This window comes from Scyliorhinus canicula, chromosome 12 (assembly GCF_902713615.1).
Source record: "Scyliorhinus canicula chromosome 12, sScyCan1.1, whole genome shotgun sequence".
NCBI classification, from domain to species: domain Eukaryota; kingdom Metazoa; phylum Chordata; class Chondrichthyes; order Carcharhiniformes; family Scyliorhinidae; genus Scyliorhinus; species Scyliorhinus canicula.
In genome coordinates, this window is record NC_052157.1 from 118,250,337 (window position 1) to 118,372,994 (window position 122,658).

At 46.1% G+C, this 122,658-nt stretch overlaps 1 protein-coding gene across 3 annotated transcripts; it reads right to left on the reverse strand.

Annotated features, from left to right (window-relative positions):
• Positions 1-35,304: 35,304 nt before the first annotated feature.
• mks1 (MKS transition zone complex subunit 1) lies at positions 35,305-115,827 on the reverse strand. 3 transcript variants are annotated; one of them, XM_038813858.1, is made up of 19 exons: positions 115,702-115,827; positions 113,301-113,428; positions 101,718-101,782; positions 101,365-101,520; positions 97,679-97,776; positions 92,598-92,726; positions 92,401-92,505; positions 88,163-88,234; positions 85,542-85,650; positions 82,215-82,271; positions 76,796-76,838; positions 70,238-70,300; positions 66,651-66,721; positions 62,816-62,885; positions 56,489-56,596; positions 47,197-47,327; positions 45,379-45,461; positions 38,635-38,732; positions 35,305-36,895 (listed from the first exon to the last, which is right to left on the reverse strand). In XM_038813858.1, exons 1-19 carry the CDS (start codon positions 115,773-115,775, stop codon positions 36,795-36,797), a joined length of 1,761 nt encoding a protein of 586 aa, XP_038669786.1. In that variant the 5' UTR covers positions 115,776-115,827; the 3' UTR covers positions 35,305-36,794. The 3 variants fall into 3 exon arrangements, with proteins under 3 accessions (XP_038669786.1, XP_038669789.1, XP_038669788.1); XM_038813861.1 differs by having other exon boundaries at positions 115,679-115,784; XM_038813860.1 differs by lacking the exon at positions 88,163-88,234.
• Positions 115,828-122,658: the final 6,831 nt, after the last annotated feature.

Here is a 122,658-nt window from a genome sequence, read left to right on the forward strand (position 1 = left end):
GTGCAGGATGCCATTCAGCCCAAGAGGATCATGGGTTATTGGGAGAAGGCAGGAGAATTGGTTCCAACTCCATCTACAAGTTTTCTGACGATACGACCATAGTGGGCCGGATCTCGAATAACGCCGACTCAGAATACAGGAGGGAAAAAGAGAACCTAGTGGAGTGGTGCAGTGACAACAATCTCTCCCTCAATGCCAGCAAAACTAAAGAGCTGGTCATTGACTTCAGGAAGCAAAGTACTGTACACACCCCTGTCAGCAACAATGGGGCCGAGGTGGAGATGGTTAGCAGTTTCAAATTTCTAGGGGAGCACATCTCCAAAAATCTGTCCTGGTCCACCCACATCGACGCTACGACCAAGAAAGCACAACAGTGCCTATACTTCCTCAGGAAACTAAGGAAATCTGGCATGTCCACATTAACCCTAACCAACTTTTACAGATGCACCATAGAAAGCATCCTATCTGGCTGCATCACAGCCTGGTATGGCAACTGCTTGGCCCAGGACCGCAAGAAACATCAGAGAGTTGTTAACACCGCCCAGTCCATCACACAAACCTGCCTCCCATCCATTAACTCCATTTACACCTCCCGTTGCCTGGGGAAAGCGGGTAGCATAATCAAAGATCCCTCCCACCCGGCTTACTCACTCTTCCAACATCTTCCATCGGGCAGAAGTCTGAAAACATGCACAAACAGACTCAAAAACAGCTTCTTCCCCGCTGTTACCAGACTCCTAAATGACCCTCTTATGGACTGACCTCATTAACACTACACCCTGTATGCTTCATCCAATGCCATGCTTATGTAGTTACATTGTTTACCTTGTGTTGCCCTATTATGTATTTTCTTTTATTCCCCTTTCTTCTCATATACTTAATGATCTGTTGAGCTGCTTGCAGAAAAATACTTTTCACTGTACCTCGGTACACGTGACAATAAATAAATCCAATCCAATCATCACAGTTCACCCTGGTATCTGCAAACTTTGAGATGTTACATTTTGTCCCAGCACCGGTCCCTGTAGCACCCCACTAGTTACTGCCTACCAATTTGAAAAGGACCCAATAATTCCTACTCTTTGTTTGCTCTGCCAACCAGTTCTCTATCCATCTCAATACACTTCCTCCAATCCCATGTGCTTTAATCTTGCACAATAATCTCTTGCGTGACATTGTCAAACGCCTTCTGAAAGTCCAAATATACCACATGGACTGGCTTCCCTTTGTCAACTGTACTAGTTACATCTTCAAAGTATTCCAACAGATTTGTCAAGCATGATTTCCCCTTCATAAATCCATGCTGACTCTGACTGATCCTCCACTCCTTTCTAAATGTTCCGCTATAAAGTCCTTGATAATGGATTCAAGAATTTTCCCCACTATCGATGTTCGTCTTTCTGGTCTACAATTCCCTGTTTCCAGTTAAAAATTGCCCAGTAAAGTGAAGAGAAGCGAGCTGATCCAGTTGATGGGAGAACATTTGTATCTCATGTTACCAGTGGAGCAGTTCGATATAGAGCCCAACCAAGACTCTGAATCCCACACCAGCAAAATAACAGCAGGAAAAGTTCAGAATACAGCTAGAATTTAAGGAGAGAGAAAGAGCGAGTTCTGGAGGGGGAAACAGGAAAGGGAAGAGAATTCCAGCTCCGGAAATTGGAAATGAAATGAAATGTATGAAAATCGCTTATTGCCACAAGCAGGCTTCAAATGAAGTTACTGTGAAAAGCCCCTAGTCGTCACATTCTGGCGCCTGTTCGGGGAGGCTGGTACGGAAAATGGAGCTAGCAGCTCAAAGGGATAAAGAGATAAGACAGCTGGAAGCTGCAAGGGGAAATCTGTCTACCCACCTATCTCTCCCCTGAAACCACTCTGAGGCCCTCAGATACATGAGATTCATTCCCAAGAGAGTGATGTGGAGTAATTTTTGCACTTTTTAGAATATAGTACGACAGCTAAAATGGCCATTGGAGATTTTTAATTCAAGGCCAGCTGTCAGGGAGAACCCAAGAGGTCTACCCCATGCTGCCTCCTGATGTGTCTGCGAATTATGAACAGAGGCTGCCATCTTAAGTGTCTACTGTAAGTCCTTCTTGCTTGTTCCTGTTTATTCCCTTATTTCCCCTTTCTGTTATTTCATCTGTTACATTTTTGATCCATGGATGTTTAATGGACCTGTGACTTTAAGGCTAAGCAGCCTTTAGTTGAAACAGGAAGATCCAGAGGGCTGTGCTGTTTTAGACTGGCATCAGTGATGACCCAGATTGATTCATGTGGCTGGTGGTCAATGTATTGGCTGCGCTTTGCCCGGTAACAGATGGTGATTGGATCTTATCATTCAGGAATGTTTCTCAGAGCCACGAGGTTCCATTTTAGTTTCACTTTTGGTTCTGCAGTCTGGGTGGAGGTTTCCACCTGTTTCTCTCCCCAGTAGGTCTGGCTGCTGTTCTCTTGGAACTGCAAAGGCTTGAGGTCAAACCATGAGCTGAAGGCAAGGTAATGATATGAGATAAAGTGTCTCAAGAAAGAAAGAGGCTTGGGAAGAAAGCACAAACTAAAAGTAGACTCTGAAGTGAAGCCAGAGGCCCCTCCTGGAAAAGCTGTGGGTAAGATATCGCTAGCTGTCGGGAAGATCATTATGGGTTGTAAAGCAGAGACTTTAAACCACACTCATACTGTGAAGAAAGTGCACTGAAGAACTGATCATCTGAAGCAAGCACTCTTTATATTTTGACCTTAATCCTTATATTTTTTACCCCTTTCTCCACTCTGTTTTTTTCTGTCGTGTGTGTGGGTAGAGGGTGGGGCAGTTAAAGGGAGAATCAGGTGTGAGCTTGACTTAAGCAACTGTATTCACCGCACTGTAAATTTTATATTTTTCTAGTTATAAATAAACAGTAATTGTGTTTAAACTAACAAACCTGATGACTGTAATTATTGGAGAGTCAAGGGACAAAGATTTTGTGTATTTTTATACAAATTATTGGTTAATTCACTTGTGTTGTGACTTCAGGGCCGGTGGAGCTGGAATTGAACCCGTACTAGTCCAGGGTGTGGTAACACCAAGTGTTAGTCCCAGAGGTATATTGCTAGCAGTTCTGAAATGCTCGTAAGAAACCCACCCAGACTTACATCAAGTTCGACTGGCTGGAACAAATTGAGTTTGGCGAATGGGCGACATCTCTATGAATCGCGCACACCTATGAAGGCCTGTGCGGGTTAGGATTATCAGAATAATTTAAAAATTACTTACCCTTCAACCTGTGGATGCACTTTGAGGAGCAGTGAATATTTGCAGCCAGGGAGACAGCCGTAACAGAACATAGCTATGATTTCACCCATAGGCCTGTAAACCCGGGCCGGCCTTTCCAAATCATTCCCATGAGTATTGGAAAGAGAAGCGGGGTGACCTAGATAGGAAAGCCTTCCCTGCCCTGCCCAGTAAAAAAAAAAAAATCACCAAGGAGGATGTGAGCAGCCCTCCTGAAGCTGGAAAGGAGAACCCCCTGAGACTGGAGTGTTCCCATTGCAATAAAATAGGTCACTCCAGACCCAGGTACTGGAGACTGAAGGAAGACCATAGGTCTATTTGGGTCCCCAATGGGTTAATCAACAGAGACTCCCACTACATAAACCTATCCTTTGGAGGGCATTTCACTGTGTGTACCAGAGCTGGACCAACTCCCTGAGAGCTTCCAGAGTTTTGTAATCTCAGAAGGATCCTCATTGTTAGGATCCCGCATATGACCCAACAATTTGCAATTTGAAAACGGTGAGGAAAGTATACTTCACCACAGGAGTGATAACACTGACCAACATCTTTTATGCTAAAATAACCTTTAATTTGAACACAGAATCAATTACATTAGCAATAAATAGCATCTTAGTTACTGTTAGAACAGTTCTTCAATAAATGGGAAAAAAACCTTTCAACTTTCTACCGACACCTATATTCCAAGTAAGCAAAGCAATAGAGCTTCAAAGACCACTTGTCAATAAAGTTAGCAATCAGGTTTACTTGCTTTCTCTGTGAAGAATCCTTAAAGAGAACCTTTCCAGAGCCAGTGGAAGAGATGTGTTGTCAGACTCTTCCGTTCAACTTAAAATCCTACGGGAGATTGCAAAACTACAGAGAGACCTGGCTCCATCCATTAATTACATCATGAGGAACGAGAGAACAAAGAATAAAGAAAAGTACAGAACAGGAACAGGTCCTTCGACCCTCCAAGCCTGGGCCAACCATGTTGCCCATCTAAGCTAAAACCTTCTATACTTCTGAGGTCTGTATTTCTCTATTCCGATCCTATTCATGTATTTGTCAAGACACTATCGTACCTGCTTCCACCATCTCCTCCAGCAGCGAGTTCCAGGCACCCACTCCCCTCTGTGTAAAAAAACTTCCCTCACACATCTCCTCTAAACTTTGCCTCTCGCACCTTAAACCTACGTCCCCTTAGTAATTGACTCTTCCGCCCTGAGAAAAAGCTTCTGATTATCTACTCTGTCCATTCCCTCATAACTTTGCAGACTTCTATCAGGTCACCCCTCAACTTCCATTGTTCCAGTGAGAACAAACCGAGTGTATCCAACTTATCCTCATAGCTAATGCCCTACATACCAGGCAACATCCTGGTAAACCTCTTCTGTACCCTCTCCAAAGCCTCCACTTCCTTCTGGTAGTGTGGCGGCCCGAATTGAACACTATATTCGAAATGTGGCCTAATTAAGGTTCTATACAGGTACAGCATGACTTGCCAATTTTGATACTCAATGCCCCAGCCAATGAAGGCAAGCATGCCATATGCCTTCTTGACTACCTTCTCCACCTGCGTTGCCACTTTCAGTGACCTGTGTACCTATACACCCAGATCGCTCTATCTATCAATACTATTATGGGCTAGGGTTTAGAGAACACCAAAGTATATCATGGAGTTCATCTGACCCACAACTTTGAATAGATTTTGGTTATGAGGAGCACAAGGGCCCACTTTACAGGTGTGATTCAACAGATCTAAAGTATTTTTAAACAAAACAATGTTTATTCTATGAACCCAGTTAACATTTTACAAACACACAGTAAACATCTTATCAACTACCAACACTGATAACCCCCCTCAAAGATACAGTACTCTATAGGTAACCCTTAGTAACTTTCCTAACAACATCCATAAGCCAAAGACTTTTTTAACAAAGACAGTAGGTTTGCATTCCTTACAGAAACAGGTATTACTTTGAAATCATCAAGTGATCTGGATTCTTGAGCATGGAGAGAGACCAAAGTACACCTCCTTGGTTTGAATGCAGCTCCCCAACTAAAAACAAAACTAAAACTCAGCCAAAAGCAGCTTCAAGTTCAAAATGAAAGTAAAAAGCAGAGCCAGAGCCCAGCTCCACCCACACACTGACATCACTGCAGCCACTTGAGAAGACAAACATTTCTTAAAGTGACATTCCCATGACAATACTCTTAAGTGTTCTGCATTTACTATATATTTCCCATCTGTATTAGACCTTCCAAAATGCATTACCTCACACTTATCGGGATTAAACTCCACCTGCCATCTGTCCACCCAAGTCTCCAACAGATCTATATCCTGCTGTATCCTCTGACAGTCCTCATCACTGTCCGTAATTCTACCAACCTTAAGTCCGCAAATTTACGAATCAGACCAGTTACATTTTCCTCCAAATCACTTATATCTATTACAAAAAGTAATGGGGCCCGCATTGATCCCTGTGTAACACAAGTCACAGCCCTCCATTCAGAAAAGCACCCTTCCACTGCCACCCTCTGTCTTATTTGACTGAGTCAGTTCTGTAACCATCTTGCCAGCTCAGCTCCGATCATGTGTTACTTCACCTTCTGTACCAGTCTAAGTCCGAGAGCATGGAAAGAGATAATGAGGGAAATGCCGAATATAGTTGAAGAACCCGAAGGAAGGCAGGCTATTACACCAGGAAAGGCCAAGTTTAAGGGATTGCCAGATGGATGGTTGACAGAAACCTTTTTGACATTAACTAGAAAAGGAAATTTGAGTATGAGTGGATAGGGAGTGAGATTCCCCTATCTCACCACCACCACCCACCCCCACCCCTCACCATCAAAATGCCACAAAGGACTGTAACACCTCCACTTGAGGGCAATGGTGTTCCCAAGGACATGGAACAGGTTAGGAGAACACCCTCTCCAAAGCCAAATGGTCCAGTTTGGTTTAGCCCATAGCTTTATGGTGAATTTAAATGGGTACCAGAAAAGTTACCATATTAGAACCATAGAATTCCTACAGTGCAGAAGGAGGCCATTTGGCCCATTGAGTCTTCGCCAATCCTCTGAAAGAGCACCCCCATCTAGGCCTATTCCCCCGCCTTATCCCCATCAACACCATCTATAGCCACCTAGGGTGGCCACGTCCCGATTACAAAATGGACACGTGCAGAGAACGAAGGGAAAAATGGATAATACTGAGAAAGCAAGCAGGTGCAAGGTTTGTCTGTTGATTGGAGCTGTAGCACCCAGATAAGACCGATACTGCAAAACCATCAGCATACTAATGAGCCATCTCAGGGGACAAAAGAGAAACATTTAGGTAAACTATACCAAAGCAGACACCCCGGCGCCAGAGGAGATTAGAACAAAGCAGGCCAACGGCCACGTAGGGCCCGCCCAGCAATCAGGGCAGCCACCCCTTTATTGGAGAAAATCGATACTAATGATCAGGATATGGTCCAATTAATTGGGACCAAATTCAAGGACCGCCCAAAAGCACGTGAAGCCCCTTTGGGTATAAGAAGAAGCCCCCAAGAGAGAATCGTTCTTCTTGGTCTTGGCTCTCAGCAATGAGAGGCCTGCTTAGCAGCTGCACCAGAACAAGTAAGTCCAAAGTCAACGCACGCTACGAGATAGCCCTCCTAGCTACTATTCCATACCAGTTCGACCCCAGCAGCCTCAGAACCGGACAATGGCCATTGTTCCTCTGACTGAGTGGGCGCCCGAAGCTAAGTATAGGCTTTAGTAGTAGTGATAGTTTAGTTGGTAGAGTTTGTGCATGAGTATAATTGACTGTGTGTAAATAAATGAGCATTGATTTCGAACTTACTAACTAGTGTATCGAGGCTTTGATCAGTATTCGGTTTTGAACCTTGTGGCGGTATCGAAAGATACCTGGCGACTCTTGAGCAAATGTAATTAGAATTAAGGAAGGCGACCATATTAACCACCATAAACAGAGCCAATTAAAGAGAGAACACAATGAGCAACACATCTAACATGCACATCCTTTGGACACCAAGTGGCAATTTAGCATGGTCAATCCAGCTAACCTGCATCTTTGGACTGTGGGAGAAACCAGACCACACGGAGAAAACCTACGCAGACAGGGGGAGAATGTGCAGACTTTACAGTCACCCAAGTTGGAATTAAACCCGGGTCTCTGGTGCTGTGAGGCAGCAGTGCTAACCATTGTGCCACCGTGCCCCACAAAGAGTGACGATGATATCTCACTTAGTTGTAAAGCCAACAAGAAATACAACAAGAGCTGGCTATCCACTGGAGGGCAGCAATGCTACCAAAGACATGGGCTGGAATTTTCTGAGCCTCCGCACCGAAACCGCGCTCAGCGCTGGGGAAGAGAATGGGGCCTCAGACCCGTGATTGGGTCCAATGCCGGGACACGAACCTCCGGCGACAGGAGAATCGCCACCAGCCGCGGTTGACGCAGCACCGGCAGGGCCGTGTATCAGCGCCGGAAATGCGTGGAGCACTCCGGCACCGTGCTGGCACCCTGTGGGCCACTGAATCACTGAGCCAAGAGGCCTGTTGACGTCGGCATGAAACACCCCAGTGTTTACGCCGGCGTCAACACTTAGCCGCGTTTTAAGTGTGTTGCTAAATGTTGCTAAGTGTGCTTTACACTTAATTTGCTCTGTTTAATAACCTTGCTCTAGAGTCACCAGGTATCTTTGTGATACCACCACGAGGTTCAAGTTCAAGTGCTGATCAATAACTCAATACACCAGTTAGTAAGGTTCAAATCAAAACACATTTATTATATACACAGTCAATCACTACTCATGCATAAAATACTACTCACTAGACTATTTCTAACACTAACAGGCCAATACTTAGCTTTGGAAAAGGGACCCATTAGGTCAGGGGCCTCTCGTTCGATCCTGAGTCTGCAGGCTTCCAGCTGGTATGGACTAATGAGTACCTATCTCGTAGCGTGCGTTGACTGGACACTTACTTGGTTGGTGCAGCTGCTAGGCAGGTCACGGTCAAGAGTTGTTTCGAGCTGCTGAGAGACCCTGCCAAGAAGAACAAATTGAATTTGGGGACTCTATAGTCCCCAGGGGCTTCGCGCCCTTTTGGGCGGACCCCGTACCTGGTTCCAAGTGATTGGATTGAGTTCTGATCACTTGGATCGATTTCTCCAATACTGGAGCTGTTCCCTGATCGCTGAGCGGTTCCGAAGTGTCCGTTGGCCTTCCTTTGTCTTGGCTCCTGCTGGCGCCGAGGAGTCTGGTTTGGTCTTGATTACTCTTAATGTTATCAATTGTTCCCAGGGATCGCTCATCACTATGCAGATGGTTTTTGGTTTTGAGTCTGTCTGGGTTCTGCAAGTCCTAATATACAGGAAACTTTGCACCTGCTTGTTTTTCTGTCCTTGGCTGAATTTCCCTGCATTCTTAGCGAATCTCCATTTTAAAGTCGGAAAGTGGCCAACCCTGGTGGCTACAGGTGTATCCCGGCCATGGACCTAATACTCAAATGACCAACAGCGGGATTCCAATCAGATTGGTCCCATACCCACCTTAATGTAGAATCACAAGGCAACCTGACAGGGTTTCCTAATGCATTTAAAATGATCCATATGAACCCGTCAGGCTACATCAGGCTAGCCCTTCCCAGTGTGGATACGTGAATGATCCCTTCCAAAAGACAGTCTTCCTATCATCCATGTCCAGAAAGGCTGTCCCGAAGTCAGAAGTAGATTGTCTGCATGTTGCCGTGCCAACTTAAAACACCTAAGTGGCAGGACCTGGAACACCCAGCTGTGCTTGCACGAAAGCGAGACACCGAACTGGAATTCCTGAAAGAGGCCAGAGCCCCATTCAAACACCCCAGTCTCCTGATTATCAACTTAACCACCATCCCTGGGTTTGAGTAGCTGGTCAAGGAGGAGCTAAGCTGGCCCAGAGCAGCTCTGCCCTACGATCAATGGGACTAGGCATCACGGTGACATGCCCAGACTTCCCCTGCTCTGGATAGCCCAGAACAGCCAGACAATCACTCTTTTCCAGCCCCACTCCCCCCCCACTGCGCCCTGCCACCGCCCCCCCCCCCCCCCCCCCCCCCCCCGCAACGCCACAACCACTACCCACCCTTTAAAACCCCCAGACACTTAATTAGCAGCTGAACAGGAGAGTTCTGAAACCAATGGCTTTGCTTAGGTCTGACCCCCAAGAAGAAATTCAGAACTCTAGCCCTAAATAGATTTCCCCCTTAGGACAGATTTGAATCTTCCCCAAGTCACTTAAACCTCCCACATTCCAAGACTGGGCAATGTCTTTGCTGATGCCCGAACCTAGATTTAAACTTCAAAAGGAAAATGTGGCAGGGAACTACAATTGCCCCGGTGAGCTGTTGGTCTGATATAACAATGTGAACGAGAGAATGAATGCAAACATCTTCACTTCTTATTCCTTCTTTTTTTTTTAAATAATTTTTATTGAAAAATTTTGAATTTATACAACAACATCAAACCATACTAAAATACCAACGATAACAGTAATGGCAACAATCATGAACCTTCGCCCCTCCTCAATGAACAACCCAACATATTAACAACTTAAGTTAACACAATGTTAAGTTACATAACCGTAGCGAAAAAATATAGAAACTATAATAAGGAACCCCCTTCCCCCTCCCCGGGTTGCTGCTGCTATTGACCAAGATACCTATCTTTGAGCCAGGAAGTCCAGAAAAGGCTGCCACCATTTATAGAATACTAGTACTGATCCTCTCAGGGCAAATTTTACCCTTTCCAACTTTATAAATCCCGCCATGTTATTGACCCAGGTCTCCACACTTGGGGGCCTCGCATCCTTCCACTGCAGCAAGATCCTCCGCCGGGCTACTAGGGACGCAAAGGCCAGAACACCGGCCTCTTTCGCCTCCTGCACTCCCGGCTCCACCGCAACTCCGAAAATCGCGAGTCCCCACCCTGGTTTGACCCTGGATCCAACCACCCTCGACACCGTCCCCGCCACCCCCTTCCAGAATTCTTCCAGTGCCGGGCATGCCCGGAACATATGGGCATGATTCGCTGGACTCCCCGAACACCTGGTGCACCTGTCCTCACCCCCAAAGAACCTACTCATCCTAGTCCCGGACATGTGGGCCCGGTGCAGCACCTTAAATTGGATGAGACTAAGCCTCGCACATGAAGAGGAAGAGTTGACTCTCTCCAAGGCATCCGCCCAAGTCCCGTCCTCTATCTGCTCCCCAAGTTCCCCCTCCCATTTAGCCTTCAGCTCCTCCACTGACGACTCCTCCACCTCCTGCATTACCTTATAGATGTCAGACACCTTCCCCTCTCCGACCCACACCCCCGAAAGCACTCTGTCCATCGTCCCCCGCGAGGGCAGCAAAGGGAATCCCTCTACCGGTTGCCTAGCAAACGCCTTTACCTGCAAGTATCTGAACATGTTCCCTTGGGGAAGCCCAAATTTATCTTCCAGTTTCCCCAGGCCCGCAAACCTCCCGCCAATAAACAGGTCCCTCAATTTACTGATGCCCACCCTTTGCCACCCCCTAAATCCCCCATCCTTGTTCCCCGGGATGAACCGATGATTGCCACCCAATGGAGCCTCCATCGAGCCCCCTGTTTCCCCCCTATGCCGTCTCCACTGTCCCCAGATTCTTAGGGTCGCCGCCACCACCGGGTTCGTGGTAAACCTCTTAGGGGAGAGCGGCAACGTCGCCGTTACCATGGCACCCAGGCTCGTACCTCTACATTACGCCATCTCCATTCTTTTCCACGCCGCCCCTCCCCCCTCCATCACCCATTTACGCACCATTGACACATTGGCCGCCCAATAGTACCCCAAAAGGTTGGGCAGCGCCAGCCCGCCTCTATCCCTCCCTCGCTCCAGGAAAACCCTCTTCACTCTCGGAGTCCCATGTGCCCACAAAAAGCTCAAGATACTGCTAGTCACTCTCCTAAAGAAGGCCCTGGGGATAAAGATGGGCAGGCACTGAAAGTGGAACAAGAACCTCAGAAGCACCGTCATTTTGACGGACTGCACCCTCCCCGCCAATGACAATGGCAGCATGTCCCACCTCTTGAACTCCTCCTCCACCTGATCTACAAGTCTGGTGAAATTATGTTTGTAAAGAGTCCCCCAGTCCCTGGCCACCTGCACCCCCAGTTACCTAAAACTCTCCCCTGCCCGCCTAAGCGGGAGCCTACCAATTCCTTCCTCCTGGTCTCCAGGGTGCACCACAAACACCTCACTCTTGCCTAAATTTAGTTTATAACCTGAAAAGGTCCCAAACTCAGCTAGCAGCTCCATCACCCCTGGCATCCCTCCCACCGGGTCCGCCACATACAGTAACAGGTCATCGGCATACAACGACACCCTATGTTCCTCCCCATCTCGCACCAAACCTCTCCACCTCTCTGAATCCCTCAACGCCATCGCCAGCGGCTCGATTGCCAATGCAAACAACAAGGGGGACAGGGGGTAACCCTGCCTGGTCCCTCGGTAAAGCCGGAAGTACTCCGACCTCCTCCCATTCGTGGCCACGCACGCCATCGGGGCCTCATATAGCAGCCTCACCCATCTAATAAACCCTTCACCAAATCCAAATCTCCCCAACACCTCCCATAAGTACCCCCACTCCACTCTATCGAAGGCCTTCTCCGCATCCAGCGCCACCACTATCTCTGCCTCCCCCTCAATCGCCGTCATCATGATGACATTCAACAATCTCCGCACATTCGTGTTCAGCTGCCTTCCCTTCACAAACCCTGTCTGGTCCTCGTGTACAACCCCTGGCACACAGTCCTCTATCCTGGTGGCCAGGATTTTTGCCAACACCTTGGCATCTACGTTGAGAAGAGATATGTGCCTGTATGAACCACACTGCTGGGGGTCCTTGTCCCTCTTTAAGATTAACGAGATCAGCGCCCGCGACATCATCGGGGGCAAAGTCCCCCCTTCCCACGCTTCCTTAAGTGTCCGCACCAGCAAGGGGCCCACTAGGTCCACAAACTTTTTATAAAATTCCACCGGGAACCCATCTGGCCACGGTGCCTTCCCTGACTGCATCTGCCCGGTCCCCTTAACTAGCTCCTCCAGCTCAATCGGCACACCCAACCCCTCCACCTGCTCCTCCTGCACCTTCGGGAAAGAAAGCCCGTCGAGGAACCTCTTCATTCCCCTCCTCTCCCCCGTTGGCTCCGACCGGTACAGTTCCCCGTAAAAGTCCTTGAAGACCTCATTCACCTCTACCCCCTTCCGCACCACATTCCCACTCTTGTCTCTCACTCCAGCAATTTCCTTTGCCGCATCCCGCTTGCGGAGCTGATGAGCCAGCATCCTACTCGCCTTTTCACCATGTTCGTACACTGCCCCTTGTACCTTCCTCCACTGTGCCTCCGCCTTTCTAGTGGTCAGCAAATCAAATTTAGCCTGCAGGCTGCGCCTCTCCCCCAACAGTCCCTCCTCTGATGCCTCTGCGTACCTCCTGTCTACCTCTAGCATCCTTCCCACCAGTCTATCCCTCTCACTCCTCTCGCTCCTCTCCCTGTGTGCCCGGATGGATATCAGCTCCCCACGAATCACTGCTTTCAGGGCTTCCCAGACCACACCCACCTGAACCTCCCCGTATCATTCACCTCGAGGTACCCCTCAATACTTGCCCGGACCCTCCTACACACCTCCTCCTCCGCCAACAACCCCACATCCAACCGCCACAACGGGCGCTGGTCCCGCACCTCCCCCATCTCCAACTCTATCCAATGCGGAGCGTGGTCGGAGTTTGCAATGGCCGAATACTCGGCCTCCTCCACTCTCGGAATCAGTCCCCTACTCACCACGAATACGTCTATCCGAGAGTAGACCCTATGTACGTGGGAGAAGAAAGAGTACGGCCTCACCCAACATACGCCTCATAAAGCTCGCATCGTCCCAATTTGGGGCATACACACTAACAAGTATCACCTTCTCTCCTTGTAGCCTGCCCCTAACCATAACATAGCTACCCCCCTTATCCGCAACTACCTCCGATGCCTCAAACGACACATTTTTCCCCACCAGAATCGCCACTCCCCGGTTCTTCTGCACATCTTTGGGTTGGGGTGAAACCCATGCAAACATGGGGAGAATGTGCAAACTCCACACAGACAGTGACCCAGAGCCGGGATGAAACCTGGGACCTCGGCGCCGTGAGGCAACAGGGCTAACCCATTGCGCCACTGTGCTGCCCAGTGTTGTCCTAGGGTTAAGGTGCTAAATTGGGGAAAGGCTAACTACAACCAGATTAGGCAGGATTTGGAAGCTGTTTTTTGAGAGTTGCTGTTTGAGGGTAAATCCGCATTTAGCATGTGGGAATCTATTAAGGAGCAGTCGATGGGAGTGCAAGACGGGCATGTGCCAGTAAAAAGGAAGGACAGCAAAGGCAGGATTCGGGAACCATGGATGACCAGGAAAATTGAGAATCTTTTCAAAAAAGAAAAAGAATGCATATGTGAGGTACAGGCAACTAAAACAGATAAAGCACTTGAGGAATACAAGGAAAGTAGAAAAGAGCTCAAGCAGGCAGTTAGGAGGGCAAAAAGGGGTCACAAAATGTCCTTGGCAGACAGGATTAGGGAGAATCCCAAGGCACGTTATATGTATAGTAGGAACAAGAGGGTAGCTAGAGAGAGTTGGCGCACTCAAGGGCAAAGGAGGGAAATTATGTATAGAACCAGAGGAAGTTGGTGAGGTCCTTAATGAGTATTTTGCATCGGTATTCTCAAAGGAGAGGGACATGTTGATTGGTGGTGTCTCAGGGGGACATGTAAACACTTTAGAACAGGTCATTATTATGAGGGAGGAAGTGTGAGGAGGGTTAAAAAGCATTAAGGTAGACAAATCCCGAAGGTCAGATGGCATCTATCCCAAATTACTGAGGGAGATAAGAGACAAAAGTGCTGGGCCTCTGACAGAAATCTTTGTTTCCTCATTGGCCACAGGTGAGATCCCAGAGAATTGGAGGATAGCCAATGCTGTACCATTATTCAAGAAGGGTTGCAAGGATAATCCGGGTAATTATAGGCCAGTGAGCTTGACGTCAGTGACAGTGAAATTGTTGGAAAAGATTCTCAGAGATAGTGGGCGTGATTCTCCGCTAGCGTGATTCTCCGTTCTGCCGGCGCCCGGGGGTTTCCCGACGGTGTGGCTCTGCCCCACAATGGGAAACCCCATTGACCGGCAGGCGGAACAGAGAATCCCGCCAGCAGGTCAGGGCAGCAATGGGGTGGGTAATCCAGCCCAGGATCTATGCACATTTGGAAGTGAATAGTCTTACTAGTGACAGACAGCGTGGTTTTGTACGGGGGAGGTCATGTCTCACTAATTTTATTGAACGTTTTGAGGAAGTGACAAAAATTATTGATGAGGGAAGGGCTGTGGATGTTGTCTACATGGACTTTGGAAGGCATTTGATAAGGTCCCTCATGGCAGGTTGGTGCAAAAGATTAGATCACATGGGATCGGGGTGAACTAGCTGGATGGATTCAGAACTGGCTTGGCAATAGAAGACAGAGGGTAGCAGTGGAAGGGTGTTTTTCCAAATGGCGGTCTGTAACTAGTGATAATCCGCAGGGATCAGTTCTGGGACCTCTGCTCTTTGTAATATATATAAATGACTTGGAAGAAAACGTAGCAGGTCTGATTAGCAAGTTTGCGGATGATACTAAGATTGCAGGAGTTGCGGATAATGATGAAGATTGTCAGAGAATACAACAGGATATAGATAGGCTGCAAAATTGGGCAGAGAAATGGCAGATGGAGTTTAACCCGGACAAATGTGAGGTGATGCATTTTGGTAGATCCAATTCAGGTTGGAGCTATAAAATAAATGCCAGAACCATCATGAGCATAGAGACACAGAGATCTGGGCAGGTCCACAGATCCTGAAAAGTTGCAGCACAGTTGCAAATGGTGGTAAAGAAAGCATATGGCATGCTTACCTTCATAGGACGGGGTATCAAGTATAAAAGCTCAAAAATTATGTTACAATTATACAGAACGTCGGTTAGGCCACATTTGGAATATTATGTCCAATTCTGGTCACCGCACTACCAGAAGGAAGTGGAGGCTTTGGAGAGAGTACAGAAAATGTTTACCAGGATGTTGCTTGGTATGGAGGGTATTAGCCATGAGGAGAGATTGAATAAACTGGGAATGTTCTCCTTAGAGAGATGGAGGCTGTGGGCGATCTGATGGAAGTTTATAAAATTATTAGGGGTATAGATAGGGTGAACAGTTGGAGGCTTTTTCCCATGGCAGAAATGACAATTACAAGGGGGTTCAGTGGAGATGTGCGGGGGAAGTTTTTTTTTACACAGATGGTGGTGGTGGTCTGGAATGCACTGCCAAGTGAGGTGGTTGAAGCAGATACGTTAGCGACCTTTAAGACTTATCTGGGATAGGCACATGAACAGACTGGGTATAGGTTACAGGCGGTTGGTCAAGATAGGACACGATTGGCGCAGGCTTGGGGGCTGAAGTGTTGTGCTGTACTGTTCTTTGTTGACCAATGCTTCTCATACTTGTTTATTTAAATCGTAGGTCGTCTTTTCAAATGGATCAGCAATCAGACTCCTATCAGAACTATACGATTTACTACTCCTAATCTGAAAGTTGCATGTGAAGTGTTTTAACAATATTTTTAAGGAAACAGGTATTTAAAGCTTTCAGTGAGTTGTGGGTGACTGCTTCTCATTGCAAAATCTGTCTTATCCTTGGCAGATGCATGGGGAGAGCAGCAGAAACCAGAAGAAAGGAGCAAGGGAGAAAAGAAGCAATGGGAAACACACAATGGTGAGAGAAGGTCAGGGACAGAGCGGAGTCCATTTCCGGCAGCCACTCTCTTCACTTACTCTTGACCATGATGTCTTGGACGATCACTCACCTGTGGGCCCGCCCAGCCCCACAGTCACCTGATAAGATCTCTCTGGACCCCTACTGGCCAAGACAGCGAAAGACATGGCCACCAATGGAGAAGCAAAAGTCAGGGGTGTACAGACTAGAAATTGAGGAGCATGGTTCTCAGAGATTGTAAGTGGTTACCAAGATAAGAATGATAAATTGTTGGCCAAGACACTGGGAGAACCCCCCTGCTCCTGTTCAACGAATGGTTTGTTATCTTTTACATCCACTTTAGGAGGCAGATGATCTCAATTTAACATCTTGTGCAAAATAGATTAATGTAGCACTCTATTGAATTGGTGTCAGCCTAGATTGTGGGGCTTGAATCCACAACCTCCTGGAGGAAAAATATTACCAATGACAAAACTTTAAGAGGCAAATGCGTAAAGATATAATCAATTACTGATCACGTGACCAAAATAAATGGTTTGGCCGATTTATCTCTTTCAAGTGCATATTATAATCACAGAATCAAAAAAGATTCACTCATTACACCAAGTGTACAATGAGGACTTTAATATACATTGCTAACAGCAACATCATTAACCTGGAATCTGTAATCTGAGCTAATTGCGTGTCTATTTTGAACATCTGGTTATATTCTTGCAGATAATATGATTGCGATTTAACCTTTGAATCAGTACACTAGCTACCGGAATATGCCAAATGTCACCACATGCTACCTATATTTCCAGAAATTCATGAATTTAGGTGATCTTTGTAGTTTAATGTTAATTCTGTACTGGTGAGAGACTAGAATTTAGCTATTTATAGAAATAGTCTGGTCAGTTTCTTTAATTAATGTGATACTAAGTTTATTTCCAAATTTGAAAACTATGGAATTAACATGTTAAAAACTGTCCCAATCCTTCCTTTTGCTGCCCATTAGTTAAACACAACATTAACTTTTAACAGCATAGTTAAGAAGTTGATACACGGCCAGAAATTCACTGCATATTTGCACCAAAAAAGTGTAATAACTGAGGACATGAAAAAGTTGAGAAATTATGTCACGTCCACAAGTGCAATCCAAGCACCTTTCTTCAATTCACACTTGTTTTAGTTTTGGCTGAAATGGGACTGGTCATACTTTTGGTGTTTTATGGTGTTGTAGGGAAAAATCCCTTGTGTCAGTGCATTCAAGAGGTCGAGTCTCAAGGCAAGGTTCAAAGCGTTTTTACTGTATTGTACAAGTTCTGAAGTCCTTCAGGGAGACCCATGCAGCCAGCTCCTAACAATGGCTTGACCATGGTGATCTCTCCGATATGCAGACGAGGTTCAATATTTATAGAGAGTACAAGCATTTGCAAGGTTTTGGCGGGCTTTTGCCGTTTTACATTTGAATAGTACAGATAAATAGTACAGATACATGATTTCCCGGGCTTCCTGACTCTGACGTCAATGTCTCGTTATCTGCTTGGTTTTAATAGGTGTTCCCTTGACTTACAATGGGGTCCCATTATCTCTATGCTGTACCTTGATTAGGTGTCGAGTGTGGTTCCTGGGTTAACCTGGGAATCTATTGTGTCAGCCTCCTGTTTGATAGGATTTGTGTCTGTGTGTAAAACTAATCTAATCAATATATTTAATCCTTAGGTTTCTTTTGCCTGCCTGGGTCATTTTGGTTTTACAACATTTCATTTTATAACATTTCATTTTATAAGTCTTAGTTTTAATCAAAATATATATATATATTTGCCCCACTGTCAGGGTCTTGAATCGCAGATATCCCGATCTTCTGGCCATGGTGCCGTTTTAAGATGCAGCTTCGTGCTGTTGCTAGGCAGATTATAGATTCTCCATTTCGTTCGAAAAAGGTTTCTCAGCTGTGCAAAAATAGGATTCAAACGAATGCCCATCCCTTTACATCATAAATGGTGCCAATCAGTCCAATAAATGAAGAATGCTTTGATGATGTAAATATTAATACGAATCCAATATAGACTTAAAAATGTCCTACTTCAATGGCAATTGCTTTTTTTATTATTCCAATATATCTCCTCATTGAAATTTCAAATACATTTTCTGTACCTTTGAATGCATCTTCATGACATCAGAATGATTGTATGAAAAATGCAAAGCATCAAAGCATTAATGGTTTCAAACTTCATTTTCATCTGTAGAGGGACTTAAAAATATAGCATAAGTTTGGTATTTAACACAAGCCCTATTTGTTTAAGGTCATTTCTATTTGTTTCACACATTATTACTACCTGCCGTATTTTAAGTAGATTCCCAGCAAATTTTGGCATAATTTGCCAATGGGAAGCTTTGGCTAAATTTTTGTGTAACTTGCCTGCTATATCAATTCAGAACGTGTTGGGCCATGTTAATCTGCAACAGGAAGTTGGGCAAAAATATAAACCAACTGAATTCATCTTGGATTTTGGGTCGGATTTTCATTTTGGAGGTGGGAATTGGGAGACGGGAATAATTCCACCATCATGATCTCTCTTAGTCTCAAGATTGCCAACTGTTGGATCTTCCAGGATTCCACTAAATGGCCTGGAGGCAGATCTGCCGGCAAGAGCTGGAAATGGAGGCGGGTCTAGCCCAGAGTAAGCAGGTTAAAAAGCCTGCTTGTTCCCAAAAACCTTTGACCCTGTGGTTCCCATGCAAGCAGTGGCTCATTTATTTACAGTTGATCCTTCTGATCACTTTAAATACCCACTGCCTCACCTTACCCCTTCATCCTAACCCCTCACCCACATTACCCATTTTGAACTGAACTCCCAAGCCTCAATATAACAGCTGGAAACTGTTGAATGGCTCATAGAGCCAGACTCTGAAAATGAACTGTGTCAAACACTTGTAAGCCAATTAGGCAGTTGAATTGAAAACAACCAGACAACAGCCCTTAAAAATGCTTGAGTCAACAGACTTCAGAACTGCTATCTCAACAGATGTGTTGACTGAACACAAAAAAGGGGAAAAATTAAACATTTACACTTGATTATCATACTAGACTACCCTTTCAGTAATGTGAAATGTATTCTACCAATTTATCCATCAGTTAAACTTTCTTAAAAAGCTTATCTGAAGACTTTTCTACATTCAGAATATTGATATTTTACCTGACAGCTTGCCATTTGGCATAGGTTATTTTTTAAAACGCATTTTATTCAAACTTGTATCAAAGTAGGTAACAGCAAATAAACACCCCGGGAAACATTCTTCCCAACAATCAACTATACAGTTTGTACAGATGTTTCTCCTTTTTCACCCCCCTCTCTCCATCACCCCCCCCCCCCCCCACCCCCCTGCGACGAACAGCCTCAAACGCGGTCACAAATATCCCCCACCTTTTCTCAAACTCCCCTGCTGGGCCCCTTAACTCATACTTTATCTTCTCTAACCGCAGTAAGTCATACAGGTCACCCAACCAAGCCGCTACCCCCGGTGGTGATGCCGACCGTCACTCCAGCAAAATCCGTCGCTGTGCAATCTCAGAGGTGAAGGCCAAGACATCGGCCTTCCTCCTCTCCATGAGCTCCGACTTCTCTGAAACTCCAAATATTGCCACCAAAGGGTCTGGGTACACTCCCTCCTCCACTATCCTGGCTAAGACCGCAAACATTCCAGCCCAGAATCTTCCCAATTTTTCACAACCCCAAAACATGTGCGCATGATTCGCTGGCCCCCGCCCACACCTCTCACACTCATCTGCTACCCCCTGAAAGAACCCACTCATTCTCGTCTGAGTCATATGCACCCTGTGCACCACCTTAAACTGCATCAGGCTCACCCTTGCACAAGACGAGCTCCCGTTTACCCTTCGCAGTGCCTCACTCCATACTCCCCAATTGATCTCCATTCCCAACTCTGTTTCCCATTTTTCCTTGATCCTCACCAGCCACTCACCTCCCTGCTCCCCCAGTCACTTATAAATATCCCCAATTCTTCCCTCCCCTTCCACATCCGGAAGCAGCAGTCGCTCCAGCAGGGTGTATCCCGGCAATCTAGGGAACTCCTTCCAGACCTTTCGTGCAAAGTCCCTAACCTGTAGATACCTGAACTCATTACCTCTTGGCAGCTCTACCCTCTCCCTTAGCTCCTCCAGACTGGCGAACCCTTCCTCCAAATACAAATCCCTCACCTTGACCAGCCCCACTTCCCTCCACCTCCTGTATATACTATCCACCCCCACCGGCTCAAACCCATGATTCTCGCACTGCGGCGTTAGCACCGACATCCCTTCCACCCAAAAATGCCTCCTCAGCTGATTCCATATCTTCACCGTGGACTGCACCACTGGGCTCCCTGAATACCTACTCGGAGCCATTGGCAATGCTGCCATCACCATAGCCCTGAAACTAGACCCCTTACAAGATTCCTCCTCCATCCTAACCCACTCTACCCCTTCTCCTTCCCACCACTGCTGCACCTTGTACAAATTTGCCGCCCAATAAGAATGAAGCAAGTTTGGCAACGCCAACCCCCCCCCCCCCCCCCCCCCCCCGCTGCCTCTGCCTCCGTAGCAGGGTCCGCCCCACCCTCAGCACCTTCCCCGCGGATAAAAGAGTCAGAGATGATTGTGTCCACTTTCCGAAAAAAGGCCTTTGGTATAAAGATCGGGAGAGCCTGAAGATAAACAAGATCTTCGGCAGAATATTCATTTTCACCACTTGGACCCTCCCCGCCAACGTTAAGTGCAGTGTATCCCACCTCTTAAGATCCTCCCTGGCCTCCTCCACCAGCTTTGTTAAGTTCCACTTATGGAGTTCCGTCCATTCCCTCACTACTTGAATCCCCACGTATAAACGTATCCCTCGCAACCCTAAATGGCATCACCCCGAAATTAGCCCGCTGTGCCAGCTCATTCACAGGGAATACCTCACTTTTCCCTACATTCAGCTTGTATCCCGAGAACTCTCTCAACCTCCCCAACAGGCCCATAATCCTTCCCATACTCTCCAATGGATCCGAAACATACAGCAAGATGTCATCGGCATAGAGCGACACCCGGCGCTCCCTCTGTCCCCTCATTATCCCCTGCTACTCTGCCGACCCCCTGAGAGCCATCGCCAATGGCTCTATGGCCAGCGCAAACAGCAGCGGTGACAGCGGGCACCTCTGCCTCGTACCCCTGTGTACGTCAAAGCTTCATGAGCTCATATCATTCACCCTCACCCTCGCTCTTGGCACCACATACAGCAACCGCACCCATGCCACGAATCTCAGCCCAAACCCAAACCTTCCCAAAACTTTGAACAAGTACCGCCACTTCACCCGGTCAAATGCTTTCTCCGCACCCATGAACACCACCACCAGAGCTCTCGATGGTTTCATCACCACATTTAACAGCCGTCTTATATTACTCACGAGCTGCCTGCCCTTCACGAAGCCTGTTTGATCTTCTGCAACCACCCCCGAGACTCAATCCTCCATCCTCCCTGCCAACAACTTAGCCAATACTTTCACATCCATGTTCAATAGTGATATGGGTCTATACGACCCACATTCCACCGGATCCTTCCTTTTTTTGGGGATTAGTGTGATTACTGCCTGCTTCATGGTCTCCGGCAACTCCCTTTCTCCAGTACTTCATTAAACGCCCCCAACAGATGTGGTGCCAGGTCCGCCGCAAATTCCTTATAAAATTCCACCGGGTACCCATCCGGCCCAGGGGCCTTCCCCGACTTCATACGCTTGATACTATCCAGCACCTCCCTCAGCCCCAGGGGCTCCTCCAACGCCTGCCTCTTTGCTTCCTCCACCTGGGGAAATTCCAGCTCATCCAGAAACCACCCCATGTCCCCCTCCTCTCCTCCTGGGTCTGCCTCATAAAGTCCCTGGTAATACTCTCCAAATGCCTCATTTATCTTCTCTGGCTCTGACACCACATCCCCAGCCCCGTCCGGATCTTCAATATTTACCTGGACGCAGCCTGCCTCCGCAGCTGGTACATCAGCATGTGGCTCGCCTTCTCCCCATACTCGTATTACACCCCTCTTGCCCTACGCTGTTGCCCTACCGCCCTCCCCGTTATCAGCCTGTCAAATTGCCCCTGCAACTTTTTCCTCCTCGCCAATCACTCCACGGTGGGCACCCTCGAATATTCCCTGTCCACCTCCACTATCTCGCTCACTAGACGGTCATGTTCCGCCCTCCTTTCCTTATTCGCACGGACCGTAAATGAGATAATTTCTCCCCGGACCACTGCCTTCAGTGCTTCCCAAAAAATACCCCCTCATAAAACCCACATCACCCCAATTTGGGGCATACACATTTACCAAAACTACCGGTGCCCCTTCCAATACCCCACTCACAATCACATATCTCCCACCTGGATCCCTCACCTCTTTCGCACTCACAAATCCCATTTTTTGCTCATTAAAATCGCCACGGCCCTCGATTTCAAATCAAATCCCGAGTGAAAAACCTGCCCGACCCATCCCTTCCTTAACCTAACCTGGTCCTTCACATGGAGGTGTGTCTCCTATAAAAAGACAACCCCAGCTTTCAAGCTCCTGAGGTGCACAAACACCTCTCATCTTGCCCACTTAACTTCTGCCCCTTTAATTCCAGTCTGTACTGTCATGTGAGAGTACCTTTAAGAAATGGGTGTTCGCTACTGCAGTGATGTCAGAGAGTGGGTGGAGCTGGGGTGTCAGCTTTTTACTTTAGTTTTAGGCTGTTTGCTGCAGGGTGTGTTTGAGTTTTGTTTTCAGTGTTGGAGCTGAAGCCAGACAGAGCAGGTGGACTGTTGATCTCTCTGCCATGAAAAGACTGTCTCTTGATCATTTGGTGAATTCAGAATTATAAATGTTCTCAGTAGTAAATGTAAACCTAATGTGCTTCTGTTAAAAGGTGTTTCTTTTGTTTTCTGGATGTTATTTTGGAAGTTAATAAGGATTACTTAGTGTTGTATTCTTTGGGGGTTGTATTTGAATTGATGGTTGCTAAGATGTTCACTGTATATTTTAAAAAGGTTAACTTGAGTTCATACAATAAACATTGTTTTGCTTTTTAAAATATTTTCCCATTTCTGCTCTAACACACCTGTAGAGTGGGCCGTGTGCTCCCCATACCACAATCTATTAAAAGTTGTGGGTCAGGTGAACTCCATGATACACTTTGGGGTTCTCTAAACCCTGGCCCATAACAAATTGGGGGCTCAAGGGGGATAAAAGTCTATCTATTGGATTGACTTAGTGAACTTAAAGACAGTGAGGGGTGAGCATATTGTGGTTGCTTTTCAGGTGTGGTATTCTAGTTTAAGTAGGGAGTGTGTTGTGGACAATGGCTCTTTCAGAGGCTCTGAGGTTTTTGGGGGTGGAGAAGGTCACACGCAGTACCTTATGGACAGAGACTAAAAGTAGACTGTTAGATTTGGCAAAAACATTGCAGTTAACATTACCTGACAAAATGCGAAAAGATGAGGTACTTATGGCGGGATGCCTAAGCATTTAAAGTTGCCTGAGATACAGTTTGACTCATTGGAAATGGCAAAAATTCAGTTACAAATTAAACAAATGGACCATGACAAAGAATTAAAGCAGCTTGAATACGAAAGAGAGAGAGAGAGAGAGGAAAAAGAGAGAGAAGAAAGGAAAACAGAAAGAATAGCCCTAGCAGAACAAAAAGAAAGAGAAAAGGACTTACAGATCAGGGAAAAAGACAAAGAGAAAGAGTTTAAACTTCAAAAAATGGCCAAGAAACATGACACTCAGTTAAAAGGGTAACGTACAGTCAGTTGATAGTGATAAGGATAGTGAGAAAGACCGTCAAAATCGAAGGCTTGGTGGGAATCTATTTAAATATGTCCAAGCATTGCCAAGGTTTGACAAGAAGGAGGTCGAAGCCTTTTTCATTTCATTTGTGATGGTGGCTAAACAAATGAAATGGCCACAGGACATGTGGGTATTACTGATTCAAACAAAGCTGATAGATAGGGCTAGTGAAGTGTTTGCATCACTACCAAAGGAGGTATCTGGGATGTATGAGGAGGTGAAAAAGTCCATCTTAGGTGCATATGAACTAGTGCCTGAAGCCTACAGACAAAGGTTTAGAAATTTAAGGAAAGAATTTGGTCAAACATACATGGAGTTTGAAAGGATCATTAAGAGTAATTTTGATAGGTGGATAAGGGCTTTGAAAATAGACCAAACGTATGAAGCTCTCAGAGAAATTATACTTTTGGAGGAATTAAAAAATTCAATTCCTGATGTAGTGAGAACTCATGTGGAAGAGCAGAGGGTTAAAACTGCGAGATTAGCAACAGATCTGGCAGATGATTATGAATTAGTTCCTAAATCAAAGCTTGGTTTCCAACATCAGTTTCAGCCTGTGAAGGATAGAAATTGGGGACACGAGAAATACTCAAGTGGTAAAGGTAAAGGTGATCTGATGGGAGATAATGCGGGGAGTATACCTCAGATTTTTAAAAAATCCAGGAGGGTGGAAAAGAAATGAAAAATTTCAAATGTTTTCACTGTAATAAACTAGGCCATGTAAAGTCACAGTGTTGGTGGTTGAAGAAAAGCACTGGGAAGGCTGATGTGGTAAAACAGGATAAGACAGTGGGGTATGTTAAAGTGGTGAAGGAAAGCCCAAGTGAAGCGAAGGAAGTGCAAAAGATTGTACAGCCTGATCAAGAGGTGATTGATAAGAAGGTGCCAGATCTCTTTAAAGAATTTACTTGTATGGGTAAAGTTTATTCATGTGTATCAGGAGGAGCAGGTAAAGCAGTCACAATTTTAAGTGATACAGGAGCTAGTCAATCTTTAATGGTAAGAGATGAGGAGTTATGTAGTCTGGGAAGAATATTACCAGAAAAGGTGGTAATATGTGGAATTCAGGGTGAGAGGAGTAGTGTTCAATTATATAAGGTAAGGTTGGAAAGTCCAGTGAAGAGTGGTGAATTGGTAGTAGGAGTAATAGAGAAATTATCTTGTCCAGGAATACAGTTTATCTTGGGTAATGATGTAGCTCGATCGCAGGTGGGAGTGATGCCTACTATGGTTGATAAGCCAGTGGAAAATCAGACAACTGAAGTGTTGAAGGATGAATATCCTGGGATTTTTCCCGGATTGTGTAGTGACAAGGTCGCAAAGTCACAGGTTAAAACGAGAGGAGAAATCAAAGAGTGAAGATGAAGTTGAAGTGCAATTATCAGAAACGATTTTTGATCAGATGGTTGAAAGAGAACAAGAACAGGTGGAGGATGAGGCGGATATTTTTAGTTCAGGAAAATTGGCGGAGTTACAACAAAAAAGATATAGAAATAAAACGGATGTATCAGAAAGCATACACGTAAGAGGAATCTAAGTGTATACCAGAGTGTTATTACCGTAAAAGTGATGTCTTGATGAGAAAATGGAGACCTATACATATGCAGGTGGATGAAAAATGGGCAGAAGTTCATCAAGTAGTATTGCCGGCAGGGTATAGAAACGAGATGTTCCGAGTTGCACATGAGCTACCAGTGGGAGGTAATTTGGGAATAAGGAAAACTCAAGCTAAAATACAAAAACATTTTTATTGGCCTGGACTACATAAAGATGTAGTTAAATTTTGTCAATCATGTCACACATGTCAAGTGATAGGGAAACCTCAAGCAGTGATAAAACCAGCACCCTTAATACCCATTCCAGCATTTGAGGAACCTTTAACAAGGTTCTAATTGATTGCATAGGACCGCTTCCTAAAACGAAAAGTGGGAATCAATATCTTTTGACTATAATGGATGTGTCTACTAGGTTTCCAGTACACAATATTACAGCTAAAAATGCTGTGGAGGAGTTACTTCAATTCTTTACAAGATATGGACTACCCACAGAAATACAATCGGATCAAGGTTCAAATTTTACCTCAAGGTTATTCAAAGATGTTATGAATAGCTTAGGAATAAAACAATTTAAATCAACTGTGTACCATCCAGAATCACAGGGAGAAAGATGGCATCAGACATTAAAGACAATGTTGAGGCTTTGTTGTCAAGATTATCCAGAGGATTGGGATAAAGGAATTCCATTCGTACTGTTTGTAATGAGGGATGCACCTAAGGAATCAACCAAATTTAGTCCTTTTGAACTAATTTTTGGTCATGAGTTAAGAGGACCACTTAAATTTATTAAGTTAAAATTGGTGAGTGAGAAATCGGAAATTACATTATTGGATTAAGTGTCAAATTTTAGGGAACGATTAAATAGAGCAGGTGAATTGGCTGGACAACATTTGAAAGTTGCACAAAATGTAATGAAACGGGTCACGGACAAAAAATCCAAAGTTCGTAGTTTTGCCAGTGGAGATAAAGTTTTAGTATTGTTACCAGTGGTAGGTGAACCTTTAAAAGCAAGGTTTTGTGGACCTTATCAGATTGAAAGGAAATTAAGTGAGGTGAATTATGTGGTAAAAACACCAGATAGAAGGACGACTCACCAAGTGTGTCATGTGAATATGCTCAAAAGGTACTTTGAAAGGGAAGGAGAGCAAAGGTGGGGGTTTAATGATTCTAACTCAAAGAGACAAACCAAATCCAGATGACTGTGAATTTGACATACCTCAAATTAAATTGGAAAATGAAGATGTTCTTAAAAATTGGGATAAATTGTGATTTGCCTTCCAGAGGAAAAATGTACTGACCTGAAAGAGTTATTGATATCACGTGGGCAAGTTTGTGGAGAAAAATTGGGAAGTTCTAAAATGGCGATACATGATGTAGATGTGGGAAATGTTGTTCCAATCAAACAACATCCATATAGACTTAACCCTTTAAAATTGGCACAGGTTAACAAAGAGATTGAGAGTATGCTTAAAAAATAGCATAATTGAAGTGGGTTGCAGCCAATGGAGCTCACCCATAGTGATAGAACCTAAACCAGACGGTACCCAACAGTTGTGTGTGGACTATAGAAAGGTTAATGCAGTTACAAGAACGGACTCTTATCCTATCCCATGTTTGGAGGATTGCATTGTGAAAGTGGGACAATCAGCTTTTATTTCCGAACTGGATTTCCTTAAAGGTTACTGGCAGGTACCTTTAGCCGAAAGGGCGAAGGAGATTTCAGCTTTTGTGACTCCAGATGGCATATACCAATTCAAAGTTATGCCATTTGGCATGAAAAACACCCCAGCCACATTTCAACGGTTAACTAACAAAGTTGTTTCAGGATTACCTAATTGTGCGGTATACATCGACGATCTGGTAATTTGAAGCCAGACATGGAATGAACATTTAAAACATCTGATGGAGTTATTCGATCGACTTCAGGATCCGGGTCAGGTGATAAACCTAGCCAAAAGTGAATTTGGAAAAGCCAAAGTCACTTTCCTTGGCCATACAATCAGACAGGGTCGAATGGTCACACGGGATATGAAACCTAGTTATTGCGGAGTTTCCGATACCCTCAAGATGAAGGGAAATAATGCGATTTCTTCGCATGAGTGGATTTGATCGAACATTTGTGCAAAGGTTTTGTAGCGTGGTTGCTCCGTTGATAGACTTGCTGAAGAAACGTCGAAAATTTCAGTGGACAGCAGAGTTTTAACAGGCATTTGACTGCCTGAAGGCTGTGATAACCAATGCTCCTATGTTGGAGAATTGCAAGGGACTCTGTGATCAGATTGAACTAAAGTATCTGACTTTAAAGACGATGTGGAGATGCCGGCGTTGGACTGGGGTGAGCACAGTAAGAAGTCTTACAACACCAGGTTAAAGTCCAACAGGTTTGTTTCAAACACGAACTTTCGGAGCACGGCTCCTTCTTCAGGTGAATGGAAAGGCTTGTTCCAGAAATGTTTATATAGACACAGTCAGAGATGCCCCGGAATGCGAGCACCTGCAGGCAATCAAATCATCAAAGATGCAGAGAGAGAGGTAACTCCAGGTTAAAGAGGTGTGAATTGTCCCAAGCCAGTTCAGTCGGTAGGCCCTACCGACTGAACTGGCTTGGGACAATTCACACCTCTTTAACCTGGAGTTACCTCTCTCTCTGCATCTTTGATGATTTGATTGCCTGCAGGTGCTCGCATTCCGGGGCATCTCTGACTGTGTCTATATAAACATTTCTGGAACAAGCCTTTCCATTCACCTGAAGAAGGAGCCGTGCTCCGAAAGCTCGTGTTTGAAACAAACCTGTTGGACTTTAACCTGGTGTTGTAAGACTTCTTACTCTGACTTTAAAGAGACATGCCGAGGCATAGAGAAATGGATGGATCGTGCAGAGACCTTCTTGTGCAAAGAGCCTGTCAATCCAGACTGTCAGTCGAAAAAGATTTTGGTTGGAGGAAGAACAAAGATGGACGATATTATTGTACCTGTTTGCAATGGTTGGTTTTTTTTTAAACAAAAAAGTATATTTACTGTGTGCATTTCTTAAAGGACAGTGAAAAGGTGAAAAATGAAACGACCTGAAGTTGATGGTTTATTTTTTTTTCTTGGGGGGAGGTGTCATGTGAGAGTACCTTTAAGAAATGGGTGTTTATAAATGGGTGTGTATATAAATATCTGTAGTGAGAGTACCTTTAAGAAATGGGTGTTTACTACTGCAGTGATGTCAGAGAGTGGGTGGAGCTGGGCTGTCTGTCAGCTTTTTACTTTCGTTTTAGGCTGTTTGCTGCAGGGTGTGCTTTAGTTTCGTCTTCAGTGTTGGAGCTGAAGCCAGACAAAGCAAGTGTACTGTTGATCTCTCTGCCATGAAAAGACTACCTCTTGATCATTTGGTGAATTCAGAATTATAAATGTTCTCAGTAGTGAATGTAAACCTAACGTACTTCTGTTAAAAGGTGTTTCTTTTGTTTTCTGGATGTTGTTTGGGAAATGATTAAGGATTACTTAGTGTTGTATTCTTTGGGGGTTGTATTTGAATTGATGGTTGCTAAGATGTTCACTGTATGTTTTTAAAAGGTTAACTTGAGTTCATAGAATAAACATTATTTTGCTTTTAAAACATACTTTTCCATTTCTGCTGTACCACACCTGTGCTCCCCATACCACAATCTATTAAAAATTGTGTGTCAGGTGAACTCCATGATACACTTTGGGGTTCTCTAAACCCTGGCCCATAACAGTGCCGTACCCATCCCAGATGGCCCCTTTCTTCGCCCTTGACCATGTCATCTCTCACCCCCTGCCGTGTTGCAGAAACCCCCCCGCTTTTCCCCTTCCTCTTCTTCCCCCCCCCCATTTCCCCTTTCCCCCTTCCCCCAGCCACCCCTCTTGGCCTTCTCTCCCACCACCTTACTTCTGTTCACCAGCATAACCTGCTAGCGCGGCTGGCCCTGCCCAAAGGCACATCCTAATGACCTCCCTCCCCACTCCTCAGCTCAAAGAAGAAGGCCTCCTGCTAGCCTTACCTTCCCCCACCCAAACAAGGACTTCTCCTGAACTCCAGGTAGCCTTCTCCAAAAGCAAACAAACAGATGTTAAACACAAACTGTCCCATAAAACAGGAGGGGGGGGGGGGGGGGTGGGAACATCCATCCCCACATAAACTTTTCACCCCTACAACTCCTTACAATCTCAGCATTGAACGGAAGCCCCCCCCCCCATGAAAAAAAGGCGAAAATCCCCCAATCCCTACACCCACTTCAAACATGCTCCCGACCATTACATAGTGCCAGCACCCCGGTTCCCAAGCATTATCCACTCCGTTCTCCCCCTGTTTATGTTCCTTAATTAAGTCTTCGGCCGCTTCTGGGGTCTCGAAATAGTGCTCCCGGCTTCCAAACGTCACCCATAATTGCGCCGGATAGAGCGCCCCTGATCTGTCACTGATACAGCACCGCCTTGGCCTTGTTGAAACCTGCCCGTTATTTTGCCAACTCGACTCCGATGTCCTGATAAATCCAGACGTTATTTGCCTCCCAGTCGCAGCTACGCTTCTCCCTGGCCCTCCGAAGAATTTTCCCTTTCTCCACAAATTTATGGAGTCTCACGATCACCGCCCACAGCTGCTGCCCAGCTCTACGCTTTTGCCTTAGAGACCTATGCGCTCTATTCACTTCAGGTGCCTTATCTAGCACCTTCTGCCACCAGTCCCGCCAGCATCCTGGAGACGTACCTCGTGGCTCACACACCTTCCACTCCTCAGGCAGGCCCACTATTCGCAGGTTCTGTCTTCTCGAGGTATTCTCCTGCTCCTCAACCTTTGCCCTCAGCTTTTTACAAAGGTCTCCTAGGAGCCCCACCTCCGCCTCCAGAGCACCACATGATCGCTGTGGTCCAGCGATCACTCCTTCAATCACCCGAACCTGTGACCACTGCACCTCCAAACACCTCTCCATCCACTCCAAAGTACTCCTCAGGGGTGTCACAGCTACTGCAATGGCCTTAGCATGATCCTCGTGCATTTCTTTCCTCTGTTTATGGAATTCCTCCTTGATGAAAGTTATCAGTTTCTGTATCTGGGGCCTTACAGCTTGCCCCTCCCCCGCCTGAAGAGACTGTCTATGAAGCACAAGACTGTTTCAACTTTCCAGCCAAACCTCACTGTTTTCTGCCAGGTCCGGTGATCAGGAGACATACCATTCCAGGGGTAAACTACTCCTCTAACATTCACCTACGCCTTTTCATCAAAATTCCACCCGGATCTGGGTAAAAAGAGCCTTTTCTGTGACTTTGAACAGGAATAGCCCTTTATGTGACCAATCACTCCATGGTCACAAGCGGAAGTGTCATTTGGCAGAGGTAACAATCTAGCAAACCTGTTGCTTAATGCAGTGTTTTTCCAAAATGTGGGTCAAGAGGGATGAGTCGCAGGCGGGTATAGAGCGACCAGTCGCGATATTCCCACAGTGGTCCCGATCATGGGAGAAGTGACCAATGGTGGCTATCGGCATTTTTATTGCAAATAGCGGCTACTGTCACCTTTTAAATGAAAATAAATTAGGTTGTGTGCAGTCGTCCAACCAGAAGCAGCAGCAGTGAGCAGGTCATGCATCCTGTACATACATAGAGGACACTTGAAGTCAAAGCGTATGTGCTTTTGGTGCCAAATCGTGGGGGAGAACTTCTTCCATTTTCTAGCTGCTGGCAAGCAAGAGGGCAAGAATTGTTTTCTTATAAGTAAGATACTGCCACAGACAGAAATAGGAAGTGTACCTAATGGACTGGATCTCACAATTGAATCTGTGGGAGAGAGCTGCACAGAAGAGTCCAGGGCAGACTGAGCAGTACTAGTGTTAGCTCTGTACAGAGTTCCAGGGCCTCTGGAAACAACTCGGGAACAAAGCAGTACAAAGACGATTTCTGAAGTGATGATTTTGTCAATTGTGCCAATGCAAATAAGGATGCAAAGCCCATGTGTCATATGTAGAGAAGTACTGGCAAATGAGAGAAGTTTCAGAGTTTGAAAGAGAAGTGGTGAGTGAAAAATTCCTTTTCAGTTGAACTCCAGAGTCACTTATTAAGTTACAGCTGACTCCAAATGCTGTATCCAAACTGTGATACCACATTAGAAACACACCTGAATCTAATGAGGCTGTCAGTATTCTGGAGTAGCATCTCCCAGGAGTATCCAGTGCTGATTAAACATGAATTCTGTTGCTATTGCCCTTCATGACAATCTACATGTGCGATGTTGAAGACAACACAAAGGAAGTGGCTGAAGTCTGCACTTGATATGCACATTGCCCTCTCCTCCTGTAAAGCTGATTGGAGTGAGATCGTGAGGGCCAAGCAGACTCCCCTTTCGCATTAAAGGTGTTGCAAAGGTCAGCCAGTGTAAGTCCCAGGAAAAAAGTTTGAAAAACATTGGTTTATTGAGTAGTTACAGCTTCTAATCGCAGCAATCATAGCTCACCTTATTGAACACAGATGCGACTCATGCCACAGCATTTAATGACTGGAGATTTACGAACTGACGTTGAGGTAGGAGATTTCACTTACCTTTTAAACTTCTCCCACCTCCAATCCATGGTTCACACCTCCACACAGCTATTAAACTCTGGCCACCGCAATGAAAATGAAAACAATTACCTGGGGCAGTCTCACGATGTGCCCACAACACTGTCAGTTACCTGCTTCATTGGAGTAGGGAGGTTGATGGGCCCACTCCCTCCCCTACCCCTTGTGAAAATGGCCATGGCTGAGGGGAGTGGAGGCCACCCTTTCAGCAGCCATTATCTTTCTCGTGTCGCTTCTATTTGGTCCTGGTCAGGACCATGAAAATTAAACCTTGTAATTTAGACTTAAAAGGATAAACATTTCCTGCAAAAATTTTAGAAAGAATAATTAACCCACTACAGGCTATGTTTCATAGATTATATCTGCCAAATGTGTATGCACCAGAGGTTGTAGTCCCCTCCAGTCCAACAGTTCCGCAATTATCGTAGATAATCCCATACCAAGCCCCAGAATGTAACACATTCTGCGAAAAACAGCAAAATATAGAGCAGAGAACCCTTTTAAAGAAGAGATAGCAAGTGACATTTGATTCACGTGAAGATTAACCTTATTCAGAAAAATTTGGGAGAGGAATGCAGGGAGAGAGATTTGGGCAGGATATGTCTAGATTGAAGCATTTAGATGTTGGATATTTCTTATTATGGTACATGCTTCATTTATATAAATGACAATTTGCCAAATCTACAGCAGTTGAGGAACAGTGACAAAAGTTTGCAGCAATGCAAAAAAAAAAAGATGCTCTTGGTGTCTTTGCTTTTCCAGACCGTATTGGTGCATTACATGTGTGAATTCAGAAGGTGGCCGGTGTAGTTACATTAACAATTGCATTATTTGAGCAACTTTTAAGTCCATCTTTCCCAGGCTCTTTAAGCATATATATATATATATATATAATTGCCTTTACGCATATTACTTAATTTGTACAACTTCCCAAATTATCACCAGTTTCTGGAAAGTTGTCATTATTTGGCATCCTACATATATAAATAACCTGATATATAAATAAGAAACAAATTCCCTTGTGGATAGGTTATGGAGGGGAGCCTGTAGACATACTATACTTTGTAAGGGTCCTCCCTGTTCCTTTTTGTTTATTCCCTGTCCATTCCCTTGTTTTCCCCTTTTATTTTGCGGTTACATTTGTGGTCCGTGGATGATTTATGGACATGTCTTTAAGGCAGCCTGGCATTTTAATTCAAGCAGAAGGAAGCCGTAGCCTTACCTTTGATCAAAACAGGAAGATCCAGGCGGTTGAGATAAACATCAGTGATGACTAAGATTGATTGATGTGGCTGGTGGCCAATGAATGGGCCAAAAGGGCAGTGCTCTGCTCAGTAACAAGCAGTGATTAGATATTACCTCATTGGAATGTTCCTCAGAGCCACAAAGTTCCATTTTAGTTTCAGTTTGATTCTGCAGTCTGGCAGAGGTTTCCACCTAATATTCTCTTAAGAAACTTTCTTCAGAAGGCCATTCTCTTTCTTCATAAGGCCACTGTGAGGGTTGATTTTCTCTCCAGTAAGTCTGGGTGCTATTCTCTTGGAACTGCAAATGCCTGAGGCCAAGCCACGGGCTGTAAGCAGGATTTGAAGTGAGACAAAGTGTCTCAGGAAAGAAATAGGCCTGAGTGTGAACCTTTGAGTTGAAGGCCCAGTTTGATAAGGACTAAAGTGACCATTCAGAAGCCCTGCTGCCTATAAGTAACGTACTGAATGAATGACTGACAAGAAGATCATCACCAGAGATTTTGGCCAACCAGCATGCTGTGAGGAAAGCCTGCTACAGAACCACCATTGGAAGCAAGACTCATCTTTTGACTGTCATCCTTATTGTTTTTACCTTCCCCCCGCCCCCATCTGTGTTTGTCTGTCTTGTATGTATGGGACAGTTAAAGGGGGTAGTAGGTTAGTTTGCGGTTATTCAGTTGTATTTACTGAATATTTTACCATTAATCTTGTTATAAATAAAATAATTATGTTTCAACATACAAACACGGTATCTGTAATTATTGGGCAGCCAAGGACCAAAGATTGCAAGAGTTTTTATCAGAATTGTTGGTTAATTCACTTGTGTTGTGACTCTGGGGCACGTGGGGCTGGAATTGCCCGCGCACTAGCCCAAGGTGACGTAACAACATGGATTTCTGGAAAGCATTTGATAAGCATTGGAAAACAAAATCTCAGTGTTGGGGTAACATCGCTCTCATCTCTCGCACGCGCGCACACTCGCTCTCATCTCATTCAACACAAACAGATCAACCATGATCCTGTTGAATGGTGAAGGAGGATTGAGGGGCCGAATAGCCTACTTTTGCTCCTATTTAATATGTAGAGGATTGAAAGGTCATTAAAGGGCTGCTCTAATTCAGCAGTCATTGTATTAGAGGCAGTGGTTCACCTGAAAGTTAACAGCAACCCCTACGTAAGGTAATAGGAGGGGTTAAAAACAGAAAATGCTGAAAAGACAGAAAATGTTTAACATTTTCTGTTGTAATTTCAGATTTCCAGCATCTCAGCACTTCACTCTTGTAGTAGTTAAAGATTTTCTTTCAGTTCCACGTTTATATTAAATACAGCGCAGTTTTAGATAGAGGATCTGGATCGGCACAGGCTTGGAGGGCCGAAGGGCCTGTTCCTGTGCTGTAATTTTTCTTTGTTCTTTGAGATGCAATTAGTTTCTATGCTCAAAGGAGAAAAATATAGCTTATTTAGGAATTTATGTTAAGAGTAAAACTCTAAATATATTCGTGACACAGTTTCTTTGCTCTAAAATGACTTTACATAAACACATCCCCTTTGTTGCATTTCCGAAGCTTCTTGTCATGAACAGGTTGGAGGAAACCCTCCTCACCCAACCCAGGACTGTTTTCACATGAAGGGCAAAATATACACATATAAGTGAAGGCTGCAGCAGCTTCGCCTGGTGGAGTGCTTTTTGCAAGTCATGACAAACTTTTTTGAACCGTAGGTAGACCTAGAAACCATTTGTTTGTGTTTGGAATTTCTTTCCCATCCAACCCTGGGGAAAAGTTCGCATAGACAGTCTTCAAATACCTTGCCCAAGTGTAATTCTTCATCTGGGAGGCTGGATGGATTAGGCACAGGCTACTCAAATTTACCTCGCCATCAGTAGCAGCCCTTTACCGGCTACCATCCCAATGTTACACAGCCAATAATCCTCCCTCTTGACCGTACCTAAATACTGAAGCATAAAACGTGTAAAGCAAATAAGTTAAGCAGCACAATCACTGATTTACCAATAGCATTTTAAAAAAAGAATTTGATTTATTCAACGAGACTGAGATTTTTACCGGTATTCTATGGATCTCATTTTGCAATTCAGTCCGTTTTCTCCTAGTTTTGACTATATATAGATCATGTCAGAAAATTCAAGAGGTATTTGACAAATTAATAGGTTGAGCAATACACAAAAGTCATAATAATAATATTAGTGTCATAAGTAGACTTAAAACATTAACACTGCGATGAGGTGAGTGTGAAAATCCCCTAGTCGCCAAATTCCGGCGCCTGTTTGGGTACAGTGAGGGAGAATTCAGAATGTCCAATTCACCTAACAAGCACATCTTCCGGGACTTGTGGGCGGAAACCGGAGCAGCCGGAGGAAACCCACGCAGACACGGGGAGAATGTGCAGACTCCGCACAGACAGTGACCCAAGCCAGGAATCGATCCTGGAGCTGTGAAGCAACAGTGCTAACTACTGTGCTAATGTGCCATCCATACACTGAAGGGAGTATTCTGAATGTCTAACGTGTCAGGTGCTGCAAGTCTATTGTGGCTTTCTACACTGCCCAATTGTTAATTGTGCAGATGACTGCATTGCGGGACAAGTGTTCGACAATTCCAATTATTAAGCCGGTCGGCAGTCTGAGTGAGTGTACAACAAGAAATGAACCAGCATGGTAGATGTGTGTTCTGATCAGATTCCTCATGCTACAGCCCATTGTAAATTATCTCCCCCTCCCCCCAAACTTCCTGTCGCCTCTTCTATCTCCTCTATCACCTTCCCTAACTCGGCATTCTACAGCTGTGAGCGCAGAATGCAAATGTTGGCATGCCTTTATACCACAGAGGCTTGAGACAAATAATGTGTTTACCCAACTTTCAAAAGTGCATCCATCTTCACAAAGGGTTCTTGGACCACAATCAGAAGGGGTAACCCATCTGAATCGCCCTCTTCCCCCAAGTCGCTTTGCTTTGTAGTTAGTGTCCCTCATGCTAATGAGATCACCTGGTTCAGCACCAACTGGGAATCAAAATTAATACCTTTGGCGTGTGCAGATATATACTATCCAGGGTGGGGTCTGTAACCCAGGGTCACAGGTGAAGGATTTTCTGAAGCAGAACTGTCAAGGGTTAACGAATACCCTGCAGGATAACTTATTTGAGCTTGGACTTGTTTTGTCCTTCTTTATCACGATTTACACATGACCATGAATACCGGTCCAGCTGAGAAACTCTTGACCTAATGATTCTGTAGTTGTCTCAGTGAGGCATTACTTCATTCGTGGTACTGTTTAAAATATATGCAGACTCGCAAAGCTTGAACGTGGAAACGCCAAGAAGCGGTACAGTATAATGTTCCGGCTCAAATTAAAATTGAATACAAGCTCCTGAGGTGGTTCCTCCAATGATGCTGCATATTGGATTTGAGTCAGTTTAATTTCTCAGCCCACAACATCACAGGCCAGTATAAGTGAGGTTGACTCATGACACTGCTCACTCCGGATCCAGAGACGCAGACGTAGACGAGTGCAGCAGGTCTTTTGAAAGATTTTCTCGTGCTTCATGCATACGTTGCTGAGCTCGCTCAAATGCCGCTGAGTGGAGAAAAGACAAATGTTCAATGCAGAAACCTTCAAAGAACCTTTTCAAACTGCTGCCTTATCAGGGGATGACCCTATTTACTCAGTGGAAGGAAAAGGTGCCTCATCCCAACCTGAGAACACTTCCCACTACATGAGTCAGGCCTTTAACATTTCCCACACCAGCCCTGAGGTTTCAGAGCAAGATTATCAATTTAGTGTAAACCTAGGACCTGCTTGTGCTGAGCCATTGGCCACAATAAACTGAACTGTGATTGCCCAAACTCATCTTACCGAGGACCAGTGCTTCCTTTTAAATGTTGCTGTTGTGCATGGCAATTTATCAGTGTGTGGTCTCTTTGAATTTTATTATGCAACAATGAACACATGTTATTTCTCACAGAATGAGGCCTGTGTGGTACCTTGCCCAAAACTTAGCAGCACCGATGCCTTGGAACCTCACAGCCAGCAGGCAGAAAAGACTTTAATCCCCAGCCAATCTAGCTAGAATTTAAGCCTAGGTTTCCAGACAAATGGGATACTTCCCAATACAATGCCCCATCCAAGCCACAGAATACTCAGGGTGGAATTCTCCGCTCCCGCGCGGCATCGGGAAGGCCGTCGTGAACTCGGCCGAGTTTCACGACGGCCTCGGAGGCCGCTCCTCGCACCCTATTTACCCCCCACCCAGGGGGATAGGAGCGGCGCTCCGTAAATCTCGGCCGCCGGGCCTTGACGCTTGCGCCAAGGTGGCGCGCCGTGAATGACGCGACGGCGGCGCCTAAGTGACGTCAGCCGCACATGCGCAGGTTGGCCGGTTCCAACCCGCGCATGCGCGGCTGACGTCACGACGGCAGCCGGCTCCAACCCGCGCATGCACGGTTGCCGTCTTCCCCTCCGCTGCCCCGCAAGACGTGGTGGCTTGATCTTGCGGGGCGGCGGAGGGGAAAGAGTGCATCTCTTGGTGACGCCGGCCTGACGATCGGTGGGCACCGATCGCGGGCCAGTCCCCTCCCGAGCACGGCCGTGGTGCTCAGTCCCCTCTCCGCCCCCCACAAGCCACAAACTTTGGCGCCATGTTCACTACGGCAGCGACCAGGTGTGGTTGCCACCGTTGTGAGCCGGTCGGGAACGTCAGGCCACTCGGCCCATCCGGGCCGGAGAATCGCCGGTCGCCGTGAAAAACGGCGAGCGGTGATTCATCCGAGCGGGGGATGGGAGAATCGCGGGGGGTGCCAGGGCGGCGTGTCGTGAGTCGCCCGGCCCTCCCGCGATTCTCCCACCCGGCGTGGGGAGCGGAGAATTCCACCCTCAGTGTCTTCCACCAACAGGGCATTGCCACAGTATAACACATAGTGGTGTGCTAACATTGTTTAAAAATAAATTTAAAGTGCCCAATTCTTTTTTTTTTCCAAATAAGGGGCAATTTAGTGTGGCCAATCCACCTACCCTGTACATCTTTGGGTTGTGGGGGTGAGACCCACGCAGACACGGGGAGAATGCGTAAACTCCACAGCGGCAGTGATCTGGGGCCGGTATCAAATCCGGGTCCTCGGCATCGTGATGCAGCAGTACTAACCACTGAGCCGCCCTTGCGGTGTGCTAACATGACACAGACTACTCACACAACGCAAAGATCACGAAGAAACCAGATATTTAAACAGTAATTTCCCATGTCACAAATTTATGACACAAACATCCAGTCGAGCCGACACGCAGTTTTGTTACATGGCCGTATTTCAATGATCACATACCTAGCACAGAGTGGAGGGAGGCCTGATGAGTAAGTCCTCCCATGCGTTCCAGAACATTCTGCGATCTCTTCCTTGCCATGCTTGAATCAAGAAAAGTCCTATCAAGGCACCACAACACAAACAAATAGATTCACACAGAGCACACATTTCAATTTAAACAAACATGGCATTTATTAGATTACCAGCAGTGATAGTTATCCAAGTGACACCATCAAATGAATTTGCAGCACTGGTTCTTTATTATTCCTTTGCTGCGTTTTCCACTGAATTTTCTCTCCCACTTCATCATTCTACTCCCAGACACTGTTGAGGTATCAGACGGAGGGCAGCCCACAGACTCTGTAGGGTAAGTGCCAGGTATCGGCACTGCATTTTGATTCACAACGCAGCAAAAATTAGGATTTGGCCATGTGAGAAAGGGACTACAAATTACACGCTTCCACACCATCACAGTGTGTACGGTGCATGAATGCAAGAAGGAAACAGCCCAGTGGGAGAGCTTCTTTCCCCAGAGGAGTCACTTTCTGGGCGACAATTCCACCGCAATGGTTTGTTGAAATGTCTGATCTTCATGTGCGATTCAATGCATAAGTGTGAGCAGGATATTTGATCATGAGTGACCATCCCAGCAGAATCTTGTGCTGTTCCAACCTGATGGTTCCGTACATTCAAGCGTACAATCGCACAGTGGTAGAGGCCTGGTCTACTGATCCGGTGACAGAAACCTGATCCCACCACGGAAGCTGGGACATTTAAATTGCGTCCATTCAGTAAATTTGGAATAAAGTATTAATTTTTATAACAATAAGAAGTCTTACAACACCAGGTTAAAGTCCAACAGGTTTGTTTCAAACACGAGCTTTCGGAGCACAGCTCCTTCTTCAGGTGACTGGAGAGGTATGATCCAGAAACATTTATATAGACAAAGTCAGCGATGCCGGACAATGCTTGGAATGCGAGAATTTGCAGGTAATCAAATCATTACAGATCCAGAGAGAGGGATAATCACAGGTTAAAGAGGTGTGAATTGTCTCAAGCCAGAACAGTTGGTGGAATTTTCAAGTCCAGGCCAGATGGTGGGGGGTGGATGTAATGCGACATAAATCCAAGATCCCGGTTGAGGCCGCACTCATGCGTGCAGAACTTAGCTATAGGTTTTTGCTCGGCAATTCTGCGTTGTCGCGTGTCCTGAAGGCTGTCTTGAAGAACGCGTACCCGGAGATCCGAGGCTGAATGCCCTTGACTGCTGAAGTGTTCCCCGACTGGAAGGGAACATTCCTGCCTGGTGATTGTCGCACGGTGCCCGTTCATTCGTTGTCGCAGTGTCTGCATGGTCTCGCCAATGTACCACGCTTCAGGGCATCCTTTCCTGCAGCGTATGAGGTAGACTACATTGGTCGAATCGCACGAGTTTATGCCGCGTACCTGGTGGGTTTCCACGTGTAATGGTGGTATCCAAGTCGATGATCTGGCATGTCTTGCAGAGATTGCCCTGGCAGGGTTGTGTGGTGTTGTGGTCACTGTTCTGAAGGCTGGGTAACGTGTCGAGTCTAGGGCAGCGGCCTTCCGGAGGGGTGCAATTCGACTCTTTCCTTTTCGTTTGCTGCACCGCAGATCTCGCGGTCTGCTGTTCCGGTTCATTGGTCGTCTCCTTGGGTTCGCTGTCGGCCTCTTGGGGTCTGTGGAAGAATTCCCGGAGCCTCATTCGCCTGATGAATTCCTCCGTGTCTGCCGCAAGACTGATGGGGTCCATTTTGGTGGTGGTGCAGAAATTGAGCCCTCTGCTGAGGACTTCGATTTCATCTGGTTGAAGGGTGTAGTCTGACAAGTTGACAATAGTTGACAAAGAGTCGAATTGGACCCCTCCGGAAGGCCGCTGCCCTAGACTCGACATGTATGCTCAAGCCATCAGAAGTCGTGTCAATGCCAGATTCATCAGTCGCATTCACAAGGCAGCCCCGAATGTCACCCAACCACAACACAACGCCATCCGCGCTCTCAAGACCAACCTCAACATTGTCATCAAACCAGCAGACAAAGGAGGGGCCACCATCATACTGAATAGAACGGACTACTGCAAAGAAGTATACCGACAACTCGACAACCAGGAACACTACAGACAGTTACCCTCAGATCCAACCAAGGAACAGATCCGCCAACTCAACAGACTGATCAAGACCTTGGATCCAGACCTTCAGAGCACCCTACGTGCTCTCATCCCACGTAATCCCCGCATTGGAGATCTCTACTGCCTCCCAAAAATACACAAGACCAACACACCAGGCCGTCCTATCGTTTCAGGCAATGGGACCTTGTGTGAGAACCTCTCTGGCCACATCGAGGGCATCCTGAAACCCATCGTACAAGGTACACCCAGCTTCTGTCGCGACACGACGGACTTCCTACAGAAACTCAGCACCCATGGACCAGTTGAACCAGGAACATTACTCGTCACAATGGATGTCTCGGCACTTTACACCAGCATCCCCCATGACTGGGGGATTGCTGCAACAGCCTCAGTCCTCAACACCGACAACTGCCAATCTCCAGACGCAATTCTGCAACTCATCCGCTTCATTCTAGATCACAACGTCTTCACCTTTGACAACAAATTCTTCATCCAGACGCATGGAACAGCCATGGGGACCAAATTAGCACCTCAATATGCCAACATCTTCATGCACAAGTTTGAACAAGACTTCCTCACCGCACAGGACCTTCAACCGACGTTATACACCAGATACATCGATGACATTTTTTTCCTTTGGACCCACAGCGAAGAATCACTGAAACGACTACACAATGAGATCAATAAATTCCATCCCACCATCAGACTCACCATGGACTATTCTTCAAATTCTGTTGCATTCTTGGACACACTCATCTCCATCAAGGACGGTCACCTTAGCACTTCGCTTTACCGCAAGCCCACAGACAACCTCACGATGCTCCACTTCTCCAGCTTTCACCCAAAACACATTAAAGAAGCCATCCCCTATGGACAAGCCCTCCGTATACGCAGGATCTGCTCAGACGAGGAGGAGCGTAACAGACACCTACAGATGCTGAAAGATGCCCTCGTACGAACGGGATATGGTGCTCGACTCATCGATCGACGGTTCCAACGCGCCACAGCAAAAAAGCGCACCGACCTTCTCAGAAGACAAACACAGGACACCACTGACAGAGTACCCTTCGTCGTCCAGTACTTTCCTGGGGCGGAGAAACTACGACATCTTCTTCGCAGCCTTCAACACATCATCAATGAAGATGAACATCTTGCCAAGGTCATCCCCACACCCCCACTACTGGCCTTCAAACAACCGCGCAACCTCAAACAGACCATTGTTTGCAGCAAATTACCCAGCCTTCAGAACAGTGACCACAACACCACACAACCCTGCCAGGGCAATCTCTGCAAGACATGCCAGATCATCGACTTGGATACCACCATTACACGTGGAAACACCACCCACCAGGTACGCGGCACATACTCGTGCGACTCGACCAATGTAGTCTACCTCATACGCTGCAGGAAAGGATGCCCCGAAGCGTGGTACATTGGCGAGACCATGCAGACACTGCGACAACGAATGAACGGACATCGCGCGACAATCACCAGGCAGGAATGTTCCCTTCCAGTCGGGGAACACTTCAGCAGTCAAGGGCATTCAGCCTCGGATCTCTGGGTAAGCGTTCTTCAAGGCAGCCTTCAGGACACGCGACAACGCAGAATTGTCGAGCAAAAACTTATAGCTAAGTTCCACACGCATGAGTGCGGCCTCAACCGAGATCTTGGATTCATGTCGCATTACATCCACCCCCCACCATCTGGCCTGGACTTGAAAATTCCACCAACTGTTCTGGCTTGTGACAATTCACACCTCTTTAACCTGTGATTATCCCTCTCTCTGGATCTGTAATGATTTGATTACCTGCAAATTCTCGCATTCCAAGCATTGTCCGGCATCGCTGACTTTGTCTATATAAATGTTTCTGGATCATACCTCTCCAGTCACCTGAAGAAGGAGCTGCGCTCCGAAAGCTCGTGTTTGAAACAAACCTGTTGGACTTTAACCTGGTGTTGTAAGACCTCTTACTGTGCTCACCCCAGTCCAACGCCGGCATCTCCACATCATTTATAACAATGACCAAGCAACCACTGGCTTGTAATATTCTAACCGATTCACTAATGTCCTTCATGGAAGGAAATCTGCCACCCTTCCATGGTCTCATCTATACGTGACTCCAGACCCAAAGCAATTTGGTTGACTTTTAACTGCTTCTAAACTGGGCTAGCAGGTCACTGTGCATTCAAGAAAGCAGCTCACTACCACCATCATTAAGGTAATTAGCTGTGAGCAATAAATGCAGGGTAGCGCCCCGGACTGTGAGCCAGAAACTCTGGGTTTGAGTCCCATCCCAGGACATGATGGCCACGGACGGTGAGGTCGTAATGCAGCCACACAAGTTGAGTGTGTCAACCTGTAAATTCTTCCAAACATGTTAATGGCTAGCTGTACGAGTGGGAGAGATTCCGGGTCAGCCACACTTGATGTGGGGTGGCGCCCGCAAGCTACAAGCCCCTGGTGAGAAACTAGTGACCCGCTCCGGGAATTACCAGCTATGGAAACAGATGGAAGTCTGCCTTACGGCAGCACCAGGTGTAGGAATTGGAATAAATGAAAGCTAGCATTACCTCCGACATATATCCCACGAATAAAAATAAACTAAACCCATTTTCAGAACTCTGATTAGCAATCAGGAAGATACTGTATGCCTCCCTCCCCCTATTTAGCCCAAGATGTTATTTTAATAATCAAATACTTCTCTGGTTGACATTTTGAGCCGAATAATATATACCATGATTGGGAGCGCTTCCTGCTTCATGGAGGGTATTATGGGGCGTGATGACGTTGGGCACCATTTCCAACTTCATCACACCGGATTCCGAAAATACAGTATGGATAGGTCAAAAAGTTGAGAATCCGCCTGCGTTATTTCAATATCAATTTAAAAGGCATTTGAGCTAATTAAGTACCCATCTCAATGCAGTAATATGGTCAGAAGGCAATAATATGCCTTCAGGGTGAGAATCCTTTTTTTAAAAAAAGAAGCAAAGCTTGATGGGGGGCTTTTGAAACTGCAGCTGAGACCAGAGTCTTGACTTTGCAGTTTAAACTCATTCAGAGGGGTCTTTTGCTCGTTTATTCAACATTTTCCTGTCTATAACCCAGGGAGAGATGTGACTGTGGTCTCAACTGGAGGCACAACCTCCAGTGAAATGGAGAGAACAACGAGGTGGAGAGAACGACGAGGTGGAGAGAATGATGAGGTGGAGAGAATGATGAGAAGCAGAGAACGATGAGGAGGAGAGAACAATGAGGAGGAGAGAACAATGAGGAGGAGAGAACAATGAGGTGGAGGAGGCTGAGAGGAAGAAGGGAACAGAGGGAGACTCGGGGTGGTGTGGTTCCTCACGAAGGGGACAGAGCCATGCTAGACTCCGATCGTCAGAAGACCAGAAACTCGCAGTGAAGGCGGAGAATAGCTAATGTTACCCCAAGGGTATGCAGGCAGTGACCTGATACCAAGTGAGACTCTGTGCAGAAGATGACTCAGGCCTTCAAGGATGACTGTGGAATCATCATGTGAGATGCTTGCAAGGGAGATCTTATCCAACTGCTTTGGGTGTCATGATGGCCTTTTACTTCTTCGCAACAGGCTCATTCCAGGCAGCCTGTGGAGTTCTCACTGGGATAACACAGCTTGCTGCAGACCACTGCATCAAGGTGCTCACAGCTACAATGTTCCAAAGGGATGCAAATTACATCTCCTTCACACAAGGTGTCCAAAGACAAATGGATAGAGCCTGAGGATTTTCACTGGTTGTAGGTTGCCCCAGGGTGCAGGGAGCAATCGACTGCATGCACGTAACTACAGTATTAAGGCTTCTGCTGGATAGCCATACACCTTCACAAAGACAAAGAGCTTCCACTCAGTCACAACCCATACATCCTTATGAACTCACTGATGGCAGACCTGTCCTCTAGCCCAGATTCCTCGGGGATCATAGGTAATCAGGGTTATCCAATGAAAAGATGGCTAATGATGCCTGTGAAGGTATTCAGACCTGACACAGAGATGAGGTACAATGAGAGCCACGCCAGCGCCAGAGCTGAAGCAGACCATTATTCTCCTACAGGTGTGATTCTTTTGTAAAAATTAATTTAGAATACCCAATTCTTTTCTTTCCAATTGAGGGGCAATTTAGCGTGACCAATCCGCCTAACCTGTACTTCGTTTTGAGTTGTGGGGATAAGACCCTGCAGACACGGGAAGAATATGCAAACTCCACATGGACAGTGCCCCGGGGCCGGGATCGAACCCGGGTCCATGGCGCCGTGCCAACCGTGCCGCCCCTGTACAGGTGTGATTCTGATGCCCAGACAGATTATGCAGGTGCATTCTTTGCTCTTAATTTTGCAGACTTCATTCATTTGGAACATCTCAACCCATCCCCGCCCAATCATCGAACACACACTGTTGAAATGCTGACTGCTCCGGTTACTCAGTTTGACTGATGACTGGATACCCCAAGTCCACACGCTCCGCACTTGGGTCAATAACTCACCAGGTCATGGCTGGGGAGGTGACCGGGGTACCAACGTCCAGTTGGTAAACATCACTCACCTGGTCCAGCGACTCAAGTCACCCACTTTGTCTGGTGTCAGATTCACCCACCTGCACTGTTGCATGCAATGAAACTTGATGGTAACAGTCCCTGCAGTTTCTGTTCTGAAACCAAATCGACTCAGTCTCTCTCCCTGAAATGCAAGTATGAGAAATTAATTTCATCTCTCATCCTTTGGTCACGTTCCATATCCTTCCACCACATAATTATATCATCCTTCATATTTCATATCCTCCCCTTCTGGTGATTTTAATTGTTCATTCTGCTGCTTCCTTTTTAAGAACTTTCATTTATAGAGCATCATTAATGTAGAAAAACATCCTAAAGGCACTTCATTGATGCGTGAAATGAACATTTGAGCCAGAAAATGTGATATTCGAAGGGACAAATAAAACATGTCAATCAAAAGGTTGCCCTGTGTGTTAGGTCTCAATCAGAGAAATGAACAGTTTGGTGGGGTGCATGGCTGTAGAACAGGAGGAGGTTACAGAGATGGGGAGAACTGAGGGCACCAAGGAATTTAAACAGAAGGACAAGAATTTTAAACTTGGAAGTGTTAAGAGAATGGAACTAATTCTCAGTCAGGATCGGGGTGATGGGTGAGGAGGATTTGGTGCAGGACAGGATATGGTCAGAATTTGAAATGAGCCAAAGTTTACCAAGTGTGGAGGTGGGGGATATTTTGCCACCTGCATTACCTGATTGCAGTGATTAGACAAGCCTGTATAATTAAGGACAAGACAGTCTGCAACCATCCATCTGTCTTCACAGCCATCAACTGATTCACCGTTGAAGAGTTTTGTTGTGGTCGGACATATTGAACGAATCCCCCTGCCTGTCATGTCACAGGTAATGTAAAGTGGGTGCTATGGGTGTTTTGAATGATGCAGAGTTGCTACTCTCCACCCGAGACACCCTATGTGTAATCAGGCTGCGTAATTCAGTTTGGAATACTATAGAATAGGTTGCACAGAGACAGGTTTAGCTAGAGACAGTGGTTGAGGAGGGAGATGAAGTTATTGCAAGAAGAGATTTGCTTTGGTCTTCCAAATGGTTGGCTGGGGGAAAATGGTGACTCCTACAATTCCAATTTTCTTTCCAGGCTAGCAGTCTGACAATACAGAGGTGCAGAAGGAAGAAAAGTGAAGGTGCAGGAAGTAGTTTAGGGAAGGCAGTGAATGAAAGGAGACAGGGCAAGGAAATATGACACCAAGGATGAGCAGTTGCACAGTCCAAAGGTTGAGGTAGGGAAGAAGAGAGGATATCTCGGGAGAAACACAGGGTGGTGTTGGGGAGGGTAGACATTGGAGATTCTACAAGAGTCGAGGGGGTGGCACAAGGTGAGGTGACTGAAAAAAGGGAAGTACTTAAGATGGGGTTAAGGCGAAGATAGGGTGGCACTACCATCAATGTGCTTTGCACAAGTGGAACATATAGCCAAGCAGGGAAAGTTCCGGAAGGGGCATTGTATTGCCACCTGAAAATCAACTTTCAGTCAAAATGAGTCAATGTCAAAGGTAACAACCACAATAAAGTCTTTATACAATTACATTAATACTTTGCAAGGTATACCATTTCCTATTTCTCCTCGTCCCTAGCACCCCACCATATCAATACATCAGGATATATCTTTGTTTGTTTGAAATGCTTTTATTATTCAGAGCCAGATGGAAGGGAACAAATAACACCATCTGTCAGTGAATGAAGAGTAGAATTTACATCCCAAATATTTTCAGAATGCAAATCCCAGCATCTGGGTGTGTGTGGGTATGAGTGTGCGTGTGTATGTGTGTGCAGGATGGGGGGTGGGAAGCACCTTTTTTTGCTAATAGAGAATTACACACCGTTCCAGTAATTCTCACACCTACCTTGAATGTGCTTGGGGTCCGGATATAAGTCATATCTTCAAGCTCAAGCAAGCCACCAACAAAAAATCTGTACATTTCTGATGTTCCAGGGAGGATTGGTCTCCAGGTCTGGCACGTCAGTGTGTAGCTACCTGAAAATAACAGAAAGTTACACTATTAGGGCCTATATTAAACAAAAAGCAAAAACGTGTGGGGTACCAAATAGTTTTAGTCACAAACCTTTCACTTCTAATATCTGGCTTCAATTCCAGCACCGATAGATGGGATGATAGTGTCCCTCATAAAATTAGACAACAGACTGAAAATCAAGAGTAAAAATTCTGGAAAAATACTTGGGCTGCAGAGGTCTTGGTTAATATTCTGGATTCTCCCAGCATTGAGGGTGGGGATATTTGTGGAGCCTCCTCCTCCTGTTCGTTGTTTAACTGTCCACCACCATTCATCACTGAATGTGGCAGGACTCCAGAGCATGGATCTGATGCACTGGTTGTGGGATCAAGTGGTTCTGTCTATTGCCTGCTGCTTCCAATGTTTGACTTACAAGTAATTGCAATAACCACGGGTTAACACATGGCAGAGGTGTGCATTGAGTGTCCTCTTCACCTGTTGCTGCAATCAATGCACTAGGTTTGTTGTCATGATTGTGATGGGGCTCATGTATATTTACAGGACGGAGCAACTGGATAGGTCTTGGCCCCTGTAGTTTGACTGGCATGATGTGGAGATGCCGGCGTTGGACTGGGGTGAGCACAGTAAGAAGTCTTACAACACCAGGTTAAAGTCAAACAGGTTTGTTTCAAACACGAGCTTTCGGAGCAGTGCTCCGAAAGCTTGTGTTTGAAACAAACCTGTTGGACTTTAACCTGGTGTTGTAAGACTTCTTACTTTGACTGGCAGGGATATGAACAAAAACAGAAAACGCTAGACAATTTCAGCATCTGCGGACAGAGAACAGAGCTAACGTTTCGACTCTCGAAGACTCTTTATCAGCGGGTAGCTCTCAGGTGTGGGAAGTCAGAGAGCAGAGGTACATCTTGTGGAGATGTAAACAACAGAAGTGCAAAGGAAGTTGCTGTAGACTGACACTGGAGAGACACTAATACAATATCTCAGGTGGGGATGGTGCTTACGGACGGCATGGTAGCACAGTGGTTAGCACTGTTTCTTCACAACTCCAGGGTCCCAGATTCGATTCCCACTTGGGTCACTGTCTGTGCGGAGTCTCCACGTTCTCCCTATGTCTGCATTTTTTTCCTCTGGGTGGTCCGGTTTTCTCCCACAAATCCCGAAAGGTGTGCTACTAGGTGAATTGGACATTCTGAATTCTCCCTCAGTGTACTGTCACTATTGCTTTTCTATTCTCCCCCCTTCCTGTCTGAGCCCCGGAGCCAGACTCAGTGCCAGAGACCTGGCCGCTAGGGCCTTCCCCCGGTAGGTCATCCCCCCTAACAGCATCCAAAACAGTATACTTGTTTTGAAGGGGAACGGCGACAGGGGATCGCTGCACTGTCTGTCCGTTCGTTTTCTTTCCCCTGACTGTAACCCAGCTACTCTTGTCCTGTACCTAGGGTGTGGCTACCTCCCTGTAACTCTTGTCCATTACCCCCTCTGCCTCCCGGATGATCCGATGTTCATCCAGCTCCAACTCCCTAACACGGTCTCTGAGGAGCTGGAGTTGGGTGCACTTCCCGCAGGTATAGTCAGCGGGGACACCGGTGGTATCCCTCACCACCCACATCCTCCAGGAGGAGCATGCAACTGCCTTAGCCTCCATCCCCTCTTACCTTACAGAATACAGCTGCACTGTGGACCAACTGGTACTCCGCCCTCCGACTCTGCTCCCAGTCAGCTGTACTCTCTGTAAACCCCCGCCTCCCTTCATGCTCTTTGAGGAAATGTAGGAAATGAAATGAAAAGGAGCACCCTACTCCCTCCTCACTGAACTCCCTCAGTCGCCAAACTCTCACTATAGCACTCAAATACACCCAAATTCAGCACTCAGTGCAAACAAAGTCTCCACTGTAACTAGCTCAGATTTATACTGTGACGCTAGCCTCTAATTCGCCTAATCCAATTAACTAATTAACAAGCTCCAGCTTGTTAACAAGCGAAGGAGGTGCAAAAGATTGTACAGCCTGATCAAGAGGTGATTGATAAGAAGGTGCCAGATCTCTTTAAAGAATTTACTTGTATGGGTAAAGTTTATTCATGTGTATCAGGAGGAGCAGGTAAAGCAGTCACAATTTTAAGTGATACAGGAGCTAGTCAATCTTTAATGGTAAGAGATGAGGAGTTATGTAGTCTGGGAAGAATATTACCAGAAAAGGTGGTAATATGTGGAATTCAGGGTGAGAGGAGTAGTGTTCAATTATATAAGGTAAGGTTGGAAAGTCCAGTGAAGAGTGGTGAATTGGTAGTAGGAGTAATAGAGAAATTATCTTGTCCAGGAATACAGTTTATCTTGGGTAATGATGTAGCTCGATCGCAGGTGGGAGTGATGCCTACTATGGTTGATAAGCCAGTGGAAAATCAGACAACTGAAGTGTTGAAGTATTGAAGGATGAATATCCTGGGATTTTTCCGGATTGTGTAGTAACAAGGTCCCAAAGTCACAGGTTAAGACAAGAGAAGAAATCAAAGAGTGAAGATGAAGTTGAAGTGCAATTATCAGAAACGATTTTTGATCAGATGGTTGAAAATGAACAAGAACAGGTGGAGGATGAGGCGGATATTTTTAGTTCAGGAAAATTGACGGAGTTACAACAGAAAGATATAGAAATAAAACGGATGTATCAGAAAGCATTTAGGAAGTGGAATCAGAGTGTTATTACCGTAAAAGTGATGTCTTGATGAGAAAATGGAGATCTTTACATATGCAGGCGGATGAAAAGAAGGCAGAAGTTCATCAAGTAGTATTGCCGGTAGAGTATAGAAAGGAGGTGTTGCGAGTTGCACATGAGGTGCCAAAGGGAGGTAATTTGGGAATAAGGAAAACTCAAGCTAAAATACAAAAACATTTTTATTGGCCTGGACTACATAAAGATGTAGTTACATTTTGTCAATCATGTCACACATGTCAAGTGATAGGGAAACCTCAAGCAGTGATAAAACCAGCGCCCTTAATACCCATTCCAGCATTTGAGGAACCTTTTACAAGGGTCCTAATTAATTGCATTGGACCGCTTCCGAAAACGAAAAGTGGGAATCAACATCTTTTGACTATAATGGATGTGTCTACTAGGTTTCCAAAGGCCATTCCAGTATGTAATATTACAGCTAAAAAAATTGGGAGGAATTACTTCAATTCTTTACTAGATATGGACTACCCGCTGAAATATAATCGGATCAAGGATCAAATTTTACCTCAAGGTTATTAAAAGAAGTTATGGATAGCTTAGGAATAAAACAATCTAAATCAACTGCGTACCATCCAGAATCGCAGGGAGCGTTCGAAAGATGGCATCAGACATTAAGGACAATGTTGAGGATTTATTGTCACGATTATCCAGAGGATTGGGATAAAGGAATTCCATTCATACTGTATGCAATTAGGGATGTTCCGAATGAGTCAACCAAATTTAGTCCTTTTGAACTAATGTTTGGTCATGAGATAAGAGGACCACTTAAATTGATTAAGGAAAAATTGGCGAGTGAGAAATCAGAAATTACATTATTGGATTATGTGTCAAATTTTAGAGAACGATTAAATAGAGCAAGTGAATTGGCTAGACAACATTTGAAAGTTGCACAAAATGTGATGAAACGGGTCATGGACAAGAAATCCAAAGTTTGTAGTTTTGCCAGTGGACATAAGGGTTAGTATTGTTACCAGTGAACCTTTTTAAAGCAAGGTTTTGTGGACCTTATCAGATTGAAAGGAAATTAAGTAAGGTGAATTATGTGGTAAAAACACCAGCTAGAAGGAAGACTCACCGAGTGTGTCATGTGAATATGCTTTAAAGGTACTTTGAAAGGGAAGGAGAGAAAAAGGAGGAGGTTTTCATGATTCTAACACAAAGTGAAGAACCAAATCCAGGTGGCTGTGAATTTGACATACCTCAAATTAAATTGGAAAATGAGGATGTTCTTAAAAATTGGGATAAATTGTTGAGTTACCTTCCAGAGGAAGAACAGACTGACGTGAAAGAGTTATTGATATCACATGGGCAAGTTTGTCGAGATAAATTGGGAAGTGCTAAAATGGCTATACATGATGTAGATGTGGGAAATGCTGTTCCAATCAACCCTTTAAAATTGGCACAGGTTAACAAAGAGATTGAAAGTATGCTTACGAATGGCATAATTGAAGTAGGTTGCAGCCAATGGAGCTCACCCATAGTGATGGTACTGAAACCAGACGGTACCCAACGGTTGTGTGTGGTCTATAGAAAGGTTATGCAGTTACAAGAACAGACTCTTATCCTATCTCACGTTTGGAGTATTGCATTGAGAAAGTGGAACAACCAGCTTTCATTTCCAAACTGGATTTACTTAAAAGATTACTGGCAGGTACCTTTACCCGAAAGGGCGAAGGAGATTTCAGCTTTTGTGACTCCAGATGGTATCTACCAATTCAAAGTTATGCCATTAGGCATGAAAAATGCCCCAGCCACATTTCAACGGTTAACTAACAAAGTCATTTTAGAATTACCCAATTGTGCGATATACATCAACGATCTGGTAATTTCCAGTCAGACATGGAAAGAAAATTTAAAACATCTGATGGAGTTATTTGATCGACTTCAGGAGGCGGGTTTGGTGGTAAACCTAGCCAAAAGTGAATTTGGAAAGGCCCAAGTCACTTTCCTTGAGGAGTTTTCGATACCCTCAAGACAAAGGGAAATAATGCGATTTCTTGGCATGAGTGGATTTGATCGAACATTTGTGCAAAATTTGTGTTGCGTGGTGGCTCCACTGATGGGCTTGCTGAAGAAACGTCAAATTTCAGTGGACAGCGGACTTTCAATAGGCATTTGACTACCTGAAAGCTGTGATAACCAATGCTCCCGTGTTGGAGAATTGCAAGGGACTGTGATCAAATTGAACTAAAATATCTGAGAAATGCCGAGGCGTAGAGAAATGGACGGATCATGCAAGGACCTTCGTGTTCAAAGAGACTATCAATCAAGAAGGATTTCAGTTGGAGGAAGCACAAAAAAAATGGACCATATTATTTTACCTGTTTGCGTGTGTTGTTTTTTTGAAACGAAAAAGTATATTTACTGTGTGCATTTCTTAAAGGATCGTGAAAAGGTGAAAAATGAAACCATCTTGAAGTTGATGGGTTTTTATTTCTTGGGGGGGGGGGGAGGGGAAAGGTCTCATGTGAGAGTACCTTTAAGAAATGGGTGTTTATAAATGGTTGTGTATATAAATATCTGTAGTGAGTGTACCTTTAAGAAATGAGTGTGTTTTACTGTAGTGATGTCAGAGAATGGGTGGCACTGGGCTGTCTGTCAGCTTTTTACTTTTGTTTTTGGGCAGGCTGCAGGGTGTGTTTTAGTTTTGTTTTCAGTGTTGGAGCTGAAGCCAGACCCAGCCGGTGTACTGTTGATCTCTCTGCCATGAAAAGACTGTCTCTTGATCATTTGGTGAATTCAGAATTATAAATGTTCTGAGTAGTGACTTTAACCTAACGTGCTTCAGTTAAAGGTATGTTTTTGTAAGTCTTCTGGATGTTAAAAGGACAGCGTACACATTACTTAGTGTTGTATTCTTTGGGGGTTGTATTTGAATTGATGGTTGCTAAGATGTTCACTGTATGTTTTAAAAAGGTTAACTTGAGTTCATAGAATAAACATTGTTCTGCTTTTAAAAAATATTTTTCCATTTCTGCTGTACCACATCTGTAGAGTGGGCCGTGTGCTCAACATACTACAATCTATTCAAAGTTGTGGGTCAGGTGAACTCCATGATATACTTTGGGATTCTCTAATCCCTGCCCATAATAGTACACAAACAGCCGCTGGAGGGTGGCGATCAGGGGATTTTCACAGTAACTTCATTGCAGTGTTAATGTAAGCCTACTTGTGACAATAATAAATTATTATTATTAGAACGTTCAGAGACCAGAGGTGAAGGAGATCAAAGAATCGAGCTGAATTCTCCATTCTGGAGACCAAGTGTTGACGCCATCATAAAAACGGTGGAATTTCACAATGGCATGATCGGGTCCCCAGCTGCAGCGAATCAACCGCTCCCAAGGGACTAGCACGGACGTATCGTGGAACCCCACACAGGAGTTAACAGACCGGCAGCCGATTTGCGGTTTCCGTGATTGACGCGACGCCATGACTGCACAAAATGCATTCTCCACCCCCCATACACAAGCGACGCAGCCAACATGGCCGGCAGAGAGCAGCGCCGCGATTCCGGGACGCCAAACTCGAGACCCTCCTGGACTCCGTGGAGGAGAGAGGCTGGTGCTCTACCTCGGGCCGGGACGGAGGTCATCAGGCGCCATTGTTCGTTGTGCCTGGACGTAGGTGGGAGCCGCTGTCAGTGCCTTCGGGGTGGTGACCTGGAGACCAGTGCAGGAAGAAACTGAACAACCTCCTCAGGGCAGCCAGGGTGAGTATCCAGCGCTGTGCACTGGCACCAAGCACACTACCCCCATACATGTGACCTGCCCCACCCCCTCCCCAGGGGGACGGCCGGACCCCCACCTTGACCCACATGCCGGCACTCATGCCAGCCACAATGGCCGTATGCCCTGGCCACTGATGCCACCATCTACCCAACCCCCAGGCTGCATGCATCAAACCGTCCAACACTGTTGCCGTTTGTGTTTGCCACCCCCCCCCCCCCCCACCAGGACACAACCTCCGGGAGTGGGAGAAGACCGGAGGGGGACCACCAGGCCTGCGGCCCCTCACTGTGCCTGAGCAGAGGGCACTAGATGTTATCGGCGGCCTGAAGGAGAGGAAGGTCGTCGAAGAGGAGGTCGCCGGCGCACCACGAAGTCAGACCCCCTGCCTGGTTGCGGGTTCCCATGACAAATGTGTGCCCACCCCAAACCCCAACCCCCCCACACCCCGACCCCCCTCACCCCAATCCTCCTCACGCCAGCCCTGACCACCTCATGCCTCACCCCCGCTCCGCTGTCTACCATACATGCCACCTTGTATCTTACAGGACCAGCAGGGGATGGACCCGGCCCATCCGGTGCCCCCAGCCAGTGCCAGGGCCGGTGCCCCCCAGATAGCGAGCACCGACGGGGAGAGCAGTGGTAACACCAACCCTCTGCCCGAGACCCAGGATACCTAGGAGTTCGGGTCAGAGGAGGACACTGACTTTCCGTTACTGCCATCTCAGAGACTATCACCTCAGTTGGGCAAATTAGTGAAGAGGCTCCAGGGACACTGGGGTCCGTGCCGGTGACTACTGCAGCGGAGATCTCGGAACACCGTAGCACCTCGGACTCACCCCCTCTTGTCCCTTGTACATCTGGTGGGCAGCGGGCAGAACAGGGCGGCACCACGCCACCCAGGACACCCAGACCCATCTAGGTCAGGCCGCCCCAGGAGACATGCGCCACCAGGGACCCTCGTCACAGGGCAGGAGTCACAGCAGTCCGCCTCCACTCATGCTGTACCATCTGGGGAACCACAAAGGTGTAGCGGTAGGGCCCGTAAGGCCGGAAAGTGAGACACCAGTTAAGTTCGCATGGGTGCACGGCACAGTTGAGTTATAGGGGCTAGGGCACAGACTGTACATAATTAATTTTTCGGAATAAACACGTGTTCACACCGTTGAGACAAACCTTGGTGCCCTATCTGATGGTTGTGGGTTGGGGCAGTAAGTGCTGGCCAGTGGCAGTAAGGGGTGGTGGATGAGTGAGGCCCGGTTGGTGGACCATGCAGCCGCGCCTCCCCCCCCCCCCCCCCCCCCCCCCCGGCCCGTCCCTATCACTCCGTCCCCAGCTGTTCGGCAGGGCCATGTGATGGACAGGCCAGATCACATGATCAGCGGGGGGGCGGGAGGGGGGGGGGGAAGAGAGAGAAAGATGTGTCTCACTGTCTCTCTGCTCATCCGCAGTCTCCTCCTGTATGCCCGGTCCGGGAGGTCCTCAAAGGACATGCGGTTGTGGTATATGCGTGGACTCATCTGGCGCTTCCTTGGCATCACCTCCTCCTCCTGTTGGGCGGCTGGCTCTCCAGCCTGAGCGGCTGCCACCTGCCCCGCTGCAGCCCACTCTACTGCTGCAGCTTCCGCCATCTCTCCGACCCGCCCCTGCTCACACTGCCACAGGGCTGCACTCAGGGCTGCGGCCGCCACCACGGCAGCCAACATCGCTGGTTGATGACAGAATGACATAATTATCTGCAGGGGGTTAGGGGAAAACATGTTATCACGGCACATACACCCATGCACAACTATGTACCACGGGCTACATGGTGACCCCAGTGGTCCGTCACCCCGCAGACAGCACGGCCGGTGTCCGATCGGGGGCCCGCAGTCCCCCCACGCCACCTCCTACCTCTTCTCACAGTCACCTCAGTCAGCACGCCAGCTTCATGATTTTTTATAGGACATGAGAAACACGCCGTTGGGAAATTGGCCTATCCGAGGCGCTGAGTCGTTCAGGCCCTGGAGAATCGGTTGTCACGGCAGATAATGAGATGCGCACGGTACGTCTGGATCGCACGGCGGGCGCCGTGATTTTGTCGCATTGGGGGGACTGGAGAATGCCGATTTGGCGCGAAACCGCATCAGGCCCGGTTTTGGCGCCAGAGCCGGTTCTCTGGCCAATCACGTTTAGCGATTTCGCCGTCACCACGCGGAGAATTGAGCCTATCAAGTCCAAGTTCAGCCCAGACTCAGCCATGCAAACCAATTCAATTTGTAGTCTGTGTTGATCTCAAGTGGGGCAAGAATAAGTCTGGTTTTACTTCTTCCCATACAGCTCATTCAGGTCACAAGACGACTAGATCAACTTGGTTCTGATGCTCACCAATTCTTAAATATCCCCTCAACTCCGTGTCCAGGGCGGAATAAGAATGACCACAGCAGCATGGCAGAGGAGCACTGTGGGCAACTGTGGAACTATTCCCCGCTAGGGTTCCAACACCAACGAGAAAAGGGAGGGACAAACTCACAAGTAAATAAAGAAAACATACAGGAAAGAGCAAATACTAAAAATCAGACAAGAGGAGAAAATGTTGGAAACATTCAGCATCTGCAGAGCGACAGACCAATCACTGCTTCAGGTTGAGAACAGACAGTGATTAATTTGCCAAGTGCTGCGTGCAGCATTTTCTGATTTTGGTTCAGGTTAGAAATATTTCCTTACCAGGACTGTCAGGGATTCTGATGTAGCCGTACCCCTCAACGCGGTATCTCAGCCAGAAATCACAAGACTGCACCCCAAAGTAAAGCACAGGCCATTGCGGCAGGAAACCTGCAAAATCCAAAGAATATCGGACTCAGAGCAAGACTTAAACATCCCTCACTGTTACCACTGTGGTGTTCCTGAGGTGCTGAGATACACAAGGAACTGGATGCAGCGCAATACGAGAGATCCTTCCACAAGAGACTGGGAAGCAGGGAGATACAGACAAGCTTCACGTGAGGAAGTGGGGGATCAGAATTTAAAATACAACAGTTTCTTTTAATTGTATCATGAATGGGTGAGTAAAGGGCAGCATGGTGGAGCAGTCATTAGCACTGTAGCCTCACGACGCTGAGGTGTTCAATCCCTGCCCTGGGTCACTGTCCATGTGGAGGTTGCACATTCTCCCGGTGTCTGGGTGCCTCACCCCCACAAACCAAATAGATGTACTGGGTAGGTGAATTGGGCACGCTAAATTGCCCCTTAATTGAAAAAAAAAGAATTGGGTACAAAAATAAAATAAATGGGCGAGTATGAGCTTATTGGATTTGTAGAAGAGCTGATGAAAGAGGCGCACCACTATGTCAAGAGTTATTTTGACACAATCAATAGCATGGTATTAATAGATTCTTGATAAGTAATGGGGTGAAAGGTTATCAGGAATAAACAGGAATCTGGAGTTGAGGTTAAAATTATGAGGTACATAAGATAGGGTAGATCGGAAGAAACCTTTCCCCTTAGCAGAGGGTGAATAAGCAGGTGGCATGGATTTAAGGTAACGGGCGGGAGATTTAGAAGGGATTTTTCACCGAGAGGGTGCTGGGAATCTGGAACTCATTGCCTAAAAGGGTGGTAAAGACACAAACCCTCACAACATTTAAGAATGATTAGGTGAGCACTTGAAATGCAATAGTGTACAAAGCTACGCACCAAGTGCTGGAAAATAGGATTAGAATAGATAGGTGCTTGATGGTCGGTACAAACACAATGGGCCGAAGGGCCTCTTTCCGTGCTCTAAAACTCTATGGGCTGGATTCTCCACACCCCGACACCGAAATCGTGGCCGCGCCGGGGCAGAGAATCCAGTTTGACACCGAAAAGTTGCGTCACTGGGGAGTATGCCGAGCCGCCGGAGGCCATTGCCAGAGGCCCGCTCCGACATTTTCCGCCCCCAACTGGTCGAGTTCCCAACGGCATGGAACTAACCTGCTCCAGCCGGTCGGGATACTCACGTGGTGGCTGTGGACGCAGTCGGGGGCGGGCCAATTGGAGGCCGGGGTGGGGGCTTATAGGCAGCCAGGGTGTGCTTGTGCGGGTTTCGAGAGTCAGGCGCGCAGTTGATCGGAGGGTATCTCTCTTGGGTCTGGCTCCATGGTCCGAGTGTCACCATGGAGCACAGCGCTGCCGCTGGAGGCTGCCACCGTGCGCATGTGCGGCCTCTGACCCGGAATTGCAGGGGCCCGTATCTGCAGCAAAAGCTGTGAGATTTACTCCGGGTCCCTGCTAGCCCCCTGCAGGGCTATGAATTTGTGTCCATTTTTCCAGGATTCTCAGGAGTAAAACTCCACGGTTTGGACGCTGGGGTGGGGACACAGTCCCAATAATGGAGAATCCAGCCCGAAGACTCTGGGCGGAATTCTCCGCCACCCGGGAATCGGCGGGGGCGGGAATCGCGCCGCGCCAGTCGGCGGGCCCCCCGCCGCGATGGGCCAAAGTCCCGCCGCTGTCAGGCCTCTCCCGCCGACGTGGTTTAAACTACCTCTGGTGCCGGCGGGAGCAGGCGGCGGGAGCAGGCCCCGGGGTCCTGGGGGGGGGGCGATCTGACCCCAGGGGGTGCCCTCATGGTGGCCTGGCCCGCGATCGGGGCCCACCAATCGGCGGGCGGGCCTGTGCTGTGGGGGCACTCTTTTGCTTCTGCCGCTGCCACGGCCTCCACCATGGCGGAGGCGGAAGAGACCACCCCTCCACCGCGCATGCGCCGGGGTGACATCACCAGTCGCTGACGCTCTGGCACATGCGCGGACTCACGCCGACCGGCAAATGCCTTTCGGCCAGCCGTGGCGCTAGTCGGCGGGGCGCCAAAGGCCGTTCGCGTCAGTCGGCGGGGCGCCAACCACTCCGGTGCGGGCCTAGTCCCTAATGGTGTGGAAAATTCCGCACCTTTGGGGAGGCCCGACGCCGGAGTGGTTCTCGCCACTCCGGTACGCCGGGACCCCCCCGCCCCGCTGGGTAGGGGAGAATCCTCTAGAACCAGATTCTAATTTGGATGTTCATATTGCTACGGGGAAACGTTTCTTCCTATCCTCTTTATGTACCTCATAATTATAACCTCAACTCCAGATTCCTGTTTATTCCTGATAACCTTTCACTCCATTGCTTATCAAGAATCTATTAATACCATGCTATTGATAGTGTTTATTATTGGTGCGGTATACAATAATGTATTCACCATTCTACAAAGGTTAATCCTGAGCATCGTTTCAAATAGAACCCCAGGAGAAGGTCTGCTGCCTCACATCGCCAGGGACCCAGGTTCAATTCCGGCCTTGGGTCACTGTCTGTGTGCAGACTGCACTTTCTCCCCGTCTCTGCGTGGGTTTCCTCTGGGTGCTCCAGTTTCCTCCCACAGTCCAAAGATCTGCAGCTTAAGTGGATTGCCCCTTCGTGTCCAAAGGTGTGTGGGGTTATGGGCATAGGGCAGGGGAGTGAGCCGAGATAGGGTGCTCTTTCAAAGGGTTGGTGCAGACTCCATGTACTGAATAACCTCCTTCTGCATTGTAGGGATTCTATGGTGGGTGGCATAAGAACAAATAAAGAAAAGCCAAGTTAGGATGGGCATTTGGAGGCAATACACAAAAAGTGTACCTAGATTGGGAACAGTCAGGGTCACAGAGGCAAAGCTTGAAAGTCAATCAAGAGGCCATAACTGTGGTGAAAGGAAATTGTAGAGTTTTTAATGAAGGATCAGCCAAATAACTGATTGATTCCCCGAGCAATACTTACCTTGGAAATATTTGGGAACCAGATAACAGCTTATTTGAAAAGAAAATCACTATGGGGAGTTCAGGACAGCACAACTGGTTTTGTCATTCAGGATCAGGAAGGGAGGGCGGCAGCTGTTGTTCCTTCGTCTACTTACTACTTAGCAACCCCTGCAGGAAGGCACCATGAGTTGATCCCAAATGGGCACGATCTGGCTTTGACATTTCCTGTGGTTAAGCAGCTTACCAGCACTTGCTGTCTAGCGCACACACAGAGAATGGGATCTACACGAGAAGGCGGCAGGCATCACTGAGCCGACCAGCGGTCAGCACCTTCCCAAAGATGGTGAAGCAAATTACACTAATCAGCGCATTTAGGACGGAGGAAATTACGCGAGTCAGCGCATTTGGTAGGGAGGAAATTACACGTGTCAGCGCATTTAGGAGGGCGCAAATTACATGTGTCAGCGCATTTAGGAGGGAAATAAATTACACGAGTCAGAGCATTTAGGAGGGAGGAAATGACACTGGTCAGTGCATTTACGGGGAGGAAATTACACGAGTCAGCGCATTTAAGAGGGAAGGAAATTACATGAGTCAGCGTATTTAGGAGGGAAGGAAATTACATGAGTCAGCGTATTTAGGAGAAAGGAAATTACATGAGTCAGCGCATTTAGGAGAAAGGAAATTACATGAATCAGCACATTTAGGAGGGAGGAAATTACATGAGTCAGCGTATTTAGGAGGGAGGAAATTACATGAGTCCGCATATTTAGGAGAAAGGAAATTACATGAGTCAGCGCATTTAGGAGAAAGGAAATTACATGAGTCAGCACATTTAGGAGGGAGGAAATTACATGAGTCAGCACATTTAGGAGGGAAGGAAATTACATGAGTCAGCGTATTTAGGAGGGAAGGAAATGACATGAGTCAGCACATTTAGGAGGGAGGAAATTACATGAGTCAGCGTATTTAGGAGAAAGGAAATTACAGGACTCAGCACATTTAGGAGAAGAGGAAATCGTAACAACCAACACCTTTAGTGGAGCTGGGAGTAAATTGGAAAAAGGCAACTTTTAGTTTCATATTTGCCCTTGCCTCTAATTACTGGAAAATATTTACCCACAGTTTAACCTTATAATCACAGTCACATGAACAGCAGAGGTCTACATCAGATGCTGACACTGGGTGTAAAATGTTACACTGCTAATCTATTCATACACAATGATTCCCATTCATGGGTTGGGGGAAATTGGAGTGCGTGTGGAAGGCTCTCATTGAAGTCAAGGCACTTCTGCAATCAATGGATCTAAGAAAACCTTCTGTGGCAGACTTGGTAAACAATGCCTGGCTGTAGGCAGGAAAGCAATACTCTAAGGCACCATTAATGATTGGCCACCAAGTCTGACTCATGATCAGGAACTGAAGACATGGGTTCTTGCCATTTAGCCTCCTGCAAACCAAAGTCCCAATAGGTAGGGTAGACAAGTAACAGAATATTTCCTGATTATGGTATGCAGTTCAGTTTTAGCCAACTAAACATCAGCAGTTATCCTCTGAGGTACTCGGCCTGAATTATTTGAGATGATGTAAGTGAGTTATCCCTTTTAAGAAGAGAATGTGCACTCCATATCTGATATCTAATAAAACGATCAACTCCTGTGGATCATCAGTGGCTTGGTTTGATCATTAGGTTGGGTTTGCACATGTCTGACATGTGGCTAATTCACAAAGAATCCAGAGTTCAGCATTTTATATTCCCTTTAACATTCAGTCTTCCAAAAGACATTTAAAGATATTGATAGTATATCTGAAAATTCAAGCAGTTGTGCCTCAAGGGTACCAAGAGACATAACACAAGAGATAAAGTAAGCAGAGTGTGAAATACTTTGCACTTTTGAGTTCAATGTCACATTCAATTCATAATATTAAACCCTTTGGTTTAAATATTGGCAAGCTACCAGGGAACAACTATCTAGTATCTTGTATGTATTTGACTGGGCCTCATTGAAGTTGACCCATTTAGAAACAAGTGACATGATGTGAAAGATGATTTACCAGTTATGAGTAGTAAATATTCATATGGTCATCTCTGCAGGGATCTCATGAGTGCAAAGATTGTGAAATGATCATGGTGACTTAGCTGTTCCTTCCAGTTTGATAGGTAGGACCTTGGAACAGTTATGCAGAGCTGTAGAACATCTGATCCACAGCAGAAAGCTGATCATTATACCCTAGATTATGGGGTCAAGTTTCACTGGAAAATCTTCTACCCTTCCCCTCTTTAATTTCAAGACACCAAGCTCAAAAAGGATCTCTGATCCATCCAGGGTGGCAGTACATTTCCCATAATATGGGTATATTGGAAAATAATAAATTGAAAAGTCAGTCAGAATTGCTACTTCCAGTTGTTATATAATTACACCTCATCGGTTTAGCTCACTTGGCTGGACAGCTGGTTCGTGATGCTGAGCAAGGCCAGAAGCATGGGTTCAATTCCCACACTGGCTGAGATTATTCATGAAGGCCTGCCTTCTCAACCTTGCCTGAGGTGTTGTGCTCCTGAGGTTAAATCATCACTAGTCAGCTTTCACCCCTCAACCTATGGACATCTGGAACTATGGCGACTTTACCTTTACATTCCATAGTGACATCTATTTGGATGAGGTACAGTATTAAAGCACAGAAAGTCCCAATCCGAGTTCCTGACCTGTCCTGACAGCAGCCCAGGACAACTGCAGCTCTCTTTCTCCTGCCACCACTGCCCCACCTGCTTGATGATGTTAGCCCTGCTGATGTGAAATGCATAGAACTGGAACACAATGTAATTGAAAAATTATGCAAGGCCAGCATTTACTGCCCATCCCTAACTGGTGGTGAGCTGCCTCTCCTGGAACCACTGTAGCTCATCCAATGGGGTACTCCCACAATGCTGTTAGAAATGGAGTTCAAAGATTTTGATCCAGCGACCAAACATCCTTTCAGAGGAGAAATTGGTAGCAGTAATAGAAGCCCAAAGGTCACCATATCAGGCCTGCAGATTGAGGGGAGAATGAATTGGGATTGGGAAAGAACTAGATGCACTGGAACCTTCATGGAAAAGGAAGCAAGCCGAGAGTTTCTGTATCTGACCGTGTACAAAACAGATTGGGTAACATTCTACAATTGTACAGATATAGAAAAACACGTAAAATTACTAAACCAAAATTGAGATGGGCATCTCAGCACGTTGGTAAAGGTGGAATTTCTGAGATCAAAACAGATGTCAGAGGAGCCTATTGCTTCAAAGAAAAAATGATAAACTCACCCTCGGGTTGATTATCACTTCTTAAGGTCATTTCAAAGTTGAATGGATGTGAAAAATAGGCCACATTTTCCTATTTAAAATAATAACAGTAATTATAACGAGTCACAGCACTCAGCATTGATGTTTAACCATAAACACTGTCTAACAAACATTGGCCACTCTAAATTTAAAAAAACTTAAATAATAAAAAAAAAATGCACGTGTGTTATTTAGGATCCAGAGTGAGAACCCAACTATTTGCAATTTGTAAAACTGTGAGGAAATCTTACTGCACCACAGGAGTGATAATGCTGGCCCATGGGTGTCTTTTATGTTAAAACAAACATTTTAAAAATAAATTTAAGAGTACCCAATTCATTTTTTCCAATTAAGGGGCAATTTAGAGTGGCCGATCCACCTACCCTGCACATCTTTGGGTTGTGGGGGCGAAACCCCCGCAAACACAGGGAGAATGTGCAAACTCCACATGGACAGTGACCCACAGCCGGGATCGAACCCGGGTCCTCGGCACCGGGAGGCAGCAGTGCTAACCACTGCACCACCGTGCCATCCCTTCTCATGAATAAAGTTAATAACCAGGTTTCTGCTTGCTTTTCTCTGTGCAGTATCTTTGGAGAAAACACTTTTCAGGACCAAACTGAAACAACCTCGGTTCAGATAAGAGTTCTAAGACCAACTGCCTTTTCAGACAGACCTGGCTCCTCCCAGTATCTACATCATCTGTAACCAGTGCATAAGACACTACTTTGTCTCTTCTTAAAGGATGTCCCTTGACTTGTTTAGCCAGGACCAAACACAATACTCTTCATAAATTATCTACACCTCAGAGGTCCTTCAAACATTAACAATATTCCATTAGCTATCTATCTGGAAACAAGTAAATGATTCTCAAGATCCAGTAAAACACTTCACCTGTAAATCAATGATTACCTACCTTTTACGACACCTTAATCACAACTCCAGATCTTAACCCAGGTTTTAATAACATTACGGAAAAACACATACAAAATGACAATTTTTTACATTCGTCACATTCTATAATATTTTAACTACACAAACGAATAGCAAATGTTGTAAACATAGATCTGAAGAGAATAACAAGCTATTTGACTTCAGAGGAATATTTATCCAAAATATGAATTGGTATTTCGAATGCTGACAGAGCTGCAGTATATTAATGATGTTTGGATTTTTAATAGGCAGATTTATACTATTTTTCAGTACAGTAACAACACTGTCATCCATCTGACAATGTGGAAAATTGACCAGGTATGTCTTATGCACAAAAAAACAGGACAAATACATGGGGCCAATTAATGCCACGTTAGCCTACTCTTAATCATCCAAATAACGGAAGATGTCGTCAACATGCTATCAGGCATCACTTACTCCCAATAACCTGCTCACTGATGCATTGCACAAGGGTCACTCAGCTTCAGGTCTCATTACAGCCCAAATCCAAACAGGAATAAAATAACTGAATTCCAGAAATTTGGTGAGACTGACTGCTCTGAACATCAAGACAGCATTTGACTGAGTTTGGCATCAAGAAGCGCTCTTAAAATTGGTTAGCTCAGTTGGTTGGATGACTAGAATATGATGTAGAAGTATGCTAACGGTGCAAGTTCATACTGACTGTGGTAGCATATGCAGTGTTCAATTCCATTCAGAACTTCTCAGATAATTAAACAGACCATGTCTGCATGAAGCAAGACCTGGGTAATATTCAGGTTTCAACTTTTAAGTTGCAAGGCAAAGGCACACCATTCAGTTCCAGGCAATAGACATCTCAAACAAGAGGGTATTCTAACCACCTCCTGGACATTCAATGGCCATATCATCACTGAATCCCCCACCATTAACATCCTGGGAATTACCATTGATCAGAAACTTAACTGGACCAGCCAACATAATGGGCAGGATTTAATTAAATGGGCACAAAGTCCCATAGTCAGCGCGTGTAGCCACATGTTTCCTGGCGCTCGCAGCGCAGAGAAGTTCTGCTCGCTGGAACTCCTCAGTGTAGCGAGAGATCAGGACGCCATTTTTACACGGCGTACCGATCTCTGGAGCTGGCAAAGCAATCCCCGACAACCCCCCAAACACCAATGCAGTATGGGAGGGCCCCCGCATCCCCTCCACGCAAGCACCCCCGGCCCGATCGCCATGAAACAAAGAATTCTACTTGGCACCTTGGCAGTGCCAACCTGACACCCTGACAGTGCCACCTGGCACCTTGGCAGTGCTGGGCTGGCACCCAGGTGGCATTGCCAGGTTGGCACTGCCAAGGTTGCACCAACAGTGCCAAGGTACCACCCTGCCCAAAAGGGCATGCATCTGGGGTCCTCCAATCCCCTGGGAGACCCCCACGAGTGCCGTTCCGTCTGGTCCCCATTTGTGGAGACCAGTACTGAAGGGCACTTACCCCAGGTCTCCAGGGCGAAGGGGATAAATCCAATGCCTTGTGTACCTTGAGAATTGCATATTAAAGTGAGCCGAGCTATCTCACTTTAATATGCAGTTTTGCCAAAGTAGATCCCGCCTGTTTACATCGCAACAACTCGCAAGTTGGTGTTCGGTCTCGAGAGACTGTGCAAGCCGGGTAGATCCCGGGAGCAGGGTCTCCTAGCTTCTGTCGGCCACACTGTGCCGCAGCGAGCTGCTTTTCGTTTGCAGCGTGGCCATTCGTTCATGCCCAAAACTGTGGAAATAAATGTAGTTCAGATATTGCAGTGAGTGACTCACCTCCTGACTCACCAAAGCCTTTTGACCATCAAAGCATCAACAGTGTAATGGAATTAATACTTCTCAATTGTTTGAACGAGTGCAGTTCCATCAACACTTAAGTATCACACCAGGGAGGACAACACAACATCCTTGATCAGCACCCTAAAGGTCACTTCCTCCACTGCCAATGCACTACGGCAGCAGTGGTGTACCATATTCAAGATGCACTGCAGAAACTTGCTAAACCTCCTACAACACAACTACCAAGCCTGCAATTTCTGCAAGGCAACAGGCACATGGGAACACCACCATGTGCTAGTTTGCCCTCAGGTCACACAAGCACTGTTACTTCAATTTTGTTGGGAAAATCCTGAACTCCATTCCTAACAGCACTGTGGGTGTACCAAATCCAGGGCCGGCTCAAGGCACCGGCAACTCGGGCTGTCGCCCGGGCCGCCATGTGCTAGGGGGCGCCAGACTCGGGTCCCGCGCTTGCGCAGTTGGGCCGGCGCCAACCAGCGCATGCGCGGTGGCCGCACTCCCCCAGTGTGGCTTCACTCCCCCAGGGCGGCCCCCCCCCCGGTCCGTCCCCTCGGTCCGCCCCCCCGCTCGGTCCGCTCCCCCCCCCCCGCCTCGGGTCCGTCCCCCCGCCCCCCCCTCGGGTCCGCCCACCCCGCCCCCCCCCCCCCCCCCCCGCCCCCCCCCCCCCCCTCCCCTCGCCGCCCCCGCCCCGCCCGCCCCCCCCCCCCCTCCCTCCCCTCGGGTCTGCTCCCCCCGCCCCCCCCTCGGGTCCCCCCCTCGGCCCCGCCCCCCCCCCCCCCCCCCCCCCCGGGCCCCCCCCCCCCCCCCCCCCCAAGGGCGCCGAAGTTCAGCTTGCCCGGGGCGCCAGCAACCCTAGGGCCGGCGCTGACCAAATCCCGACAGGTTGAGGCTGTTCAAGGAGGATCACCATCATCTTCTCAAGGGCAATTAGAGTTGGGCAATACATGCTGGCCTCGTCAGCGATGCCCACATCCCATGAATGAAAACAAGCAAAAATTAACTTCTAATCGCTATTTCCAGCTTGCTGACGATCACAATTCAAACATTGTTTTTGAAGTTTCCTTACCCGGCCCTCGACCTTGGTTGAGCAAGTCTGTGTCACTCCAGACAACTGTTGCTGTGAAGGACAGAACCAATCTAGACATTAAGAAATGAAATAATTATTTAGGCTTTGTAGGCATCACAGACACCAGTGTGTGGTAAGCCGTGCTTAATCACTGAACCAAATCTGCAATCACAAAAGGAAGGAAGCAAATAATAGTATAAAGACTCTGGTCAAGTAAGGCTTTCCCACTCACTATTTCAACATTTTCTGATATTCCACATTGTTCTTAAAACTGTATGGTTGCACACTATATTGCATAAACAGTATTGAAATCACTTAAATATATATAGTTTCACATAATATATTACTTTATGTAATTATGCTTTAAATAACTAACATATTTGTGAGAAACAATATGAACTTGCATTTATATCGTGCCTGTCATGTAACAAAACATCACAAGTAATTTCACAGGATTCTTATCAAACAAACTTTTATTGTCACTGTGGGATAAACAGCTAGCTTGTAACGGAGAACAATGCCAGCAGCATGGGTTCAATTCACGTACTGGCCTCCCCGAACAGGTGCCGGAATGTGGCGACTAGGGGCTTTTCACAGTAACTTCATTGAAGCCTACTTGTGACAATAAGCGATTATTTTTTTTTAAGATACAGGAGAAGGTGGCCAAAAACTTGATCAATGTAGGCTTTAAGAAGCATTTAAGGAAGATGGAGAGATTGAGGGAGGGAATTACAGAACCTGGTGCATATTTGGCTGGAGGTGTGGTCATCTGTAATGGAATAACTTAAATTGGTGACTCTGAAGGGGCCGGAATCAGAGGAGTGCAAATATCTCAGAGGGTTATGAGGCTGGAGGTTAAAGGCCTTGTCGGGATTTGAAAAGAAGTGAGAGAATTTTAAAATGCAGGTGCTGCTTGACCTGGAGCCAATGTAGATCATAGGTATGATGGGTGACTGGAACCTGATGCAGGTAGGACATGGGCAACAGAGTTTTAGATGACCTCAAGTTTACAGAAGGCCGAAAGATGCCTTGGAATATGAGGAAGTATTGGAGGGAGTGCAAGCTTTACAGTCTAATTACACTAAAAACTTTAAATAACTAAGACAAGCTTCCCAGCTCTGTGTTAGGGTATCAGTCCTATAAAAATATGAAAGAAAGTTCAAGAATATTATGACGGCTTACACTGCTTTCAGATTCTTCCTCACAATATTCCTAGATACCTTTCTTCTCAATACTTCCACGCCACAATCCTTCACTGCCCCCATGTTCTTCCACACTCCCAAAACCACATTTAACCGGCCTCATTAATACTTATACTTGTCTCCTGTAGAAGCCAGGTATTTCTAATACACCTAATATAGGTAAAAGATAGCTGTTTAAGCATAAATATTAAGCCCCAGTTTTAAATTAAGGATTAAAAAACACATATTCTGCAAATTCATTTACATAGTTTTAAAGTAACACAGAAGTCTGATAAGACAAATGCAGATACGCAACAATTAGAAGTAATGTTACATATTGAAGCCGTCAAATCAAATGTGTTTGAGTCTAACCCAAACCAATTAGGATTATATTGTGGGTGATCAGATGATTTACGACAGATATGAAACAGTATAACTGAAGAGTTTTGTTCTGCCATTTTTAGGTTAGTTTTAGGTTAGGCGAGGTAGGTAGCTTCAGTTAGTTTTTTTGGTAGGTCTTGTTGGTAGGTTAGAATCATCTGTACTTTGATCTGAACTATTCACTGTTTCCCTGTATTCATATTTCATTTTCAGACTTTGACTTTTAAAGTTATTTTTCAAGCTGTTTGCCTAAGCAAGAAGATAATTTCTGCGATTCTTTGAAAGCTTCAAATTGTCTACGAATTGCCTTTTAAATGACTTTCAAATTGTAATCAATAGAAGACAAATAAAACAATTCTTATTTTCACCCGAGAAGTTTTAACTTAAATTTCTTGTTCCACTTAAGCCCACCTCCACCCTATCCCCGTAACCCCACCAAACCTTATTTGGACACTAAAGGCAATTTAGCATGGCCAATCCACCTCACCTGCACATGTTTGGACTGTGGGAGGAAACCGGAGCACGCGGAGGAAACCCACACAGATGTGGGGAGAACATGCAGTGTCCGCAGAGACAGTGACCCAAGCCGGGAATCGAATTAGGGACACTGGAGCTGTGAAGCAATAGTGCTAACCACTGTGCTACTGTGCTGCCCACAGAGTAATGGCGGATACCAGTGGTACATCTTACAAGGCGCTTGGTTGTATGTCAGAAATATTCAAAAATACTTAATTGGCTATGAGGCACTTTGAGATGAACTGAGTTGATATAAATGCAAACAAATTATTTTCTTTTTTAGGATGTGCTTATTGAAATGAATGAAATGAAATGGAAATGGAAATGAAAATCACTTATTGTCACAAGTAGGCTTCAAATGAAGTTACTGTGAAAAGCCCCTAGTCGCCACATTCCGGCACCTGTTCGGGGACCAATCAGACTTCACAGTCTTAAAGGGACAGGTCAGTCTACACAACAACCCCATCTCAATGGCAAAATCACATTAAATTGATCTTCTAAATGCTTCTGTCCTTATCAAACAAAGTGCTTCTTCAAATATACTGTGAGAAATGCCCCAGACGTTTTGCCAATATAAACAAACCATGCGATATATCAGACTGAAATAAATCAAGGTGAAGCTTTGACAAAAACAGATTCTGTAAAACAGACTAAAATTGTTGCAAGGTAATTCAAAGTTTATCAGCCGGATTCAAGTTCTGTACTACTAAACTAGAATTCAAGATGTCAGAAATGCAAGTCACGAGGAAAAGTTATAAATGGCAAGCTTTGTTTCTTTGGGAAAATCAAGAGTTTTAAATTCAAAGAATTTAAGAAGCTGTTTAAGCAGCAGAGAGAGATTGCCTGTATCTGAACTGCTCCATTATCCTTGATACTGGTCCAAGCAGGGGAGGAGAAAGCCTGTACAAAGCATCCTTCACTCATGCTGCTAGACTAGCAAGATAGTGATAGCCAGTAGAAATCTTTCTTTACTCGTGGACATAGACCAGCAGGGCAGCAATATCCAGTAGGCATTTCCCTTCGCTTGTGATGCTGAGAAGTATCAACAATTGGTCCCAATAGAGAGCAAGGGAGTAAGAAAATGGAGAAATCACAACCATCGAGAGACTGTGAGATGTACATGGAAGAGAGCAGGTGTTAAAGCTACACATACTATCACGTTGGAGGGAAGCCAGATATTTACACGTAATTGATAATCTCAGACCCTCCATACACTACACACAAACACTTTAATAAATGGTAGCAAGGCAGCACGGTGGCGCAGTGGGTTAGCCCTGCAGCCTCACGGCGCCGAGGTCCCAGGTTCGATCCCGGCTCTGGGTCACTGTCCGTGTGGAGATTGCACATTCTCCTCGTGTCTGTATGGGTTTCGCCCCCACAACCCAAAAGATGTGCAGGCTAGGTGGATTGGCCACACTAAAATTGCCCCTTAATTGGAAAAATGAATTAGGTACTTTAAATTTATAAAAAGAATAAAAAATAAAACAAAATGAATGGTAGCATACTTACTGTCAGGGAGTTCAAGGAAGAATTGTACATACAGATTGTCATATTCGTAACCCTCAGCTGACACTGAAAGATCAAAATTAAATTCAGCAACATCAAACATGAAAGACAATCTCTAGAAACCATCCATTTCCTTCATGGAGGATACCCAGTTTTATCACACACACAGGCAAAGTCCTTAATAAATGGGTTACATACAAGGCAAAGCCCTTAATAAGTGAGTTAGTTACCATTTGGTTCTGGATGTCCACTCGGGACTTCCAATTCCTCCAGTGCTCAACTTTGGTTGAACTGCACTCACGCAAACAATACAGCAAGGCTCTCCCTCCATCATTTTTGACTGCCTAATCTCCAGTCCCCAAGGCCGCAGCCAAACTTTTCACCATTCTCACCTGGATCCAAAGCTAAGGAAAATCCCTAAATCCTGTTGAAAAAAAAATTGAACCTGCATTTATTGCATGGTGGTGATGCAGGCGGACCAGTTGTTTAGCAGTTAGAAAGTTTGTAGATCTTTAAGAACTTTTCTTTTGTAAGATATGTAGAGTCACCATAGTCCCAAATGACCACAGGCTGCTTTCACCTTTGAGGAGGAGAGCTGATTGGTGGTGATTTAACCTGAGGATCACCATACCCCAGTCAAGGGGCATGATTGAGAAGGACATGTAAAACCTCAGCTGGCATGGGAATTGAGCACGCACTATTGCAGGTTACATTATTAAAGATTTTATAGCTGAGCACTTAGAAAATAGTGGCAGAATCCGGCAGCATAGATTTATAAAGGGGAAATCATGCTTGACAAATCTACTGGAATTCTAAAGGATGTAACTAGTAGATGTGGCAGCCAGTGGATGTGATATATTTGAACTTTCAGAAGGCTTTTTTTTTACATAGTCCCGCATAAGAGATTAGCGTGTAAAATTAAAGCGCATGGGATTAGGGGTAGTGCATTGAGATGGATAGAAAACTGATTGGCAGACAGGAAGTAAACAGTATGAATTAATGGGTCTTTTTCAAATTGGCAGGCAGTGACTAGAGGGGCACCGCAGGGATCAGTGCTATGTCCCCAGCTATTCACAATATATATTAATGATTTAGATGAGGGAACAAAATGAAGTATCTCCAAATTTGCAGATGAGACCAAGTTGGGTGGGAGGGTGAGCTGTGAGGAGGATGTAAAGATCCTTCAGTGTGATTTGGACAAGTTGAATGAGTGGGCAGATGAATGGCAGATGCAGTATAATTTGGATAAATGTGAGGTTATCCACTTTGGTAGCAAAAACGATAAAGCAGACTATTATCTGAATGGAGAGGGGAATGTGCAACAAAACCTGGGTATCCTCGTACATCAGTCACTGACGGTAAGCATGCAGGTGCAGCAGGTGATAAAGGCAGCAAATAGTATGCTGACCTTCATTGTGAGAAGATTTGAGTACAGGAGCAGGGATGTCTTGCTGCAATTATACAGGGTATTGGCGATGCCACACCTGGAATATTGTGTGCAGTTTTTATCTTCTTATCTGAGGAAGGATGTTCTTGCCCTTGAGGGAGCACAGCAAACGTTTACCAGATGGATTCCTGGGATGGCGGGACTGTTGTATGAAGAGAGATTTAATTGATTCGGATTGTATTCGTTGGAGTTCAGAAGAATGAGGGGGGAATCTCAGAAACCTATAAAAATCTAACAGGACTGGACAGGATAGATGTAGGAAGGATGTTCCCAATGGTGGGTGTGTCCAGAACTGGGGTCACAGTCTGAGGATTCAGGGTAGACCATTTAGAACAGAGATGAGGAGAAATTTCTTCACCCAGAGAGTGGTGAGCCCGTGGAATTTATTACCACAGGAAGTAGTTGAGGCCAAAACATTGGACGTTTTCAAGAAGCAGTTAGATATAGCACTTAGGGCGAAGGGGATCAAAGGATTTGGGGAGAAAGCAGGATTAGGCTATTGAGTTTGATGATCAGCCATGATCATAATGAATGGCAGAGCAGGCTCAAAGGGCCAAAGGTCTCCCCCTGCATCTATTTTTTATGTTTCCATATTGGCCTCACTCGGCATCACAAATAAGTCGTCCAGCCAACTGAGTTAAACCAGCAAAGTTATGTATTGTAGTAGGGACCATATAAGAGGGTGGGCTGGAAAGACCTGGCTTGTAATTCTCCCTCCTTCCCTTTGGGGAGGAATTGTAATCTGCCTAAACTGTTTGATCAGGAATCGACTCATACATCAAAAACGTGGATATATTGGATGAGTACCTTCCTAAATCTAATGACATTCCTACCAAATAAAATAAAGATATAGATTTTGGTCTTTCATTCCTTAATGAACCACAATTTATGAACTGGTTGTGGCAACATGCTGTTGGACACTATGCTAAACCCTTAGGGACAGCAAGAATGATACCAATGAGTCCTTCATCATAGCTGGACAGTAATGGTCAGGACTTCTCACAGAGGGACAGTTATCCTGCTCTCATTCTCAAGGAATTTACAAGCCAGTGATGGCCCACTTTTGTCAATCTTATATAAAAAAATATTTTAACTAGACCTGTTGCACACTTGAAGAACCATGTGCAGCTCCCTAAGCTCTGAGTAAGAACCCAAAGTACTCTATTTTACTGTGCCAGTGCCTTTATTTTATACATGGCCACAATGAATTTTCCAGTCTATTTAGCAGGTGGCCACCACAGTTTGAATACATACCCACCCTGGTATTATTGATCAGGAGCATGAATCCTGGCTGGCTTTGCTCCTCCATTGCCAGACGCAATAATGTTTTGTGGTGCTCTTACTAATGCCCCGATCGTAACCAGGATGTAGATGCTGAGGCAGAATTAGCACTGTAGATGGAAATAAACAGCTCTAATTGAATCTAGAACTAATAGAGAACTGAACCCTACTTGCCAAATGGCATTTACCTTAAATAAATGTAGCGTTATGCAGGCTGACAGGACAAGCACAAAATATATATTGATACCTACAGGGTAAAGAACTAAAGTCTGTTGAGAATACAAAGAGATCTTGATATAATTGTCCATAATTTCCTCAAGATTCATGATCTGTGCCATAAAAATATACCCAAAGCAAAGGAGTATTAAGTTCCATTTTTAGGGTGATTCAGTATAAATAAACTACAATTGTCCTTATATAACTCTTTTGCTAGAATACAGTATCCAAGGCTACCGGTGGTGATGTGTAGGTGGAGGTTGCATGTTGGGTGGCTCCCACTAGAGATCTCCTTCTTTGGCCCTTTTCACCCAGTTTTCGGACGAACTTTTAGATGGCCTGTCTTCAGTAAAGTTGTGTAGAACTGGAGAGTGTCAAAATCCCAATGAAAGAATACAGCACAAAGAGGGATGAGCGCTAGTCCGCCTGCAGGTCTGAGTTCGGTACGGAGTTCTGTGGGAGGAAAGATGTTGGGAGCAAGCTCGCTGGGTGGAACTGACCCCATTACGGTGGACATGCTACCGGAGATGATGGCGGTGAAGTTTGAACGGCAGTTTACCACGCATTTTGAAAGCCATGGGAAGGAGATTTTGGGAAAGCTCAAACAGCTGGTGGAGGATATGCTGGCTCTGATAAAGGAGGCTCTAGGAAAGACGTCGGAGACGATGCGGGAGGTTGGCGAGGTGTTGAAGGGGGTGGAGGAGGCATTATCAAGGAACAGCGACCAGCTCTTCTTGATGGGAGAGGAGCTGCGGAAGGTGGAGAAGAGTAATAAAGGGCTGAGAGCCAAAGTGGAGGACCGTCATAGCGGTAGAATCCTGATATTGGGACTGCCTGAGGGGCTTGAGGGCCGGAGGCTGGCGGAGTACCTTTCGGGGATGCTCACCAAGTTCTTGGGGGAGGAGGACAACACCGCCCTCTTTGGGTTGGATAAGGATCATTGGTCACACCGTCCGAAGCCAAAGGCGAACGATCCACCTAAAGCTGTGATGGTCTGTTTTCACAGCTATCAGATGAAGGACAGGGTCTTGCGATGGGCCAAGCAGAATCTGGAGGAGAGTTGGGAAGGCAGTAGTATTCATATATACCAGGAGCCGGCAAGATGGGCTGACTTTAGTAAGGTGAAGGCAATGCTGTACAAGAGTGAAATGGGGTTAGGGGTGGTACCTAGCAAAGCTGAGAGCTACATATAACAGCAAGGAGCATTTATTTGAGACAGTGGAGGAGGCGGAGGTGTTTGTGAGGGCTGAAAGACTGACATGAACGGAATTTGGACTTTGATTTTTTTGTTGTGGTTGGGAGGGGATGATATGAGGACGGGAGGATAATGGGTTGGGGGCTTTTCCCCTTGGTTTAGTGTTTAGCATGTTTGGTTGTTTAGGAGGGCTGGGTGTGGTGGTTTCTTTGTTGGTCTTATGTGATAGGTATGTGGGAGGAGGATGCTCTGTTGGGATCCACCTCACTAGCAAATTTACATTTGCTAGGTTGGGGGAGCCTGTATGGACAGGTTTCGAATGGCCTAGGAGGCGTGAATGGAGGGGGATGGAGAATATGCTGAAAGCAGCGGTTGCGAGAGGAAGTGCAATTTGGAATGAGGGGTGTTGGGGGGGGGGGTTGACTATGACTAGGGGCAGGACTTGGTATCATTCATGGGGGAGGAGGGGGGGGGCAGGCATGCCCCGCGGGGCGGTCATGACTGAAGGGAGGGGAAGGGGGGTGAGAGACTCCCAGTCCCAATGGTTACATGGAACGTTGGAGGCTGGGTCGACCGGTGAAGAGGGCAAGAGCAAGAGTCTTTTATAATAATAATCTTTATTAGTGTCACATGTAGGCTGCAATGAAGTTACTGAGTTACTGTGAAAATGCCCTAGGCGCCACACTACGATGGCACCTGTTTGGGTACACTGAGGGAGAATTCAGAATGTCCAATTCACCTATCAAGCACATCTTTCAGACCTGTGGGAGGAAACCGGAGCACCCGGAGGAAATTTACGCAGACTCGGGGAGAACGTGCAGACTCCGCACAGACAGTGACCCAAGCCGGGTCTCCAGCGCTGTGAAGCAACAGTGCTAACCAATATGGTGCTGCTGCAGGAGACCCATCTGAGGGTGAAGGACCAGGGCTTGGCTTCGGAAGGGTTGGGTGAGTCAGGTGTTTCATTTGGGCTTTGATAGCAGGGCTGGGGGATGGGTAGTGGTACTGGTGAGTTAGGTTTCAGATAGGGAAGGTGGTGGCAGTTCAAGGAGGTAGATATGTTTTTGTAATGCGTGTTTTGGAGGGGAGGTTGATGGTGTTGGTTAGCGTGTACGCTCCGAATTGTGATGATGTGGGGTTTATGAAGAGGATGCTGGTGGCCATTCCGAGCCTAGCCTCGATATGCATCAGTTAATTTTAGGGGGTGGATTTAAACATGGTGTTGTATCTGGAGATGGATCGATCTACACTGCGCTCATTGACCCTTCAGGGCGGGGTGGGCGAGGGCATTGGCAGCATTTATGAAGGAGATGTTGGGAGCGGATCCCTGTCAGTTCTTGCATCCGGGGCAGAGAACATTAATTTAACTCGCTGGTATATAATGTATATTCGAGGATTGATTTCTTTATTATGGGAAGGCTATTGTTGTCGGGGGTGAGGAAGGCGGAATACTTGCCGATTGTTATTTCACGTCATGCGCTGCACTTGGTGGATCTTGGTAGATGTGGTCTTGGAGAAAGGGTCTGCACAGAGGCTGGCGTGGAGGTTGGATGTGGGGTTGCTCGTGGATCTGAGTTTTTATGTGAGGGTGGCAAAGGTGATTGATAATTATGTGGGGTTCAATAAAAATGGGGAGGTCTCGCCATCGGTGGTCTGGGAGGCATGGAACACGGTGCTAAGGGGCAAGATCATCTCATTTAAGGCACAGGTGGATAGGGAGGCAAGAGAGAAGCAGCAGTATTTGGTATTCAAAATTTTGGAAGTGCATGGAAAGTATGCGGAAGATCGCACTCCGGAACGTTTTGCTAGTAGAAAGGAATTGCAGACGCAGTTTGACCTTTGTTTCTTTGGGGATGTTTTATTTTATGTATAAAATGTGAAAGTGTAGAAATAGTTTTGAGGACCAGAGCTTTTTCCTTTCCCCCCGAGGACAGTTGACCCATGAAATGAGTTGCTGCTCACAGGTGAGCACAGATTCACTCACATGCAAAGAGACCAGGTCCTGGTCAGAGTGGACATCACAGAATATAAAGGGAAGGAGAAATAATTGGTTGAGATAGTGACCAATGAGTTAAACAAAACTTGTAGTGATTACATCCAGGATTCAGAGAGGAACCTTTCGGATTTGGTTCTCCGAGGTTAATTATATGGCTGCTGGCAGGTTTGTCAATCATGATGTTCAAGGCAATATGGCTGTATAGGGCAGGTTTGATGGACCGACTGATACGCTCTCGTCCGTTACTTTTCATATGTTCATGGACTGTGGGTCAGCCCAAGAACTTGCTGATTCGCAGATTTGAAGACTGGCACCAGGTGGTGTATTTACATGGTGTCACCAGTGCTCAGTGTTCCTTATGAGGCTGAAGGTATTCTGCTAATGAGCACATACAGGCTATAAATAGGCGTATTATATTAAACTTACCAATCTCACCATTCACAAACAGCTTAAGAGCACCGAGAGGAGGCTGCAAAAATAAGGATGGAATGCATTTTAAAACTGAAGTCAATCATGACACAAATATATCCATCACACACACCAACCATCTTTTATAATTTTTTAAACAGTTGCCAATGTGACCAACAGAAAAAAAAACATGCAATGTATTGAAAGACTGCCGTGCTTCAAATTGGTACTTGATGGTGCATTAGGATTTTAATCTGTGGCTGTAATCTCCTGGTTGCCTACCACAACACAACTGAAGAAGAGAATGTGATAAACAAGTATAGATATTTCATCACTGGAATGGAGGAGGAGACAAAGGCACGAGAAGGTCGCCACCTCTGACTCTTGACTGTAGAACACTGAGGAATGATCTGGACCAGGTGTTTAAAATGGGAAAAGTACTTGATAAAGTAGACAATGTTTCCCTCTGAAGGGGAAATCGAGGACATATTCTTCAAATTAGAGAAAGGCAGCATTCAGGAGTGAAATCAGAAAGCACTCTTCCTCACAAAAGGAGGGAGAAACCTGGAACTGGCTCCCTAAAAGGCAATAGATGCTGGGAGATTTGCAGCTTTCAAAACAGAGAAATACATTTTTGTTAGCTAAAAGCATCAAACGGTAAGCCGATGGAGTTACAATACAGATCAGAGAAGGTCTAATAAATGCTGAGAAAGCCTAACAGGCTGAATCGCCTACCATTATTCTTAGGAAGAGCAGCAATAGCAAGGATCTTTCACGCTCAGTTAACTGTATGTGGTACTGACAATTTTAAAAGGACAACATACAACTTCAAGAGAGGGAAAACATGCTTCAAATTGTGTTCCACAACTGATGCTCAATTACATTTTCTATATTCTTCTCCACTTCCTTTTTCCCAACATTTTTTCGCATTCCTCACCAAGATAGGACTCTCTTCTACTTTAGCAAGAATGTCCTGTGTCATCCACTTAGGTGAGCAGAGAAAGCCTCCCCCTCTCGAGTTTCCATCAACAACACAGAATCCAGGCTGTGGGCTGCATCCACCGGCAGGATCTTGGTATCAGAGAGAAATGTCCAGCCTCAGCTCTTTTCTGGAGACCACAGGAGAGAGTGGAATCTCCTTCGGATAAGGGACTCTGCATGTGAAATCACACCCACCACTAGGTGTCACCCGAGATATCTGCTCAAATCCCTCCATCGCCAGCACAAGATTTAAATCAGAATGTTACTTCCGATCAATTCAACATAAAAGATTATGGGGGTAGGTGAAAAGATCCATATCTAGTGCAAGAGGCCGTGCAGATGAATATATTCTGCTGTTTGGTGCCGCGATCACAATGGGGCCATTCCAAGTTTTGTATTAGCATCAATGTCCAAAGCAACAAGTTCTGCCTTTCATTTCCCCCAACCAGACCCTTATTACCAGAAAGGTTCTTAAAACAATCTGGTATTTGTTTAATTCCAGATTTACTAACTAATTGAATGCAAATCCCCTCCAGCTGCCCTGTTGGGATTTGAACTCATGTTCCTAAAGCATTAGTCCAGGCTGCTGGATTACTAATCTAGTAACATCACCAATATGCTCCCATTCCTTTATGCTAAATGGAGCAATAAACTCCATCAAGTTTTCAAGGCTCCATGTACAAATCTAAGTGGCACACAGCAAGTTTGGACTTAATTTTTTTTTAATTTTGTTTTTATAAATTTAGTGCCACCAATTCATTTTTTTCCAATTAAGGGGCAATTTAGCGTGGCTAATCCACCTAACCTGCACATCTTTGGGTTGTTGTGGGGGCGAACCTCACGCAAACACGGGGAAAATGTGCAAACTCCACACGGACAGTGACCCAGAGCCAGGATTGAACCTGGGACCTCGGCGCCGTGAGCCAGCAATGCTAACCACTATGCCATCATGCTGCCCTAAGTTTGGACTTAAAATGAGGTACAGAACAACAAGTGACAAGGGGTACCAAGTAGTCTCCATTTGTCTGTTTATAGAAGAAAAGTTTTCATTTTGATTGATTCAGTACTGAAGATTGCAGTCTGATTCAATTATCATGAAACGGCTATGCAGTCCTCCTTGATGATTCAATGGGTAATTGCGATGTGGGGCTGACCGATGCAGACTTTTAAAATAATCTTTATTGTCACAAGTAGGCTTACATTAACACTGCAAAGAAGTTACTGTGAAAAGCCCCTGGTCGCCACATTCCGGCTCCTGTTCGGGTACACGGAGGGACAATTCAGAATGTCCAAATTACCTAACAGCACGTCTTTCAGAACTTGTGGAAGGAAACCGGAGCACCCGGAGGAAACCCACGCAGACACGAGGAGAACGTGCAGACTCTGCACAGACAGTGACCCAAGCCGGGAAGTCAAACCTGGGGCCCTGGCACTTTGAAGCAGCGGTGCTAACCACTGTGCTACTGTGACTTAAAAGAATCCATGTCACAGTCTCTGTGCTGAGTTAGTTGATCTCAACTGGGGGCAGGTGCTGCAGTCAGCCTCACCCAAGGGAGACAATTGTTCTCAGTCCTAGTTGCCATCTGGTGATATCTGCTAGAAAACATGCTGGATAAAGATAGTAATGGGTGAAGGCTCAGCTGTCATACACTCCACTAAGTAATAGACTGGCTTACAAGCAATAAAGAGGATGGAATTGTGCAAGGCACTGAAAAGATGTTCGTCTTTGGGGAGCTCTGCGCCAGCAGGCATTTCAAGGTCGGAATTGGTGGGGAGGTGGGGCATTAGTAGAAAAATATACTTAAATCCATTTTTCTTTTTATCAAGTTGAAATCTCTTGCTTCATGAGTTTTCTGAATGTCAAACAGTTTTTAGCAATGGGACAAAGAGGGAATGTGGATTGTCAGCACAGGTTAGTGCTTAACTTTGAAACATTAAAAGGCCTGTAACTTCCTGGCTGTGCTTTGGATTTGGAGAGTACCCAAAGATGGGCTGGAAAACCTCTCCGAAGTTCCCAAGTAAGGGTTTACATAGCAACTGTCCAGAAGGACTAAGTTCCCCTGAATTTATTTCAAACACTTGCAAGAGAGAGAGCCTCAGCCAGTTAATGAGCCTCTCACTGATACAGGGTTTGTAGCACATTATTTATATTTCTTAACTCCCTGTTTTCTCAGCTTCACGTCTCGGAGTTTCATAGCTGCCATGATGACTCAACCATTTTAACTGGCCTCCATTTCACCTTATCTTCTTTCCTTCTATTTTCTTATGCAGAAGGAGGTCATTCAGTCCACTGATTCTGCACCAACCCTCCGAAATCAGGCTCTATACCTGATCATGGCCAATCCACCTAACCTGTACATCTTTGGACAGTGGGAGGAAAACCGCACAAAAAAGGGGGAGAACATGCAAACTAGGCAATAATCTAACCAGGGTCTCTGGCATTGTGATGTAGCAGTGCTAACCACTGTGCCACCATGCCATCCTGTTCAGCAATAAATGCGTGAAAGCTGTCACTGTTACAACTGCTGAGCTAGCTCTCTCTGGAAGTGTCTTTTGGCCACTGATCGCATCATGCCGAGGTGCCAGTGATTTGGATTCCAGAATTCCGTAACCACCGAAATGGTGCCAGGCGTCAATGCTGCCAGCAGAAATCACAAAGATGGTGCTGGAACCATCAGACAAAGTGGTTTAAATTGCTGAGGCCGAATGGTTTTGCCAGTGATCTCCAACAGTTACTCTGAAAAAAGTTAAAATAAACCACTTACAATTTCAGCGTAACTATTGTAAATATCCAGCACGGACTCCCCCCACACTCCACACCCAATGGGGACCGGCCCCCACCCAACTATGCATCCTTCCCCTCACTTCCACAGTTTCCTCACCGCCAAACCCCCACCACACAGGGTTCCACACCAACCCTGCCTCCCCGACCCCCACATCCAATTTCCCACTCCCCTCGATGTCCTGCTATTTTCAATAGGATCTTTGAACTTACCCGCTTTATGGCAGTTAGCGTGGTAAAGACATGTCCTCTTTCACTTCAACTCTTTCAGACTTCAGCACTGAAGTCGGGGCCCTGCTGCACTGCCTGAATCAGGGAGGTCAGCTAAGACAGGCACTGAAGAAATTTAGCGCAGGAGTGGCAATGTGACACTGACTGCCACTCTGGCAAGTTATGGCCCAATGTGTTATGCAGGACCAGTCATGCAGAACCAGATTATACTTCTAAGAGGCAAAAAAGACAGCCAGGGGCAGCAAGAAATGTAAAAGAACAAAAAAAGCATCCAGATGCAAAAATTAGCATTGATCCTGGGAAATATACAAAGAACAGCAAAGTGTGATAAAACAGCAAGGGCTATTAAAAAAGGCAGTATAAAAAAAAGCCTGCAAGGCATAACAAATCAATTAGAGCTAGATCCTTCTTAAGAAACATTTTCACACAAAAGGATGGTAGAAGTTTTGAACTCTCTTCTGCAAACAACAAATGATGCTAGATCAACTGTCAATTTTAAAACTGGGATTGATAGATTTTTTTAAATTTAAGATAATTTGGAATTTGGGACAAACGCAAGTATATGGAATTAGGTCACAGATCAGCCACGATCCCGCTGAATGCTAGAACAAGCTAAATGGCACTGTTCCAAGTCTAATGGTCAGTGTGCTGTCAATTCTGGTCAAACCATATGTAATTTTATGCTGCAGACTTTCCCCATACTAGGTAGCTGGCACACACAAATTTTCAAAGGTTGCTTGCTGCCAACACATCATTTAAAAAAAATTAATTCATGGGATGTGGGTGCCTCTGGCTAGTCCAGCATTTTTCGCCCAACCGTAATTGCCCTTCAGATTGTAGTGGTGAGCTGCCTTCATGAATCGCTACAGTCCATGTAATGTAGGTACGCCCATAATGCTGTTAGAAGGAGCTCTGGGATTTTGACCCAGCGACAGTAAAGGAACATCGAAATATTACCAAGTCAGGATGGTGAGCTGCTTGGAGGGAAATCTCCAGGGGGAGGTGTTTCCATGTGTCTGCTGCTCTTGTCCTGCTAGATGGTAGTGGTTATGGGGTTGGAAGGTGTTGTCGAGGGAAGCCTTGGTAAATTCCTGCAGTGCATCTTGTAGATGGTACACACTGCTGCCATTGTGCATGGTGATTGAGGGAGTGAATAGGGTGTCAATCAAGTGGGGTCCTGAATGGTGTCAGCTTTTTGAGTGTTGTTGGAGCTGCACTCATCCAGGCAAGTGAGGTGTATTCCATCACACTCCTGGCTCGTTCCTTGTAGATTGTGGACAGGCTTGGGGAATCAGGTGGTGAGTTACACGTCCCAGGATTCTGAGCCCCTCACCTGCTCTTGGAGCTACAGTATTTATATGGCTAGTTCAGTTTCTATTAAAATATATATACAATTGTTGCTCCTTCTTGACAGAAAACACTGGAAGGAAAAAACGTACTTACAATTTCAAATTCTTCTCCAACCAGAGTGTTAAGGTACTCCTTGTGTCTGTCATACAGCTGTTAGCAAAAAGGGCAAGAACTGAATTACCAGATTTAACTTAAAATTGAATAAAAAGCAATACAGTTTGGACACAGTTACCAATGCAAATCGACATACTTTCTGTTGCTTGATCATCATAATGGCAATTTGTTTCGTGTATATTAAACAAACCCTTACACTCAGTCAAGTTCCTTCTATTTATTGTAGACTGTCAAGGAATGGAGCAATTATTTGTCACTGGGAAATTTGGCGAAGGGTAAAAATACTTGTCAGACATCACAACGGTAGAAAGAGAAAACGGGTAGATGGACAGGGTTGGACTGGGTGGTGCTCAGCTGTGTTTCAAAGATTACAGATGGGAGAGAGGATGAAGCAAGTAAGGAATACTCAGGCCTTGATTGAATGAATGGGAGGGCACTCTTAACTGATTCTTGGTTTCAAAGTTTCAGGGAAGATGACAACTGCACAAACTGACCTGTTTGGAGAAACCCCCACAACCCAAAGGTGTTCAGGGTAGGTGGATTGGCCAGGCTAAATTGCAACTTAATTGGAAAAAAAATGAATGGGGTACTTTAAATTTAAAAAAAGAATGAGGTCAATAATATGCACAGGAATTAGAGAAATAAAAGCAGAAAATTCTGGAAAAACTTTGTCCATCTGGCAGCATTTTTAAGAGTCATACGGACTTGAAACATTGGGCATGATTCTTTTGCAGCGTTGCGCTCAAACGAGAGCACACATGGCCGGAGAATCTCGCAAGAGGCCTCCAGCAGACCTCCTGACAGCCTTTGCGCCTCGTGGAATTCGCCGAAGTCCTGCGAGACATCGGAATCGGAACTCTGCCCAAAATGGGCAGGGCCAAATGATGCTCGCGGAAGTAGGCCTACTTAGACCTACCTGCCTGAGATCCACCGGCCTCCGTCAATTCTCCAGCCTCCCCAGGGAGGCTGCAGTCGGGCACCAATCAGTGCTGGTCCACACAAACGTCCACCGAGAAGAACTGCACAGGGGGTGGGGTGGGAGGTTCTCCTGGGCCATTGGAGACCCCTGGGTTGTCAAGGTAAGTGCAGGGGCTCCCTGGCCCTCCCCCTGGAATGTGGGCATCTCGACATTGTCCCGCTGACACTGCCAAGGTGCCCAGATAACACTGCCAAGCTGGCAGAAGCACTGCCTGGGTGTCAGTGGAAGGATGCCGAGTGCCAGGGTGGCATTGCCATGGGTCAGGGGCCGAGGGGGGACATGCTCATGAAATGAAGGTAGAGGGGGGTGGTTTGAAGGATGGGGGAGTGCAGGGCAGGTAAGTAGGGGCCTCTAGGAAGTGTGTGGGGGTCCAGGTGGGGGTCCTGGAAGGGAGGGGGTGCTGAAGGGGGCTTGGGGGGGTCCTGAAGAGGGGGAACCCCAAAGTGGGATTTCCTCACTTCGGGTGTGTGAAGTAGAGTCCATATGTGTGGCAGGTGACATTGCCCAGGGGTGGGGGGTGAGCTCACCTAGAGATCGGGGCATCCTTTCAAAATGGTGGCCTGATTTCTGAGTTCAGCTCCTCAGTGCTAAAAAAAATTAAACCAGTGAGAAATTCCCCTGGGCTCATTGGATAGCGGTGGGGAACTCCCTGAAAAACCTGCCACAAATTAACTTAGACTTTGGGGAGAATCGCGCCCCTTAATTCTGTTTCTTTTTCCACAGATTCTACCAGATCTGCTGAGTTTATCCAGCATTTCCTGTTTTTTTCTCAGGTTTCCAGTATCTACAGCATTTGCTTTTATCATAGAGGTGAGAGGTAGCGTCTGAACTTGTAGAGAAATAGAAAATGTTTTGTTGGAAATGACAGAAACAGAATGGCTTGTCAATGTGAAGGGAATCAATAGGAACTGAGCAACCATTGTAGAGTGAGATTATTGAACAGTCACTGCAAACGAGGGAAGGCACAAGGTGGTGCTATTTATTCTGCTCCTGTGAGGAGTCTGCAGGTGCAAAAATAAAACATTGTTGGTTCAGGGTCACCACACAGGAGCAGAATACACAGCATCTCCTCGTGAGCACACATTACACAGCAGCCGAATATATTAATACTTGTTTTTTTTCTTCTGGAATCCCTCTGTGTACCCGAACAGGTGTCGGGGTGTGGCAACTAGGAGATTTTCACAGTAACTTCATTGCAGTGTTAATGGAAGCTTACTTGTGACAATAATAATAATCATGACTTTCTGTCCATTTTGTAAAGTGATGTATTAGTTAAAGCCATTGTGAACCTGATTCTGTGACACCGACATTAATCTAACACACTGTGTGGTGACCGTGTTCTTTGGGTGAACCTTATATGAGATATGTAATTTGGTTATCCATTTGATGGCCTTCTGAGATGCCAATTGGAGAAAGGAGGTGCCTGTTGCAACACATCTTAGTGGGAAGGTTAATGTGATGTGTTCCATGATCAGTTCATATCGACTCTCATCTTCAATTTACAGGGCAGATAGCCATGTCGTCCGTACCCTGTGCTGATTTGGATGAGTGCTGTCCACTCTCTTCAAGAGAAATCGAATCCAGGGACTTCTGTTGTTGGGTCAGTGATGAGGTGTTGGTTCTTTATTGCCACAGTAGTCTTACATTAACACTGCAATGAAGTTACTGTGAAAATGCATTCTATAATTCAATCTATCTGGATTGTGGGTTGATCCAAGCTGCAGGAATATTAGCTATTGTTGTCCATATTGTCCGGCCCAATGTCAAATGCTTTCTTGGTGGTTTTTTCCGAGTTTAATTGAACAAGAAGGTCAACGTTGTTCATGACTTCTTCCATCTCACACAGCACAGAGCAACAAGGTCCCAGGTTTAATCCTGGTATGCGCAGAGTGAGCTGGTGGAACACATTGACAGTCCTTCAGTACAAAAGTTGCATCCTGGTGTTCCTTTTCAGGGTGCTACTGGGTTTGGTCCATCACTGTGGAGCAGTTACAGATATTTGTTGCTTGGGCTCAAAGTAGGAGGGTCACTCATGTAAAGTACACAAGGATGGCTATGTCATAGTATCATACTCCATCACCAGGGTAACACGCCTCATCGTCACGGTATCATGCCCCATCCCATCATGCCTTTGCACATTGAAAGAAAAGAGGAGTGTGTAGCAATGTTTTTTTGCTGCTGCCTCAGCATATCTTAAACCTTTGTGCAGAGAGGCAGAAGTTTTAACTCTCCCTAACACTTCAATCCGATAGCTACACGTGACCCCGGTGGATGTTCAATATACGAAAACCAGCATCAAATCTCCAAGAAAAGCAACATTTTCTTACGTCTTTGAAGAGATTTTTCTCCCTATCCTGATCATCCTTCTGGACTGTGATGGATGCATTGTTAATTGTGTACAGCCACAGCTCCTTCTTCTCTCCTTCAGTCTCAATCCTATTGCCCAAAAAGAATAGAGAATGTCACAAATAGGAAATTAAGGTTTCGAAAGGAAACTCTGACACAAGCCTCTCAGATAAACATTCTGATCCAGTTCTGGACTGGAGGTTGAGGAGAAAATCTGACAAAAATTTTACGACTTCAGTAATAAAAATGATGGCTATGCACAGCTGGACAATAAGCATCGGAATAAGAAAGGTTAAAGAATGAATCAGAAATGCAGTGGTTAGACTTCCAGTGACCATGTAGGGGGGTAGTGCGCACATGTAGGTTCTCTGTAAACATACCCTGTTTAAAGCACACTGGACAGAAACAACTTCAAAACTTAGCAACTCTTCAAAGGAAGTCGCATTTCTTGTAACAATGACAAAAAGGGAGAAAATAAAGATTCGGGCCTTAATCAGACTCCCTGGCGTCGCAGGGATCGGTACAAAGCAAGCTGGTGGGGGTGGGCTCTCCTTCTCCCTTGCTGACCACATAGTAGCAATGGAATTAGAAAACCATGCCACTTTGAAAGGCATTACAAACTCGCTGGTGGACGCCCTCCCTGACCAGGATTCATACCCGATGATTCTTGGAGGCGACCTGAAATGTGTCTTGGACCCTAAATTGGATTGTTTTCCAAATCTGACATCATGATTCCAAATCGAGATTGGATCATACCAAAATTTCTGACCACACCTGGGATGGCCATGGCACTGTCCTCATTTGCAGAACTGATGGGTGGGGTACATTCGTGGTGTTTCCTGCATCCAAACGATTTTTAAAAATTAATTTTTTTCCCCCATGTCCACTGTGCTTATTCCCAAATCGACTTTTTTTATTGTCGATATGGTTCTTCTCCCTTCAGTGGTGGCAGCTAAATATTTGATGATCGTCATCTCAGATCATGCCCCTCATTTTGTTGATTTACACTTAGATTTTGGCCTTTCCCAACTCCCACCTTGGAGACTAGACACCACATTGATGACAAATTCTGTGACCATTTTTCTGTTGCCACAGCGGACTTTATTAAGCTCAACAAGTTGGAGTCAATCTCTCCTTTGACACTATGGGAGGCCCTAAAGGTCGTCATAAGGGAGGAACTCTCATATAAGCCTCAAGCCATGAAAATGGAGATTGGAGAGACAGAGGCTGGTGAACTCCATTTTGGAAGTGGATCACTAATATTCACTTAGCCCCAACGCCGGAGCTACTGATGCACATGAAAAAAATTACAGCTCTAATTTGAACTGGTAAGGCTGTGCATCAGTTACAGCATTCTAGGAGCACCTTCTACAAACATGGTGAGAAGGCTATTCGCCTTCTGGCTCATCAGCTCAAGCGGCAATCCGTCTCTCGAGAGATCCCTATGACTTGGAAAAAGGAGGGTAATCTTGTTTCCGCTCTTCTCCAGGTTAATGCGGCTTTAAGTTTGTATTATCATGAACTATGGGAGTCAGAGTCTCCTCCAAACACATCAGGTATGATGAGTTTTCTAGATGGTCTACATATCCTGACCATCAAGGAGGCAGGAGACAGTAATTGGATTCCCTCTTACGCCCGGGAGAAATATCAAAGTGCATTGGACGGCTGCAATTTGGCAAAGCCCCTGGTTCTGACGGCTTCCCAGTTGAGTTTTATAAAATGTTCTCGGAGCAGCTCATACCTTTATTAATAGATATATTAACAACTTGCCATCTCGGGGTTCACTACCCCCGAACCTCACCCAAGCCTCAATTTCTTTGCTCCTCAAGGGGGACAAGAACCCAGCAGAACATGGGTCATACCGACCCATTTAACTTTTGAATAGGGACCTTAAGCTGCTGGTCCTGACTGGAGCCCGTCTCCCAGCTATAATATCTGAGGATCAGCCAGGTTTTGTGAAGGGTCGGCAGTTCGACGTCTCTTAAACATTGCCTTCTCCCTTTCCACTACTCCAGAACTTGAAGTTATAGTAGCTTTGGATGCAGAAAAAGCATATGTAGGGTGGAATAAAACTATCTACTTGAGATTCTGAGGAGATTTGGATTCGGCCCTAAAATTGCCTCCTGGATTCATCTGTTGTGGGCAGCACGGTAGCATGGTGGTTAGCATAAATGCTTCACAGCTCCAGGGTCCCAAGTTCGGTTCCCGGCTGGGTCACTGTCTGTGCGGAGTCCTCCCAGTGTGTGCGTGGGTTTCCTCCGGGGGGGGGGGGGTTGTTGGGTTACAGGTATAGGGTGGATACGTGGGGTTGAATAGGGTGATCATTATTTGGCACAACATCGAGGGCCGAAGGGCCTGTTCTGTGCTGTACTGTTCTATGTCTATGTTGTACATTATCCCCAAGGCCAACATTCGCCCAAACACAATATTGTCAGAATACTTTCCCTTGGAAGGGGCACTAGACAGGGCTGCCCTCACTCCCTGCTGCTCTTTATCTTAGCTATTGAGCCCCTCTCGATAGAGTTGAGGGCATCTGATCAGTTCAGGGGTATTTGTCGGAACGGACTGGAGCATCAGGTATCGCTTTATGCAGACGACCTACCTCTGTTCATTACAGACCCGGCTCCCTCCATGGACAACATCATGAAGATACTCACAAGGTTTGGTGCCTTTTCTGGTTACAGACAAAACGTAGGTAAGAGTGAGTGTTTTCCAGTGAATCTACTTGCTAGAGGAGCTTAAATTAATTCATTGCAGTTTCGCCTCTCCAAAGTTAGTTTCTGTTAGCCCATAACTGGGCATCACTTCACAAATTGAATTACTCAAGGCTCATCAGTAATGTCAAAGCTGATCTGCAGAGGTGGAATAGCCTTCCTTTACCGCTGGCAGGTAGGATCCAAACAATAAAAATTAATGTGCTTCCTAGATTTCTCTTTTCCTTTCAAAGTATTCCCATTTTCTCCCCAAATATTTCTTATTATGGTCAACGATTTGATTTCTGCTTCTATTTGGGCGGGCAAGTGTCCCAGTGTCCGTAGCCCTTCAGGGAGATAGGGGGTCAGGAGGTTTGCCAACATTCAGAAAATCGTGCAATGGCTTAGCGGTCCTGAATCAATTTGGGGAAAAATGGAGGCTCGATCGTGCACCACTACCGACTACCTTCACATCATAATTACTGCACTGTTGCCCTTCTCCCCCACAGGTTTTTCCTCGAGTCCGGTGGTGGTTTCTTCCTTTAGGAATTGAAAACAGTTTAGGAAGCATTTCAAACCTCTCTGTGTCTTCTTTAGCCCGATTTGCGGTAATCACCTCTTTTTGCCTTCGGGTCAAAGGGACTTGCTTTCAGGGATCTCTTCTTAAGAGGAGAGATTTGCCAACTTTGAGAAGCTCACCGACAAATTTCAGTTGGCCAGACCACACCTTTTTCGTTATTTTCAAATTCGAGATTTGTCGGTTTCAGTTTTTTTCCTTCTTTTCCCCTGGCTCCACCCCCTTCTTGCTGGGAGGGTCTTGTCCTTGACGCAACTGGACGGGGGATCTATGTCAGACTTGTATGGCCTTATCCTTTCATCAGATCCTATTGGAGGAAATGGGGGAAAGATGGGAGGAGGGACTGGGTCCTGTGCTTACGGATGAGGCTCGGAGGGAGGCCCTCTACTTCATCCTCCCCCTGACTTATATTGATTTAGTTTAAGGTCTTGCACAGAACACATTGGAACAAGGCGAGGACGAGTGGGTTTTTCCAGGATGTGAAAGACAAGTGTGACTGTTGCTTGCTTTCGGCAGCTAACCACACTCACACGTTTTGGTCTTATCCCAAACTTGCTAGCTGCTGTGTTTCCATTTTTAATACAATGTCTAAGATTCTACAGGTAGCCCTAGAACCAAGTCCATTAGTAACCACCAGTTGGGGTCTCAGACTCACCGACATTTCATTCTGGGTTAGGGACGGATGTTCGCGCCTTTGCCTCGAGAGACCAGGAGGCAAATGCTGCTTAGCTGGAGGTCTCCCATACCTCCTAGTGCATCCGCCTGGTTGGGCAATTTGATGTTATTTCTACACGAAGAAAATTAAGTACATCAGATGATCAGTGGGGAGATTCTGCCAGAGGTAGAAACCATTTAGCTCATATTTTAAAGACCCAGACACCGTCAACTGCTTTTTTTTTTGGGGGGGGGGGGGTTAGTTTACTGTGGGGTTAATTTGTTTGTTACAATTATAAGGAAAGATGTATATATAACTTTTTGACTCTGTATTTCTATTTCTTGGTTGTTCGTTTGTTGATAATATGGTTGTTTGTTTTAGGAAATTCAATAAAATTTATAAAAAAATAAATGCAGTGGTTAGGCCTCCTTTAAAGAAAAAAAAAGGCGGCTTGCATTTATATAGCACCTTTCACAACCACATGTTTTATTCCCAATTAAGTTTTTTGGTTAAAAGTGTAGTCATTGACATGATGCATGGAAATGCAGAAATCAACTTGCATGCAGCAAACTCCCACAAATAGCAACGTGATGACGACTAGATACTGTGTATTGTGATATTGATTGACACATAAACATTGATCAGGGCACCTGGATAACTCCCCTTGACTGCTTCGAAATACTGTCAGGAAATCATTTATATCCACCTGAGGGGAAAGTCGGGGCCTCAGTTTAATGTTTCATCAAATGGTGGCACCTTTGAAATGCAGCGTACTGCATTGGGATGTCAGACTAGACTGTTATTCCCCAGTACTGACTGAGAAGCAAGGGCGTAGGAGCCATAGCTGGGACAAAATGTAGATAGCACAGGATGGTTTATGGCATAAATGTCCACATGCATATAGTTTAGAGCCCTGTTTCCATTTTATGTATCTCACATTGTTGCTGTCAAGAGGTCATGGCATGCTATTTCAGGATCTATCCAACAGTAAGGCAAATGTCCCAAGGAGCGAGAAGAACAGGGTAAACCCAGAAAAGTGAAAGAGCCAAAAACAACTGAGTGTTCTAGACTTCTGGATTAATGAGGCTCAGGGCCAAAGGTAAGATACTCTTGTTATAAAGGGCTAAAACTGTGACATACCTGGCACTATATCTATTTATGTATTCTATTTTAATTCCTCATTCCCTATCCATTAAAAATACCGTGGGAACTTTCTGCTTTACAAGGCACTATATAACTGTAACTGCAGCCAGTGCTTTATTTTGTTGAAGACCAGAGCAATTCATTTTGCGACAATAGAAAGAAGTGTGCACTGCCTCACAGAGTATAATATGCAGACAAAAGCACTAGAGAGCCAGAGGGATAGTCAGATGTGGCTCTAAAGCAGAAGGGGAGCAAGTGAATGAATTAATTCTTGCACAGAATATAGTACTTTAACCCCATTCCAATTTTTCAAAGCTGTTATTGAAACATTTCAGGTACTTGCAAAAGTAATTCATATCTAGAATCTTCATCTCCATCTATCCTGCCGTCCCTTCCGCGTCAGTCTTGGGTTCGTAGCTTCCTCAGATTTACTGTGCCAGTTCTGATGAACTGTCCCTACCCAAAAGGTAAACTGCCTCTGTTAGATCAGAATGACCTGTCTATTTCCAATGTTTAGTTTTAAGTTCAGATTTAATTCACTTTGGTTCTGACAAAGGCAAATAGAGTTGTTTTCTTAAGGGTTAGAGACTGAAAGCTGTAAAGGATTAGAGATTTAGGTGTCCATGTAAACAGTTCACTGAAATCCAGTAAACAAATATAAAGAGCGATACACACAAAAAAAGCAAATGGAATGTTAGCTTCAGTTCTGGCCACCAAAGAATGGAGATACTAGCTTTGGAAGGGGTTCAGCAGAGATTTACCAGAATATACCAGAGTTAGATTATTTCAAAGGGTTCCAGAAACTTGGCTTGTAGTCCCTTAAGTTTAGAAGACTGAGGAATGATCTAAAGGATGTTACAGAATTGCAATAGGATAGATGCAGAAAAATAATTTATGATGAGGGAATCAGGAATGGCCTGGTCTGAGAATTCATGCACAGCAAATTCAACATTAAGATGGCTTCGAAATGTCACAAATTCTAATGCAGAGGCATAAATATTTTTATCCATAAGTTGATTGCTTTATTTTTTGAAAAATTTTCCAATTAAGGGGCAATTTAATCAGCCGACCAGGGTTCTCGCAGGCGAAAGAGGAAACCAAGAGTATACACGACCGAGATGTCTTCATGGTGCTGTCGAACAACATGTGCCGCAGGAAACTCCATCTCAACAGGGAGACAGTGCGGCACCTGTGCAACATGCTAGCTAACCTGGTGCCACGTGGAGGAGCAGGGCACCCACTCCATGTGGCCATGGTGGTGATGGCAACTGTCAACTTCTACACCACGGGATCGTTCCAAGGCTCAACGGGTGACCTGTGCGGCATCTCACAGTCATCCATCCACAAATGCATCTGGGAGATCACGGATGCATTCTATGCCAGGGCATCGGATCAAATAAATTTCGACCTGGACCAGACCCATCAGGACGAGAGGGTTGCGGGAATCGGGGCCACATCTAGAGTGCCATAGCTACAGGAGGCCCACAGGGGCCTAATGTCGTTCTCCCAGTATCTGTGTGGGTTTCCACCAGCTACTCTGGTTTCTTCCCACAAGTCCCAAAAGACCTGCTGTTAGGCAATTTAGACATTCTGAATTCTCCGTCTGTGTATCCGAACAGGCGCCAGAATGTCGCGACAAGGGGCTTTTCACAGTAACTTCATTGCAGTGTTAATGTAAGCCTACTTGTGACAATATAGATTATTATTAATACAAATAGTGCGAAACCACAGGCTGGTGCCACAACACAGAGGTGTCAGGATACAGTACTTACCTGTAAGCTGATTTGGAGCCACTGAAGTCTGGTTTTACGGCGAGAACTCCATTGCTGTCCACTTTAATTGTGCACAGTACGTATTCGTTCTCACGCTTCCCCAGCCTGAACACACAGCACAGAATTAACCATTAAAACAGCAGCCAATCTCACACACTTCAGTCTGGAATAGTTTCATTCAGAGTTGGAAAACCTACTTTCCGTAGGGCCCCAGATCTCCCATAATGTACATAGTTTGCACGGGATTGTTCACAACGTGATTGTTCCTCACAAACTCCTCATTTGGTGCCCAGGTAATCATCCGCGAATGTGGAATCTTCCCTTCCCTAAATGCCAATGGAAGGATACAAAATAACTATTACAGTTTGGTTCCCACACCAACCAGTTCACCCTGAGTTCATATTCTTTTCATAGAATTTACAGTGCAGAAGGAGGCCATGCAGTTTTACATTAAGTAATCTTATCTCAGCAGGAGGGGTTACAATATGGTTCAGAACTGTCACCTTTTGATGAAAGTGAAGGTCAGTCAACCTTCCGCACCAGTGATTCCCCCTGGAAATGTCGGGACATTAGGTGAGGATTAGATCGCATTTAGGATAATACCTAAGGAATTGAAACGCTCGCTGACACTTGGTTCACATTTAATGAGTGGGCATTTGTGTGAGAGACTGAAGGATGTTGGTGCTCCATATGGGCAGCACGTAGCACAGTGGTTAGCACTATGGCTTCACAGCGCCAGGGTCCCAGGTTCGAATCTTGGCTTGGGTCACCGCCTGTACGGAGTCTGCACGCTCTTCTCGAGTCTGCGTGAGTTTCTTCCGGGTGCTCTGGTTTCCTCCTATAAGTCCCGAAAGACAGGGGCAGCATGGTGGCGCAGTGGTTAGCACTGCTGCCTCACGGCACTGAGATCCCAGGTCCGATCCCGGCTCTGGGTCACTATCGGTGTGGAGTTTTCACATTCTCCCGTGTTTGCGTGGGTTTCGTCCCCACAACCCAAAGAAGTACAGGGTAGGTGGATTGGCTTCGCTAAATTGCCCCTTAATTGGAAAAAATTAATTGGGTACTCTAAATTTATTTTTTAAAAGTCCCGAAAGACGTGCTATTAGGCAATTTGGACATTCTGAATTCTCCGTTAGTGTACCCGAACAGGCGCCAGAATGTCGCGACGAGGGGCTTTTCACAGTAACTTCATTGCAGTGTTAATGTAAGCCTACTTGTGACAATAAAGATTATTATTATTATAAGGAAGCCTGACTTTTGATGCTATTTATCCCTTCATTACCCCGTCCTATCATTTGCTGGTTATTTTGCCAACACGCTGCCTGCAGCCAAGAAATCGGGCAGTTACTTGTTCCTCCACTCTCACTCCCTTTTTTTTGCCTCGCCGTAACTGCACAACCAAGATAAGGAAACTCAGTGAGCTTATTGCCAAGTACTCAGTATCCTCCACTCTCGCAATCAGCGCCCTACTCATAACAAAAAAATCAATCTGGGAATAGGCCTTATGCACATGGGAGAAAAATGAAAATTCCCTGGCCCTCGGTCTCGCAAACCTCCATGGGTCAAACCCCCCCCCCCCCAATCTGGTCCACAAACCCCCTCAGCACCTTAGCCACCTCTGGCCTCCTACCAGTCCTGGATCTCAATTGATCCAGTGCCGGGTCCAGCACCGTGTTGAAATCTCCCCCCATTATCAGATCCCCCGTCTCCAAGTCTGGAATCCGGCCCAACATGCACCGCATGAAACCTGCATCGTCCCAATTCGGGGCGTATACATTGACCAAAACCACCCGCTCCCCCTGCAGCCTGCCACTTACCATCACATACGTCCCGCCACTGTCTGTCACAATGTTCGACGTCTCGAATGACACCCTCTTTCCCACCAGGATTGCCATCCCCGATTTTTTGCATCCAGCCCCGAATGAAACACCTGGCCTACCCATCCCTTCCGCAATCTAACCTGATCCGCCACCTTCAGGTGCGTCTCCTGAAGCATGACAACATCCGCTTTCAGCCCCTTCAGGTGCGCAAACACGCGGGCCCGTTTGACCGGCCCATTCAGTCCCCTTACATTCCAGGTTATCAGCCGGATCGGGGGCTACCTACCCCCCCTCCCCCGCCGACTAGCCATTACCCTTCCTCAGCCCGCCACGTGCCCGTTCCCTATGGCGGCAGACCCCCATCCCGACCTCCTCTACCTGCTCCAGCTCCCTCATGGCCATTACAGCAGCAACCCGGTACCCCCCACCCCAGCTAGGACCCCACCTAGCTGCATTGCTCCCTCCATTGCACTCCCGTATGTCAGCTGACTCCTGCTGATCCTGGCCACTCCCTCGACCCCTCCCAGCGTGGGGCTTCCCCTCCTCCCCATTGCCAACCAGCAGGTTCTCCTCCTTCCCCTACCGCCTTCAGCATGGGAAAAAGCCCGCGCTTCCCAGCTCCGGCCCCGCCCCTTCAGCCCTCAGCGCGGGAAGAAGCCCGCGCTTTCCACCTACCCGACCCTGCCTCCTCTGACGCCGCTCCCTTTACCGGACCGGACCCCTCGCGGGGACCCATCCCCCTTCCGCCATCGGCCCCCAACATTGCAGGTCCACCCCCCTCCCCGAGCCCATCCGACAGACCCGAGCAAAAACAGTGCCCCACCCACCCGAAAAGCAACAAAGAACCAACAATAAACAGAGAACCCCTCCTCAAAATGTAACACAGCTACACGCAAACCTCTGTACCCAACCCTCAGTTTGAGTCCAACTTTTCGGCCTGTACGAAGGTCCACGCCTCCTCCGGGGACTCAAAGTAAAAGTGTCGGTCCTTGTAGGTGACCCACAGACGCGCCGGCTGCAGCATGCCGAACTTCACTCCCTTCCTGTGTAGCACCGTCTTCGTCCGGTTGTACCCGGCCCTCTTCTTTGCCACCGCTGCACTCCAGTCCTGGTAGAGCCGTACCTCAGCGTTCTCCCACCTGCTGCTCCGCTCCTTCTTGGCCCACCTGAGCACACACTCCCGGTCAGCAAACCGGTGGAACTGCACCACCACCGCCCACGGCGGCTCATTAGGCTTGGGCCTTCTCGCCAGTACTCTGTGAGCCCCCTCCAGCTCCAGGGGCCCCTGGAAGGACCCAGCTCCCACCAGCGAATTTAGCATGGTGACCACATAGGCCCCCACATCCGACCCCTCCAGCCCCTCCAGGAGGCCCATGATCCGCAGATTTTTCTGCCTCGAACGGTACTCCATCTCCTCAAACCGCTCCTGCCATTTTTTATAGAGCACTTCATGCGCCTCCACCTTCACCGCGAGGCCTAAGATCTCGTCCTCATTTTCGGAGACCTTTTGTCGGACCTCTCGGATCGCCACCCCCTGGGCCGTCTGAGTTTCCAGCAGCTTACCAATTGAAGCCTTCATCAACTCTAGCAGGTCAGTTTTAAGCTCCCTGAAGCAGCGCTGAAGAGCCTCCTGCTCCTCCTGCGCCCACTGCATCCATGCCGCCTGGTCTCCGCCCGCCGCCATCTTGTGCTTCTTCCCTCGCTTCTACTTTGGCTTTGCTACCACTTTTCTACTCGCCCCACTCCTGGTCCAGGCCATACACCACTGGGGAAATGTTGCTGACTCCTTCCCACACTGGGAGACGTCGAAAAAGTTCCGTTGGGGGCCCTAAAAAGAGCCCAAAAGTCCGTTCCTAGCGAGAGCTGCCGAACGTGCGACTTAGCTCTGCATAGCCGCAACCGGAAGTCCTTCATTTTTATTCTTAGTGGTCATGGGTTTATAGTATCGCACTGCCACTGATTTGCAATTCACCCAAGAGACTATGGATAAGTAATATCACACTGGTGACATAGGGGTGATCATCTTTGTTCACAACTGAGGTGCATTGCTTGGACAAAGTAAAGGAGCTTTGTCTGCATTTAACTTGCAATGCTTTAAGCTGGCTCAGGGAGACTTAACTCCAGCACCAACAACCTGCCTTTGCTTTTCCGTTTCTGCATTAGGGAGCTTTATTCTGTATTAACCTGGGATAAACACAGAAATTTCGACAGCGGGTTAAAATTTCTGCTCCCTAGCCACCATCCTATATTACAATAAACATTAAATTCTCCATAAAATAGAGGGAATGGAGTACAGGAAGTTCATTCAAAGGGACAGAATTCACACAGTTCAATTAAAGTGGAATCAAGTTAATCGAATTACTAGCAGAGTTGAAAAAATATCCAATTCCTCCACAACCCCAGTAGTTTAAAATGGCGTGTGACACAGCACATAGCGGGAAAGGTCAGAAGCCTAATGGTTTGACCCCTGGCCTGCGCCGATTCAGAGTATTTGAGAGTAAGTAGCAGGAGGCTTGTTACAATAGGAGATCCAACTAGAAAAATCAACCTGATTGCAAACCAATGACTCCTGTTGAAAAAGACAGACATGTCCTTTTCAGTTTCATCCATGATGTCTCTCTTTACTTCCCCTCAAACATTCTGCAACAGTCACTATCTCGGCCTACATATGGATGAGGAATCGGGGGTAACAAGTAACGGCTCCAGCCCCCCATCCCAAACGCAGCATGGTTATTAATGGAAGAAGAATAAGATTCCTCCAATTTTATAAAAGCCTTGATGTGCCACTAAAGTAACTAATGGAAGCAAAATAAGAATCATCATATTTTTCCCCAATACAGATGCAAGGAAGAAGAGGTACATAGGGTCCATCCTTTTTACATTTTATTTCTTCAAACCTGTACTGATGATGTCCACTTCAATGAGCTTCTATTCCACAATCTTCGTTCATCATCTGCAAATGATCTACACAGGTTCAGTTGTAAAATCGCCCACAGTTAAATAGCCTGCCAAGGCTCTACATGTAAACTTATACATTAAGGGTACCACTTGGGCGAGGACACCCAGCAACCATACAACAAGCAAGAGACAGGAGAAAGAGATCGGGAAAGTTAAAACAGATTAGTTGTCACAAAAATAGATGGAAGTAATAGTGCAGCAAGAAATATTTTCCTAGTTTGAAGTTACTGGGGGTCATTGTTATAGCTGGGTGAGAGGTGTACTCAGGATCAAGCACAGGATATTCATAATTGGAAACTACTTCACTCCCAGCACCAACGTAAGGACCTGAATAAAAATTCAAAACAATTTAAACAAAATGTATACAGAGCTGGCACAGGCTGCTCCATATTTTTAAGAGATATTTAAATTGTATCTTTGCTTATAACAAAAAACTCAACATATTCCCGCCGGTTTCTCAAATGTATACTTGCCACCTCCCCACCACAGCTATCGCTTACGTAATTCTGCGCTCCTGCCTCCTGCACCGAATGTGTGACATCCTTTCTGTCAGGTACGACCGATCCTCTTTCGCCGATGTGGTCATAGTCTGAGAGTACTGGAAAAAAGGAAATTTGTTGACTACCAACAACTGACACAGCTCCAATGGTTCGGCAATCACACGCCCCTGTAGCGGGTATCACACTATCATTCAGAGGAGCCTTTAATGGGTCACCAGCTTCACTGTCCTTAGCCAAACACAATATGGTGCGGGGAAGTTGAGAGAAAGGCCCATACCAATCTCTCTGGGTCAAGAAATTTCTTGCACCAGTACTGAAAGGTTGATGGAAGTAGATTCAATAGTAACTTTTGAAGGCAACAACAAATAAACGAGCCAATAATTATACACCATGAATGAAGAAATAAAAGCAAAATTGAAACCACAGAAAAAGGCTTATTATCAGTACATAGACAACAAAGCAGAGGGTGACAAAATGAAAGAAGAAAAGTGTAGAACAAAAACAGACAGAAGGTTAAAAAGCTGAAAGATTAATAGGGAATATTAAAAAGTAATATCCTGCAGATACATAACAAAATAGAACAATCAAGACAGAAGTAAAGCCACTGAGAGATGCACAAGATAAACTTACTGGTAATGACATCAAAATGTCACAAATATTGGAAGTGTTTATTTATGCTATATATATTAGTATCACTGGATTTCCAAAATATTATTTTGACTCGATATTTACAAAAATATTATTTTGACTCGATATTTACAGAAATAAGGTGGACCTTATGGAGGGGTGCAAGCACAGATCCTCCTCCCATAGCCTTCAGGGAGCAGTTGATGGTGTGGGTAGATTTAAGTTTCCCTCCAATATTAAGGATTGAATGTCCCAGAGTGACCTGGAGGCAGTACAATGGACTTACTCACATTTTGGGATGGGCAGAGGGACACTGTGCCTGAAATGACAAAACTCTGGAAGCTCTTGGGGGTTTTTCTGGTTCAGGCACACAGATCCATGCCCTCCAATGGATACGTTTCTGTCAGAAGAGACTCCCCTTGCTCTGCCCTTATGGAGCCCTGTAATACCAACAGGCTTCCTTCGCTATCTCCAGCACTCAGGTCTGGAGTGCCTACTGTATTGCAATGGGAACACACCAGTCTTGGGGACACTCCTTTCCGGCTGCAGGAAGGGCTTATACTGGGTGGGTTGGGGGATGGGGCATTCCTATTTAGGTCTCCCTGCTTATCTTCCCAATGGGATTTCCCTGGTTTTCATGTGTATGGATGAAATCACTGCTGTCTGCTGCTTCCCTCGCTTCAAAGATTCACTGCTCCTCTAAATGCATCCACGGGTTGAAGGGTGAGCAATTTTTGAACTAATCCAGCAATACCAGCTCATGCAACCCCTCACAGTTGCCTGCGATTCACAGGAATCTCACCCATTGGTTGAATGCCTCATTGGCTCCAGCTGTTCGAACTCGATGTGGGTCTGGGTGGGTTTCTTGCGAGAATTCCAGAATTGTTAACGATATACCTTTGGGACTAACTCGTAGGCACTTAAGATGGCAGCCTTAGTTTGCTTATATTTCATGGACACATCATGAGGCAGCATGGGGTAGATCTCTTGGGCTCTCCCTGATAAGTGCCCCTTGAATTGAAAATCTCCAGATCTCTGACAGCCATTTTAGCTGTCCTGGTATTTAATCAAAAGCAGCAAAAATTAGTCCACATTACTCTCTTCAAATTTGGGAATGGATCTCATGTACTTGAGGGCCTCAGGGTAGTTTGGGGTTTGAGAGATAGGGGGTGCTACTGGGTGGACAGATTTTCAGCTATCAAGTCACTCTTTCCCTTTCTAAATAGGAAAAATGAACAGAATCTGGGTGTTACAGATACACGTATCAATAAGCATAACAACAGAGTTTTATAAGGCCATAAAAATGTAAACCAAGCACTGGGGATAATTTCTGCATTGACAGAATTGAAAAGCAAACCACAGTTGGAGCACTGAGAGCAATTCTAGTCTCCAAATTATAAAAATGATATAAAAGCCCAGAGAGGGGTCCACCAAAGAAAGGATTCTCTGTCCAGAACCATCTTTTATCACCGACTCCCAGCAAAGCCCTTTGTGCCCTCATTTAGAATGGGAGGATGCAGCTGTAGGAAAACAGCTCAGTGCAAATACTAAGGATTTGGTGCACCTTGTCTCAAAGTTCTATCAGAGGTCCAAAGTTTCTCAATCTGCTACAAAGTGGTTCATGTGCCAGCTCACACAACCTGTGCCTGGGTTATCCTCAATGCAACTGCAACATGGTCATAGACCCCTCGGGTGGTCAGGACCAAGATGGATGAGAGGCTGGCACAGCTCCTCTGAACCTATTATGATAACATAGCATAGTCATGTTCAGCAAAGTGTTGACCCTGACCGAGGTACTGACTGCAGCCGAAAGTGGAACTGCAGGAATTGTTACGGAGCAAAAAGAAAGGATGATTAACCGGCACAAGTAGGAATCAACCCAGTTGCTGGAAATTAATAATACTGATGTTGGAGTGATAAGCAGCTATCAGGCTAACTTTGGCTACATTTTATGTGGCAACTTCTGTATTACAACTAGATTTCAATTTCATGACAATTGGAAAGAAATAGAATGAACTGAATAAATACTGAAATTTTTCTGGAACTGACTGTAATAGAAGTTGCACTTATTTTACTCTTGCAAAGTTGGCTGCGGTCTTATATCAGCTCGGGGCCTGCTGCATGGTCCTGTTCAACAGTTAGTCACAAACTTTCCGTAATTAAAAAAATAACAATGATAGGAATTTCAATACCTTTTCAGACCTTTAAAAATATGATGGTGAGTATGTGATAGTATTTTTAAATATTTATTCCTACTCATATTGAGTAGGAAAACTATTATGTTTTCTTAGCTTTCTATCCAATAGAAACGTCAAACACCCGGAGATATTCAGGTCCCAATATTGGTCACCTTGCAATGATGCCTCTGTGATGTTTATCAGGTCATACATGTATATTTCTATTTGTGCTTGACAATTCATCCGGTTTGTTACAAATGTTATGTGCATTCTGATACAGAGCCTTACGTTTTTACCATTTTTGCAAACTCTGGCTTTATCTGCTGGTGCACTCTTATTTGTATGCTCTGTACCTTCCTGACACGCACTGATTATTTTTACCTTTACTGCAGTTTTGCTCTATTGCCTTGTCATTTCCCTTTAATTTACAATGTGATCTCTCCCACGACCATTCAATTTGCTGCCCTTGTTATACGACTCGCCATAACTTAAAGACCATTAACTACCAGTAAATTGGCCAACCACAATGGAACTTTTTGCTTATTCTATAACGCCTCCCACTCCTATCGGAGCACAGCCGTTATTCTTCTTTATCCTAAACAATAGGACAGCACGCCAGATCACAAATAGGATTTGAGCTCATGCTTCTGATTCAGCTTCCCTCAAACCCGATAAACTCTTTTTAACAATGGACAGTAGTGAAGAATGGACACTATCAGATGTTAATGATCAGTACTGTAAGCACAATATTATCTGGCCTCATGAGGTTTCTGAAGTACAAAGCTTCAAGTAACTGAAAGACCATCATTTGCCTGCTTTAACTGATTTTAGTCAATTTGATCACTGTTTTGTTGCATTGTTTTTAATATCGGGCTTTAGTACCTCTTTCATGCTGGTGTATCGATCGAAGTCGGTATAGGTGAAGATTCTGAAGTTCTTCCTCTCTTCGGTTTCCTGCAGAGACAGAATCTCGTTGTGGTATTGAAAGTCTAGCGGACTCTGGCAGGCTTGTTGGTTCTTGAACAGGTCAATTTCGAACTGGAATTAAAAAATGAAATTCTGTCATATTTTTTCCAATCACCATTCTTCCATAAATCTTCTATAGGTGTATAAATAAATTGTACAGCCAGGAGGTAAATTGGAGCATTTTGCATTTACTCCCTCAAAGAATATCCCTCCTCCTTAATAGACATGCTTCAAAATTCTGGCATTACTGCAGAATGACAGATAGTTACCTGGCTGAATAATTTCTCCTGCCAACCCAATACAACCTCCTCTTGGTCGTGCGTCCGAAAGCTACCTGAAAGATTTAAGGGAATAAATTACTAATACTTCTGCAGTCTCACAAGGTGAAGAGGAAATTAGGAAACATTTTAGTACAGTTAGGGATAGAGTAAGGGTGTATCAGAGTATAGATAAGGAAACAATGGGAAATTAACTCAGCACAGATATGAAGAAATATGGAAAACCTCACCATGGTTAAGGAGAAAAAAGATGAAATGCATCAGCACAGGTCAGGATAAAATCAAATAATATTTCAGCGTGGATGATATGAAATGAAATGCATGAAATGAAAATCGCTTATTGTCACAAGTAGCCTTCAAATTAAGTTACTGTGAAAAGCCCTTAGTCGCCACATTCCGGCGCCTGTTCGGGGGGCTGGTACGGGAATTGAACCATGCTGCTGGCCTGCCTTGGTCTGCTTTCAAAGCCAGCGATTTACCCCTGTGCTAAACAGCCCCAGGAACACTACCACAAAGGAGACACTGAGAAAGACTTGCATTAATACAGCACCTTTCACATTCAAAGGGCATGCCAAAGTACTTCAGAGGCATTGATAAATGCAAAAAGACTATAGCACTGATACATAGAAGATAGGAGCAGGAGGAGGCCTTTTGGCCCTTCGAGCCTGCTCCGCCATTTATCACGATCATGGCTGATCATCCAACTCAATAGCCTAATCCTGCTTTCTCCCCATAACCTTCGATCCCATTCGCTCCAAATGCTGTATCTAACCACCTCTTGAATATATTAAATGTTTCAGCATCAACTACTTCCTGCGGTAATGAATTCCACACGCTCACCACTCTTTGGATGAAGAAAAGTCTCCTCATCTCGGTCCAAAATGGTTTACCCTGAATCCTCAGACTGTGACCCCTGGTTCTGGACACACCCACCATCGGGAACATCTTCCCTGCATCTACCCTGGCTAGTCCTATTAGAATTTTATAGGTCACTATAAGATCCCCCTCATTCTTCCAGCGAGAGCAATCCTAACCTAGTCAATCTCTCCTCACATGACAGTCCTGCCATCCCTAGAATCAGTCTGGTAAACCTTCGCTGCACTCCCTCGAGAGCAAGAACATTCTTCCTCAGAAAAGGAGACCAAAACTGCACACAATATTCTAGACCAAGGCCTGTATAATTGCAGCATCACACCCCTGCTTCTGTACTCGAAACCTCTCGCAATGAAGGCCAATAAAGAAGGCCTTCTTTACCGCCTGCTGCACCTGATGCTTACCTTCAGCGACTGGTGCACAAGGACACCCAGGTCCCGCTGCACACTCCCCTCTCCCAATTTACAACCGTTCAGGTTGTAATCTGCCTTCCTGTTTTTGCTTCCAAAGTGAATAACCTCACACTTATCCAAATTATACTGAATTTGCCATTGATTTGCCCACTCGCCCAACCTGTCCAGATCATGCTGTAGGATCTCTGCATCCTCTCACAGTTCACCCTCCCACCCAACTTGGTGTCATCTGCAAACTTTGTGATGTTATCTTTTGTTCCCTCATCCAAATCATTAATATATATTGTGAATAGCTGGTGTCCCAGGACCGATCCCCGTGACACCTCACTAGTTACTGCCTGCCAATTTGAAAAGGACCCATTTATCCCTACTCTTTGTTTCCTCTCTGCCAACCAGTTTTCTAGCCATCTCAATACGCTTCCCCCAATTCCATGTGCTTTAACCTTGCACAATAATCTCTTATGCGGGACTTTGTAAAACGCCTTCTGAAATATAGCACATCGACTGGCTCCCCTTTGTCAACTGTGATAGTTACATCTTCAAAGAATTCCAACAGATTTGTCAAGCATGATTTCCCCTTCATAAATCCATGCTGACTCTGACTGATCTTGCCACTGATTTCTAAATGTTCCGCTGTAAAGTCCTTAATAATGGATTCACGAACATCCCACTACAGATGTTAGACTTACTGATCTATAATTCCCAGTTTTCTCTCTACCTCCATTTTTGAATATTGGAGTGACATTAGTAATAGACTGGGGTGATACATTACTGCAAAGAGAAGATAATAAAGGATTCAAGAAGTAATTGAGCCAGTGTGTTTGAATTGTGGTGGGATCAGAGATTGCAAGTGGGAATGCGATTAAAGAGACTTATTGTAGTGCCTGATGGTCATTTCTTGCTCCTACATCCTTATGTGAGCTATATGGACTCCATCATTCAAATTAATCAACGCAACAACGTGGAACAAAATCTCACCCTGATAATTTCAAATCTAAAGATTTACATTATTTTAATACTAATGTGACAGAAGTTGCACATAATACTTTCCATAAGATCAGAAGCAGAAGAAGTAGGAGCAGAAGTAGGCAATTTGGCCCATCAAGTCTGCTCTGCCATTTAATGATATCATGACTCATCTGATATGATCCTCAACTTCACATTCCATTCTTTTTAAGAAAATATTTTGTTCGAGGCATTTTCACGTACATACACAAAAAAAATCAGAAGAACAAAACTCAATGAACAAGGTTAAGAGGTGACTTAATAGAGGCATACAAAATGATCAGAGGGTTAGATAGGGTGGACAGCGAGAGCCTTCTCCCGCGGATGGAGGTGGCTAGCACGAGGGGACATAGCCTTAAATTGAGGGGTAATAGATATAGGACAGAGGTCAGAGGTGGGTTTTTTTACGCAAAGAGTGGTGAGGCCGTGGAATGCCCTACCTGCAACAGTAGTGAACTCGCCAACATTGAGGGCATTTAAAAATTTATTGGATAAGCATATGGATGATAAGGGCATAGTGTAGGTTAGATGGCCTTTAGTTTTTTTTTTCCATGTCGGTGCAACATTGAGGGCCGAAGGGCCTGTACTGCGCTGTATCGTTCTATGTTCTATGTAACCACACCTAATCTGCCCCCCCCCCCCACGACACCAACTCCACATTATATCCCGCCTTCCCAAGTTTAAAACCCCCTTACCCTCCCCCTTGCTGACCCCTCAATCCTCCTTAAAGAAATCAATAAACAGCTTCCACCCCCTGGTGATCCCCCTTGCTGACCCCGCAGAGCGAACTTGACCTTTTCCAGCCTCAGGAATTCTGCCAGATAGCTCACCTACCTTCCTACTTTCGGCAGCTCCGAGTTTGCCATCCTAGCAAGATCCATCTCCAGGCTATCAGGAAGGCAAAGGCCAAACCAACGGCCTCTCTCACCCCCTGGACTCCTGAGTCTTCCGACACCCCAAACAGCGCTACCACTGGACTCGGAACCACCTCCACAGCCAACACCTTGGAGAACCCCTGCCAGACCCCCCTGTCTCGGACATGCCCAAAACATGTGACGTGATTCACGAGCCACCGCCCACAATTATCCTCTACCCCCACAAAGAAGCACCTAATCCTTGCCACCGTCATATGAGACCTATGCACCACTTTAAACAGGATGAGGCTTAACCTCGCACATGACGAGGATGCGTTCATGTTCCGCAAGGCCCCTGCCCATGTCTCGGCCACCAGCTCCCCTCCCAAATCCCCCTCCCACTTCCGCTTAATATCCCCCACCAGGGCTCCCTCCCACTCATTCAACTCCTTATGAGATTATTAGATATCCGATAACTTCCCCTCCTCTATTTTGTCCTTCAACAGCACTTTGTCCTACAACCCCAGGGGCGAAAGCCCAGGAAAGGACGGCACTTCCCTCCTTACAAAGTCCCAAACCTGCAGGTACCTAAAATCATTCCCCCCGAGAAACTCATACACTTCCTCCAGGTCCTTCCACCTCGCAAATTTGCCCCCTATAAACAAGGCACCGAAGCACACAATCCCTGCCTGCTGCCACCCCCTAAATCTCGCATCCAGCCCCGCTGGCGCAAACCTGTGGTTATTACAGATCGTCGCCATACCGAGGCACCTTCCTGCCTCAAATGCTGCCTCCCCACCCTTAGGGCCGACACCATCACTGGGCTCGTGGAGTACCTGACCAGCGAATATGGTAAAGGCACCAACAACAAAGCCCTCAGACACAAACCCCTGCATGATGCTGCCTCTCCCATGGCCCATTCTCAACTGCACATTCTTGCCTTATCCGCATAACCCTTGATTTTCTTACTGATTAAAAACTGTCTATCTCAGCTGTCAACATATTCAATAACCCATCATCTATACCCTCTACGGTAAAGAATTACACAGATTCACTCCCCTCTGACAGAAGAACATTCTCCTCATCTGTCTTAAATAGGCAACCCCTTACTCTGAGATTATGCCTTCTGGTCCTAAATTCTGCCACAAGGGAAAACAGTAAGAAGTCTTACAACACCAGGTTAAGGTCCAACAGGTTTGTTTCAAACACAGAGCTTTCGGAGCGCAGCTCCTTCCTCAGGTGAATGGAGAGGTATGTTCCAGAAACATTTATATAGACAAAGTCAGAGATGCTGGACAATGCTTGGAATACGAGCATTTGCAGGTAATCAAACCATTACAGATCCAGAGATAGGGGGTGATCACAGGTTAAAGAGGTGTGAATTGTCTCAAGCCAGAACAGTTGGTAGGATTTTGCAAGTCCAGGCCAGATGGTGGGGGGCTGGATGTAATGCGACATGAATCCAAGATCCCAGTTGAGGCCGCACTCATGCGTGCGGAACTTAGCTATAAGTTTTTGCTCAGCAATTCTGCGCTGTCGCGTGTCCTGAAAACCGCCTTGGAGAACGCTTACCCGGAGATCCGAGGCTGAATGCCCTTGACTGCTGAAGTGTTCCCCGACTGGAAGGGAACATTCCTGCCTGGTGATTGTCGCACGATGCCCATTCATTCGTTGTCGCGGTGTCTGCATGGTCTCGCCAATGTACCATGCTTCGGGACATCCTTTCCTGCAGCGTAAGAGGTAGGCTACATTGGTTGAGTCGCACGAGTATGTGCCGCGTACCTGGTGGGTGGTGTTACTACGTGTAATGGGGGTATCCAAGTCGATGATCTGGCATGTCTTGCAGAGACTGCCCTGGCAGGGTTGTGTGGTGTCGTGGTCGCTGTTCTGAAGGCTGGGTAATTTGCTGCAAACAATGGTTTGTTTGAGGTTGCGCGGTTGTTTGAAGGCCAGTAGCGGGGGTGTGGGGATGACCTTAGCAAGATGTTCATCTTCATTGATGATGTGTTGAAGGCTATGAAGAAGATGTCGTAGTTTCTCCGCCCCAGGAAAGTACTGGATGACGAAGGGTACTCGGTCAGTGGTGGCATCCCCCACTACTGGCCTTCAAACAACCGCGCAACCTCAAACAAACCATTGTTTGCAGCAAATTACCCAGCCTTCAGAACAGCGACCACGACACCACACAACACTGCCAGGGCACTCTCTGCAAGACATGCCAGATCATCGACTTGGATACCACCATTACACGTGGTAACATCACTCACTAGGTACCCGGCACATACTCGTGCGATTCGACCAATGTAATCTACCTCTTACGCTGCAGGAAAGGATGTCCCGAAGCATGGTACATTGGCGAGACCATGCAGACACTGCGACAACGAGTGAACGGGAATCGTGCGACAATCACCAGGCAGGAATGTTCCCTTCCAGTCGGGGAACACTTCAGCAGTCAAGGGCATTCAGCCTCTGATCTCTGGGTAAGCGTTCTCCAAGGCAGTCTTCAGGACACGCGACAACGCAGAATTGCCGAGCAAAAACTTATAGCTAAGTTCCGCACGCATGAGTGCGGCCTCAACCGGGATCTTGGATTCATGTCGCATTACATCCACTCCCCACCATCTGGCCTGGACTTGCAAAATCCTACCAACTGTTCTGGCTTGAGACAATTCACACCTCTTTAACCTGTGATCACCCCCATCTCTGGATCTGTAATGATTTGATTACCTGCAAATGCTCGCATTCCAAGCATTGTCCAGCATCTCTGACTTTGTCTATATAAATGTTTCTGGAACATACCTCTCCATTCACCTGAGGAAGGAGCTGCGCTCCGAAAGCTCGTGTTTGAAACAAACCTGTTGGACTTTAACCTGGTGTTGTAAGACTTCTTATTGTGCTCACCCCAGTCCAACGCCGGCATCTCCACAACAAAGGAAAACAACTTCTCAGCATCTCCCCTATCAACCCCCTGAGAATTATATGTCTCAATAAGGCCACCTCTCATTCTTCTAAACTCCAATGAGTACAGGCCCAACCTGTTCAACGTCTCCTCATACGAAAATCCCTCCATGCCTGGGTACAACATAGGTGAACCTTCTCTGGACTGCCTCCGATACCACTGTATCTTTTCTTAGATAAGGGGACCAAAACTGTTCACAGTATTCCAGGTGTGGTCTAACTAGTGCCTTGTATTGTTTAAGCAAGACTTCCCTATTTTTATACTCCATTCCCTTTGAAATAAAGGCCAACGTTCCCTTGGCTTCCCTATATCTGCTGAACTTGTATGCTATTCTTTTGTGATTTATGCACAAAGATCCTCAAATCCCTCTATGCTGCAGTTTTCTGCAGTCTTTCTCCCTTTAAAGAATATTCAGCTCCTTTATTCTTCTGACCAAAATGCATAACTTCACATTTTCCTACATTAGATTCCACCTGTCCACTCACTTAACTTGTCTAGATCCCTCTGTCAATTTCCCTTTTCTGTGGACACATCCCACTCAAATAGTTCCCTGCAAGGATAAATATTTACTCTGTTTCCCTCCTCCCACCTTCCTTCCACCAGTGACAATAAACCCTTACTTCATTTTGTTGATGCTTGAAACTAGACTGATGGGGCAATATACTTGCCTGGACGTGATTTGTCCTTACTTTTGGGAGCAGGGCATATCTCTGTGAATTTCCATTTTCAATCCACTTGAAGATGCCTGTATGCAGATGTCCTGGAATAGCTTGGTGATAGACACAGCTGATCTTCAGCACTACAGCTGTGATGTTGTCAGGGTCCATAGCATTTTCTCTATCCAAAGTGTTTAGCCATTTCTTCATATCATGTGAGTGAATCAAATTGGCTAAACACTACCTTTTATGCTGGTGGACTACACAGGAGGAGGCTGTGACAGATCATCCATTTGGTATATCTGGCTAAGTACAGCCTTGTCTTTTTGCACTCATGCTGGGCTCTGCCATCATCAACGAGAGTGATGGAGCTTCCTTCTCCTTTAATTACTTAATTGTCACACCATTCACAATTGGACGTGACAGGGCTGCACACTTTAGCTGATGCATTGGTTGTGGGATTGCTTAGCTGTCAATGGCATACAAATAGTTTTGTGCTGTAGCTTTACCAGTTTGCCACCATGTTTTCTGGTACACCTGCTGTTGTTCTGACCAGCTGTTTTACACTCTTTATTGAACCAGATTTGATCCGTTTGTCCAGAATTGGCTTGATGGTAATGGTAGAGTGAGGAACATGCTAGACATATGGTGTAGACATTGTATTAGATAGGGAGATGCAATCATGGAGTTGATCCTCCTGCAAGGAGAAGTACTTGTGAGCTTGTGTGGAGTTTACATCTCCTCTCACTTTCGGCCAGTGCTTGATTGGGATAGGGTTTGCATGCAGTGGGACCCATTTCTATTCCACTCTTTTTATCAAAATTCTTGGAAGCACTCTCTTTTCATCTCACTTGAAGCTACTGACTCTTGTATGGATTCTGCTAGATTCCAGTTGATGTTAAAACTGGACGGGGAGATCCAAGAATGAAACCCTGGCTCAAAAGACCGTAACGTTTACCTTTTTCAGAAAACGTAGAGGAACATAGTCACAGGACCGCTAATTAGTTTTAACAAGAAAAACAAGTGTATTAAATACGAAAAAACTGGATTATGATACATTATGCCTTTACTCCCCCCTTAGCTTAACAATTACACACAGGTTTTAGGCCTTAACACCGATTACGAAGTTCATTTTAATCTACAATGGTCTCATTAACACAAAGTCCATTTTAAGCACACAAGATGATTGCAGGAAAATACATTCGGAAACCATTCTGAACTCGAAGTGAATGTTTGTGGCTGTCTCCTCAGAATCCCCCCAGATGATTTCACATGAGAGTTTCCAAACTCCACTCGCAAAACCACACTTTAAAACTTCTTCCATAAGTATGCATTCCCTTAGCGAATTGCATTCCGAAATCCCGACCAGTTTTTCCAAATGACACTTTTAAACAAAGCTTCCAACCCACTTTTAACAGCAAACCCAGTTGAGGATTTTACACCAACCCCTTTTAGGATTTCCTTGTGGCAGAACATAGAAGATACAGTGCAGAAGGAGGCCATTCGGCCCATCGAGTCTGCACCGACCCACTTAAACCCTCACTTCCAACCTATCCCTGTAACCCAGTAACTCCTCCAAACTTTTTTGGTCACTGGGGGAAATTTATCATGGCCAATCCACCTAAACTGCACGTCTTTGGACTGTGGGAGGAAACTGGAGCATCCGGAGGAAACCCACGCAGACACGGGGAGAACATGCATTCTCCGCACAGACAGTGACCCAGAAGGGAATCGAACATGGGACCCTGGTGCTGTGAAGCCACAGTGCTATCCACTTGTGCTACCGTGCTGCTCTCATGACGTGCTACCATCATGAAGGCTGTACAAGCTGTTCACAATTGCTTTAACTCAACTCCCAGAATGCATTACATCGGCATCAAGGGTGGCATGGTGGTGCAGTGGTTAGCACTGCTGCCTACAGCGCTGAGGACCCTGGTTCAATCCCAGCCCTGAGTCACTGTCTGTGTGGAGTTTGCACACTCACAACCCAAAGATGTGCAGGTTAGGTGGATTGGCCATGCTAAATTGTCCCTTAATTGGAAAATCCCTGGTTATCTGGATTGTATCTTGTTCTTTAGGAAGCCTGCATCTTTGCAACTCTCCTGTCCTGTTCAGCTTCTCTTGGCAAAGTTCAATGATGCTCACTGCCCAGTGTCCTGTCTCCAACTGTCCACAAATTCAGCTAAAACTATAACTTTAAAGCTTCTCTACCTTACAAGGCTCCAGTTGCTAAGCAACACCGCATACCTCTGTTGGCGGATTAATATACTCTTTGCACCGTAGCCCCCTCTAACCACAATAGGAACACAGTTCGAACTTAACCAACCCCTACACATACAGATACCTCTGTCCAGCCTGAATCTAACTGTAGGTTTAATCCTTCGAGGCACAGAAACATTAAACAGATTTAGAACAATACTTATTTCTAATGTTTACCAATACAAATACCGTGGGCAGCACAGTAGGATAGTAGGTAGCACTGTTGCTTCACAGCTCCAGGGTCACAGGTTCAATTCTCGTCTTGGGTCACTGTGTGGAGTCTGCACGTTCTCCCTGTGTCTACGCGGGTTTCCTCCGGGTGCTCCGGTTTCCTCCCACAAGTCCCAAAAGATGTGCTGTGAGATAATTTGGACATTCTGAATTCTCCTCTGCGTACCCGAACAGGCGCCGGAATGTGGCAAGTAGGAGCATTTCACAGTAACTTCATTGTATTGTTAATGTAAGTCTACTTGTGATAATAATGATTGTTATTATTAAGTATAAATTCTTAAAACTATATTTGTTTTTCTATGAATTGTGCTGTCTGCATGTAGTATAGGTTTCAGATCCTCCTGAAACTGGTCGCCTTCATATTGAGACTTGGATAGCATTAGCAGGCTTTTTGTCTGTAACGTTGTCACAGCTGAGCTCAGTCCTGTCATAGAATCACAGTGCAGAAGGAGGCCATTTGGCCCATCAAGTCTGCACTGACCCTTTGAAAGAACATTCTACCTAGGCCCACGTCCCTAACCTAACCCCATAACCCAGTAACCCCACCTAACCTTTTGGACACTACGGAGTAATTTAGCATGGCCAATCCACCTAGCCTGCAGTTTTGGAATGTGGGAGGAAACCGGAGCACCTGGAGGAAACCCATACAGATACGGAGAGAACATGCGAACTCCATACAGACAGTGACCCAAGGCTGGAATTGAACCCAGGTCCCAGGCAGTGAGGCAGCAGTGCTAACCACTGTGCCGCCCTCAGGAGGCATCTGCATTCATGTACCTCAAAGGTTAATAGACAGCTGATGTCTTTCTCTTCCTACCTGAATTATCCTGAATCTAGTTATAATGGCTTGGAAGCACTTTTCACTATTTCCAATATAACTTGGAATGACCTTTTTTAGTTGTACCACGTAGTACGGTACACTAAACCAAGTACAGTACAGCAGTCATTTTTCTGTGCATCACCAACTTTATCAGGAGGTGCCAAGGTGCTTAACCTCAGAGAAAGAGAAGGTTTGCATGCATCATTCAGCACCCAACTGCAAAGCAGAGCTGATCAATGTACACCCCAACTACAAAGCAGATGATCAATGGACACCCCAGTCTGGAGACTGGTCAGACACACAATAAGGAAGTGAAATACAGAAATCCTGAAAAATATAAAAATAAAATCACGACCCTTACTGACGGGACAAAATCCTTCTCTCTCAAATGCTGCGCAGCAAAACACAGAATTGTTACAGCACTTGAGGAAATCATTCAGCCCCTTATGTAGTTAACATTATAACTAGAGGCAGCTCTCTGAACGAGCAATGCACCTTGTGCCCTTCTTCCCATAATCCTGCATATTTGTCCTTTTCAGATCATAATCCAGGGGTGGGCAAACTTTTCCGTGCAAGGGCCACATTCAGAAATTCACAATTCACAAAGGGCCGCATAGTATATTAAGTAAAATAATTACTTCACCCGGTTATGATTCTGGGCGCCTCATATAGAACATAGAACAGTACAGCACAGAACAGGCCCTTCGGCCCTCGACGTTGTGCCGAGCAATGATCACCCTACTCAAGTCAACGTATCCACCCTATACCAGTAAGTAACCCAACAGCCCCCCCCATTAACCTTAAAAAAAAATTTAAAAAAAAAAAATTAAAAAAAAAATTTTTTTTTTTTTTTTTAAATGACTTGGTGGGCCGCAGAAATACCTTTGGCGGGCCGCATGCGGCCCGCGGGCCGTAGTTTGCCCACCCCTGTCATAATCCAATTCCCTCTCGAATGCTTCAATTGAACCTGTCTCCACTACACTCTCAAGACAGTGCAACACAGATCATAACCACTCTCTGCATGAAAAACTTTCTCCTCTGATCTCCATTGCTTCTTTTGGCTTGTACTCTAAATCTGTGCCGATTCTCAATTCTTCCACCAGTGGGAAGAGGATTTCCCGATCTACTCTGTTCAAACTCCTCATGGTTTTGAACACCTCTATTAAACCTTCTCTCAATCTTCACTTCTCCAAGGAAAATGGTCCAAGCTTCTCCAATCCAACCAAGTTTCTCATCACTAGAACCACTCTGATGAATCATTTCAGCACTCTCTCTAATGCTTTCAAATATTTCCTAAAATGTGGCACCCAGAACTGGACACAATACTCCAGTTGAGGCTGAAACAGTGTTTGGTACAATTTGTGTATGGACAGATTTATGCATTATGTTATTTATAGTTGCTTACATCTGAGCAATTCATGTTAAACACACTTTGAAACAAAACTTGTACATCAAATAGCAAGCACCGCAAAATTAATGCATGTGACACAAATGTGGAGCTTACTGGTCATTTCCCCTGAAGCTGGGATGTCAAATGTAGTCATTTCAATGCGATCCTGTCCTTGTTGAAGTGCTGGTTGCAGAACATGTTGAGTGAAGAGTGCCGTCGGGGTTACCCGTTGAAGCGATACCCTTAAAAAATAAATGCACTTAATTTCTTCCTTCATTCAACCCTGGATTTAAATTACTCTAATTCATTAAACACATCAATAGCGCTACACCTGCTTGGAGGCTAGAGAGAGCGACTTTCAAATAAACAAATAGCTTTAAAATATCAAGAGACAACTTCAGGAAATAAATAAATTTCACAGGATAGCTTCATGGAAGACAGCACTTTGGGAAAGCAACCTTTCATCTCAGTACCCCAGTAATTGTTTAATCAATTGAAAACCCTGGGCAGCTACTACTTCAAAGAAACAGTAACATTTGCTGGTCTTCCCAGTATCTCTCCAACATTAATTTCTCCTGAATCTGAGTACTTGCATTAACCATTCTCTGCTAATAATTTCTGGGCGGCACGGTACCACAGTGGTTAGCATTGTTGCTTCACAGCACCAGGGTCGCAGGTTCGATTCCCGACTTGGGTCACTGTCTGTGCGGAGTCTGCAAGTTCTCCTGTGTCTGCATGGGTTCCCTCCGGGTGCTCTGGTTTCCTCCCACAAGTCCCAAAAGACGTGCTGTTAGGTGAATTGGCCGTTCTGAAATCGACCTGTATACCCAAACAGGAGCTGGAATGTGGCAACTAGGGACTTTTCACAGTAACTTCATTACAGTGTTAATGTAAGCCTACATGGCAAAATAAAAATTATTATAAATGACAAAATTTTTTTTAGGTTGTGTTCTTCCTTCCATAAAATGTTGCGGAGAAATGGGCTACCCCACAGTAAGCACACTCCCACCACACCCCCAGATTCTGCATTAACTGCAGACCTCCGCCTGTCCTGCCATAGTTACAGGCAGGTTCACCACACCCTACACAGATTTAACAGACCCACACCAGAGCCTATATCAATCCCAGTCCCACCCCAGAACCTGCATTAATCCCACTCCCCCCCCCGACCCTGCATAGATCCCACTCTCACCCCCCACCCTGCATTGATCCCACTCCCCCCCTGCATTGATCCCACTGCCCTCCCCTGCATTGATCCCGCTGCCCCCCCAACCCTGCATTGATCCCACTCCCCCCCCGACCCTGCATTGATCCCACTCCCCCCCCGACCCTGCATTGATCCCACTCCCCCCCCGACCCTGTATTGATCCCACCCCCCCTCCCCGACCCTGCATTGATCCCACTCCCCCACCCCGACCCTGCATTGATCCCACTCCCCCCGACCCTGCATTGATCACACTCCCCCCTGACCCTGCACTGATCCCACTCTTCCCCCCCGACCCTGCATTGATCCCACCCCCCCGACCCTGCATTGATCCCACTCCCACCCCCCAACCCTGCATAGATCCCACCCCCCCCCCGACCCTGCATTGATCCCACTCCCCCCCGACCCTGCATTAATCCCACTCCCCTCCCCCCGACCCTGCATTGATCACACTCCCCCCTGACCCTGCACTGATCCCACTCTTCCCCCCCGACCCTGCATTGATCCCACCCCCCGACCCTGCATTGATCCCACTCCCACCCCCCGACCCTGCATTGATCCCACTCCCCCCCCGACCCTGCATTGATCCCACTCCCCCCCCCGACCCTGCATTGATCCCACTCCCCCCCCTGCACTGATCCCACTCTTCCCCCCCGACCCTGCATTGATCCCACCCCCCAAGCCCCGCATTGATCCCACCCCCCCCAAGCCCCGCATTGATCCCACACCCCCCCCAAGCCCCGCATTGATCCCACCCCCCCCCCCCAAGCCCCGCATTGATCCCACCCCCCCCAAGCCCCGCATTGATCCCCCCCCAAAGCCCCGCATTGATCCCACCCACCCCCCAAAGCCCCGCATTGATCCCCCCCCCAAAGCCCCGCATTGATCCCACCCCCCCCAAAGCCCCGCATTGATCCCCCCCCCCCAAAGCCCCGCATTGATCCCACCCCCCCAAAGCCCCGCATTGATCCCACCCCCCCCCCAAAGCCCCGCATTGATCCCACCCACCCCCAAAGCCCCGCATTGATCCCATCCCCCCCCAAAGCCCCGCATTGATCCCACCCCCCCAAAGCCCCGCATTGATCCCACCCCCAAAGCCCCGCATTGATCCCACCCCCAAAGCCCCGCATTGATCCCACCCCCCCCACCCAAAGCCCCGCATTGATCCCACCCCCCCCACCCAAAGCCCCGCATTGATCCCACCCCCCCCAAAGCCCCGCATTGATCCCTCCCCCCCCCCAAAGTCCCGCATTGATCCCACCCAAAGCCCCGCATTGATCCCACTCCCCCGCGCGCGTCAATCTCTGTTACCCGATGCGGAGATTTATCACGGGGTCCCGCGTTCGGTAGATCGTTTCGACCCTCCCGCTGCTGCAATCCGCCATTTTCCCCGGTTACCGGGGGGGGGGGGGCGGGGCCGCGGCCGCGGCCGCGGTTCCCTTGGCGACGGGGCCTGCAGCGCCTGACGCTGTTAGCAGCCTCTCTCTCTCGGCCCGGGGAGGAGGGGAATGTCCACACAGCAGCTGGCAGTGCCCACCCTTCACACAGCAGCTGGCAGTGCCCACCGTCCACAGCAGCTCGCAGTGCTCACCCTCCCCACAGCAGCTTGCAGTGCCCACCGTCCCCACAGCAGCTCGCAATGCCCACCGTCCCCACAGCAGCTCGCAGTGCCCACCGTCCACACACCAGCTCGCAGTGCCCACCGTCCCCACAGCAGCTCGCAGTGCCCACCGTCCCCACAGCAGCTCGCAGTGCTCACCGTCCCCACAGCAGCTCGCAGTGCTCACCGTCCACACAGCAGCTGGCAGTGCCCACCGTCCACACAGCAGCTGGCAGTGCCCACCCTCCACACAGCAGCTCGCAGTGCTCACCGTCCCCACAGCAGCTCGCAGTGCTCACCATCCCCACAGCAGCTGGCAGTGCCCACCGTCCACACACCAGCTCGCAGTGCTCACCGTCCCCACAGCAGCAGGCAGTGCCCACCGTCCACACAGCAGCTGGCAGTGCCCACCGTCCACACTACAGTTCGCAGTGCTCACCGTCCCCACAGCAGCTGGCAGTGCCCACCGTCCACAGCAGCTGGCAGTGCCCACCGTCCACACAGCGGCTGGCAGTGCCCACCCTCCACACAGCAGCTAGCAGTGCCCACCCTCCACACAGCAGCTGGCAGTGCCCAACCTCCACACAGCAGCTGGCAGGTCCCACCCTCCACACAGCAGCTGGCAGTGCCCACCATCCACAACAGCTGGCAGAGCCAACCGACCACAGCAGCTGGCATTTCCAACTGTCCACAGCAGCTAGCAGGGTGCACCGTCCACAGCAGCTGGCAGTGCCCACCGTCCACACAGTAGTTCGCAGTCTTCACCATCCAACTGTGGCTGCTCTCCTGCGTCCAGGCTCCATGGAAATGCTGTGGACCCTGCCACACAGACCTGGGCAAAAAACATCCAGCCACTCAGGCTGATCATCCATCTCCCAATTCCTCCTGTAAACTGCCAACTGCAAATGGGGGCTTTGTTCACTTTGCTTTGCTGATGGATTCCGGCTACAGAATTGTTCAGCCATCTCCTCTTTGGGTTAGCCTTGTGCAGATCCTCATAAAATAATCTAAAAGAGCCCACTTCGTGGAGGGGCTCAAGCAGTAAACAACCCAAGGATAAAAGAAGGAAACTAGGGGTAGCACGGGTGGTACGGTGGTTAGCACTGCTGCCTCACAGCGCCAGTGTTCACATTCTGACCTTGGGTGACTGTGTGGAGTTTGCACGTATCTGCGTAGGTTTTCTCCGGATGCTCTGGTGTCCTCCCAAAGGTGTGCAGGTTAGGTGTATTGATCATGCTAAATTGCCCCTTAGTGTGTCCAAAGGTTAGGTGGGGTTACGAAGATAAGGGTGGGGTGGGGTGGAGTATGCCTTGGTAGGGTGCTCTTTCAGAGGGTCGGTGCAGACTTGATGGCCGAATGGCCTCTGGCACTGTAGTGATTCTATTATTCTCAGCGGGTTATTTTCTGTATTGTCCAAGAGGTGCCCAATATTTTTGGATGATCTTGAATACCAGTGCACACAGCATGCCGTTTGCTTGGCAATCTCATCACAGCATTTTGTACAATGTTTGCAGCCCAACTGTTTTCAGTACTGCTCAAAAGTGTCGAAAATGCATCTAACTCCATCTACATAACATCCTATAACTTTCTCCCTCATGTTGTTATCAAGCTATCTCTAAAAAGCACCTTTGCTATTGTCATCTTAACTACATCATGTGGTAGCAAGCTTGACATTTTCATTATACTCTCTGATAAAGGAGCTTCTCCTGAATTCCTTATTGATTTCTTACTCTTGTCAGCCGTCTGTCTTGTGAGACAATAGTTTGCGCCTTTGTACATGGTTAACTCCATGTTAAACATTGCCTGATGTGGCTAAGGAGTCCTCGTCTGGTGTGGCAATTTCTGCTACATGCTACAGATAAAAGCAGTGGACAGGGAAGCAAGGCTCACTGACCTCTGTTTTCTCTGGGCCCTCTTATCAGCCAGCTGATCTTTCAATTTTTTCTCACCCCTTCTAATACACCCTTCCAAGAAATCTGCCACCAGAGGTTCTGGCCATTGGTGGCTGTCTGCCAATTGTCTGTGCCAATGTATGCCATCTTCCTATCTCACTTGCAGGTTTCCTTGTCTTGGAGGTGTGAAGATCCAGCTGGTTGTGACCCAGCAGCCAATTCACCTCACAGAAGATCTATGGGATACCCAAGAATGTGACTTGGGCGCCATCGTGGATCTTCAATAATGTGTATGCTGACAGAACAAATGTGCTTCAAGACCTCTGAGTTAGTGACCCTGACTGAAAAGGGTTCCCCTTCCCTTAAACTCTAGGTTTTTTTCATTTTTCTTAATGTGCTCTGCAGGTTTCTCTCTTTACTCTGCCGACCGATTTTTATGCAATTTTTCAAAGATTTCAGTGCAGCATGCCCACTACTGCTGCAATCTGCTGAAACACTGGAACTGTCACCTATTCTATAATGTAAGCACACCTTAACTTTTGTAATTATTGCTCACTGTCTTGCGAACTGACCAGGTTCTTTGACTCTGCATCAGTCAGGGTCAGGAAATGTTTTTGTATTTTTGAGCACTGTCTTGTAAACTTACCAAGTTTCTTCACGCTGCTTCACTAAGGTGCAATTTTCTGTAGTTTTGCTCACCCGTCTTTGTGATCTGAACAGGTTTTGCTTGTACACTGCGTCACTTGGGTCTTTCAGTGAACTTTCACCCACTCGGATGGATTCCTCAACTTCTACGTCTGTAGTGAAGCTGCTCAAATTTTCTCTTCAATTTTTCTTCTTAGCTGCATATCTCTCTGGTCCGGCTTCAGGTGCTTTTAGTCATATCTTGGCATTCTGTTTTAGGTTCATCTTTTAAAATGCCACCTTTCATAGCGCTGCCGCTCACCATGCTGTTTTATGGTGTCACCCTACTGAGCACCATGTTGTGTTACGAGTTCATTTGGTGCTTCAATGATGAGATCTTGAGTTTTGTATGTTTCAACATGAATCATTTGTTATCTTTAATTATTTACTGTTCTCAGTTATTGTCATGAATGGTGGCAGGCTGCTTCCAGAGTGTTCTCTGTGAGTCTGTTACAATGTGACAGTAAAGATCATACCATGGGTGCTGCTATTCTCCAGTCCCATGTTAACCCTTGCTCTGCTGAACACATGTACATTACAATGACATGCAGGCACATAGGGCATCATAGAACAGACCCAGTACCCGCTCCCCCTCCCATTATCCCCAATGTCTCATCCCCTTCCCACAGTACCTCTCCATGCAATTGCAGACAATGTAACACCTACTCTCTCCTCACTGTCCAAGGTTCAAAACACTACTCCCAAGTGAGAATTTACTTGTACTTTTTTCAATTTAGTGTGCTATGTTCGATGCTCACAATGCGGTCACCTCAACATTGTGGAATACCTCCATTCAGTTCGCATGCATGATCCCGACTTTCCGGTCGCTTGCCATTTCAATTCACCACCTTCTCTCACACTCACAATTTTGTCCTGCTACAGTGTTCCAGTGAAGCCCAACACCAGCTTGAGAAATAGCACTTCATCTTCTGATTAGGCATTTTTCTGCCTTCTGGATTCAATGGTGAGTTCAACAATGGCAGACCATGAACTCTGTCCTCCTTTTTGCATTTATTTCACATGGCTCCAGTCAGTAACTGTTTCTCATTTTGCGTTCAGACAGGACTGATCTTTATTCTGCAATTAACACCTACTCTGAGCCATTGCTTTAAACATTTACTGCTACCATTACCACTCAATTTGCCTTTTGTTCCATGACTTCTTTGTCATTTCATAATCATAGAGTTTTACAGCACAGAAAGATGCCCTTTGGCCATCATGTCGGTGCCAGCCATCAAACACCTAATTCAAATCCCATTTTCCAGCACTTGGTCTGTAGCCTTATATGCTGTGGTGTTTCAAGTGCTTCTTAAATGAGGTTCCCACCTCTACCACCCTCCGAGTTAAAACGTTTTTCCTCAAACACCTCTAAATCTCTTGCTGACCATAAATCTGCCCCCTGGTTATTCACCCCACTACCAAGGGGAAACATTTCTTCCTATCTACAGCCCTCATAATTTTGTACACCTCAATCAGGTCTCCCCCCCTCTCCCAAAGCCTTCTCTGCTCTAAAGAAAACAGTCTAATTTCCACCTCCTTCTCTTCATAGCTAATACTCCAGCCGAGGCAACATCTTGGTGAATCTCCTCTGCACCCTCTCTAGTGCAATCACATCCTTCTTATAGTGTGGCAACCAGAACTGCACAGATTACTCTAACAGAGGCCTGACGAGTAATTTATACAGTTCCATCATAACCTCCCAATTCTTATGTTCTTAACCTTGGCTAATAAAGGTAAGTATCCCATATGCCTTCTTAACCACTTTATCGATCTGTCCTACTGCATTTTGGGATCTGTGGACATGCAACCCAAGGTCCCTCTGATCCTCTGTACTTCCTAGCGTCATACTGTTCATTGTGTATTCCCTTGCCTTGTTCGTCCTCCCATAACGCATCACCTCGCACCTTTCAGGGTTCAATTCTCTTTGCCACTGTTCTGCCCATCTGACCAGTCTGTCTACATTGTCCTGTAATTTAAGTCTTTTCTCCTCGCAATATATCATACCATTAACTTTTGTGTCATCTGTGAACCTACTGATCATCATAATAATAATGTTTATTGTCACAAGTAGGCTTACATTAACACTGCAATGAAGTTATTGTGAAAAGCCCCTAGTCACCACATTCCAGCGCCTGTTCGGGTACAGAGGGAGAATTCAGAATGTCCAAATTACCTAACAGCACGTCTTTCGGGACATTTGGGAGGAAACCGGAGCACCTGGAGGAAACCCACACAGACATGGGGAGAACATGCAGACACCACACAGACAGTGACCTAAGCCAAGAATCGGACCTGGGACCCTGGAGCTGTGAAGCAACAGTGCTAACCACTGTTCTACCTTGCTGTCCTTACCACCCACATTCCTGTCTAGATCATTAATGTACACTACAAACAGCAAGGGACCCAGCACCGACCCCTACGGTACGCCCATTATCCTCTGCCTCCTGCCACTATGCCAATTTTGGATTCAATTTGCCAAATTGCCCTGAATCCCATTGGCTCTAGACTCCCATCTGAGCACTTGTTAAAAGCCTTACTGAAGTCAATGTCGACTACATCAACTGCACTGCCCTCATCTACAAACCTGGTCACCGCCTCAAAAAATTAAATCACAATTTGTTAGGCATGACCTCCCCCTGATAAAACAATGCTGACTACCCTTAATTAATCCTTGACTCTCCATGTGGAGATTAATTGTCTCTCAGAATTTATTCCAACCATTTTCCGACCACTGAAGTTAGACTCACTGGCATGTAATTACCTATTTCCCCCTACTTCTCTTCTTGAATAACGGCACCACATTAGCTGTCCTCCAGTCCTCTGGCACCTCTCCTACGACCAGAGAGAATTTGAAAATTCGGATCAGAGCCCCTGCAATCTCCTCCCTTGCCTTACACAGCAGCCTAGGATACATCTCATCTGGACTTGGGTATTTATCTACTTTTAACCTCGCTAGAACCGCTAATACCGCCTCCCTCTCAATGCTAACCTGTTCAATTATATCATAGTCCCCCTTCCTGCTTTCTATACCTATATTGTCCTTCCCCAGAGTGAACACAGATGCAAAATACCTCACTTACATCTTTCGGCTCCACACACAGGTTGTCACTTACTCTATCACTGGTTACCATTTTGCCCTTAATATATTTATAAAACACCTGGTGATTTTCAAGTCATGAAGCATTTGCGGAGAAAGGAACAGAGGTAACTTTATTACCCTATTATTTTTTACACTTCTCTGAGATTTGTCAACATATCTGCTCTTCTATCTGACTGTTTGGGGACTTATAGTACACTCCTAGCAATGTGATTGCCCACTTTTTGTTTTTAAGTTCCACCCATATGGCCTCAATTGACAAGCCTGCTAATATATCATCCCTCCTCGTTGCAGTCATTGACTCCCACCCTCTAATTTAATCTCCCTCACTCTCTAGCCTGCCTCTGACCATCCCTTTTGCTCCACCTGACTGACCCTCTCTCCTTTTTCAACAGCATAAAAGCCATCACATTTCTATCCCTCTTCAGTTTCAAAGACATATGGAATTCAAAATGTTACCTCTGTTCCTCTCTCCACAAATGCTTCTAGATTTAATGAGTTCGTCTAGCACTTTCTGCTAATATTTCAGATCTGGAATAGTTTGATTTTATTTTACTGGTAGATTTGCAGTTTGGTGTTCTCAGGTAGGTTGTTGTAGTTTCACATTGTGTTATTAGTTACTATTCATAGCCCCTTGTTTAGGATTCCTCCACAAATGAAAATATCTTCTCTAGTATCAAGTTCCTTTTTAATCTTCGACCTTTAACATATGAACTTTTATTTCGCAAGGGGTAGATGACCGTATTCCTCCGATCTTACAGCTATCATTTGCCATTTACATGCCCATTCTGGAAGTTAAAAAAATAATTTTTTTAGAGTACCCAATTCATTTTTTCCAATTAAGGGGCAATTTAGCGTGGCCAATCCACCTACCCTGCACATCTTTTGGTTGTGGGAGAGAAACCCACGCAAACACGGGGAGAATGTGCCCATTCTGGAAGTTAATATTTTCTTGTACTTTGTCAGTCTTCATTAGCATAGACTAAACTCTCAAT

What these genes read in the sequence shown, in the direction of transcription:
- mks1 (XM_038813858.1), bottom strand. Translation starts at nt 115,775, where the DNA reads ATGGCGGATTGCAGCAGCGGGAGGGTCGAAACGATCTACCGAACGCGG. An exon ending in GTGATAAATCTCCGCATCGG is followed by an intron (nt 113,429 to 115,701) that starts GTAACAGAGATT and finishes TTATTTTTTAAG; the next exon opens with GGTATCGCTTCAACGGGTAA. An exon ending in CAACCAAGGTCGAGGGCCGG is followed by an intron (nt 62,886 to 66,650) that starts GTAAGGAAACTT and finishes TATTTTAAATAG; the next exon opens with GAAAATGTGGCCTATTTTTC.